The sequence below is a fragment of the Schistocerca piceifrons genome, chromosome 7, assembly GCF_021461385.2.
Source record: "Schistocerca piceifrons isolate TAMUIC-IGC-003096 chromosome 7, iqSchPice1.1, whole genome shotgun sequence".
Lineage (NCBI taxonomy): Eukaryota > Metazoa > Arthropoda > Insecta > Orthoptera > Acrididae > Schistocerca > Schistocerca piceifrons.
This window is the reverse complement of record NC_060144.1, coordinates 303,070,340-303,214,518: the sequence shown is the minus strand read 5'-3', so window position 1 is coordinate 303,214,518 and position 144,179 is coordinate 303,070,340. Positions and strand designations below refer to the sequence as shown.

Here is a 144,179-nt window from a genome sequence, read left to right as displayed (position 1 = left end):
CTGAACCGCTGGGCCACAGCGGCCTATTCAAGTGGTCATCCACTAGAGTTGATGAGAGGTTTCGTAGTGAAGGTACAACGTACCTCATAGGGTGGATTTGCAGTGAATGAGGACTCTTAGGACGGGTAGGCCGTCACATACTGAGTACATAATTTCCGTGAACGCTCGGAGCAAATTGCGCAGATTTCTTACATAAGCGCAAATTTCACTAGGCTCAGCTTTCATATATGCGATACCCCAAAGCTAACCAATCCATTGTTCATTGGTTTCAATGTATTTGAAACTGAGCGTCGTATGCTTCTGTATTCTACAAGTCCGTACACAATGGGCAGAAACTGAATGTACAAAGTAAATATTCAAACTACAGCTACACTTCTTAATTTTCCTTCAGTATTCTAGCTTTCGAGCTAATCAGTTCCGAAGTTACAGATCTTGGTACATTTACTTTATATTTTCCCTGACGTGGTCAATCAGGGTACCATCTGCAACATTTGTAACTGAAGATATCTTCGTAAGCCAGAAAGCATTGTATTGAATGACCGGTTTCGACAGTGCTATTCTGTCATCATCGGATCTTATACTTTACAATTTTGCTGATGGACAATACGTTGCAAAAATTTTAAAGGATAAGATCCAATGAAAACAGCATAGTTCTGTATAAACTGTCATCCAATAAAATGCTTTTTTCAGCGCTCTTTCTTCCTTGGTGAAAAATCCAACACTTCTCTCATACACTAAAAAACATACATCAAAAAGATCTTACCTCCCGCCTAATTGTCATAGTACTTTCAGTGGGTCCTGATGCAGTTTGGAATTCGTGTGATTGTCTGGATAGATGTATGTCTATTATACGTTACGACCCTCTTCAAATGTCGGCGGTCTCTGTCAGTCAACAGACGAGGTCTGCCTGTACGCTTATGTGCTGTACGTGTCCCTTCACGTTTCCACTTCAATATCACATCGGCAACAGTGGAACTAGGGATGTGTAGGAGTGTGTAAATCTCGTGTACAGACGTGTGACACAAGTGACACGCAGTCACCTGACCACGTTCGATGTCCGTGAGTTCCGCGGAGCGACCCATTCTGCTCTCTCACGAAGTCTAATGATTACTGAGGTCGCTGATATGGAGTACCTGGCAGTAGGTGCTAGTACAATGCACTTAACATGAAAAACGTATGTTTTTAGGGGTGTCCGGATACTTTTGTTCACATAGTATATACCAGAAACGACACGTGGCTCGGATTCCACGTTAAACTGTGGGTTCTCTTTACCCGGTAAGATTACAGTGGCTAGTTCAAGGTGTGCAACTCACCAAAGTGTCGTGCAGCTGAAAGCCCACGGCGGCTGAACATCCCAGACAATCATGACATACGAATTACTTTACTGTTTCTACTTACATGTGTTGTATGTTTAGTGCATTACTCTTACAACGAGAAAATTGGATGATAATTACTTAAGTTTTTCTTGTCACTATTCTTATAAGGGTGTTTAACCCCAACAATAACAGAACTTCTTTCATAATGCCTGCTATGGTGGAGGGATGGGGTTTCTTTATGCCCAACATTAAAAAATAAATATAAAAACAAAATTCGTTAATTGTTGTTCACTTTTTAAAGAGGTTCTGATGTGCTAGTAAAGCCCAGAAAATGAAAATATATTTTAGCATATTATTACGAATATCAGTACAATTTCGGTAAAGTGTACTACTAAGGGAGATGTACTTGAAGACCATCCTAGAAAAGAAATTTAAAGGCGAAATTCGTTAACTGTTTCCAGAATGAAATTTTCGTTCTGCAGTGGAGTGAGCGCTGATATGAAACTTCCTGACTGATTAAAAGTGTGAGCCGGACCGAAACTCGAACTCGGGATCTTTTCCTCTCGCAGACAAGTGCTTTACTATCCGAGCCACCCAAACACGATTCATGCCCCCTCCTGACAGCTCACAGGAGACAAGGTACTGGCAGAACTAAAGCTGTGAGGACGGTGCGCGAGTCGTGCTTGGATAGCTCAGATGGTAGAGCACTTGCCCCCGATGGGTAAAATTCCCGAGTTCGAGTCTCGGTTCGGCACACAGTTTTAATCTGTCAGGAAGTATCGTTAACTGATGTTGGCTTTTTTCTCACAAATGCATTTTAAATAGCGATATGTAAGTTACGTATTGTATTTAAAAATAGCGAATATTACATCTGCTTGGAAAAATTACTTCTGCTACTAACGAGGAGCTCACGCCTTGTGTCATAACGTGATTTCCCAGAGATTTCTCTGACTGGAAGAGGGCTTAAAATAAGAGTTCACGTGCCTCGGCTAATCTGTAGATGGTCGTAAGTTACTGGCAAAATTTTATGCGCCTTTTAGTGAGTAAATAGTTCAACCCAGTCGGTGGCACAGTCGTTGCTCACACTTCCGCGTCCTGTGATCGAAACCGGAATATTATTTTTATTTTTGTTTACCATTTATCCAGCCACTTCCGTAGAAGATTACTACAAGAATGTTTTCCAGTGCGTAGTGAAATAACGCCGTCCTTATTCGTCTACTAGTTGTATGTATGGTGACTGATTGAAAAAAAAATGGGTAGAAAAATAATCTGAAATCGTTTTCGGTGAAATTCCTGTAGTGTATCTCGAGTCGTCATCCAAGGGAATGTTTCAGATCTTGCTAAAGAGTAAGCATGAGAATAAATATATGAATTTAGAATTTATATAAGTGAAAAATAACAATGTGAAAATTTAAATAGATTGTAAATACTGAAAATGCCATACACACACCTTTTATACTCCGAAGCGCCAAAGAAACTGGTATAGGCATGCGTATTCAAATACAGAGATATGCAGTCAGGCAGAATACGACGCTGCGGTCGGCTATAAGACACAAGTGTCTGGCGGAGTTGTAACATCGGTCACTTCTGCTACAGTGGCAGCCTATCAAGATTTACGTGAGTTTGAACGTAGTGTTATACTCGACGCTCGAGCGATGGGACACAGCATCTCCGAGGTAGCGATTAAGTGGGAAATGTCCCAAATGAACATTTCATGAGTGTACCGTGAATATCGGGGATACGGTGAAACATTAAATCTCCGACATCGCTGCGACCGGTAAAATATCTTGCAAGAACGGGACCAACGACGACTGATGACAATCGTTCTGCGTGACAGATGTGCAATCCTTACGCAAAACTGCTGCAGATTTCCATGCTGGGCCATCAACATGTGTCAGCGTACGAACCATTCATTGAATCGCCGATATGGGATTTCGGAGTCGAAGGCCCACTCCTCTACCCTTGATGACTGCATGACACAAACCTTTACGACTCGCCTGGGCCAGTTAACACCGAATTGGATTGTTGATGACTGGAAACATGTTGCCTGGTCGGACGATTCAGTTCAATTTGTGGTAAGGTCTTATGGGACCAAACTGCTGAGGTCATCGGTCCCTAAGCTTACGCACTACTTAATCTAACTTAAACTAACGCTAAGGACAACACACACACCCATGCCCGAGGGAGGACTCGAACCTCCGACGGGGGGAGCCGCGTGGACTGGTCGGACGAGTCTCGTTTCAAATTATATCGAACGAATGCACTTGCACAGGTATGGAGACAACCTCATCAATCCATGGACAGTGCATGTCAGCAGGGGACTGTTCAACTTTATGATATGGGACCGCTGATAGGTCTAGACACGACTCTAACGAGTGACACGTACGTAAGCATTCTATCTGATCACCTGCATCCATTCATGTCCATTGTGCACTCCGATGGATTTGGGCAATTCCAACAGGACAATTGGACCACCGACATCTATAATTACTACAAAGTGGCTCCAGGTACACATTTCTGAGTTTAAACACTTCCGCTGGCCACCAGAATCCCCAGACATGAACATTATTAAACATATCTCGGATGCCTTGCAACGTGCTGTTCAGAAGAGATCTCCACCCCTCGTATTCTTACGAATTTATGGACAGCCCTGCAGGATTAATAGTGTCAGTTCCCTACAGCTCTTCTTCAGTCATTATTCGAGTCCGTATCACGTCGTGTTGCGACACTTCTGTGTGCTCGAGGGGGCGCTACACGATATTAGGCAGGTGCACCATTTTCTTTGGCTCTTCAGTGTATAGAATAAATGTTTTATATTTTTTGTGAAACCCAGTTGTAATTTTACAGTTAATATAACGCCCTTGTATCTCCTAATTGATAAACATTCGTGTAGTGATGTTTTATGGACATTGGTAGATAAATAGATAAATGAGAAAATTAAGATAAATTAAAAACGGTAATTGGGTTTCGACCTCCCAATGTGAGAGACTTTGACTCTAGTCACTGTGCTAAGAGTCAGGCTGAGCTTATTGCGCGCTAACAGGTATATCACAAACGGTCAAGCATCTACAGATAAGCAGCCGAATCATGTGTTCTCTTAGTCTGTCTCCTCTTCCACTGAGTGAAGTTTCTGGAAAATCAGGTTGTGGCACTTATCGTGTTCTCTTACTGAGATTAAAATTTTGGGTTATGTTCAACAGAGAAATGTGAAACAGTTATGGAAACTGATAGAAGAAACCATTAAACACATTAATTTCTTTCCAAGTTTTGTAAATGTACAACGTAACTGACTACATTACAATATTTGGAAAGGTTGGCACAAAGTACCTCCCCCCCCCCCCATTGGTATTGCGAGCGGTATTTCGAGCATTAACAATGGCATATTTCAATCTGTCTAGAAATGTGCCCTATTCCAATGGTGTATTACGTATATCAGAAATTATTTATTAAGTCAGAAAAATTCTTCAGCATCGCGTTTGAAATTCCATGAGCACCATGTAATCTTTTGCTTCTGGGAAGCTTCATAATTTTATTAATTTCAGTGAAGGTTGCAACATCTGCAATACCTGTAACCGACACCAGGTGAGAATCGGTCGTCGTCGACAGTGTGGTTACTTGTTGACACGAACCGTGGGTAACAGACGATGATTCACACGGCACAGTGGTACGCTCCGCGCGAGGCACCTTTCCTTTAAACGGTAAGTAGAGCAGAAGGCGTCCCTTAACAGAGAGTCTCTAAACTGCTGAAGAATGGTACGCTACTGCAGCGCGCGGACGGTGTCAAGAATTATCACTTGCTGGAGGGGAAAACCATTCAGGGCAGAGAAAAAGAACAAAAGTAAAGAAGAGGAGGTTGCAGGTAAGCAGCGGGAACAGGCAGTGACCCACCAGCCATTGTTCTCACTCTCTTTCACGGAGTTTGGTTAAGATTCGTTAGCGGTACTGGTCGACGCGTTAAAGGGCTAGCGTGCCCACAGCCTGGGAACACTGGTCATGTCACACTCGCACGCAGAAGCGTTTCGTAAGTTTCCCTTTATCGCTCTACAGAAACTGATCTGGTAATTAATATACAGGTGAATCAGGTGGTACATAAACAGGAAAAATATAATATTTTCTGGTCTTTTGTTACAAACCATCATATTGAGATGTACTTTCTTTACCGGAATTCATCTTCTTGTAAGATGGGACTGGCACTTCAGACTGAAATGCTGAATGTAACACTCACTTTCAAGACTAGTATTTCTTGCGAAATTTCCTGGCCAGTTCAGTAATGGTCAACTGGGAAAATAAGATAAGTAATGAGTATCTTAAGGAATTTAATTCCTCTATAAAGCCTTGTTTATGCTATTGTTAGAGTTAGAAGCAACTCTTGTCTCTGCTATATGATAATAAATAATGTCATGATATGCTCATGTCTTATGATATGCCGACCCCGTTTCGGTTTTATAGTTACAGCCTGGTGCAGCGATGCACAACATAGGGGGCTACGCCCACCTAGAGGTCCTTGGTAACACTAAATATGGGGGGTCCGAGGTTATTGAAAATAAAAGAAAATGTGGTTTCAAAAATTAATTAATATGGTGAAAGGAAAGCAAAGCAAAATATATTCGAACATATTACTAAAAAAATTCACTCTTCCACTGACATAATTTAGATATAAATAGAACTATAACAGAACTGCACATTGTATTTAATAATTACCTTTTCAGTGCTAAATTAAAAACAAGTTTAGCAATTTTCAGTGATTCCCTTGGGCGTGGCTTGTCGAGCAAAGTTTTTCAAAGTAGACATTAATACTAGAAATTGACGCTCTGAGATCTTTTTCTATGTTTAGCAGAGGTCTCTAACTAATGGTCAAAGCAGCCTACGCAGAATACCCGGTTTTGCAAAATAGGTTATTGGAAATGATGACAGTACACGTAATATTCTTGTTTTCAGTGCATAAAACTCAGCCCTGCCCAAAATTCAAAGGCCGATTTACTACTAAACTGTCTTTTGATTTCGCCACTTGTCGTGTTGTCTAAAAAGATTTCTTCTTCGGTAGTTAAGAAAACTTCGGAAGCATTTTGGAATGGATCCACAACCCACTCGTAGCGATCTACCAAGTTTTGGTCTGCAACAAAATACATTTCAAAATTATTTCTAGATTGGTTAAATGATTTTCAATGGTTACAAGAAGAGTTTTTACTTATATTTCTTTAGATTTGTAAGTCTGGAGAAAAGAGAACCACCTGTATGAATATCAAGAACTCAGATGGAAAAGAAGGAAAAGCAGAAAGGTGGAAGGAGTATATAGAGGGTCTGCACAAGGGAGACGTACTTGAGGGCAATATTATGGAAATGGAAGAAGACGTATGGGAAGATGAGAAGGGAGATATGATACTGTGTGAAGAATTCTACAAAGCACTGAAGACTGAAGTCGGAACAAGGCCGCGGGAGTAGAAAACATTCTGTTAAAGCTACTGATAGCCTTGGGAGAGCCAGCCATGACAAAATTCTTGGATCTGGTGAGAAAGGTGATGAAACAGGCGAAGTACCCTCAGAAGAATATAACAGTCCCAATTCCAAAGAAATCAGGTGCTGACAGGTGTGAAAATTACCGAACTATCAGTTTAATAAGTTACGGTCACATAATACTAACACGAATCCTTTACAGAGGTTTAGAAAAACTGGTAGAAGGCGACCTCAAGGAAGACCAGTTTGGATTCCAGAGAAATGTAGGAAGAAGCGAGGCAATACTGACACAACGACTTCTCGCAGAACACAGGTTAAGAAAAGCTAACTTAAATTTATAGCATTGCCAACGACCTTGCCGCAGTGGTAACACCGGTTCCCGTCAGATCACCGAAGTTAATCGCTGTCGAGCTGAGCTAGTTCTTGGATGGGTGACCAGCCGGTGTGCCCAGCGCTGTTGGCAAGGGCGGGGGGGGGGGGGGGGGTGCACTTAGCCCTTGTGAGGCAAATTAGGGATCTACTTGACTGAGAAAAAGCGGGCCCGATCTCGTGAACTGACATAAGGCCGGAAGAGCGGTGTGCTGACTACATGCCCCTCCATATCCGCATTCAGTGGCATCTGTAGACCAAGGATGACACGGCTGCCGGTCGGTACCGTTGGACCTTCGTGGTCTATTCGTGCGGAGAGTTACATTTATAGCATCAGAGAAAGCTTTTAACAACATTGACTGGAATACTCTCTTTCAAATTCTGAAGGTGGCACGGGTAAAAATCAGGGAGCGAAAGGCTATTTCCAATTTTTACAGAAACCAGATGGCAGTTGTACGAGTCCAGGGCTACGAAAGGGAAGCAGTGGTTGAGAAGGAGGTGAGGCATGGTTGCAGCCTATCCCCAGTGTTATACTGAGCAAGCATTAAAGTAAGCAAATGAAAAATTTGGAGTAGCAATTAAAGTCCAGGGAGAAAAAATAAAAATTTTGAGGTTTGCTGACGATTTTGTAATTCTGTCAGAGACAGTAAAGTATTTGGAAGGGCAATTGAACGGAATGGACAGTATCTTGAAAGGAGAATATAAGACGAACATCAACAAAAGCTGAACCAGGATAATGAAGTGTAATCGGATTAAATCTGGTGATGATGAGGGAATTAGATTAGAAAATGATACACTTAAAGCAGCAGATGAGTTTTGCTATTTGGCCAGCAAAATAACTGCCGATGGTCGATGCAGGAAGTATATAAAATGTAGATTGGCAATGTCAAAAAAAGCGTTTCTGAAGAAGAGAAATTTGTTACCATCGAGTATAGATTTAAGTGTCAGAAAGTTCTTTCTAAAAGTATTTGTATGGAGTGTAGCGCTGTATGGTGGTGAAACATGGACGATAAACAATTTCGACAAGAAGACAATAGAAGCTTTTGAAATGTGGTGCTACAGACGAATGCTGTGATGGATACATCACGTAACTACTGAGGAGGTACAGAATAGAACTGTGGAGAAGCGAAATTTGTGGCATAGCCTGACTAAAAGAAGGGATTGCTTGCTAGGACACATTCCGAGGCATCAAGGAATCACTAATTTATTACTGGAGGGAAGAGTGAGGGGTAAAAATCGTAGAGGGAGACCAAGAGATGAATACAGCAAACAGATTCAGAGGGATGTAGATCGCAGTTGTTACTCGTAAATGAAGAAGCTTGCACAGGATAGAGTAGCATGGAGAGCTGTATCAAGCCAGTCCTTGGACTGAAGACCACAACAAAAACAATATTCTCATACACATTTGTGAACATTTATGGGTCTTTTTTTTTAATTTCTGCTCCAACGTTTATATTTTCTATGAAAAAAAACTTTATCACTCGTTTCCAACATATGTGTATTTGTTCTTTGGGGTTGAAGGTTCAAGTTTAATTTCTCGAATATGTCGACCAAGTGGCTCAATTTCATCACAAACAAACCATCTCAAAAATTCTCAGCTTCCAGCCGGATTTCCTTTTCTAGTAAAATGAGGATTTCATTTCTTAATTGATAAACTCGTTGCGAAAATTTTGCACTTGATAATCATCTTGCCACGCAATAAAGTAGTAACGCTGGTTGTGCTGCACCCAAGTTTTTACAAGCTGCAAAAAGAGATCTTGATTTTAGGGGCCTCATTTATATATAACTTACAATCATAGTTAGTACAATATTCGGACTGGGACTAATTTCTTTGGAAGCCAGAGCTTCTCTGTGGATCATGTAATGTGTTCAGGCGCAACGTGGGACATTTTTGTTTCATAAATGCTTGTATACTATGGAATCTTATAGACATTGAACTAGCGCCATCAATGCATATTCAAGTGCAATTTTTCCATTCTGTGTTTGCCTCGTTTATAAAATCATTTAAGATGATAAATAATACTACCGCTTCTGCTTTGATTTCTATTGGGTTGCAGAAAAGTAGCCCTTTTACTGCTGACATATCATCACGAACTCTAACATTTAATTTATGTATTCTTTGTAATTTTTAAGGTATGTAACTTTGTAATTTCATCATCAAAGTGCTAAAAATATCTTATGAGGAAGAAAGGGGGGGGGGGGGGAGGGGAAAAGAATGTTGTGACTGAAAATTGGTTCGCAAATACTGACAGGTTGAGAAACGCTGCCCTAATGTGTTCCTTATCTCCATTGTGTAAAAACATACAATATAAAGCCCAAGACCTATAAGAAACTGCCCAATTTCGTTATTTCTTGAATACGAGGACACAGACAGTATGTTCGAAATATCCCGGTGGATTAGAGCTGGGTCTGGGTCTGGACTCAAACTGGGGGGCCTATCAGGAAGCTTAAAATCAGCGTACACCGAGCTGCAGAGTGAGAAATCATTTTGGAAACAATCCGCCACCCTGTGACTAAGCCATCTCTCCGCAATGTCCTTTCCTGCAGCTGTAGTAGACCCACAAGTTACGCGGGAGAACTTTGTAATCTAAAAGGTAGGAGACGAGGTACTGGCGGAAGCAATAATATGAGGGGTGGTCGCTGAGTCGAGCTGGCATTCCTCAGCCTTCAGAATACGACACTTCGTACCAAAGTTTTTCTAGGGTTTTCATTTACAGTATATAGATATTATTTTCTTTCATTTCAGTTAAAAACATATTATTCCTTAGTTGTCTCAAGAAGACTGAGCAGTTAGCTTCTTCTTAATTCAGCGCAGTTTTCATTTTTAAAATCGATTACCGCATTGAAGACGATTATTTTCCGTCAAGTGGATTCAATCATTTGGTCCCAGCTTCGCGCCCCGGTCCGGCACACCGTTTTAATTTGCGATAGGCAGCAAACGTGAAAGTTTATTCCGGACACAGTAGCTTTGTCTACTTGTTTGAAAATTATCTGTTGTCGTCATCCGGATATCGATGATTCTTTCGTACTTCGTTATTAAAATCACGCCATCATAGCAATCCTATACCTTATGATACTTGTATTTCTTCTGTTAATGTTCAAATGTGTGTGAAATCTCATGGGACTTAACTGCTAAGGTCATCAGTCCTTAAGCTTACACACTACTTAACCTAAATTATCTTAAGGACAAACACACATATCCATGCCAGAGGGTGGACTCGAACCTCCGCCGGGACCAGCCGCACAGTCCATGACTGCAGCACCGTAGACTGCTCGGCTAATCCCGCGCGGCTCTTCTGTCAATAATCAGCTGAAACCGCACCAGTTTGTTAAATTTTCTTCATCTATAGGCATTTGTAACCTGAGTTACGCACTACAAGAAATACTCCTTTTAGTCCATAGCGATGTTAGAACGTGGCTCTCTCCCTATATGGAAGAATTCAGTTACGACTGCTTTCAAGGTTGAGTTTCTTACCAAAGAATATACAAATTTTCGTTTATAAAGCAAACGATTTTCCTTTTTCCAATAGCGAGAACAAACTTTTGTCTTACGAACGAATACACTATGTGGATAATGGTCACATCAGCAGACTTGAAGAATACAGTTGTTCACATCCTTAATTTTTATGTCTCTGTGATATACACTTTTTTAACAAGACTTCAAGGAGATGCTTTTAACAAGTGATGCTTTCCCTCATAGACTTGCGCAATTAATGTCTGTTGAAGTCTAGACGTGCTGCTGGAAAAAATATCATATACTGTGTACAAAAATATAAAGTTTGTCACATATTGTCATCCAAATGCTACCATTAAGCATGCACTAGGCGGATTGAATTAACAGAGGGAACCGATATTTTTCGGTTCACGTTACTAGCCTGTCTACATAGCAGAACTAGTTACTCGGTCCGAACTACGTTGTCCCCTCCCTCGATACACTACTTTAAAGGGGTCTCGCGTCTCTCACAGATAGTAACCGTCAAGTCTCTAGTCATTTTTCTAGCTACATCCAGTGGCTCTATTCACGGGAGGGCGTGGTAAGATTGCGTGCTTGCCAGTGCAGAACGGTTGGCACTGTCTCCTTGCTGCATACCGACTTCTAATGCCAGATCGTGTTAACGTGCTGCGAATGGTAGTGCCCGCAGAAAAAGCTGAAACTCAATATCTCCTTTTTCCAGCAAAGAACAAAGGTTTCGCCCATTTTACCATACTCGATTCTATGAATGCTGTTGCTAATAGGACAAATAAAACGCCAAGAGTGATGTCGGACAGATTTGGCATTACACTGGTGTCCAAAATGAAAGCAACAAACGGAAACTTTGCAAGGTTGCGTTTATTTTGCCACGAAACAGTATAAACAGATGATAGTAAAGTAAAAACACTGTAAAGAACACAGAACGTAAACAACTGCAACATGCTCAAAAGTAGACAAAAATGTTCTTCTTTTTTCTTTTTCAACTTAACGGATTTGCGCACACATTCCGACAACAAGTTAATGTGCTCAGTATGGGGTGTGACCTCCTCTTGCAACCATACAGGCCTGATAACGACGGAGCATATTGTGAATGATGTCATCAGTCTCATGTTGAGGCAGTAAGGCCAATTCTTCCTGCAGAGGTGCTCGCAGTCTTGGAGAGAGGTTGGCGGGTGCTGACGTGATGCAAGCTGTCACCCTAGTACATCTCAGGCATGTATTACGGGATTCAGATCGGAAGAGCGACCAGGCCACGCCGTGCGTGCAATATCTTCCGTTCCCAAGAAAACATCAACCACCCGTGCTCTATGAAGTCGAGCATTATCGTCCATATATACGAAGTCTGGGACCAAAGCGCCTCGCAACAACCGCAGAAGCGGTCTCAAGATGTCGTCACGATACCTGACAGCAGTAAAACCTTGCCGATTCACCCGTACAATTTCGTGAAGAGGGGTGCGAGTGGTAAGCATAATGTCTGCTCACACAATAAAGGTACTCCTTGATATCGGTCTCTTTCCACAGTGTTTGGGCCGCGAAAGCGTATTTCACGTCCCCTCTAGATGCGAATCCATCGATAATCACTCTCCAGACTAAATCGTAACTCATCTGCGAAGAGAACATTGGCCCACTATTCGACCGTCCAGGTGGAATATTGATGACTCCACTCTAGACGTTCCCTTCTGTGGAGACTCGTCAGAGGTAGGCAATAAAGGCCACTCTGCCGAAGCCTTCTGTACACCGTTCGCCTTGATACAACACGTCCAGCAGATATTGAGAGCTCACATGCTAATTGCCATGCAGTACTAAGGAGTTTCTGTTGCACACTTAGATCCAAATAACGGTCCTCTCTTCTCAGGTCACAATTGGTGGGTCCTACCCTGTTCTTCGGGGTACAGTTCCCACAGTTCCTGTTTCTAAAGAATGTCGCCACATCCGGGAAACAACGGAAAGTTTCACATTAAGCCATCGGAACAAATCACTTTCCGACTGTCATACTTCCTTTCGTTCTAGGATCCTCCATAGCAGAGGCATGTTCTCTGCGCCATACTGCACCGTCTGTGACCGTGTACATGGCAATTGTGGATGTGGGACTATCCAGCAAACACTACCTCCTTTCATAGGTGCCCTGACGTCATCATTGGCATGGTTGTCCGTTGACCGGAATGCCATCTTCCGCGCAGAACACGATCGTACGGATATCTGGTTGACAGTTCGTCTTATTATATGGTTAATTAGACACTGAACGGGAAAGAAGCGGTTCCTTGCTTCAATTTTGGACAACAGTGCAATGGCACGTATAATGTTATTTTTGACTACTACTACTACTACTACTACTACCGCTGAAAGATTCGTTTTATTCTCATTGTTTACAGTAACACACCATAACGTGTAAGAAAACTACCACCATTTTAAGAACAACGTTAAAAATTAAAGAATAATTTCTACATGCGAGGGATGCTTCTAGTGTGTAAAGTTACCACTCACTGCGAAGGAGCCACTACACGTTGTGGTATTGAAGATAACATCCATTAAATGAGTCTGTGATGAGTGACACTGAGGTAATTTGCATTAAAATCGAAGTTCCAGCTGTATTTCATTATAGTTACTGTAACTATCGGATAGGAGAGTGAATAGCAGTTCAGGGCACTCTCCTGCCCTTTGTGTGGTAAATTCCCCTTAAGAGAGAAAGAACCAACAATAATTAACGGCATGACAATAGAGAAAACGAACATTATGAATTACATCGAAGAAAACGGTCTATTGACACACAGTCAACATGGGTTTAGAAAACATCGTTCCTGTGAAACACCACTAGCTCTTTATTCACATCAACTGTCGATTGCTATTGACAAGGGATTTCAGATCGATTCCGTATTTCTAGATTTCCGAAAGGCTTTTGATACGGTACCACACAAGCGGCTCGTACTGAAATTGTGTGCTCATGGAATATCGTCTCAGTTATGTGACTGGCTTTGTGATTTCCTGTCAGAGAGGTCACAGTTCGTAGTAATTGACGGAAAGTCATCGAGTAAAACAGAAGTGATTTCTGGCGTTCCCCCAGGTTGTGTTATAGGCCCTTTTCTGTTCCTTATCTGTATAAACGATTTGGGAGACAATCTGAGCAGCCATCTTCGGTTGTTTGCAGATGACGCTGTCGTTCATCAACTAATAAAGTCATCAGAAGATCAAAACAAACTGCAAAACAATTTAGAAAAGATATCTGAATGGTGCGAAAAGTGGCAGTTAACCCTAAATAACGAAAAGTGTGAGGTCACCCAGATGAGTGCTAAAGGGAACTCGTTAAACTTCGACTACACGATAAATCAGCGTAATATAAAAGCCGTAAATTCAACCAAATACCTAGGTATTATAATTAGCAACAACGTAAATTGGAAGTAACACATAAAAAATGTTGAGGGTAAGGCTAACCAAAGACTGGGTTTTTTTGGCAGGACACTTAGAAAATGTAACAGAGCTACTTAGGAGACTGCCTACACTACGCTTGTCCGTCTTCTTTTAGAATACTGTTGCGCGGTGTGGGATCCTTACCGGATAGGACTGATGGAGTACATCGAAAAAGTTCAAAGAAAGGCAGCACACTTTATATTATCGCGAAATGTGGGAGAGAGTATCACAGAAATGATATAGGATTTGGGCTGGACTTCATTAAAAGAAAGGCGTTTTTCGTTGCGACGGAATCTTCTCACGAACTTTCTATCACCAGCTTTCTGCTCCGAATGCGAAAATATTTTGTTGACACCGACCTACATAGAGAGGAACGATCACCACGATAAAATAAGGGAAATCAGAGCTCGTACGGAAAGATATAGGTGTTCATTCTTTCCACGCGCTATACGAGATTGGAATAATAGAGAATTGTCAGGCACTTAAATGTTATTTGCAGAGAATCCATGTAGATGTAGATGTAGATGAAACCACTGCCCCAAAGACAAAGTGCATCCATGGCATATGTAGTCAAAAAATATCCCTGATGACAAATTCCTTTTCCTGGTGCTACAGCGGGACGAAGAATAAAGGTCAATTCACAGTAGACGGAACGGAACGCAATGGAAAATCAAAACATTCCACAATATGTTTCAAATGGCGGTATTCACAGAGGCGGTCAGCGGAACGAAACACGTCGTCACCGTCAAGGCTGACGTTTGTGGAGGTACATAGATGGCGTCTGACGACATTGAAAGCTAAACTGTTCTCGTCACAGCCGTATTATAGTAGTAGAAATCACTTTTTTAATAGCTGGACAATGCAAAAGCCTACACTGAGCGTAAATAACATAAATGTCGGAAAAAGTTTTCATTAAATAACGTTTTCAGCGATGGAAAAGTAAAAGGTTTGGTTAGGTTAGGTAAAAACATACATGTTCTAGATGTTATCTGATACTTATAAGGGGTAGTCAAATGAAAAAGAGACAGACGGAAAAAAGAGGTATATTGTTTATTATTTCTAAACCAATCACTGTACCTGTTAATACATTTATTCCATTGTGAGACAAGGTGGTCACTACTTTCATGAAAAAATGTTTGCTGTTTCGTACGGAACCATGGTTGTAACCAGTTGTGCATCTCTTCGTCCGAAACAAATTGACGGTCACAGATGTCTCTTCCAGGGTTCCAAGAATAGGGAAATCCCATTGGGAGAGATTCCGTCTGTATGGAGGATGTGTAAGAGCTTAGTAGCGAAACTTCTACAGCATAGTCGAAACAACCTTGGAAATACGTAGCTGGTCATTGTCCTGCAAAGGAAGGATGCCGTCCATCAACATTAATGGGCGTTTAGACTTGACAGCGCACTTCAGTTGTTACAAACTGCCCAAAAAATATCATGACCTTTAATTCTAATTTGATAATTTTCGCTCTTTTTCGCTTTGATAAGGCTTTTCCAATGATCCGCTTGGCATTGTGATCCAGGATCGCAGGTAAAGAACCATATTTCATCACAAGTGATCTTTCTGTCCAAAAATTCTTAATAATTATCAGTATTGTTTAAAACGTCAGCAAAAATGTAATTTTTCGATTCCTCTTGCTGTGGACTGAGCAAACTTTGTGCAAACTTCGTGCATATTGAACGATTCATGCAAAATCTGACATCCATTTTGTCTGTTAATATGGGGTGGGAGGGGTTTCAAAAAGATCTCGGACATTCAAAAGACGATTTTCACGAATCAGTTCATCAATTTTCTCGACTTTGTCATCCGTTTCTGATGTAGGGAGTGTTCGGGGAACGGATCGTCTTCGGTCGTTCAGCGTCTCTCCTTAAGCATTTTGAACCACTAAAAAACTTGTGTTCACGATAAACATTCACTTCCGTACACTTGCTTTAATGTGACTTGAGCTTCTGTAGAAAGTTAACTCGTTGAACACTTTGCATTTTCCGCCAAGACACTAGTGCAAGGACTTCAACGGACGACTGTTACAGGGAGACTGAGTGACGTATAACCGCCCCCTCGAGCTCAGGGTGGGGAAGCGTGGACCGACACAAAGATGTCCAGACCCGCCGCCGCGTGCTCTTTGTTTGCCAGTAACAGCACCAGGCCGGTTCTTTAATTGCTACACCTAGTACACAAATGAGGATCCAAATTTGAAATTCCTAAGTCAGCAGAACTGTGTTATTGAGGAGGACATGAACAGATTAGAATAACTGAGAAAAATGGGCTGTGGAAAAGGACTGAGAAAGGCTTTTTGGCTCCTGTCATAGGTTTCAACTGGTTTTAGTGAACACTGCGTTCCAAAACTACAAGAGACAGTGTATTTGGGTCCTTGAGTAAAACCAGGACACACAGAGATTTAGTAATTAAATCCTGAACCGTGAAGCACTTCCGAGAGCCCACAAAGTATTAGACTTTCGTCTAGCAGTGGTCAACAGCAGATTGAAATTCAAGTGAATAAAGAAAGAGTAGTATGAAATACAATGACAGAAGTTGAAACTCTGAGGCAATAAGCGAATGACATACGTAAAGGGGTCGAGATAGTTCAGTAAAAAAGGAGTGAAATATAAGAAAGAAAGAAATACTTAATGCAGGACAAACGTCATACACGTAGAAAAAGCAAAGGCGTTGAAACCATGCGTGACTCGAGGAATACTCGATCTGATGGATGGAAAAAAGAAAATAAAAGCATATTAAGATTGAGGTAGATATCCAACAGCGAAAATTGCTTGGAAACGATGTGGAAAAGAATTTCACATAGGCTGAGACAGAATGTGTGAGAGAAACAAGTAAGGACACTGAAAGTGATATGACAGAAAAAAACTGACCCGGCATATTGAAGATGAAACTTCGAAAAAGTAAAACATAAAGATGTAAACCTACGAGATACAATACCATTATTAAGAGTACAAGCTGTGGAAGAAGGTGGTAGTGGTGGTTAGTGTTTAACGTCCCGTCGACAACGAGGTCATTAGAGACGGAGCGCAAGCTCGGGTTAGGGAAGGATTGTGAAGGAAATCGGCCGTGCCCTTTCAAAGGAACCATCCCAGCATTTGCCTGAAACGATTTAGGGAAATCACGGAAAACCTAAATCAGGATGACCGGAGACGGGATTGAACCGCCGTCCTCCCGAATGCGAGTCCAGTGTGCTAACCACTGCGCCACCTCGCTCGGTACTGTGGAAGAAGATGACAGTAACACATCGAAGGCCTATATAATAAAGGTAAACTGGCCCAAACTCTAATAAAAGAGGCGAAGGAATTCAATGGGGGAGGAGTACGCGAAAGATAGACAGAGTTGTGAATGCCTTAAGCTCAAACAAATTAACGGTATGGGTATGGAGACAACTTCGTGACTCCATGGACCGTGCATGGTAGCAGGGGACTGTTCAAGGTGGTGGAGACTCTGTAATGGTGTGGGGTGTGTGCAGTTGGGGTGATATAGGACCCCTGATATGTTCAGATGAGACTCTGACAGATGACACGTACCTAAGCATCCTGTCTAATCACCTGCATCGATTCATGGTCGTTGTGCATCCCAACGGACTTTGGCAATTCCAGCAGGACACTGCAACACCCCATACGTCCAAGATTGCTACAGAGTGGCTCCAGGAACATTCTTCTGAGTTTAAACGCTTCCGCTGGCCACCAAACTCCCCACACATGAACATTATTGAACATACACTCCTGCAAATTGAAATAAGAACACCGTGAATTCATTGTCCCAGGAAGGGGAAACTTTATTGACACATTCCTGGGGTCAGATACATCACATGATCACACTGACAGAACCACAGGCACATAGACACAGGCAACAGAGCATGCACAATGTCGGCACTAGTACAGTGTATATCCACCTGTCGCAGCAATGCAGGCTGCTATTCTCCCATCGAGATGATCGTAGAGATGCTGGATGTAGTCCTGTGGAACGACTTGCCATGCCATTTCCACCTGGCGCCTCAGTTGGACCAGCGTTCGTGCTGGACGTGCAGACCGCGTGAGACGACGCTTCATCCAGTCCCAAACATGCTCAATGGGGGACAGATCCGGAGATCTTGCTGGCCAGGGTAGTTGACTTACACCTTCTAGAGCACGTTGGGTGGCACGGGATACATGCGGACGTGCATTGTCCTGTTGGAACAGCAAGTTCCCTTGCCGGTCTAGGAATGGTAGAACGATGGGTTCGATGACGGTTTGGATGTACCGTGCACTATTCAGTGTCCCCTCGACGATCACCAGTGGTGTACGGCCAGTGTAGGAGATCGCTCCCCACACCATGATGCCGGGTGTTGGCCCTGTGTGCCTCGGTCGTATGCAGTCCTGATTGTGGCGCTCACCTGCACGGCGCCAAACACGCATACGACCATCATTGGCACCAAGGCAGAAGCGACTCTCATCGCTGAAGACGACACGTCTCCATTCGTCCCTCCATTCACGCCTGTCGCGACACCACTGGAGGCGGGCTGCACGTTGTTGGGGCGTGAGCGGAAGACGGCCTAACGGTGTGCGGGACCGTAGCCCAGCTTCATGGAGACGGTTGCGAATGGTCCTCGCCGATACCCCAGGAGCAACAGTGTCCCTAATTTGCTGGGAAGTGGCGGTGCGGTCCCCTACGGCACTGCGTAGGATCCTACGGTCTTGGCGTGCATCCGTGCTTCGCTGCGGTCCGGTCCCAGGTCGACGGGCACGTGCACCTTCCGCCGACCACTGGCGACAACATCGATGTACTGTGGAGACCTCACGCCCCACGTGTTGAGCAATTCGGCGGTACGTCCACCCGGCCTCCCGCATGCCCACTATACGCCCTCGCTCAAAGTCTGTCAACTGCACGTACGGTTCACGTCCACGCTGTCGCGGCATGCTACCAGTGTTAAAGACTGCGAGGGAGCTCCGTATGCCACGGCAAACTGGCTGACACTGACGGCGGCGGTGCACAAATGCTGCGCAGCTAGCGCCATTCGACGGCCAACACCGCGGTTCCTGGTGTGTCCGCTGTGCCGTGCGTGTGATCATTGCTTGTACAGCCCTCTCGCAGTGTCCGGAGCAAGTATGGTGGGTCTGACACACCGGTGTCAATGTGTTCTTTTTTCCATTTCCAGGAGTGTATATGGGATGCCTTGCAACGTGCTGTTCAGTAGAGATTTGCACCCTTCGTACTCTTACGGATTTATGGACAGCCCTGCAGGATTCCTGGTGTCAATTGCCTCCAGCTCTACTTCAGACATTTGTCGAGTCCGTGCCACGTCGTGTTGCGGCATGTCCGAGTGTTCGCGAAGGCCCTATACGATATTAGGCAGGTGTACCCGTTTCTTTGGCTCTTCAGTGTATTTCGGACTTGTGGGAAACAGAAGGCTGCTTGAGTTAGTGTCGAAAATATACGAAACGATTGGCTTGCCATCAGATTGCTAGAAATGCATTATTATCGCATTTTCAAAGGACGCACCTCGAGATAAATATCAAAACTACGTGATGATTTCTCAGACTATTGAAGCTTATAAACTGCTGACGAGAATGAGATACAAAGGAACTGAAACAATACTGAAGTCGAAAATTGTTTTCTTTTCATCAAGGGAAATGGACCGTAGAAGCATTTCTTGTATTGTGCTTAATAACAGAAGGCACTTCGAAGAAAAAGTGGATTACCTTTCCAGTTTTCTTGGACCTGGAGAAACGTTTCTGTAATGAATAGCTGGAATACTGTGGAGAAATGGCTTTGCTACAGCGTATGCGATTGTATGCCATTGCTTCCGGTATGAATATTTCACTCTCCCGTGGAGTATGCGCTGTTTTGAAACTTCCAGGCAGTAAAAATGTGGGCTGGATCGGAATTAGAGTACGGTAGCATTTCTTTTGACAGGAAATGCTCTTAACGGTGGAGCTATCCAGACGATTTTCCTGACCCGCCTATTTAGCTTCATTTCTTCCCGCACTTCTCTGCTTCTTTCCAAACATCGCAGGGGTTCTCCTCTAAACCGTTCGTAGTTCACCTTACCTCTGGAATGTTACGTGAAAATGGCGACCATATACCCAGATGTGCAAAACTTCAGGACGAAAGTAACTTCTGCACGATGTGTAACAACCAGGTAACGTAGCTCAATGAAACTCTGGACCATACATGGAAGTAACTGCTTAAGTATAGCACAGTACGTAACTTAAAGAAATACGCGATGAGTCGAACAGACATGACACTTTCATTCAAAGACATAATTACACTGAGTTCATTGGGATTCATTATGGTCCCCTGGACACTGTACAAGGTGGGACATGGTTCTTAATAGGTTGTGTGATTAACATGGGTGAAAATAAATGCTCTGCAACCTTATCCCATGCTGCCCACAAGGTTAGTAAGGAGTTCTCGTGGTAGCCCGGTTGTAAGCTGGTGTATGGTGATTCGTGAATGCAGTAACTGTCCCCAACGCATTCCATACGTGCTCGATGGAACTGAAGTCGGGGTAACGGGCAGGCGAGTCCATTCGCCAAATATCCTTTCGTTTGCTATAACAGCAATACATCCCCTGCAGTGAAGTGAGTGAGCACAATGATTGTTTCCCGTTCAAATTATCTACTCCAGACATAAGCAAACTGCACAAGAAAATCATCCAACCCACAAAACATCACGATAACACTTAGAATACCGGCTCTACCAATGATAGTGATCTCAGTTCGGAGAGCAGAGGAGTGTATGCCACATTCAAGTTCGGCTTTGGATTCCACAGAAGGAAGGAGCAAGATTAGGGTGTAACGTCTCGTTGACACCGAGGGTCATTGGAGATGGGCACACGCTCAGATTGATTCAAGGATGGGGAAGGAAATCGGTCGTGTCCTATCAAAGGAACAGTCCCGGCACATGCCTGGAGCGATTTTGGAAGATCACAGGAAACCCGAAATGTTGATGGCCGGATTCGAATTTGAACCGTCGTCCTCCCGAACGCGAGTCCAATGTGCAAACCGCTGAACCACGGATACCACAGAGCTAAAACATTGCGGAGGTGTTGATTGCTATATTTTAGCCGCAGTTCCAGATATTCTGAGACACTTTTATGAAAACTAGCCAGACAGGGTGCAATACAGCTCTCTGTAGACATGTTGTACAGTCCACACTGACAGCCCGCATCTCGTGGTCGTGCGGTAGCGTTCTCGCTTCCCACGCCCGGGTTCCCGGGTTCGATTCGCGGCGGGGTCAGGGATTTTCAGGGATTTTCTCTGCCTCGTGATGGCTGGGTGTTGTGTGATGTCCTTAGGTTAGTTAGGTTTAAGTAGTTCTAAGTTCTAGGGGACTGATGACCATAGATGTTAAGTCCCATAGTGCTCAGAGCCAGTCCACACTGACACACCGACAAATCGGCTAATTAATTCGAGATGTTGTCATGGACATGTAGAAACACGACAGCGAATTTCTGCCATTCTTTTATGCCTCCAGCTCGATTTATTTCATTGATACCATACAGACGACTGGAACACGCGACCAGTCCAGTCAGCCGCTCTCGATAGAGCACCGCTTCTCGAATTCTGGCAGACAAGCTGGACCCAGGTCGAGTCCGCCCGATGGATTCATAACGAGGGACATCGTTTTTATGTAATTTCCCATATCCGACTAGGTGAATGTCCAGCTGGTACTCAAGTAACGTCTCAGTTACGCTATTTGCAACATTTCGAAAAACGTTCTCACACTTACATATGACATAGCAGCAGACGCAACAGACGGGGTGTACATTTCTGTCCCACCCTGGTGGCGACAGGAAGATCAACCGTGCAGAGTCTACAAAATCCAGATTAACATCCCGACCGCTTGATGATAGGGGCTGAGGCGGAGAAGGACGAGGATGAAGAAGAAGAAGAAGAAGCAACTGGAATATAACCACCACTTCACTGACATCACATGCGTGAGCGCTGGAAAGCGACCTGACCGCCTTGTATCAGTCATATACCATCTAAAGCGCTCCAAGTGACCGGAATGTAATTTTCAGAGGTGGTTTGATATTTTGTCCGGTGAACTTATAAGATCCTCTGGTGTCGACGGGGTATTGTGACATTTGATGCGACGCTTACCACGGGCAGACAAAGGTATATACTCCTCGCACGCTTGTAGATATATGCCTAACACACCCATTCACGGAGTCTATTGAGTTCGAGAACAAACTATCGCTGTTTTTGTTTAATAATTTGGTTTGAATGTCATGTAGATTTTGCTTTAATCACGTGATGTTACCTTTATCGTACATTCTGCCGACGTCTGTTAATGATCGGCAGTAATCTGTTCCCGACTTGGCAATTATTTTGCATCAATTCATGCAGGACTCGCTTTCTGTGGCCATCAACGACAGTTATCGCTTAGGACGAAAATCGTGTTTTCCAGCTATCAGTAACGTTTGTATAACTTCTACATTACGCGTCATTTTATTACTTCCATATAGTGTTTCTGAGGCTGAGAACCAAGAATTTGCGTAGACGGGAGCCGAATATCGCTTAAGGCCACACTCATGATGACCAACCCGGTTTCGATTCAGTCCGGCCTATCTGCCTGTTTAACTCAACTAATAGACCGTGTACCACAGTTCTGCAGGACGTAATGACCTCAGTATCAGTGTATTAAAAGGGTGTAGATAAAAATAATCTGTATCTCTGTCCGTAGCAATGAATAACATAACAGAATCAAGCAGCTTCCCAGACAGACTAAATATTGCCCAGTTAACATCGCCTTTAAAAAAAAAGGTGACAAACACTACATTGAAAACTACAGACAAATCTCAATATTTTCTGTCTTTTCCAAGATAGCTGAAAAAGTCATAGTTCACAGAATTATAAACTTTCTCAGCAAGCACATCCTAATGTTAAATAATCTAAATGGATTGTTAAGATGTAAAGCAACTAGCTCAGCAGCTGCTCAGTTAATTACAGAGATACTAAGAGGCATCGAGGACAAGTAAAACGTTGCAGGTATATACCTCAACCTCGAGAATGATTTTTACTGTGGCATGGAACATTGGCGTCACTTCTCATGACCTAATAAAGTCTTGCAAGAGTAACCGAAAACTGAAAGTGGTTTTCACAAATCCAAAACACATAATACAAAATATGGAGTGGCGCAGGGCTCGCTATTGGGTCCTCTTCTATTTTTGATTTATATAAGTGACATAAAACATTACACTCAAAGCCAGAAATTACTTCTGATGCGGGTGATACGTCCATCATGTGTAAAAAGAAATCATTTAAAGAACTAGAGACCAACTGTAATAATGTGAGAAATGAAATTGATCAGAACTTCAATGAAAGCCAGTTACATGTAAGCACCAGTAAAACATGTCTCATGGAGTTCAACAACAGCAGTTTTGATTAAATTAAACTGTACATAGGCCATGAATTAGTATAAAATAGTTTAGTGTAAAATTCCTTGGTTTAACAATTCAGAGACATATGTTGACACTCTAAAACGTAAGTTGTCTAAGAATATATTTGCAGTTAATATGACTATCAAGTTCTGCATACCATGCTTTATTTTCCTCTCACCTGAATTACGGAATAGAAATTTTGGGAGCAACAACCAAAACAAACATAAATAATTTATAGCCTCTGATGTGCTAACTCTCATAAACATGTACAACTTAAAAGCTATATTTCTTGTTAAAAGACTGCAGCCCAACATTTATTCTGAATTGTATCAGTACAATACCAGAAATGAAGAAAAATTTTACGTTAGCAGCAACAGAATAGCACTCTATCAAAAAGAGTCTACAATAAGTAGGTTTAAAATTAACCCAATGCATTGCCCAGTACTGTTATGACCCTTCCCTCACCTAAGATTAAATTTTTGCTAAAGAAATTTTGTTACAAAATCCCTTTTTCACGCTATATCAATATCACACTTACATGCCGAATAAGAAGAGCTTTGCAAAAATATGTTAATAATGTTAAGCAAGACATTTTATTTATAATTTAATCATTTTGCCAGTCAATGACATGTTATGTTTTAAGACTTGTAAACTGTTTTTGTACATATGCAATGACTTATTCGATGTTGAACAAAGTATTATTGTTGTTGTTGTTATTATGAGGTAATTTTTGCGGTTAAGTAATAAAGGGTTGCTATAAATGATTCATTCGTTGTCAAAGCTGTATATTTTCCGAAGTATGAATGATGCACGAACAGAAGCATAAACCCATAAAGTTTGCAATTTGCTCTCTACACAGGCCGGCCGGAGCGGCCGTGCGGTTCTAGGCGCTACAGTCTGGAATCGAGCGACCTCTACGGTCGTAGGTTCGAATCCTGCCTCGGGCATGGATGTGTGTGATGTCCTTAGGCTAGTTAGGTTTAATTAGTTCTAAGTTCTAGGCGACTGATGACCTCAGAAGTTAAGTCGCATAGTGGTCAGAGCCATTTGTACCATTTGCACTCTACACATATTCTATGAGTGTCCCTTGCACCGTATGACATGTCCAAGCTGTAGCCAAATTGGTTCAATACCTCACCTAGCAACATGCTGTCGACAGTCATCACTACAAAAATGATGCGTCCTCTGCGGTATGCCAGTGTTCTTGGCAGTCGCGGTACTTAACCACGGTAATACCCTCTAAGTGAAAGGCCACAAGGAGCTAGATGAGGCAACTCTGTGGGAACGGAGGGGAAGAGAGGGGAAGGGGAACAGCGGAACAGAGCTACTCCTATTGACCACTGCATTCAATCCAGCAATGCGGCAGTTCGAATTTAAGATAGGGACGAACATCGATGCTCCAATGAGGGATAGCTCGGTCTTGTTGGAAGATGAAATTGTCGGAATCAGCAGTCAGTTGTGGAAGTGACCACATCTGTAACATTTAAAGGTATCTGTCACAGTCTCCTTACACAAGGAAAATGACCAATACAGATTTATCTGTAACATTGCACAGAAAACATTAACCTTTGGCAGATTTTGTTCATGTGACACAATTTTGCGAGTATTTTCAGTGTCCCATACTCTTCTCCGCAATTTCTTCTGGATGCACGATACACAGTTGTAACAAATAAACGTCTAGCCCATTTCAACACACAAACACTCTTATCTTACTTTGACGCCTTTTTGTTATTGTTTTGCACTCGTAACGTCAACTGGTTGGCATAATGCGGACTCGGTGAGTTTACGGTTCTATTCATACCTCGTATTTCTACATGTAATACATTCGATAGTACAAATTTTGAAAACTAGTAAATCGTTTACAGTAGCCATGTACGTTACGTATGTAATTGTAATCTTAATGATCAGATATGGTGACGAATGTTTCACCCTCAGTTCATATGTCCCTTCCTTCTGTTAAATCACGCGAAAGGTTCACCAGGTATGCCAATTGAAGAATTTTATTTGTAACACCTTAGGCGGCCGCTGTGGCCGAGCCGTTCTAGGCGCTTCAGTCCGGAACCGCGCTTCTGCTACGGTCGCAGGTTCGAATCCTGCCTCAGGCATGGATGTGTGTGATGTCCTTAGGTTTGTTAGGTCTAGGAAGTTCTAAATGGTTCAAATGGCTCTGAGCACTATGGGACTTAACATCTATGGTCATCAGTCCCCTAGAACTTAGTAGGAAGTTCTAAGTCTAGGGGACTGATGACCTCAGATGTTAAGTCCCATAGTGCTTAGAGCCAACACCTTAAATTACCTCTGGAGAATAGGAATAAAAACTTTCTTGACTGAGTGAATGCTCAAATAATCTGAGTTCCAAAAAGGAACAGTCAGTCTGAATCGCTTTAAAGTCTGTAGGAATGACATCACATAAAACTTCCAAGCTATTATGCAGCGGTTGACGTAGAAATCTTTCTCCTAAGGTTTCCTCTTCGACTGCGGAAGACATCTTCAGAGGTAAAATGGCTAACTGGCAGTGAAAGCTTACATTTCATGATCTGCGGGTATGAATTTTGTAATAATGGCACGAAGTCTGACACTTCCCAAGTGTAACGAAATAGAATACCAAATCATCCTCTCTGGCGGCGACCCCTTTGGCCAGTCTCGCTTCGCGGTGATGGCGAGAAGAACAGTATACTGTGATAACGACTGATAAGGTATGGTCCAGGTGAGGTGTCCTCAATGCCGCCAGCTGCGCTGAAACTGTTAGCTAACATCGCGCTGCGAGCCTAAATAGTTCTCTCACAGAGTAACACTTCCGTAATTTCGGCGGAAGCATGAAATGGTTCGTTCTGGGAACGCTAATCGGGGCTGCGCACGCGCCTTGGAGCTGCTGCTGGCCCAGTTACTGGTGTCTGTGGGCTGCCAGTAGGTTGGCCGGTTTGAATTTCCGACTGGCAAGGACTCCAGTACCCTCGCCGTGATGTATGTTGTGCGGGTTGCTGTTGGCGCCTGTTGGACTTGTCGCCACAGTGTCAGGTTTTTATTTCCAACAGTATAAATAGAAATTAATGAAATCGCTTTCGACGTATTTCCTTTGTATACAACAAAGAAATTTTTCACTAGTTTTTGTTTTCAACAATGATTTGTCCAAACTGTAACAATGGCAACCTGTCAGGTATTTCCTTGCTTGCTGCGATATTGTCACACACACACACACACACACACACACACACACACACACAGTAAGACACAGCGAGACGGAGAAGTGATTTGCGAATATCAAGTGCCTTGGACAGTACGAATAACGTATCTCTGAATCTCTGATCATCTGAGAATTCAAAGGCACTCAAACAATTCGGGGACTGGGTGTTTGTGTTGTCCTCTCCTCATCATTTTATCATCCTCATCATTCGTGACAGTGGCTAAATTGGACTGAGTAAAGAAATTGGGAAAAACTGGGGCTTTGTATGGGCGCCGATGACCGCGCAGTTGAGCGCGCAGCAAAACCGAACATCACCCTAACTCAAACAGTTCTTCTCTAGCGTTCTTTCGCTCAAGGCGTGAACAATCTTTTATCCGAAACTATTCGTGCCACACTTTACGGTGAAGTTAAAGACCCGCAACATCCTTTTGTCACCACTAGTTTCGGAAAAATTCTTGACCGGTGGCCTGGCGAACGTGACTGGCGCCCGGGGCACATTTTACTGGCAGTTCCCCCCTCCCCCTCCACGGCACCGGAGGTACGGTACTTCACTTTATTGGCCCCTCTCTCTTCGAGAAACACATATAGTGATATAATATATAGAATTTACTCTAATATTAATGTTGGATATGGGGACTGATGATCTCAGAAGCTAAGTCCCATATTGCTCAGAGCCATTTGAACCATGAATATGTTTGTACGTTACTAAATGCGGACAATATGGAAAAGACCGGGTAAAACCGAACGCCATTTCCCATCTGTGCCTCAACGTGGCAGTCGAGTTATGATTTGGGGCGGCATCACAAGGGGCCACCGTACACCTCTCCTTGTTGTTGAGTGTCTCACTGCTCTGCCGTACAGGGACGAGATTCTACAACTAATGGTGGGACAGTGTCGTCAACATTTTGATGACAATTTCATCTTGTCGGATGATTATTACGTGTTCTTCCTGCTGTTTTCGTGAACACGTTCTTTCGCCATGATAGCACCACAAGAATGGAGTGTCCTGCCTTTCTCCTGAACATGAACCCAATAGAAAATGTGTGGGATCGACTCAAACGAGCTGTTTTAGGACGTCGATAGCTACTGCTTACTCGGGGCACCTTACGCAGAATCGCTTTGAAGACGGACAATATGGGCCGTACCTCATCGATGGTGTGCCATGACAGATTCAAGCCTGCATCCGAGCAAGAATACGTTCCACCACGTAACGGCGTTAGTCAGGAGTGCTGTGAACATTCCCGAGGCCCTCACTCACACCCCTATGGGAAGCAGATGATTTTGTCGTTACACGAATGTTTCGCTTTTTCATTTGGTGACGTGGACACGTTACAAATTAATACATACACACATCTCTCGGGGCCAAATTTTGCTTTGTGTGCCATGAATTTTGGAATAAAAGAGTGTTGTAAAACTTTTGTTGATGTGTGTGTATTAATAATCACATTGAACAAAATAATAGTCTCCCCAGGAGACAACAAGTTCCAGCCAAGAAAATGGCCTCAATTCGGCGAGGAAGAGGCGCTATAAGTTCCTTCAGATATGCCATATCCAGCAGAACAGAGTGATTGTGATTAGGTCCCGCAAAGCTACCAGATTGTGGAGACGTTGGTTGCTATTGCAAACAGCTCCAGGCATTTTCTGTATGTTGAAATTCAGGTGATTCAGCAGCTCAGTCAAGAAATGATACTATCCCTGAATGTTCATCAAACCAGGAACATACGAGTGTAGCTTTGAAAAAACAGCTGTTGTCGTCTTGGAAGATGGGTGAGTTCACAGCATATTCATGGCAAGACCTTACCAACAGCACCGAAGGTGGGATCATGTGGTGTGGTGAGCAAACTGGTCACGAAACGAGACCTCCTCTTCCTGACGGCCTTTCAGAACCATTACTGAACACTAACTGGCAGCAGGCACATTGTTTAATTATTCAGGAGTATATGTACGCAGTGATTTAAAATGGAACGACGAGATAAAACAAATCGCGAGAGATCAGGTGCCACATCGTGATTCACGGGAAGGATTTTTACGAATTATGATCCACCCATGAAAGAGCAGCTTACACTACTATCGTTGCATCGATACTTGTGTGCTGCTAGTCGGTCTAGGACTCTTACCAGGTAAGGTTCATTGATGAAACAAAGAAGATCCAAGGAGGAGAGCTCGTTTTGTCACAGTTTCGTTTAGAAAACGCGAAAGCGTCTAGGAAACGCTCAACCAGCTCCGGTGGCAGATGCTACAAGAGAGTCGTTGTGCATCGCAGTATGGTTTACCGTTAAAATTCTGAGAGCTTACGTTCCTAGAAGAGTTAACCAACATATTGATTCCTTCTACTTTCATTTCGGAGCAAGATCACAAACACAAGAGTGTGCAGATTCGAAATGCACAATCGTACTCGCTGTGCGCCATTGTGGCTGTAGCGGAAAAGAGGGAAGTGCACAAGAAGTACCCTCCACTACACACTACAAAGTGGCTGGTGCTGCAGATCCATTCGTAGGTTTTCATATTTCACTGACGATGTTACCGTGTAACTCATTTGGCTTCCTCACTTCCTACTCAGTCGTTTCTGCACCAAGGTTCCTGGATTCAAACTGACTTATTTGCCCATCTTCAACAGTCCTGAGTGCCTGTATCATCATCTCGGAAACATTCTGAAATATAGGTCGTACAATTACGTAATTTTTTAGGTACCTTTAAAGGCACGTATAGACACTGTCTGCAAAATGTGTGGTGAATTCAGGTGGCAGTAAAGAAGCAAGAAATTAAAACATCTTGTCTGCAGCTGAAGTTTTCATGCATGAACAGCAAAAAGTCTAATAAGCGATTAACTTTTCTTTCCTTTCAATATTTTGCAGGGGTGTAAGAGAGAAACAATTGTGAAAAAGTTTCGTTTGGTGATATTCGAGGGCTGTCAGGAAAGTAAGGTGTGTTAGGCTGCGAAATGGAAACGACAGTAAAAATCCGATGAAGCTTTGCGCAGATACGTAGGGCAGTGTCTCTAGTGTGACTATCGACCGCTTCACGTCGCTCTTGTCATTTCTGAGCACACTGTGAGTGTGTAAAGAGGACTAGGACAATAGTGTATCCCACCCGGTATGGGTACCTGCTGAGAGGTTTCGCATGATTTCATGCAACCCCACAAACGCAACAGTCACGCATTTTCTTCTTCCTGACAATTCTCGGCCTCACACTGCAAGGGTAATGAGGACGCCCTTGCAGGGCTTTCGATGAGAAGTGTCTGATCACCTGCCCTACAGCCTGGATTTGGCTTCCTCTGATGTTCATCCCTGCTCACATGGACCGTTGACTATAAAAACATTTTGGCACAGACAAGGAACTGCAGACCAGTATAGAGAAGTTACGGGAAGCACAGGCGGCTGCCTTCTATGACGAGGTTATTGGAAAGTTGGTACAATGCTACGACAAATGTCTAAGTCGGAGCGGCAACTATATAAGGAAGTAGCTGGAAAATGTAGCCAACTGTTGCAAATGAACAGTTCTGATTTTCACTTTGGTTCCCATTTCGCGAACGATCGGACCTTTCCGAATAACCCTCGTGGATTTCTATTGATTATTCCGTAAAAGCATGTAGGTAGGCAAGGGGCTGCGACATGCCACCTGGAAATACTCTGCAGTCTCCAACTATAGCCAAGGGTTCGTCAAACTGGCATCCCCACTTGACAGACAAATCAGCATCACGATAAGGCATTCGCATATTGCTGCCTTCGGGAACTGTGCACCACAACCTCATTCCTAGATTGTAGACATATGCGTTCGGAACAGTTGTTCGAAGTGTCTGCATAAGAATCACAACATCTGTGTATCAGCGAGAGCTATTTACTGCTACGGTCGCAGGTTCGAATCCTGCCTCGGGCATGGATGTGTGTGATGTCCTTAGGTTAGTTAGGTTTAAGTAGTTCTAAGTTCTAGGGGACTGATGACCACAGATGTTAAGTCCCATAGTGCTCAGAGCCATTTGAACCATTTGAGAGCTATTTTTGTTGACTGCGGGGCTGTATTGTATTTAATACAGGATATGTAAATTACTGTGATATGCGAGAACTTAAACGTTTTCTTTGCAGTTTGTCTAAATTCCACAATGGGGTCAATGCTTCCCGAGAGAGACCTGTCGACGGTAACGTAGCGGAATACACACACATACACAAACACTCTCTCCCTCTTCCTGACCCCCGCTCGTCCTCTCCATGACATATACATAAAGAGTAAGATTCTTGAACGTCTCCTTAAACAAATGCGCGCAGTGCTGGAGTCGCAAATGTCTCGCTAGTCAGACTGTAAATGGTCTTCTGGATGAGAAACGCCAACCGGTAAGAGTGCATTTATGTGTTAGCGTGCGCCGTTGCTAAAATGCCGTCGCGGTAAGGAGCAAGATTAACGGCGGTCGCATGCGGTACAGCGGCGAACCGCGATGAGCCTCGGAGGAGTCTTTAGTAGGATGCGTACACGCTCGTCTGGAAGAGAAACGGATGTGTCCGCACTCAGCCACTCCTCCTCACTCACTCGACGTTCCCAGTAAAGTGCGAGTGAAGCACAAGGGGTGCAAACTCGTATGCTCGTTTATGAGTTGGACACTTCTCCTATGACAACTAGCACAGGAGTCGAAATGTTAAGCGTATACCAGATAGTACCGAGTAAATTATGTGGGGACGTTCATAAATAACATGTACTATTTAAAAGATGCACCAAGTCCACTATTTTGATGATATGGCAATCAAATTTTGTACCATGTTTTATATGAAATAAACACATTTACAGTTAAGTTCCTTGGCTTACATATGTATTTAACATTTTTCTGGAATTTAAAAATTTTATTTTCAAAAAATTAATACATGTACATTTTTCTCAATAACTATTCAAGAGATTTATATAAAATTTCCTGTTTGATCTCTTTGTATATAGTAAGCCTTTCTCACGAGGTTTCCTCGGAAAACTGAATAGTAGAATTTTTATACTTTTTAATTATAGTTCTGTAAATATCATATAAAATTCATGCAAAATTCCAAACACGTAACCCAATATCTCGGCTTGCACTTAGAAGTTCAAACCTCACGCTTGAGGCACCATTTATTGGTATTATAGAAAAAAGTGCGCAAAAATTTCATAATTTTATCCTTCATAGATTACGAGAAAGAAGTATACAAACTTTAAAAAAGATGATTTTCGGGAAATGCTATTCAAAGTTAACCAAACGTTTTTTTATGTCACCTCTTCAGAAGGCCCCTGATTCGTGCTCAGGGTCATTTTTCGCTACAACGCTTCCCTTCAGTTTTCGTGTTTTTTACCTTCTTTCCTTTACCAGGCATTCAACTGATTTTTCAAGTCCACAGAGGCGCTGTAAATCTATTTTTCTCGAGATGTCTCAAGTGAAATTTCCGATCTTAAAGCCCATGACCTCTAATGCCTCTGTCCCTCCCTACGTTCCTTAAAGAAAAGAACAGCATCATACGTTGCATTTCTGACAACTGTAGCAGACGAAAATGTGGTTTTAGGGCATCGTTTCCATATGAGTGAGTTTAGAGACTCATTTGGATTCTGAGTTTTGTTTCTAACATAAGGAACCGTCACCAGATGACCTATAGATCCAAAGGGCTTATATCACAGTCTTCTAGACGTATCCCGTGCAAGTCTGCTGGGAAGTAATCCACGGAATCGCTGTGCACCGAGCTAGTACTGAAGTGTTGCTTCAAACAGTGGGCTTGGCAGAAAGGTCGTGTCACATATTTAGTTATTTTTCAGACCCTTCGGATGTGACTTCATCATTAAAACCTGGAGAACTTACTGTCAGTGGCTTCTACTAACAATGAGTTCTACTAGTAAATAAAATATAAATCGAAAATTGGCAGTTTCGGTCAATTTCATGAACGTCCCCACATAAGTAAAGCGTTAATTCGTTGGCAGTACCCAACTATTAAAGTCGACGTTGTTTTTCTCTTGGAAGATTCTCATCGGAAGCTACCTTTCAGCCCTGGTTTAATAGTGATGTTGACATGCAGCTGTATGAGACAATAAAAGAATTTCGTTTACATGACATACACTTTTTGGAAAGGTGCCAGGGGGAAGATAAATGTAATTTTGTCAAAATTGTAACAACTAAAGAGAATCGAGTGAAGTCTAGAAGCCAAACATGTAAATTTATTCGTTGGTCATCGTTCCTGTCTGCAGTAGGGAGTGCGCCCAACAATAATTTACTAAAAATCTACCGTTTTTCTTGCCGCTACAGTCAGAGCGCAAGTTCAGTTTTTCGAAAATGTGCATCGTCAAAGACAGAATGCAGAACTAAACAGAAACGATTCCAGACAGCAAGGAAAAGTAAAAAAGAAAATAGTGCTCTTCGGAATGCGAACCGGCATCAACTAGAACATAAGGAATGCCATATTATTTGTATAACCACACAAATGTTTACAGAACGAGCTGGCGCAGTGATTTTAGACACATATTTAGGACACAGGTTGTTCATATTCTCGACCGGCCATCCAGATACAGGATTTCCTGGAATTTTCTAAATCGTTTGAGATAAATGCCTGCGCTGTCCGTCTGAAGACAGATATTGCTGAATTCCTTCCCCAGGCTTAAACACTCCGAGCCTCTGCTCCATATCCAAGGATCTCCTCATCTGTAGACATTAAACCCTAATCTTCCTTCCTTCCTCCGATGCCCAAATTTCAATGTTGTCTTAAGGGTCCATTCTCCTGAGTCCACCTATAAGATAAGGAAATTTGCTATTTTTAAAATAAAAACAATGAAGCAATTAACTTGCATGTTTTTGCACATTATTTATTGATTTTTTTAAAGAAATTCAGTCATAATTAAGCCTCCATACCAGTAGTGAAAGCTGCACTGTGCATAATTAGGTGTGTCTATGCTGGAAGCCCAGCAGTCTGCAAACCTTACTGAAAATAGAAAAAAATCATCAATAGGGTATTTCACCTGAAGTAAAGCACAGTTTTTTTGTAATCAGAAAAAATAATAAAATGGCGGACGTTTCTAAAAGATGTACTTTTGTTGTATGTTCTTGCTCATATTTTCTGCAATAAGCAATGAAAAAATTGAAATAAAAACTAATTAGCCTATTACTCTGAGAGAGGATGAGTCAATCTCTCGCTCTCAAATGTTCAGATGTGTGTGAAATCTTATGGGACTTAACTGCTAAGGTCATCAGTCCCTGAGCTTACACACTGCTTAACCTAAATTAAACTAAGGACAAACACACACACCCATACCGAGGGAGGACTCGAACCTCTGCCAGGACCAGCCGCACAGTCCATGACTACAGCGCCCTTGAACGCTCGGCTAATCCCGCGCGGCAATCTCTCAGTCTCCTCCATATTCAAGGGTACTCTTAAATACTACTTTTAGGCCCAAGAAATCGTTTTTGTGAGACAACAGGAAGTTATCAGCGTGAGCAAACATTGATGGGAGCGGGTATGTTGTTAATATATGTGGGATCGTTGGGATGGCTCTTGAATCGAGAGAAAGCAGGCAGTTTGGTCACCTAACGATAAATCTTGCAGTGGACGTTTGGGGCCTAAAGCCACATGCAGCTATTAGGGGCCGGCCGGGTTGGCCGAGCGGTTCTAGGCGCTACAGTCTCGAACCGCGCGACGGCTACGGTCACAGGTTCGTATCCTGTCTCGGGCATGGAAGTGTTTGATGTCCTTAGGTTAGTCAGGTTTAAGTAGTTCTAAGTTCTAGGGGACTGATGAGCTCAAAAGTTAAGTCCCATAGTGCTCAGAGCCATTTGAACCAAGCTACTAGGGAAAGGAACATCTCGAAGCACTTACTGGGGACAGAAGGCTAGTCCCAAGAATTTCACACACCAGCGTGCAGACAATACGTTCTTCAGAAGAGGTGGAAAAACTACCTACCTGGACCTACCTGTTAGGTGCCTCTAGCCACAGCAGGAGCAGAGGCGCAAGATTAATCTGGGTCAGCCAGCCAACACTTCCTGACAGTCTCGTAAATGGCCATTGTGAAAAGGGATGGTGGCCATGAACCTTTGCGAGTTTTCACGTTCACTGTGGATCAGACGCTATCAAGGGGGCCAGCAGATGGTGTCGTCCTTCTGCCTACAGAGTTTTTGAGAAGCCTCAGGCCTTCGAAGCAATTTTAGAATGAACGCAACACTTATGGCAGCTCTGAAATGATCTATTTTGGGACATACAAGCACTTCTCGAAGTTTAGCCGGCGCCCCTGGTACGACACGCTGGGCCACATAGATAATGATCTCCACGATAAAAGTGTTGTTAACTTTAGAGCTACACAGAAACTCAAAAGATGCTGCCTAAAATCGCTGTGGGGAAAAAGCAAGTTGGGAGCAAAACGTCTTCTATCTGCGCAAGAATTTGTCGGTTAGGGACTGGCTTCTTCTCGCGAAAGGAGAAGAATATTATTTTGATTAGGATTGGCCAATGGGTAGAGCAGATGAGTTAGAGGGAGACATGAAATGCGTGGAGCCTTGTGACTGACACGAAATCCTTGCGGGGGTGGTTGCGGGAGTGCTTTTGTGGAGTTTACCGTGGTCTGAATGAAAGTGAGGACAGGAGAAACTTCGTTTCCTGATTCAGACTCCCGTCTGGAGTGGTTTCCCGATTTTGACTCCAGTCTGGAGTGGGTCTGCTGATTCCAACTCTGGTCTGGAAAAGATTTCTGGTCTCGCACCTGTGGGTTGTACTTGGGACACTTGCCTCGAGCACTAGCGTTGGTCTTGACTGGGGAGTCTGTCGTGACGATTTAGCTGTGCCAACAGTTTAGATGTCAATCATCTCGGAAAAATCGCTGTGCTAACGGCAATCTTATTTGTGTCAGGTCTGCTTCGTTGATGTTTGATCTTCATGTGCACAATGCCGTATAACTGAATCAAATTGGTCCTGAGTACGACTGGCAAATGGAAGTGTCACACGCTAGAATCTGTCGAAATTTCAGGCTCCATTAGAGAGTAATTGTGATCTGTCCAACAGATCGCCAGCCGCAACTTCACATATTTCATGCCCACGATAACAAATTACACGCTCTGCACCTCGCTTCCCTGTAGATGTTTGAAACACGACCATCACCTGACACAGCCACACATTCGAGAAAGGAGTATAGTATTTCTGCTCCGGCTTGTCAGGTCAAACAGAATCACAATCTTGCCACTTGTTCTCAGCTGCACCAGCGAAGAATAACTTCTGTGTAAAATAAATCCATGAAAGTCTATTCAGCATTAGTTAATTTCTGACTGAATTATGTGTTTTGAGCCACAGTAAATAACTCAATCACACAAACCTTAGTCTTTGCCAACCAGTCGGCACCCAGTGGAGTGTTACCTATTTGTTGCAGCTATTTGTGTCGCCAACAGTCATGTTTTATTTGTCATAACGCTCTCATGTATTGTTTGTCCTACTAGTTTAATCAATAAACTTGTGCCACACTTTTATAATAGATCAATTCTGTGCTGATATATTAATCACCTGTCAACAATTGAGTAAAACAATGAAAGGGACACCGTTTCGTTAATATTATTTCAGCATTCTGTCTCATATTGATTCTGATAAATGTGATAACCTCAGACGCAGGCTAACAACAACAAACACAGTCAAAGGGAAAATCAGTTTAACAAATGCTTGAGCCAGGTAGACAAGTGGAAGGCTTACTTGTTAAAGTGATTGATTTCAGGGAACAAATTCTTAGTCGCCTGTAGCCTTCCAAAACATACCGCAAATCCGGCGTAGTCTTGCAGCTCTTTGCGGACATGTCCGAGGAGAAACTCAGCCAAATTTCAGGAAGAGACCTTCACTAGTGTTCCTGTAGCTCTTTATGTCAGCTTGTAATACACTGTATCTCCAGTTGATTGAATCGATTGTGAGCACACCAGTAAATAAATTTGGCTGGATTACAAGTCAGGCGTGTCCACATGGAGTAGTAGGCTAGTTTGTTTTTATTTTAATGTATCCGGTAGTTGTTGCAAAAGCGTGGCCGAAACGCATGACAAAACTACGTTTTTCCTTTTCAAACATCCGTCATTTTGTTATTTTCACATATTTCAAAAAGCTGTGTGCAGTATCTTATAGATTAATAAACGTGTTTGTTTTTTAATTGCAGATAATATTTGCAGACTGCAGGTCTTCTTCATAGACACACCTCATTTAGGAGAGAGCAACTTTTAACTTTTCAGCTGAGGGAATTAATGATGACTGAACTTTTTTAAAAGATTAGAATTTAGTTCCAAGAATCAATAAATAATGTGCAAAAGGATTCGAGTTCATTGCTTCACAATTTTTTCCAGTAAAATCGCAAAAGTCTCAGTCAACCTATGGGTTGACTGAGGTGAATGGAAACTTAACGTATAGTTTCAAAAGATTCGGTCCGGACATGAGGTCTGACGGAGACGGTTTTCCCAGACAGCCTGTGGGGCCTTTTTGCCATGAAAGGCGTACCTCCTTGGACACTTGGTCATTTTTGTGAGACTCTGCATAATTTACGGAGGTAAAAATGTTACAATAATAATGATTAGCTTTTTATAACATTTAAAATAATGTAGTTGAGCAGGAAACTCGTGCTCGGTTAAGTTGACTCTCTTATACACACAGTGCATTACCAGAGGTGAACTACATGCCAAATGTCAGACAAATCCCACAGCTACCTGCAATAGAACCTCGAACAAGTGCATCTGCACATATTTATTTCTGACAGACACTAAATCTGCTGTCGTAGCGAATTATCATAATACCTTTGTCTTCCAAGTGATTAAGTCATGCTGTCTATTCTTTCCTAATTTGCTCTGCGATCTCTTCATGCCTGCTGCTCATCTCATCGATAGCCAGACAATCCAAGAAATCATAAGTTCTTCGGTATGAAACTTGGACAACAGTGACGATAAAAAGGAAGCCTACCTTGCAGCTGACTATAAACTAACTTGTCCTTTTTCATTCACACTTTCATTTATCCCTCATGGTTGTTCCGTTTATTGTAGGGTACTCGTCCATTTACGTACTTTGTCCCTAGCTTTCACAGCATTTAGAGAATTGTGCTCGCCCCTACATTATCAAAGTTTTGGTTTTTGCTCTTATTGTTGAGCACTTTCTGGCAGTACGTTGTACTCATTCTTCTAAAACAACAGGCATTTTATTCTGATTTACATAAGCTTTCGCTAAAAATCCGCTAAACGACAAAGTAATCTATGTATTTTTATAGTATTCTTTCTATTAATAAGTGCACAGTGTGACTGCTTTGGTAGTGATTTCCGAATCCAAAGAGCCTATGTTTCTGTATTTTCCAATACCCTCCTGTATTGTCCTTTATACCAGTCATCAATTTAAACCTGTTGGTTGTCTCACCATTCATATGATAGTACACATAAATACTGCCTCGTATCTCCCTTGGCAGAGTGGTGATGCTTTTGTCAAGCTTTCTGAAGAGCCAAATTCCGATACCACTTACTGAATCAATGACGTCTTACCTATTAATTTCTTTATCGTTTTCTACCACACTAAAGAACATTTCTTCTCTAGTGTAAAGAACTATACTGTACTTTCTTCCTCTACCTACTATTTCTTTCTCCAGTTCCCATAAATATTCTGGATGTCAAACCCTTTACTTAACTCTTACCCAAAATCTCATTTAATCTGTTCTATATATGAAGCAGCAGAGTGTATGGGTCCACCTCCATAGCTGAGTGGTCGGTGTAGATAGCTACCATGCAGACAAAGCAGTTCGATTCCCAGTGCTGCCAAGGATTTTTCCATGGTGGGAGGACTGGCAAGAGGTGACCTCAGCCTTGCGATCCCAATTGAGGACCTACTTAACCAAGTAGTAGTAGCTCCATGTTCTGGAGAGTCTGCAGGATGGCCTGAAAAGCCTGTAAAACTGCCAGGAGAGTAATGTGCTGACCAGATGTTCCTCTATCTTTCTTTCTTTCGCTTACGCCATAGTCCCACAGCAATTGCAGATATGGTGTGGTTACAATGGATTTTGCAATGTTAGTTTCTAGGGATGCCAGATGCCCCTCCTGCCACCACCCCATATCCCCCAGGACAGAATCATTGTACCGCAACTGTCTGCATCTAGTGTAAATCGTGAAATAGTGCAGACATGTTTCAAATGTCTGTGACGCGTGGAACGGAGGCGGAACGCGGGGACCAGCCCGGTATTCACCTAGCAGGATGTGGAAAACCGCCTAAAAACCACATCCAGGCTGGCCGGCACACTGGCCCTCGTCGTAAATCCGACGGGAGGATTCGATCCGGGGCCAGTGCACTTATCTCAGTCCAGGAATCAGCGCGTTAGCGCTCTCGCCTATTGTGGCAGATTTACCAGATGTTCCTCTATACCACATCCATATGACACCTCAAGGCAGAGGATGACATGGCGGCTGGGCAGACATCCCTTAGGCCTTCACAGCCTGTCGAGAAGCTCGTTTATGGTATATGTGTGCATGTGTGTTTGTCTGGGATCTCCTCCCAAATTCCTGAATCGATTTCACCCAAATTTGGCACACAAACAACAGACCTCACTATCATCAGTACAGTGGGTTCTATAAACTCCTAGTTCCAATAGTAGTGGAAGTATGGGCCTTGATTTATAGGCTACATGGATGACAGGCATGTTGTGTGGAAGCAACAGTGACCTGCCAAAACAACCTGCTTTGCAGTGTGGCATACATGTCAGGAACAAGAAATGGTTTACCATACTGAGATGTAGACTGCCCTACACAACAGGTTTATCGTTTTGGAGTACTATCAACCAGCTTTATTGACCATCTTTGCGTGCTGGGCTGTACATCAGAGGCAAAGAAACGATTTTCAAACCCATGATGTGTAGCCAGCCCTGCACAGCATGCATGTTGTGGGAGTAGTATTGGACTACTTCATTGAACCGTATCACAGAGCCTACTAGTAGCAATGAGCATGGCTGATGACAGATCGAGATGGGCAGAGGAAGGGCTAGACAGAGGGAGGGGGAGGAGGACATTGACAGAGCGAGGGGAGGAGAGGGAGTTGCATGAGGCAAGTAGAAGGTGTAGAGGAGTAGTTGGCAGACGGAAAATGAAGAGTGTAAGGTGGACAGGAAAAGAGGGAATGGGAGGAAAATATGGTCAGAGAGAGCAAGGTAGAGGAAATGGGGAAAGAGAGGTGGATGAGGAGATGAAGGGGAAGAGAGAGTGGGGAGGATAGAGTTGGGAAGATGGTGTGAACAAACAGACGGAGGAAGAGATGGACATGGGGAGGGGAAGAAAGAGATTTGTTCAATATACTCGTACAGGGTAGCCAGAAACAGTCTGAAAAGTTTATTAGTTTCAGAGTAGGTTGAACTGAGAAATAAGTGATAGGAAAACAATTCGGTACGTCGCGTCGTTTCCGATCTAATTAGACTGAATTTAGCCAGTCAGGCCGTTGCGCGCGTGATTTCAAGCGACCTGCCAGAGACTGTGTCACGGAACGTGTTCTTCGTTTCGTTTCCTAAAACCAAACAAGAGAGCGATACAGAAAATCGACATAGGATGGTAGTAACGACTGAAGTCAAGCCGAAGGCAGAGCAATCTCGTCCGCTATCGTCTACTGCATGAGAAGAACTGGCCCTCATTGTATCTGCCGGTGCGCTTGAAGTTGCGAGCGCAACGGCCTGAATGGCTAATTTGAACGCTAATTAACTCCGAAACGGCGCAACGTATCGAATTTTTTCTTAATAATTATTTCTCATTACAACCTACCCGGCAGCGTTCTTACAAACGTTTCAGACTGTTTCTGACGATGCTTTAGGTGCGGAAAGTATCTACAGGCAAAGCCGCGAGAAAAACGCTATAAATAATATAAACAGCATTAGTTATCCATCATTTTAGACTTTTCTTTATTATAATTCTGGTCCTGGTACAGAATGCTTATTTGTAATCAGTATATTAATTTCAGTCGGTAATGACTGTCTTCGGACCTGAGTAGAAATGTGTTGCATTACATATATCGAGCTTACATATATCACGCCATTACATATGATGGTGCATTCAAAATCGTTAGCTAATTCAGTTTCGTCAAACATAGAATTGTGGTATGGAAAGAGCACCACAGAATCGAACAAGCTGCACATGGAGAGAGACTCAGTCATTTTAGTGGGGCCACTGAGACAAGTTGATGAGCCATGTAAGGTTACTAATCAGTTAGTTGAAATCTATACTTCTATGAAGGATTATCATACAAATACCACTAATATTTCACAATGTTAGAAAATAAAAACTCACGAGTTGAAGCCACTTCCACAAGTTCAGCATGCACAAAATTATTGCCGAATACATTGCTTTACATGCTACAATTTTCAAAATATTCAACATAAGCTCCTCTGGAATAACATGTAAGATATTGAGTTATTCTTTGCTACTGACGACTAAGTAGACAATATTCGTTTCAAACTCAACATTTCCTCCTGTCTTACTTTTGTCAGTCCTACTCCAAAAATCAATCACTTTGCACATTGGGAAGATGTGTGTCGGTTGGCGTCCTTGTCATCCTGAGCACTGCTTGCTTGAAAGTACCGTCCGTAAGAAGTTAACGGGATCAAACGGTATGAGATAGAACCTTCTGCCCCCTTGTGTTGAACTAGTATTATTTTATTGTAGCCATATTATGTTCGTGTTAGGGCTACGCCAAAAATGAAATACTCCTTCTCAGGCTACAGCACTTAAAGATCAGGTCTCAGAAACTCCCATTATTCTACTGATAAAAATAACGTAGAGCGTAATGATGAAACAGAACTTTCAGCATATGCTGCTTCCATCAAGCCAAAACTATGTCGAAGTATTTTACCTTTTAAAATGGCTTTGAGCACTATGGGACTTAACTTCTAAGGTCATCAGTCCCCTAGAACTTAGAACTAATTAAACCTAAGGACATCACCACATTCATGCCCGAGGCAGTATTCGAACCTGCGACCGGAGCGGTCTCGCGGTTCCAGACTGTAGCGCCCAGAACCGCTCGGCCACCCTGGCCGGCTTTTACCTTTTAAACCATCGCCTAAAGAGAGGCCACGTGCAAAAGAATGGAAAAGTCGCACTACGCAAAATGCAATTGCCTTAAAACGCTCACTTATGAAAGTGATGTTAACTGATAAGGAGCCGCACAGGGTGGAACAAAAACACTTAACAGAATGTAGAAAAACCTAGAAAGAAAAAAAAAGTAGCAGTGTGTCTTTCATTTTAAGAGATCTGCATTAACCCTCTACCTCAAGACTAGACATTGTTGTGAATGTCACATATCGTGGGATGAGACCTGTTCAGACTTTGAAGGCGGAATATTTATGTACGATTTTTGTTAATGATAACCTGTAATACAGAGCTGTATTAATTTGTAACACAGTGATTCTTTCATTAAACTCTGTTCAGCAAGAGGAGAACATTATAATGTTTAATCAGTGGAACGCCTAATACTATCTAAGTATGTGCACAGTCCAGTCATATTAATGCGGCCATCACCATATGAACCAAGGGCCTACCAACGATGTCTCCTCAACGACGTTCAGTGAACTTTGCTGCGTGTAGGCCACCGCAGCAGGTGCGTTATCATGTATCAATGGTAACTGCTGTTCATAGGCTACGAAGGCTGAAATTTGCAAGCCAGTACCGCAACGACGTCCACCGAGAGGCGCAGGTGGCCTTTTCAAATGGATGACATTTTAGGCTGTTAGGAGAGATGGCCATTGGCGCTTACAGCGTGAAATGTCTGAAGGCAAACTCCCTGCAGTAATCGCCGGAAGCATCCAGGTCGGAGGAGGGAGCTTTATTGTCTGTAGAAGTGGTTTCTTAGCATTCCCTGGGTGATTTCGTCATTTTGGGAGACACAGTGGGACAACACAAGGACGTACCTATCCTTAGGGACCACGTCCACCTGTACATGCAGTTTCATTTTCCCCTGCACGATGGCTTATCGCAGCAATGTTTGACACAGCTCTTAGTGTTCGTGCTACGCGTGTGGTTCCAAGAGCACCAGGATCAGTTTACCGAACTCCCCTTATAACACCACAACTCTGTTCAAAAATGGTTCAAATGGCTCTTAACACTATGGGACTTAACTTCTAAGGTCATGAGTCCCCTAGAACTTAGAACTACTTAAACCTAACTAACCTAAGGACATCACACACATCCATGCCCGAGGCAGGATTCGAACCTGCGACCGTAGCGGTCGCGCAGTTCCAGACTGTAGCGCCTAGAACCGCTCGGCCACACCGGCCGGCCACAACTCTGTGGATGATCATAAATTTCCTACGTGTTTTACGACGTTTGTTTCATTAGTTGTACTGAGTACTATTCTTGTAAATATGTTGTCAAGTTACAAATTCTATTGTTATTTAAGAAAGAGAATACGGATGGAATGTTAACATTTTGTGAGTAGACACTCCGCCCTAGTCAGAACAAAGATATTGTTGAAGAGTGCAATAAATTGTAAATGCATTACCGCTGGGTGTGCGAGCGCGCCGAAAAAATAGCAGTTCGGAGTCGCGAAGAGACGATTGGTGTCGTGGGTTGTGTGTATTCTCCGGTGTGGCTATGCAAAACTGCGGAGATAAAAAGTCTGTTTCCGAAGTGCGGAGCAGTGAAAACTGAAATGGTTGGTATACGGATGTCTAATATGGGCAAGCAGTGGCATTTATTGGGCTCAGTACAGATGTAGGAAGAGTAATTCACATAACATCACGTGTATTGCGGGTCCTTTTTATTGGCTATGGTAAGGCATGATGATCAACCTGTGCCCTATTTTACCGCTATATGAAGCCACTCGACAAACCAATGGCATCATAAAGTGAAGTAAGATCTAGACTTTTTATAACTAGAATTGTAATAGACTGACAAGCGTAGTTGGAATTTTATTACTTAAATAACATTGTTCTCGTGCATATTGTCACGTAAATAATATTCCTAAGTCATAATCCAAGTGGTATCCATCCTATCCCTTTATATGAACTGAGACAGTCAGAAAATGAAGTGAATATTGATTTATTAGTTTATCAAAACGTAATTTTTTCAACTTTTGGATAATTACACAATATTGAAATCTTTGACTGTATTATGAATAATGACAGAAATAGAATGATGCAAAAGCCAGTACTAATTCATTTGCTAAAAATGGAGTAACTTTCATAGTAAAATATTGGTACTAAAACACTGAATTTCACTGTCAAAACACACTTCTAATTTATAGCTTGTGGCGTAATTTATAACTTTTATCACAAAGAAATATCAGAGTAACTGATAGGTAAATGACAGTCCTTGCCAATGAGTAAATTCAAACAATCTTTCTGCTTGCTACAATTACGACAGTCAGTATTACGGTGAGTAACGTAACAAAAAGTTTCTGTCCACAGTCAGTAAACAATCTTACTTTTATTTATCATTGAAAATTAATATAATATATTGTATGTGTTTCCTATTGGATTATTATTTGACTACTGTGACATGTGTGGTATTAAGTACTTGAAAGTGTGCGTTAGGTACTGTTCCTACGTTATGACGCCAATAACTATTCTTATATAAGATTTCTTACGATTATAAAGTTCAGTTAAAATTCAGTTATTCTGCTTCTGGTGAGGAACCGGCAACCGTTGGTTATTTTCATTAATGACATACTTTGAAAATCTTTTTTCCAATTTTTACACTTACTATTGCTAACTAAAAAACTAATTTACGTAATGAAATATATAAAGTTAACAGAACTTTGTTTCTAATCTTCATTGCTAAAGTACTGAGCAGTGGCGATTCGGTTATAACTTCGTCTACTTCCCTCGGTTTTGCATTATTCTTCGAAGTAGATGCCTTTATCCCACAGATTAGGGACTTTAGGTACACGGTCATATAGAACAGCATAATTAGCCGGAGAGGTAGGCGGGTTATACCCCGACAACCAAACTCACCGGATTTAACCACAAACGTGGATCTGTGGCATCACCTAGATAGCTCTGTTTTCATCATGGATCCTCAACCAAGAAAAATAGCACAGCTGGTCACGGCGCTGGAGTCTGGTTTGGTTCCAGTTTCCAGAACCTCAAAGATTCTCTTCCTGCACGTCTTGCAGACTTCCGCACTGCAAATGTAGTTATTCGAGCTTTTGATAGGTAGTGACATTAGTGTGACTGGACAGTGTAAAAAAATCAGCACTGTCATCCTTACCAAGGTGAAAGTCATCTTACCCCAAAACTGGAGCAAAATGTCGTCACTTTTGCACTAGGTTTCAAACTTGAAAATTTGATTGTCATTACATTAAAATTTATACAGCTAGATACTAATCTATTAATAAAAGCACAGAAAAAATTAATAAAGATGATCCAATGACATCATCTTGCCCCAACCGTCCCTGTCTCCTGTCTTTCTATAAAGCAAGAGACCGAAAAATAGAGTAAGATGAGAAGAAAACCAGAGTACCCATATGACATTGATTGAGAGTGAAAATTGCCCAAGAAAAACTCACACTCGACTGCTCGCAAGGCCTCCAGCATTCCAAGAGAATCTGGTGCTCGGAAACCTTTAGCTAGCAGCAGCTGCGTGTGGACTAGCCCATAACAAAAAAAGAATAAAGACGGCGAAAGAAATGAGGCAGTGTAAGCGCTCTCCGCAACAGCATCCATTCGGCACGCAACATTAACTTACACAATTTCTCGCAAAATAATGAGCAGCAAGCCCCGCCGGACGTACAATATTCTGTACTCTTCTCCATGGAGGGAAGATTTAAAGCAATTTTCTTGCTTGTAGTGAGCCGGGATTGCGAGCGCGCACTTGATTCGCGTCTTTTTCTTTTCTTTTCTGAACATGTACTGCGCCGTATTCCATCTGGAGCAGGTAGCCGAGGGTTACCTTAAAGGTCAAGAAAGAACATTCCCCGTCTGGATTATGGCACTAATCCCTGTTATTTAAAGGCAGATAAGGAACACTGCAGCCTATTTCGCGGGGCTGCGAGACTAACTAATGTACGGTTTAGACAAATAAATTTTCTTTACGACATTTATATCTCTCGCTGGCGTACTTTTCCAGTATGTCGCCAGACGTAGACAACCTGAAAACTTCGAAATGCGTCTACTAAGGAACTAAATCAACACCAGGAAACCGTATTTATAATTCAAGAGTAGGCAATTAAAAACAGAAATTCCTCTTTGGAATTTGCATCTGTGTGAATCGCAGTAAACTGCATGGCACAGCGTTCTGTCTATTACTTCGTTTATTAAGGCTTTCTCCCGCTTCATTCTTGTATGGAGCGTAGAAATAATCATTGCTTACTAGTCTACGTGTGACCTGCATTCAGTCCAATTTTATTCTCACGACCTCAACGAGATCTCCTTTACCTGATCTTAGGTGATCGTTCCTCTTAACTGTCATACTACACGCTGTTCACGCTTAATATTTCTATGGTACGACTGACTTCAGCTGCTGATCCTTAAAGGTGTAGTGAGATAGCATCCTTACGTTTCCTGACGTGCACTGCTTTACATCTCTCCACATTAATACACCAGTGGCCATTAAAAATGATACACCACGAAGACGAGGTGCTACAGACCCGAAATTTAACCGACGGGAAAAAGATACTGCGATATGCAAATGATTAGATTTTCAGAGCATTCACACAAGGTTGGCGCCGGTGGCGACACCTACAACGTGCTGACATGAGGAAAGTTTCCAACTGATTTCTCATACACAAACGGCAGTAGACCGGCGTTGCCTGGTGAAACGTTGTTGTGATGCCTCGTGTAAGGAGGAGAAATACGTACCATCACGTTTCCGACTTTGATAAAAGTCGGATTGTAGCCTATCGCGATTGCGGTTTATCGTATCGCGACATTGCTGCTCGCGTTGGTCGACATCCAGTGACTATTAGCAGAATATGGAATCGGTGGGCTCAGGAGGGTAATACGGAACGCCGTGCTGGATCCCAACGGCCTCGTATGACTAGCAGTCGAGATGACAGGCATCTTATCCGAATGGCTGTAACGGATCGTGGAGCCACGTCTCGATCCCTGAGTCAACAGATGGGGACGTTTGCACGACAACAACCATCTTCACGAACAGTTCGACAACGTTTGCAGCAGCATGGACTATCAGCTCGGAGACCATGGCTGCGATTACTCTTGACGCTGCATCACAGACAGGAGCGCCAGCGATGGTGTACTCAACGACGAACCTGGGTGCACGAATGACAAAATGTCATTTTCTCGGATGAATCCAGGTTCTGTTTACAGCATCGTGATGGTCGCATCCGTGTTTGGCGATATCGCGATGAACGCACATTGAAAGCGCGTATTCGTCATCGCCATACTGGCGTATCACCCGACGTGATGGTATGGGGTTTCACTGGTTACATGTCTCGGTCACCTCTTGTTCGTATTGACGGCACTTTGAATAGTGGACTTTACATTTCAGATGAGTTACGATCCGTGGCTCTACCCTTAATTCGATCCCTGCGAAACCCTACAGTTCAGCAGGATAATGCACGACCGCATGTTGCACGTCCTGTACGGGCCTCTCTGGATACAGAAAATTTTTCACTGCTCCCCTGGCCAGCACATTCTCCAGATCTCTCACCAATTGAAAACGTCTGGTCAATGGTGGCCGAGCAACTGCCTCGTCACAATACGCCAGTCGCTACTCTTGATGAATCGTATTGAAGGTGCATGGAAAGCTGTACGTGTACACGCCATCCAAGCTCTGCTTGACTCAATGATCAGGCGTATCAAGGCCTTTATTACGGCCAGAGGTGGTGGTTCTGGGTACTGATTTCTCAGGATCTATGCACCCAAATTGCGTGAAAATGTAATCACATGTCCGTTCTAGTATAATATATTTGTCCAATGAATACCCGTTTCTCATCTGTATTTCTTCTTGGTGTAGCTATTTTAATGGCCAGTAGTGGATCTAATTTTCAGACGCGGTACCTTATGTCAAAACCTACTGTGATATTACTCTATTTTTACCCAATAAAGCTTTCGCAGATGAAACCGAATTATCTGAGGAAAGACTGAGACTGCAACTATAAGTCACGGTTGTGCGTCGTAAATAGTCTCATTACATTTCCCCGGGCTCTGTGCATGGATCTCAATTCAGGTTAACCTACTGTGTTCTGGTTGCCACGAAATTTTCCGTCCAGTCGCAAACCAGGCCATATATGACATAAAACGAGTCTCTTTTGAAGACATAGGTTTGGTATGGAACCAAAAGCTTTTCGGCAGGATAGGAACATCAAATTATCTCATGCGTATTAAGAGCGTGAATTGGACTGCACAACATCAGGGACTTCAGTATCCATGCATGCTTTCATGACAGTTATTTTGTTCTAAGTAAGCCAGTATTCTGCAGTCATAATACGTAATAAAATTTAATATAAAGGGCAATCAGATTAAATCAAGACATGTGGAAAAAACAGTAAGTAAATTGTTCATTATTTCAAACGTTAGCATCATAACTGTTAATGCCTATATTTATCCCACAGTTAGACAAGACTGTCAATGCCTTTGTGGAAAAGAAAAAACCACCCCCGCCTCCACCACACACACACACACACACACACACACACACACACACACAGACACACGCGCGCGCGCGAGGACATGGACACACACCCACGCGCACACACACACACACACACACACACACACACACACACACACACACAAACACACACATACACACATCCAGACATGGTCACACACACACACACACACACACACACATACACACACACACACACACACACACACACACACACACACACACACGGACATGGACACACACACACACACACACACACACACACACACACACACACACTGACGTGAACACACACGCACTATCATTACCAGATTACGCAAACTGTCATCACTCACCACCTCCATAATTCCGCTCTACTGCTGCCCTCTAAGTTTCCACAATATTTCACGTAAACTAAAAGCACGGTTAAATACAGCGAACAGCAGAGGTTGTGACATACATCCAACAGAAAAATTATCAAGGAAATAGAATGCATAAATGCTCGGCAGACATGCACAGAAACTCACTCCATCTAAATCCGTTAGTGACAATAAAGTGAGTATTAACATAACCTGAAAGTGATAAAATAATACGGCAAGTATCTCAAAACAAAATATTTGTAGCTAAGTATACAGTTATGCCACAGTAGACTACTGAAGTCGCCTTAAGAAATTAGGTGAATACGTTTGTTTAAAAAATATAAAAAACTGAGTTGAAAAAGGCGAGTAATAATTATTGTCTTCTACAATTTACGTAAAAGGTGTTAAATTGGACAAAAGTAAAGTCATGCATTTGTGTTCGTGGTCGCTGGTAATCGTGATGTCCAGTTTTCGGAGTCTCAGGGACGTTAGATGTATGAGGAAAGGAATTTGTTGACTTCGAGAAATAAATGTACTATTGCTAATGAACATTATCTTGGAAATGGTGTGATATGAAAATGACGGGGATGTGGGGCCCAGATTAAGATGTTGAAGTGGAGAGCAGAGGATCTTTGGAATGTGGAGAAAAGTGAGTATTGTATTAAATCTAGAAAGATGGATAGACACCTGGACGTATTCCGTCGACAACTGTAGGAAGTGGCTAAAATTTCGTTTGCATACGATAACGAGGGTGTACGAGTGGAGTGAAGCGGGGCAAGGTGCATCATAGAGGTGTATGGAAAGTATGTCAAGTGCACGCTATTCGAAGATTTGGAAGGAGTAGTAGTTCTGTGGTGGAATGTAACTCTAAGCTCATATTCGTACAAGAGAAGATAGTTAGGATTAAGACAATGCAGCTGTCAGAATCCGACAGCGGAAAAATCGAGGCATTTTGAGACTACCGTTTATATTTGCGCGACATTGCTGCTCGCACTGGCCTGAATTGCATGACTGTCATGTGTGTACGGAATTGACGGATTCAGAAGAGCCGTGCTGAACACCATGCAGTATCTCAGCAGTCCCACTCGACTAGCTCCCGATAGGACAGACGTATTGTGCACTCGGCCTTGTAGGATTTACAGCCACGTCACGTGCCTTGCGTCAGGAAAGGGGCATGTTTGCAGCAACACACGTATCCATAAGGGCTGCGCAGTGACGACGTCTGGAGCACCGAGGCAGTCGGCACAGCAGTGGCCACTGTGGCACCTTCCCTTGAAGTGGCAGCAGAGAGAGGCTCCTGGAGGGCTGTGCTCCCAGCGGCAACACAGGAGGCAGGCGTGGCAGCACGTGCCTTTGCTGACGAGTCTCGATTGTGCATACAGTATCACGAAGAACATATCTGTGTGTGTGGAACCTCCGAGGAGAACGAATGTTGCCTCGGTGTACTCGCCATCGTTATAACACGTAGCCATTGCGTACATAACACGGCCATCTCTGATTCACATAACTGGTATTTCGATAGCAACTGTTAAATTTCTGACGCTTTAAGTCTGGTGGATTTGTCCTGTCTTCGAAATCTCCGTAGCGTTATCTTTAAACCAGACAATGCAAGCTCTGATGTGACCATAGCTCAGTACAGATGGTGTTGGGCTGTTGCCATGATGAGCACATTTTACAAATTAATCACGCTCTGAAAACATGTAGTCATTGGTTTCTGAGGGAGTAGCATCCCACCACTCACAAGCCGCTACATTTAATCTATGGCTTAGAGCAGAATCAGTATGAGACAACTTACAGGGTGTTTCAAAAATGACCGGTATATTTGAAACGGCAATAAAAACTAAACGAGCAGCGATAGAAATACACCGTTTGTTGCAATATGCTTGGGACAACAGTACATTTTGAGGCGGACAAACTTTCGAAATTACAGTAGTTACAATTTTCAACAACAGATGGCGCTGCAAGTGATGTGAAAGATATAGAAGACAACGCAGTCTGTGGGTGCGCCATTCTGTACGTCGTCTTTCTGCTGTAAGCGTGTGCTGTTCACAACGTGCAAGTGTGCTGTGGACAACATGGTTTATTCCTTAGAACAGAGGATTTTTCTGGTGTTGGAATTCCACCGCCTAGAACACAGTGTTGTTGCAACAAGACGAAGTTTTCAACGGAGGTTTAATGTAACCAAAGGACCGAAAAGCGATACAATAAAGGATCTGTTTGAAAAATTTCAACGGACTGGGAATGTGACGGATGAACGTGCTGGAAAGGTAGGGCGACCGCGTGCGGCAACCACAGAGGGCAACGTGCAGCTAGTGCAGCAGGTGATCCAACAGCGGCCTCGGGTTTCCGTTCGCCGTGTTGTAGTTGCGGTTTAAATGACGCCAACGTCCACGTATCGTCTCATGCGCCAGAGTTTACACCTCTATCCATACAAAATTCAAACGCGGCAACCCCTCAGCGCCGCTACCATTGCTGCACGAGAGACATTCGCTAACGATATAGTGCACAGGATTGATGACGGCGATATGCATGTGTGCAGCATTTGGTTTACTGGCGAAGCTTATTTTTACCTGGACGGCTTCGTCAATAAACAGAACTGGCGCATATGGGGAACCTAAAAGCCCCATGTTGCAGTCCCATCGTCCCTGCATCCTCAAAAAGTACTGGTCTGGGCCACCACTTCTTCCAAAGGAATCATTGGCCCATTTTTCAGATCTGAAACGATTAGTGCATCACGCTATCTGGACATTCTTCGTGAATTTGTGGCGGTACAAACTGCCTTAGACGACACTGCGAACACCTCGTGGTTTATGCAAGATGGTGCCCGGCCACATCGCACGGCCGACGTCTTTAATTTCCTGAATGAATATTTCGATGATCGTGTGATTGCTTTGGGCTATCCGAAACATACAGGAGGCGGCGTGGATTGGCCTCCCTATTCGCCAGACAGGAACCCCTGTGACTTCTTTCTGTGGGGACACTTGAAAGACCAGGTGTACCGCCAGAATCCAGAAACAATTGAACAGCTGAAGCAGTACATCTCATCTGCATGTGAAGCCATTCCGCCAGACACGTTGTCAAAGGTTTCGGGTAATTTCATTCAGAGACTACGCCATATTATTGCTATGCATGGTGGATATGTGGAAAATATCGTACTATAGAATTTCCCAGACCGCAGCGCCATCTGTTGTTGACAATTGTAACTACTGTAATTTCAAAAGTTTGTCTGCCTGAAAATGTACTGTTGTCCCAAGCATATTGCAACAAACGGTGTATTTCTATCGCTGCTCGTTTAGTTTTTATTACCGTTTCAAATATACCGGTCATTTTTGAAACTCCCTGTATCTACATCTAAGTCCAGTTCATCTCACTGCTCAGGTGGGTTAGAGCCACTGTTGATGCCAGAGTCAAAATCTTCTTAATCCCTCAATTAACTACAAAATTTATTACGAAGTTTATGTCAGTCTGCGTTTGCATGAATGGTTTAATGGCTTTACTGATTTCAGGTTAGTAGTCATTATAAATTAGTTGATGGTTGTGTCAAAGTATGTTAGGAGTGTATATTTTCAAGACGCTATACGAGAGTTTTCTTATGTCTGATCATAGGCTTTCCCTGTGAATTAACTGTTTCTACTGTTCTCGGGTCTCCAGCTGGGTGTAGTCGTTTCCAAACCACGATATTTCGACAGCGTTCCTTGCCGACATCTTCAGGTGATACCTGCAGACTGAGCGCCGCCGCTGGATCTCATCCCCTTTATACTCTGATCGCTCCCCACCCCTTCCCCCGCGTCCTGCCGCATGCGGCGCTGCGTGCAGGGGTGGTGGGGAGGAGCGGGTTGCTGGCTGCTGGATGCGAACTGTGGACCATCAGATGTCCTGTGGCCTTCGTCGGGAGCGGAAGTTTTCTTGTAGGACACTCACAGAAAAATTGGCTCCTAAAATGTTTTGAGGTACACATCGGATGGGCTATTGGTAATGACTATTCGGTTGAAAGCATTAAAAACATTTAATAATTAACGTAGGCATTGACTGAAACAAAAACCTATTTATCTCAGTAACATGACTAACATGTACTACCATATTCAAAAGTATCCGAACAGTATCGAAATTTTTCAGCACTACCGAGATGATAGAAACTAATATGTCAAGACGAAAAGATTTTGTAGCACAAGATTTCAAACCCGGAACTTACGGCAGTTGTTTTCTAGCCATAAACAGACTTTAAATATCGGTGTGTTTCACCAGTATCGAGACGTGCGTATGTTTGAACTGGAAATAAAGTGACGAATAGATCTGGTTCAAAATGGCACTGAGCACTACAGGACTTAACTTCTGAGGTCATCAGTCCCCTAGAACTTAGAACTACTCTAACCTAACTAGTCTAAGGACATCACATACATCCATGCTCGAGGCAGGATTCGAACCTGCGACCGCAGTGGTCGAGCTGTTCCAGACTGAAGTGCCTAGAACCGCTCGGTCACACCGGCCAGCGATACGTTAACTATTGAATTCCTTTCACCAGTAGTTTGGAGTAGCAAGTTTGAACCTCGAATGACATAATGAAAAGTTTTGTGTCTCACTGGTGGTGTAATAGGCACCAATTGTTGCTGCTGACAACACACGGAGACATGTGAAAAATCAATCCCTATTTTCCGCTTGTAGTCTCGAGTACACATGCTACAGCTTGAAATTTTTTGATAATGATTCGAACCCAGGAACGCACATTTCGCATGGACGCTAAGGGGTTTTTGAACCTTGCGGGAAGAACTAAATTATGGAAATGTTCCGTCCAAAAAGGCCAAATCCCGCGAAAGGAGACATCTGAGACCCACTACGAGGTCAGTACGAATATTTCAACAACTAAAGTTCAAATAGAATAATAAATAACTGCTTCGTGACCTTGCATTATGAATGGTTCGTTAATAAAACAAAATATCTGGTCTAAGAGATTCTTATTATGGTGATTTCGCCTGTGTCATGGCCAAACCTCCACAGGCTCTGCTCCAATGGATACCAAGGGGGCACCAAGATTAAATTTGGGACCACGATGCTTACATAGTTCAGTCGTTGTCAGTAGAGATGAAGAAGGTATGTCTATGACTGTTAAAAATGGTTGCTTGAACTGTGAATCGAACCCAGGTCATAAGAATATGAAACTAGAGTCATCCCAAAAGAGTACCGAATTACAAAACTATCGCATAATCTTGTCGTAACAATGAGCCCACCACATTGGGTGAGAATGGTAACTCTTTGGGGTTGTTCAAAAAATTTAATGCCTTGCTCGCAGGCTTCGCTATCCACCAGTTGGCTCGGCTATCCGATGCGTAATTTCGACTTGATTATGGAATCACCGAAATAAAATCACATATCGGCTATATGCACGAATTGGCAAGGTAATAGGATACGAAAATTTCTACTCGAACCATTACTCTCCAATTGGGCTGTTGTGGTTCTGTATATTTTAGTCCTCTAGTGTCAAAGGTGGAGCAGTGTAAAGGCAAAAGCAAATTATCTTTATTTTTAAATCTGGTCCGGCACAAATAATTTCATCACCTTATTTCAAGCTGTTGCATGTGCACACCAAACCACAAGCGCAAAATAATTATGATTTTTGATTTGTCTCCTTGCGTTGCCAACAACGACGAATGGTGTTTGTTTCAACTCCCAGTCAGACACAGAACTTTTCATTATAGCATTTCAGATTCAAACATTTCACTCCTAGCTACTGGTGAAAAAAATCGATACTTAAAGTATCTTCGCCTCCCAGTCATCACAGAACTATTCGTCACGTTAGTCCCAGTTCAAGTATAAGTGCATCTCGTTACTGGTGAATTATACTGGTATTTAACGTCTATATGTGGCTACGAAACAACAGCGATAAGCGTCGTGTTCGTATCCCGTCAAGGCAAAACTTTCTTGTCCAGTCATTTCAGCTATAATCATCTTGCTACTGGTGAAAAAATTCGGTATCTAACACTTGGTTGTGCTTAATAATCAATCGATTACGCACTGGGTTAGAAACCCAATACAAAATTTTGTGCCCCTTCGTTTCATGTCCAAACATCCGCCCACTTTGTTATTTATGACAAACCATGTTTAAGACCTTACGTCGTTAGTTGACAGGGGGAGTAGTTAGTGGATGGGAGTGCCGAGTAACTGACAAGTACAAAAGTTTTCATCATGTAATTTCAAGTTGAAATTTGGTTTTTGAAATGTTATTTACTGTAATACTTATGAGTTTACAAAGCGTTAAAGAATGGGTCGTCACTATCGTCATACTAATTTGCATCTGAACTAATTGTCAAAGGGACCTCTAGTGGTCTCTTGTAGTAACCATTTCGTTCACTCAAACGACTATACCGAACACAGATTAGAGGACCTTCTACATAGTTACATTACGAGCGTTACGTAGAAATCAGACGGAATGCAATTCATGTCGTTCGGATACTTTTGAGCATGATAGTACAAAATTAATCACGAGTTTTTCTTTTTCCAACGTATCCGCACGTAAGTGAAAATTCATTTACGTTATCCTTCCTGGTGTCGCAATATCAGTGCCTAAGGGTGTAATTTTAATTATTTCGTTCATTACTTGTGTTTATAATCCTCTTTACGAATATGCGCAGAAGTGTGTATTGGTCTAGTATGAGTAAGTTTTAAGCCAATGAATTGCTTTTTACGTCGACCGTAAAACACCTACAGTATTTATATTCTGGGTGGTATGTCTGGTGTGACTATTAGTAACTGAGACACGTAGCATATCTCCCTCTTCGAAAGTAATATAGTTTTCTTGAAAATAATCGATATTTTGGCCAATACTTTTCCCATATGAATCCCATATCGTTATCTGTCGTGCATCGTCTCTTTCCTCACTGAAGCAACTCTTGTTTGGCAGCTTTGAACTGTGCTAACACTTCTCGTAAATTATCTTCATTAAAGGCAGTTGCTTTGCCCATCGGGGATACTATTCATGAATATTTCAATATAACAGTTCGTATTTGTTGTGAAATGCAGTACCTGCATAGTGAATACAGGAAACGTAATGTTTCAGAGGTTCGAGATACCTTCGATTTCATCAGAATCAAATGCTTCTACAGACACTTGTGCTCGCGTTTTACACGTTCAACGAAAGACGCAAGTCATTTGCATCCAGTGGCTGTTCGTCTGCGCTTGTTGCCGTATGCTTTATGTAGTTTTGTAGATAGAACGAGCAGACGCTTCCCACTGACAACTTCTATAAAGGTACAGCTAGCCACAGCCTGGCCCCCAGTTTTATGTTCTCCCTAATTAAAATAGTTGCTTTTATGGCTGCTCTGCTCCCTGGTACATAAATAAGTAAACCCTCCACGCTGTCGCACCGAGGTACTGCCTTACAATAACTCTGGGACGTCACACACAGAACCTAATTAAATTACCGTGCTAAGCGTGTTTAAATAATTATTGTGCTGCATGGCTATTACGTTCCATAAAAAGCAAACGCTAGTCTTATTTATACCGCTACTTAAATCCTTCACATCCTTATTAACTCTGATAGATGATATGTGGCCATATTTTGATGTGATACATCGATATAATAATGAGATGTGACTTGCTTTTCAAAGACGTTCATTTAGGAAGCTGGCTGCTACACCGTCGTTACTCTAAACTTGACGCAAATTGTAAATTTTGCTCTTAAATATAGACCACTTACGACCATGAAGTACTACAGGTAAGTACAGAAGTTATGAATATTTATTTCTTCACTGAAAGAAACCTGACAGCGTTACAGCTACAATCCAAAACAATCCGCTACCAGTCATAACTCAATGCGCTTTATTTCTAACATGAGCATCTTCAGGTGAAAACATTCACTTTCGTCTTTACCACATTCATTGTTGGAGTTCAATGTCCGACATAAAAAACAAGTTATGGAATATTGATTAAAGAGGTGCAAGCGAAACCTTGTGTGGGGCGGTGGATAAAAATATGTGGTCTGTTTTCAGCTTTGAACGTTGGGTAGTCTTGTGCGTGTTTTGGATACCACAACCTTTTACAAGGGACAGAAAATTATTTGTGCAAACAGCCAGAATGTGATGGAGAACGTACAGTTCATTAATCTTCATTCCATAGGCTCACAATTCAGCTCGCCGAAACTTAACTAAAATGTTGTAATTCTCTAAGAATAATACATAGGAGTCAGGAGTCGTAGTGATAAATAAAAGTCTGGCATTTAAATGAGCAGTATATTATGACAAAATTTCAACGGACAAGAGGTAGTTCTGTAAATCATTAACACTTGTTCTATCGTATTCAGCTCTCGATACAGTTCAGAGAATTTCTACTCTTTGTTCCTAATTACGTTAGGTTAATTTCTCGCCTTAAAAATGGAGAATAATCCTGCTCGTCTTCTCTAATGCGAGCATAGCGGGTGCACCAAAAAACAAAACATCGAAATACGAAACAACGGCTTTCCAATCAAATTCTTAATGTTAGTAAGTTCATATTTACACATGGTCACAAGATATACGCGATATCTCATTCGATTGAAAAAAACTCGTATCAGTCGTCATTGTTTAGAGGAGTGTAACGCATTTCCAGATGACTGGCTACAATCGAATAACCTTAGAAGTTCGGACACTTAGGTCTTTATATACTGTCTCTGGTACTCCACAAAGGACAGTGAGGCAGCAGTCAGACACGAAGTACTTCAATAACGTTAATTGAAACCAACAACTGCATTGTAATTCAACATCGTTTATTCAAAACATGCTACCAGTTTCGATGCCTAAAAGCGTCATCTTCAGGTTCCAAGATTATTCTGCTGTCAAAGAACGAACCACATTGACAAAGACCAACGGAGTCTTCAAATGGAAACAGTAGAACTTATTAAGCATGTTACGCCGGAATGCGGAGTCGAATGCAACATGGACAAAATCAATTGGATTCCGTATGTTCGTATCAGTTAACACTGGTGGGCTTGTTGCTGCTATGAAGATACGGAATCCAATTGATTTTGGCCCTGCTGCACTCAGATGCAGATGCCTGCGTAACGTGCTTAATAAGTTGTACTGCTTCCCGTTGAAGACTCTGTTGGTCTTAGTCACTGCGGTTCGTACTTCGGTGGCAGGTTAAGCTTGGGACCTGAAGGTGACTGGCGGATGCAATCCTCTACTTATGAAACCTGCTATACAGGGTGTTACAAAAAGGTACGGCCAAACTTTCAGGAAACATTCCTCACACACAAAGAATGAAAATATGTTATGTGGACATGTGTCCGGAAACGCTTACTATCCATGTTAGAGCTCATTTTATTAGTTCTCTTCAAATTACATTAATCATGGAATGAAAACACACAGCAACAGAACGTACCAGCGTGACTTCAAACACTTTGTTACAGGAAATGTTCAAAATGTCCTCCGTTAGCGAGGATACATGCATCCACCCTCCGTCGCATGGAATCGCTGATGCGCTGATGCAGCCCTGGAGAATGGCGTATTGTATCACAGCCGTCCACAATACGAGCACGAAGAGTCTCTACATTTGGTACCGGGTTTGCGTAGACAAGAGCTTTCAAATGCCTCCATAAATGAAAGTCAACAGGGTTGCGGTCAGGAGAGCGTGGAGGCCATGGAGTTGGTCCGCCTCTGTCTCGATACAAACGTACCGCGCCACGGCTATTTCCCCGTTCTAATCCATACATCAAATGGGCATCTGCCAACACTGCATTTGTAAACATTGCACTGACTGCAAAACCACGTTCGTGATGACCTCTAACCTGTTGATGCTACGTACTGATGTGCTTGATGCTAGTACTGTACAGCAATGAGACGCATGTCAACACAGGCACTGGAGTCAACATTACCTTCCTTCAATTGGGCCAACTGGCGGTGAATCGAGGAAGTACAGTACATACTGACGAAACTAAAATGAGCTCTAACATGGAAATTAAACGTTTCCGTACACATGTCCACATAACATCTTTTCTTTATTTGTGTGTGAGGAATGTTTCCTGAAAGTTTGGCCGTACCTTTTTGTAACACCCTGTATATCATATCAGGACAAAGTGAGCCATGGTAGCCCACCCAAGAAACTGAGCACAGTGGTCACAGTGTGTGGAAGGGAATTGTGCTGCAGCAGACTTCACTCTTCAGTCCTATCTCTGGCCCAAAACATGACTGGGCAGCAGCAGCAGTTTAGGAATTCTGTGTGGCAACGTTCAGCATTGATAGTTTGATCTTCAGATAGTTTCGCTGTACTGATTACGTCGTAGTTGACTGCATATTGGTCAAAATCATCTTGTTCTTGGAAGTGACTTTTTCTGGGAGATGGACAAGCCAGTGAATACCTCCCCACTATCGCTTAGGCTGTGGATCACAGCAGTAAGAGCGCATCTCAGCATCTGCCTACAGTTTCCAAAAGAGTTTGCTATCGCAGCAACAGTTTAAACAAATTTTTGAATAAATAAATTTTATTAATAAACGTGACAAAATCCTAAAAGAACAAAATCAAACGTTACTTTAACCTATATTATTATAGTTCTAGCTTGATATGTTCATTTAAAAATAAAATCCATTCTTCTTTTAATTTGAACAAGAAGTTCAGTAATTTTCGCCTTGATCTCCGGATGTTGACCAAGGGATTTTTCCTGCAGTGAAAGCGTAGCAAGCGCATTTAGTCTTTCCATATTCATACTGCTTCTTACAGTTGTCATTACTATCCTCAGTGTCGAATAGCGGCGTTCTGTGTCTGATATAGTCAAGGGGATCTGTATCAGTTTCGTAATTTTACTAAGATTATTTACATTATTTTCCCATATAAATTTCAGCGTCTCAATTTAAAATATTCGTGAATATCGGATCTACGATAGATTACTTTTAATTCAGCTTCAAGCTTATCTTTCTCAGTCAGGAAATATGCTTCATTGGTAAATACTACCTTTTTGTAGGAACCTTACTCTTAAACCTGTCGAAGCATTTCTTGTTGAACAATTTTGCAGTTACTCAGTGTTTATAGAATGAATATCTGTCAACTATATCAACATATATCAGTCACAAACTTATTTAGCTTCTGCCATGAGTGTATTTGAAGGGTTCTCAAAGTAAGTTGAGTTTCTTAATCCTAAAGAACAGGTTTTGAAATTTGTTATATTTTCCCTAATTTCTAGAGATTGCATTTGGCTGAACGTTATTTCAGTAAGAGGCCTAATTTGACGAGAAATTTCTGAGCAAAACTTGTAATTATCATCATTCAGGTATTTTAAAGTTCATGTTACTTCTGTAATGGTTTGATCTGCAGACTCTTATAAACTATGTTTCTGATCTGTATGCTGAAGTTCCAATTTGTAGAGGAATCACCTGGAATGATGGCGTCAATACGCTTCTTGAAAACGGAACATGCTGCGGGAATCTTGGGAACATTTTGGAATTGTCAAAATATCGGAGAAATATTTTCTTGCGAATCGTTTAAAACATGCTGCATTTGCTTGAACTCGTTCTTTTTTGACTTTCATGTAATTCGCACTATCCAATGTTTGAGTTATCATTTTTTGTCCATTTCCTTGTTGTACTATGTGGCTTTGTTGTAAAACACATTTCGATATGCCATTTGTTATTTCATTTTCTGGATTAAAGAACTCCCAAAAACGTTCAAATATTTCTCCATTCGATACGTATCGTAGAACAAGAACACGTTGTGTGTATTCCTGAACATTTGTTGTATCATCAACCGTGACAGCCACAAGGACGGTCTAAGCTTCGTACTTATCTCTTCATGATACAACTGTAACAGGCAGAAAAGGTATATTATTGTGAGTGGTCTTAGAAACATCATTGAGGCCTTCACTAGTTTCTAAGTGATTCTTGAGATATGAAATTTAATTGAGATGCAACATTTAGGAATCCTTTCAATAACCCTGGATATACTGAACCATGTTTTTCGTCGTGTCCACGTAAGGGGGTTTCATAGTTTCCATAACAGAAAATTCACTCTATTGTTATTGTTTTCATCCTTTATATCATGCTTCACTAATTTCTCCTCAGTACTTGTGGTTCCTAAAAGTGACAGTGAAACTGCGTTTAAACGACTTCTGATATTACAATATCTATAATTCTGTTTAGATTTTGAAATCGTCATTTGTCAACGTTGTTCAAACAGCGAAGAAAGAAAGCAAAACAGACTATTTTTTAGTTCAGTGATGCAAAGCGAACTGTTTTGTTGGTTTCATGCATAAAAATACGAATATATTTGTTGTTGCAATTTTGCCATATATGGACACGGTATGGGACCGCCACTATCATATAAAATAAATTGTTTATGGTGTATAGGCACCAACTACAGATTGGTTTTAGGTTACTTTATTCAAAAAGTACCGTTACCGGTTTCGAATTTTTTACAGTTCGTCATCAGACGGTTTTTTCATGCTTTCGTAAATACCGATTATACACTAGTTTCTTGTCAGTTGCCTTAGGATAAAAAAAAACTATTTACAAGGTACAAACGTGTAAACAAAGGTTGTTCCACATATTTGTGTTGCAATGTAACTTAACGTGAAATTTCCATCAACCACGAGAACAAAATTACTTCTCAACAAATCAGAAACGAAATAATATATCACAAAAGGTATATGGATGATGCAATCCTGCATTTTGATGGTACAAACAATGCAACTGATACACTGGCACAGACCTCAGAAAAGTGCGTAAAAAAAAAAAAATTCACAGTTGAGCATGAAACAAATAAGAGCATACATTTTCTTGATCTTAAAATCTGGAACATTAACCATAAACATCAGTTTAGCATCTACAGGAAACCCACAACCACAGATGTCAGCACTGACAACTCCTCATGTCACCCCAGCCAACACAAAATGTCATATTTCGGAACAATGGTGCACAAAATGCAAAAAGTACCTATGAATCACACAAATCAACAAAATGACATCAATTTAATTAAAACAGTTGCTCACAATAATGTCTACGAACCTATAATAATAAACAGGCTGCGCAACAAAATAAAAACAAAAATCACAGCTCCGCAGAATATTAGTTAACGCAGAATTCAATACAAAACAAATCAGCCTCCTGCAGAAGTCGACCCTAAATATGCCGTTATCTCATACATAGCTGCAATAACATATCGAACTGCAAACTTACTTAAAAAGAAAAATATTAATATCAGCTTCTTTACCAACAACAAATAACAGCAAAAAGTTACCCATGATGTGAATCTTCCCAAGGCCACCTACTGATTCATGCCAAAAATTCTACGTTGGTCAAATAAGCAGAAGTCTTGAGATAAGGTACACAGAACACCTCGATGACTTAAGCTTGAATAAATCTACATTTGCAGCCCGAAGAAAATCATTGATTGACACACATTGAAAGCATTATGAAAATATTATTTAGCAGAAAAAGGAGCGACTGTGAATATATTAGAGTAAACAGAAATACATACACACGAAATCATTTCCCCTGATGATATCCTCAACGAGAAGAGTGGATTGGCCAACACTCCTTTCCTAAACTTCCAGAAAGTACTTTCTATGCTGCAGTATAAATAATATTTGTACACTCATCTGCAGATCAAGTAACAAATCTTTTAACTTTGTGTGTACCTACAATAGTCAGTATTATTTACGACACTAAATACTAATAAATTCTAATGTGGTACCATCATCGATGTTCAAATAGCACATAAGGATTTCACAAACTTCTTGCCCATACTTGTTTCCCTATCTTTGCATAAAATGAGTTTGTCGTGCTATAGTTCAAAAAATCCCATATATTTATTGTTTCTGTCTGTATTTAATGCCCTAGACTGAACGTAAAACACTATTTTCATCTAACGTAACAGTAATTTACGTCTCACCTCCCGAAACTCCGCCACCCAGTGAAAAAATTGCCATGTCTTTGTATTACTGCACTGTAGCATTTTAAACAGTCATGTACTTTGCAAACTGTGTGTTTGTTTTCGTATACTATAAATCAAAACATATGGTGCACATTGAAAATTCGTTTCGTGATGGAACGAAAGTGATTCACAATGCAGTATTTGCTCAAAACAGCGTAACACAGAGCACAGTTCTGTGCAAAGACTTATGTGTCTTTATAGTAAACTAGGAAAAGACTACTGACGCTAAGTTTGCGGATTATAGCTGATGGCATAGACGCATACAGTTGAAAGTACACAGCAAGAGAAACAAAAATGTCTCAGTAAACATGGGCTCTAAAACGTATGCTTTAAGAGCTGAGAGCACTTCATCTTTGATATTGTCAAACAAATCCCTTCTGCTGCAAGCTCTTTGTTTGCCATGTTTTCGAAGGAGATAGAATGGACCAAACAAGGAAAAAAATATCCAGTAAACATGGGCTCAAGAGCATACCTGAAGAGCTATGAACACTTCTTCACCTTCGCTACTGTGAAACACATCTCTTCTACTGAACAAGTGCTCGTAGCTTTTACTGTATGCATTTTACAGCCTATATTTACTGGACGTATGTTTGATCCATACTACCGCGTTTGAAGGTATGAAAAGCGGAGAACTTGCAGTAAAAGAGATTGCTTCACAGTATCGAAGTTGAAAAAGTACTCGTGTTTCTTAAGGAATGCTTTTAGAGCCAATGTTTATGGAGACTTCTTTGTTTCTAGTATTGTGTACCTTCAACTGTATGCGTTTACGCTATTATTTATTATATACTGTCTGTATTGTACAAGTATAAAAAAGGATTAAAGAAGACACGCTCGTTGTATTAAATATTATTGATACTATCAAGTGGAAATAGTGGATGCTGCACTGTGCCACAGTACCTATTGGCAAGACGCCACCGCTTGAATGTGAGGCAATTGGTAAACACTGCCCCGCCTCAGTGTCACTGCTTCTGTGACGCAGCCTTTCACCGATATCACAAGCATCTCCATTTCTGTGTCCTACTGTTTGGAATGAAAGTAAATGTTTATGCATTACTCCAGTGCACTAAGATTCCCTTGGACTGACTACAACCCGTTCTGTTACACATTAAAGGGTCTTTCCCTTCATGTCTCTTCACGCGGATGTGCAAGGACGCGTTTTAAAAAACGTTGTTAGTGAAATAGCCTTTTCATTGGACTTTCTGTTAATGTTATAGTTTGTGCCGCTTTCCATCATATGATACACTAAAACAGAGCGGTGAGCTTCGCATTCAGTCGCAGTTCCTCATTGTTAAGAAAAACCTGTATATGCCTGAAAGTCACAAACCGCTTATGGATTCGTATATCACACCTCATTCCATACTAACAATCTGGAAATTGTCAAAATTATTTTGTAACAAAATCTGGCAGACTCACTGGTACAACACAGTACAGCGTGGCTCAGGGGACGGTGAGAGCGGAAATTGGCTGGGGGTTGCGTGTAGTGGGGATGGAGAGGTGGGTGGGATACCGCTCACTATTAACAATATTTGAATATTTTATTATTCGAACAACACCAAGCACATGCACAAGATAACACAAGTAAGGTATCCTCGTCTCAATTAATTAAAATGGGAAAAAACGTTATCTGACGCATCAGGGAGCACGATAAAGTAATTTTACCCTTCAAATTTCAAGAGTTGTGTCGCAGTGTAAGACACAAACAACAGCACGGCCACAATGAGCAGAAGTTTGCGTGTGTGTGTGTGTGTGTGTGTGTGTGTGTGTGTGTGTGTGTGTGTGTGTGTGTCTCCACGCGCTCTGGGTGAGACGATGTTCAACCTTACATTAAGCTTGGAGTTCTGGGATGTCTGAGTACAGTGATTTATTCAAGCTTTATTCAGACGTAAGCAGGGCAGATGGCTCGTAGCCCGTGGCCCTACTAAGGGGGTTGGTTATTGTTGAATCCAGTTACTGGGGGCGGGGGGGGCTCTATGATTGCACGATGGACCCGCAGTCGGGGCCACCGTTGTGGAACGATAGAGCAAGTACATTCCAGGTTGGGCGTGACTTAATCGATCCTATGAAGGAGTTTCTGTGTTGCTTAAGTGATGTGATCGGAGATGCGTGGGACGTTCAGTTCAGGGCGAAGGTCGGCAATCCGGACCTCTCTTGGAGCTCCTAAGATGAGACGGAGGCATGTGTTTTGAATGACTTGTACTGGCCGAAGATTAGATGGGCTGGTAGTGCCCCACATGGAGCAGCCATAGAGAGGACAGGTGAAACTGTCGCTCGATGTAACCCAAGCTTCGTTCGAACATTCATCTGGCATTTGCTCAACAATGGGTACAATTGGTGTAAGAGGTATAATAGTTGAATCCTCTTGTTGTGGAAATGACGTTTGAAAAAGAGCTTGCTGTCCAGGGTGACCCCCAAGTATTTTACTTCTTTCATCATGCATGTTCTTGATAGGCAGGGGTAAGCCTGTCGCGCAAGTCAGGGCGTTTGCGAGTAAAGAGGATGACCACTGTTCCTTCAACGTGAAATGACGCCGTAGTCTCCCTACGGCTGCAGTAATCCGCCGGATACCAATAAGTAAGGCGGTGTCGTCCGAAAACTGAGCCAGGACACCTGGGGCAAGATGGGTAAGTCGTTAACATAAAGGATGAAAAGAGTTTGGAATAAAACCGAGCACTGAGGGAGGTGTCTAAAACGAGAGTTGCTCGTCGATATGGACCATTGTTTGTCGGTGTTTGAGAATGCCGATGATAAGTAAACAACAGTCAGACGAGGTTGTCAAGTCGTGCAGTTTGATCAAGAGCTTATCGGTCCACACACAGACATAAGCTTTTCCTGTGTCTAAAAATTTGGCCGCTGTATAATTATAAACATTCTTATTATAGGCGATGTAATCTGCGACTCCCAGTAGTTCAGCCGAAAGCGGAGGCTGGAACGCAATCTGATGCGGAATAATGATGTCCTGATCGTGGATAAGTGGTCGCATGCGACGCAAAATGAGGCGTTCCAGTAACTTCGATAAGGTGGAAAGGAGGCTGATAAGACGGTAGTTAGTAGGCACACTAAGGTCTTTGTCTGGTTTTGGGATCGGGGTGGTTCGCCCAATCTTCCAAGCACCCGGAAAATAGCCTAACCTCGTACACGTATTATAACCCCTAGTGAGCAACACTAACGACTTGCGTGGAAGATGCTTTAGCTGCTTGTTTGTAACGCCGTCCGGTCCGGAGGAAGAGTGAGTTCTGAGTTGAAGGATTAAAATCTTCACCTGAGCTGGTGAGGTCAACAGTGGTTCAAGGTGAGGAGGAGACTCTCTTATATCCTGAGCTCTGCGACGTATTCCCTCATCGTTGTCATCATCGACCAGATCATCAATGGTGTTTTGAGACTCGTACTCCTCGACGAAAATTTCGGCTTTGCCCAGCGGATAGCGAGTGCCCGCTGCACTGCACTTACAAATTGGAGATCTCCACTAGACGGTGCAACCGATGCCGTGCCGTGTGCTCAAGTCATGTAGTCCAGCTGCCGCGGCGTGTATAGAAGTATTACGTACAAGGCTATAGCACCAGCGTTATAATAAAGGAGCTTGACATCGTAAATTGCTCGTTTCTTTTGGTTTCGGAATGATCGAAATGAATGAAATGAATGAGTTCTACCTGTCACCGTCTTCTCTACCATCGGATTAGAAAAATCTCACCTGGTAGTCTGCTGCTTTCTGGATCGTGAGGGCGTCGGATTCCTGCTCACGTACTCCAGGGATTTCGACTGCCGACTGAAATCAATTGGCTAACGAAGGGAATAGGGGCAGACTAGAGATCAGTAAGAGACTGCTAAATGAAAGCAGATATGTTCTCGTAAACACGCTGAAATGAGACACTGTCTCGATACAAATAGACGGTAACTGGCCAGTCGCAATTCCGGACTACATAGGATATCCGATGTTTACTGTGGAACAAGCCACAAGTACATGGAGGGACTTAAAGAACGAACAAAGATAACGCCAACTATTCCAGTCCCTAGAGAGAGTTCTGACGCAGTTTGACACAAATGAACTCCAGGATTCCGATTACAAGTTATGGTAAAGAGCCATGAGTGCAGACACGTCGCGAGAACACGAGCAGGGGCAGCACAATAAAGACTACCGGATTAACATCGATGGAGCAGTGAGGCTGATTTCCCGTGGACCACACTGAATGTTTGCAGCCTAAACCCTGTCAGCTTTGCTTTGAGCTTTCTACCGCGATTGACTTGATGAAAACTGTACGTTAGCGTATCTGGTCGCTTGTATGGCGGTTGAGAAGAACACATACGGCGCATACTGCCTCGCGAATGCTCGTCACGAAATTAATCCTACCATATACTGCCTCGAACTGAGCGTACCAAGCAGTCCAACGAAATGAGTCGCAGAAAGCGTCTCTTAGTAGATTTGTAAACTCAGGTCCTCGCACACTGTATGCTTCTTCCGAAAGCAAGAGGTCCTGCTTCCGACCTGAGCGGGGGCGAAAATGCTGACGGTCGCTTAGGCTTTCAGCTGAGATTCTGTTCGGCTCGCCGGAACACAGGTTGGCGTTACTGGGGTGGCGCCAGGCGTGTGTCTTTCGTGGAGGCCGCTGTCCGCGCAACCGTCGCCTTGGAGTGGATTTTTGAAACCAACGGTCACTTGATATTCTGCAGTTCTACGCCATTTTAAGGAACTTGTGAAATAACCAGTACCTGAGTCCATAAATCTCTCCGTTCAAAATGTTCAACTGCGTGTGAAATCGTATGGGACTTAACTGCTAAGGTTATCAGTCCCTAAGCTTACACACTACTTAACCTAAACTATCCTAAGAACAACCACACACACACCCATGCCCGAGAGAGGGCTCGAACCTCCGCCGCGACCAGTGAATCTCTCCGTCTTCACCAATTGATACTCCCGTACTGAAGCTAACTATCTGCACTTAATTATTTATTTCATGTTTCTGCTACCTGTCACTTTTCATTTTATGCTTAATCTAACATAATGCAACGTGTTTAGAACATGTTCTGTTCATCTTCAGGCGTTTATACATACATTCATATATATAGAGAAATGTTACTTAAAAATAAAGTTTTAAACTAGATTAATCTAGAACTCTTGGTCCATTGTTTTTCACTGTAGCTGCTGGTGTGGCATTTGGGGGGAAGGAGGGGGCAGTGTATGGTTAGGAATCGAAATCAGTGATGTATTCTGCTGGTTGTCTTCTTTATGGTTCACTATGTATATCACAGCCTGTATAGGATGCAGATAGGTTTGCATCAGTTATGTGTTACGAAAATGGTGTGAAAGGCTTTTATATGACAGTTGATCGTCGGCCGGTGTGGACAAGCGGATCTAGGCGCTTCAGTCTGGAACCGCGTGACCGCTACGGTCGCAGGTTCGAATCCTGCGTCGTCCATGGATGTGTGTGTTGTCTTTAGGTTAGTTAGGTTTAAGTACTTCTAAGTTCTAGGGGACTGATGACCTCAGATGTTAAGTCCCATAGTGCTCGAGAAGAGCTATAAAGCCGAAATCATGATTGTGTAAAATAAACGAACAATTAACAGTGAAATGGTGAAATCTTTTTTTTAATGTTTCAGTTTTATTTTGTCACCTCCCTTTGTAGACTGGGATGGACTGCTACAGAAGTACGCCGTTGGAATGTCTCTGTGTTACGTGGTAATGAACCAAAAAAAATACCACAGTACACCGTAACTTGAGAAAGGAAAACAGACAGTAATCAAACACATAGTAACAATCTTCGCCCAGCATATGAAATACTAAAATGTAACCAATAAAAAGCCGACACCTAACTTTCGCTAAACAGGTAACTTTCAGAAGAACGGCCAATCGACAACAGAACACACCACCACTGGTTACCATTTGTTGCTCACAACAAATGAGAATAGCAAAATAGTGATTGGAGCAACTAGCACGGATTAAAATCTCACTGAACAGAACAATAAAAAAATGCAGATTCTGCATTTTTAACGCACTGAGTCCTACAGCAGCCTCGCCATAGTTGAAGTGTACGGTTTTTTGAAACTTAAATTGACCAATCCAGACACAGTCGTCTGCGTTACAATACTGCAGCGATTGCGACCGGAACGAGTTCCTTCACTGTCGTCGCCGAAAACACACCGCAGCTAACAACAACTTGAATCCTGGCCACGCTACGTTTCCTAGAGCCATGGGGCCAAGCATTCTTTGTTGCTCCAGACTGGTACGGTGCCCAGTGTTAACAGCAAGCAACCGAAAGCCCCGACCAGGCTGCTATCTAGCTCCTTTGCTTCCCGACTTCTTTCTTCAACTCATCCCGCTGGCTGCTCTCTGGAAGTTGCTCCACATAGCTATCTGCTGGAGGAGATCGCGGTCAGCCGCAGTACTACGGGCAACTTCTACGCGACCAGCTGTCAGATCACTTTGGGCACACCCATTGCAAGGGTTCACCCAGAACGAGGCCCGTAATATGGCCTTCGTTTGCTTGAATCCTCAAAGTTTAGGATACAAAATAAAACGGCAGTTTACTTTGGCCCCAATACGATATGTACATTTTCTTGGACTGTTAACTTTACACACCTTGATGGGCGAGAGAAACTGGTGTAGGTGTACCATTTCAAATACAGAGATATATAAAAAGGCAAAATACGTCGCTGCGGTGGGAAACGCCTATATAAGACAACAAGTGTCTGGTGCAGTTGTTAGATCGGTTACTAATACTTCAATGGCAGGTTATCAAGCTTGAAGTGAGTTCGACTGGGGTGTTATAGTCGGCGCATGAGCGATGGGACACAGCATCTCCGAGTTAGAGATGAAGTGAGGATTTTCCCTTACGACCATTCACCAATATACCGTGAACATTAGGAATCCGGTAAAACATCAAATCTCTGACATTGCTGTTGCCGGGAGGAAGATCGTGCAAGAACGGGACCAACGACGACCTAAGATAGGGATTCCCAAAGTGGTCGATATCGACCCCTTGGGGCCAATATCAGTTTCCTACGGGTCGACATAAACGAAAACTGATTTTGGGGGTCGACGAGGTCTAAAAATCGACCCCTATTAAATTAACACAAGTTCTTACTTAAAACTTTCAAGATACGTAGGTACTGTATTGTTTATGTTGTGTTACGTGTACTAAGAATAATTAATATTTTTGTAGGAAATAGCATTGTTGTAGTAATGTAAAGCCTCAAGTTCGTACAAGATGAAAAACTCGGCAAGTCTGTGTGGACAAGTTTGTGCAAGATAATGAGATCGAGCGTACGTCTTTCAGGCGCGTTTTGACTTGCTCTCTATTTGACGCTTACGCGATTTAACACGAACGAATTCGTGATCAAGTCCAAACATGTTCCTGATATTTTACTACTTAACGAGCTTGCACTTAGGTTGAAAGTTCATTTGCGTTTTGAAATTCGTTGGAGCTTGGACGATAATAACTCATATAAGTACTCATTTATTTCAAGAGATTACAAAGTTATTATGTAGCTAAATTAAGTGAAGTAAAATGACTGAAAAAGTGGTAAACACGACATACAACATATTATAAATAGATAGGTATAAAAGTATTTGTAAAAATTACTTACACTTAAGTTGTTAAGTAGGTAGGTACCTAAACTTTGAAGTGTTCAGTTTGCTTTGGTTTTCGTTCTTATGCTGATAGGTACCTACTTACATAATACGAATTTTCTATACCTAATTACCTCCTATAGTTACTTACCTAATATAGGTATCGAAGTTTATCAATGAGTAAGTAATACCTAACAAGAATCCATTACCTGCGTGTGATAAAAATAAGATGGTGTGCAAATTTAACAGTTTATTATTGTTTTTTATTTAAGTAGTTTTTTATTTGCAGGATTACTGAGAGTTTTATGATGGCGGACACGGAAAAAAATGCAGACAACACAGTTTGGACTACTTGAAGTTCGGATTTATTGCATCTCCATCAAATCAACACTTGCCGATGTGTCTCAAATGTGAAAAAGTATTCAGTAACGATGCCATTTTTGAATCTGTGTTGGAGTTTTTACAAGAAAAAGATCCGAATTTGAAATAAAATCTGAAAAATTGTAAAACAGATATTTATTACTTGACTGATATCTTTGGAATGTTCAACAAAGTTAATTTGCAACTGCAGGGTGACGATCTTAACTTGATTAAAACAAAATCAATAATATCGGCCTTCGTGGGTAATCTAATCCTTTACAAACAAAATTTAGGCATAAAAGAATATTCGCAGTTTCCGCATGTGTCAAAATTACCAAAAATGCTTCAAAATGAGGACATTTTATTATATGTCACTCACTTGGACGCATTACACAAGGATTTTACGGAGAGGTTTGAGGATCTTTTAAATTTACAAATTCCTCAATGGATAATAAATCCGTACAATACCACAGCCATAGAAGAAGCCAATGTGATAATGCAAGAAGAGTTGATTACCATCAGCACAGACGAATAGCTTAAGCAGAAGTTCAACCAAGGCTATCAGAAGTTCTGGTGGCAACGCAACATTGAAACACAGTATCCTACATTGTGGAACATTGCTGAAAAATACCTTATCGCTTTTCCATCATCATACCTAGTTGAAAAAAGCTTCAGTGTTGTAACATTTTGACGAAACAAAGAAAGCGTTTGAAAATCAACGAACGTGGAGATTTAAGGCTGCCACTCACTAATATTGAACCGGATGTAGGTAGATTGGTAGATAGTTACCAGGTTCATCCATCACATTTAATGTTTTATTTTCTCTTTGCGAATTAATGCTTTTTTAAATATAATTTCCTACCTTCTTAAGATTCTTTAAGTACTTAATTTGTAATAATCATTATACATTAAACTTGATATTTACTGAATTGTATGTCTTTTTATTTTGTTAAATTTTGATGAGAAAATGAAGTCAACTTTACTCACTTAACCAAGTGCAAAGATTTCCGATTGGTACCTTAGTACCTAGGTATTTTGTATCAATAGGAAAAAACTAAAGCCCCCTTATTCATAATAGTCTGCTAACTTAAAGCATTGCTAATTCTCACTCTGTCTTCTTCTATTGACCTAAGTCAGAATGAAAAATAACACTCTGAAGCAGCTGTTTTAAGTTAGCGGACCATTATGAATAAGGGGGTTGGTCTTAAAAGTAGGTAATTTGGCCATGGGGTTCTGAGGTAACAGTTGACTTTGGAAAAGGAGTCACTTGTCCAAAATAGTTTGGGGATCCCTGACCTAAGAGAATCATTCAGCGTGACAGGAATGCAACCCTTCCGCAAATTGGTGTAGATTTCAATGCTGCGCCATCAACAAGTGTCAGCGTGTGAACCATTCAAACAAACATCATCGATATGGGCTTTCGGAGACTGCATGACACAATGCTTTACGCCTCGCCCAGGCCCGTCAACACCGATACTGGACTGTTGATGACTGCAAACAAAGTACCTGGTCAGACGAGTCTCGTTTCAGATTGTATCGAGCACATGGACGTGTACGGGTATGGAGACAACCTCATGAATCCAAGGACTCTGCATGTCGGCAGGGGACTGTTCAAGCTGGCGGAGGGTTTGTAATGGTGTGGCGCATGTGCAGTTGGAGTAATATGGGACTCCTGATACGTCTAGATACGACTCTGACAGGTGACACGTAAGTATGCATCCTGTTTGATCCCCTTTCATTCATTCATGTCCATTGCACATTCCGACGGATTTGGACCATTCCAGCAGGACACTGCGACACCCACACGTCCAGATTGCTACAGAGTGGCTCCAGGAACACTCTTCTGAGTTTAAATGCTTCGGCTGGCCACCAGGCTCCCCAGGTATAACATTATTGAGCATATTTGGGATGCCTTGCAACATGGTATTCAGAAGAGATCTCCACCCCCCCCCCCCCCCCCCCGTACTCTTACGGATTTATAGACAACCAGCCAGGATTCATGGTGTCAAATCCCTCCAGCACTAATTCAGACATTAGTCGGGTCTATGCCATGTCGTGTTGCGGCACTTCTGCGTGCTCGCTGGGGCTCTACATGATATTAGGCAGCTGTCGCAGTTTCTTTGGCTCTTCAGTGTGTAACAGGTAATGTCTGTCTGACTGACTGACTGTCTCACTTAGTCACTCACTTATCATCGCCAGCACGAGCTACTAAGGATAGAAACTTGAAATTTGGAGAGGGTGACGACTTCATATTGTAGACATCGTTTAAGAAAGGAGTGTCCGAAATTCCACTAAGTGGGTGAAATAGGGTATGAAAGCCTTTTTGAAGGTATGTCGCTATTAAGGGAATTTTAAAGGTGTAACTACGAAACTGGTGCTTGGTTTCTCAGTCAGAACGCAAGAAACACTTGTATGAATATTTGTGGAAATTCAGACACTAACGGGGTAAAATAGTGGATGAAAGTTTTTTAGAAAATGAATAATTACTAAAGAACTACTAAAGAATTATTAAGCCTACATCTATGACAGTTTGTTGACGTCTCGGAAAGAAAAAACACATGTTTCAGTGTTTCTGGAAGTCAACCCCTAAGGGGCTGCAACAGGGGATGAAAATTTTTGAGAAAATATTTCGTTACATTAAAAAACTTTATAGCTCAATTTATGAAAATTGCTATTTCTCTTCTCCGTTAGATACAAAGAAATACTTGTTAGAAGATGAAAATTGCTACGGAAATATCTACACAAGAACGCAAAAGGCATGAGTAACAAAAAGTTTTGACTTCAGTTACCAGAAAAGCTTTTTGATCAGAAGGACATTCGGAAAAGGGCATCCTTATATGGCCTTAATTAGAGTGAAAAACTTAGAAGGTGTTGCATTTGTGAAGAACATAAAAACTCAATTAAATAAAAACAAAAAGAGTCTACGCGAGCGAAGCAGAGGGTGCTAAGCTAGTCGCCATACAAACACTTAAAACATAAATTCACACCATCAGAAACTAAAAACGCTACCTTGCTGCTATCAGATTTTTAAATATAAAGTCATTTCATTAAATTAGTGCAAAATAATAAATTTCAGACCATGACTGAAATGTCGCATTTAAGGATTAGAAATTAAATTGAAGGAAATAATTATATTTAAAACCAAATTAAACCATTAAAAATAAAGACGACAAACATTTTCAAAAATATTTTAAGAAATTACCGTTCTGTAAGTACCGAACATGGGAACCTAGAGCACTCGCCGTTGTGCTATGGAGCTACTGGGCAAACTCATGTTATTTTTACCAGTTTAGCGTTTGGCCATAAAATATTTCCGTCATATTTTGACATCCACCAGGATGGATGACTGTACGGGGTAGAAACTGATACCCAGTCCTCCACCTATAGTGCCTCGGTGCCTAATAAATCTTTTCTGTATTCTGAAATAAATTAATGATGGTAATGTATAATATACACTGAGGTCATGAGATAGCGATATGCACCAATAGTATCACATACCTAAGGTGTAAAAGGCAGTACATTGGCGGAGCTGTAATTTGAACTCAATTGATTCAATGAAAAGCTTTCCGACGTGATTATGGCCGCAGGACGCGAATTAACAGACTTTGAACGCGGAATGTTAGTTGAAGCTAGAAGCAAGGGACATTCCATTTCGGAAATCGTTAGGGAATTCAGTATTCTTAGATGCACAATGTGAAGAGTGTGCCGAGAATGCCAAGTTGGAGGCATTATTTCTCACCACGGGCAACGCAGTGGCCGACGTCTTTCACTTAACAGTCGACAGCAGCGGCGTTTGCGAAGAGTTGTCAGTGCTAACAGACAAGCAATACTGCGGATAGTGCGCGCAGAAATCAATGTGGGACGTACAATGAACGTATCCGTTTGCACAGTGCAACGAAATTTGACGTTAATGTGGTATGGCAGCAGACGACCGACGCGAGTGCCTTTGCTAACAACACAACATCGTCTGCAGCGCCTCTCCTGTGTTTTGGACCCTAGACGACTGCAAAACAATGGCCTGGTCAGAAGAGCCCCGATTTTAGGTGATAAAAGTTGATGGCATGGTTCGTATGTGGCGAAAACCCCACGACGCCATGGTTTCAACAAGACACTGGGCAAGGAGCTGGTGGCTTCGAAATGGCATGGGCTGTGCTTACGAGGAATAGACTGGGTCCTCTAGTCCAGCTGAACCCATAATTAACTGGAAATCGTTAAGTGAGGCTACTTGGAGACGATTTGCAGCCATTCGTGGACTCATCGTTCCCAAACAACGCTGTCACGCTACCGGGCCACAGTGGTTCGCGATTGGTTTTAAGATAATTCTCGATAATTTGAGCGAATGATTTGGCCATCCAGCTCGACCGACAGGAATCTCATCGACCGTTTATGGGACATATTCGAGTGGTCAGCTCGCGCACAGCGTCCTGCACCGGCAACACTTCCGCAATTATGGACTGCTATAGAGACAGCATGGCTCAGTATTTCTACAGGGTAGAAACGACGTGTTGAGTCCACGTCACGTCGAGCTCCTGCACTACGCCAGGCAAAAAGATGTCACATTAGGCCAGTCTCCTCTGAATTTATTGTAGGATTTTGACTGAGACCGTAGTTCTTAGCAGAACAAAGACGAGTCAGTATCAGCTGCAGTGGATAAAAGCTGTGTCGTTTACATCATTGCTTTAGTGTAGCATTTTCTAAGCCTCACCGAGCCCATTGCTGCTTGTATTCCACCTGTTTTGGTTGTCTGTTTTCCAGTATTGTCTTTTAAGCTAAATATCAAGCGAAACGCCTGTTCGGTAGTACTTTTATAAAGTTTTATTTTCTGCAATCTAGAAAAAGCGTAGATAGTCATTCTGATGTTAAAGCATTATTATTCATTTCGGAACTGTGTGTTGCAGCTGTCAATACATTAAAAGCGCTAAAAATAAATTGTGACATCCATCTAGTCACCTTAACTGACCACTTCCTTTGTTCAACATCAGCTTACAATATCTACTCACAGACGGCCGGTAGTAGCACTAGCAGTGGAGGTTATATTAAGCGCTTCAGGTGGGAGGGGAATGGAAAACAATGCAGTCGTTGTCGTAATTCGGAAAATAAGCCGTTTATCTGACGTCAAAGGGGCATAATCTTTGGCTTTCGGAAGAAGGGTAGAAGCACTTCCCAAACGGCTAAGATTGTAAATTGTTCGCGTACCGTCGTGGTTAAGGTATACTGTATACGGAAAGTAGCGCTATCGAAAACTGGTGCCGAGACAAACTAGGTGCACGACGGCCATATTTGACAGGGGTGAATGACGGCTGAGGATATGCCTACAAGTTAACAGAAGTTCAACTCTTTAACATCTCACCGCCCAGTCGAACCAAGGGGCTACCAACAGTCTCTCCTCACCGACCATTTGGCGGACTTTGCTATGTATGGGCCTCTGCAGCAGGTGTCTGGCCCATGCACCCATGCTGACTGCTGTTCATCTGCGATGAAAGCTGGAATTTGCACGCCAGTACCGCAACTGGACATTTACTGAGTGGCAAGAGGTGCCCTTTTCAGATAAATCACGTTTTGTGCTCTATCGGATGGCCATTGGCGAGCATGACGTGGCACGTCTGAAAGCAAAGAGGAAGGGAGCCTTATGGTCTGGGAAATGTTTTCGTGGCGTTCCTTGGGTGATCTTGTGATTGAGGAAGGCACAATTGATCAATACTACTATGCATCGATCCTTAGGGACCATGTGCAGACCTACATGCGGTCTGTTTTTTTTCCTCGGCACGATGGCATCTTCCAGCAGGACAATGCAGTGTGTCACACAACTCTGACGTGTCTCTGGTCTGGGAAATGTTTTCGTGGGGTTCCTTGGGTGATCTTGTGAATGAGGAAGGCACGATTGATCAATACAAGTATGCATCGATCCTTAGGGACCATGTGCAGACCTACATGCGGTCTGTTTTTTTCCTCGGCACGATGGCAGCTGCCAGCAGGACAATGCAGCATGTTACACAGGTCTGAAGTAAGTTTGTGGTTTTACGAGCAACAGGATGAGTTTTTCGTACTTCCGTGGGTACCAAACTCACCGGATTTAAACCCAATCCACTAAACTCCCAGAGTTTAAACCCATTCGAGTATCTGTGGGACACCCTCGATCGGGCTGCTCGTGCCATGGATACCCAGTCCCGAAACATAGCTCAGCTGGTGACGGCTCTGGAGTTGGCATGGCTCCACAATTCCTATTGGTACCTTCCAGACCCTCGTTGCCTCTCTTCCTGCACGCCTGGCTGCGGCCTTGTTTGCAGAAGGTGGTTGCTCAAGCTTATGGCTGGTGGTCACATTAATGTGACTGGATAGTGAATAATTCTCTGGGCGGATCAGCGTGCTCGTCCTGTAGCTAGTAGCTTCGATAGAGCCAGTTTCCAGTATTCAGAGGAAGGATGATAGGTCGAGATCATCAGCTGGACTTTCCTCCTAAATGGATGAAGGCCGGTGCTGACCATGCTCTTGCCGACGGCGAGTGGTTTCTCCAGCATTGACCAGAGTTCTCCAGCATATGTTGAAAATATGAAAACCCTACCAGCAACCGGGCGAGGTGGTGCAGTGTTTAGCACACTGGACTCGCATTCGGGAGGAAAAATGGCTCTGAGCACTATGCGACTTAACTTCTGAGGTCATCAGTGGCCTAGAACTTAGAACTAATTAAACCTAACTAACCTAAGGACATCACACACATCCATGCCCGAAGCAGGATTCGAACCTGCGACCGCAGCGGTCACGCGGTTCCAGACTGAAGCGCCTTTAACCGCACGGCCAAACCGGCCAGCCATTCGGGAGGAAGACGGGTCAAATCCCCGCCTGACCATCCTAATTTAGTTTTTCCGTGATTTCCCTAAGTCGCCTCAGGCAAATGCTGGAATGGCTGCTTTGACAGGGCACGGCCGACTTCCATCCCCATCCTTCCCTTATCCGATGGTTCCTTCCCCCAAAAATCAACCAACCTACCCCAGCAGTAGGCATTTACTCTCTAAGATGTACTAGAGGAAGCTAGAAATGGCGAGTGGAAGTGTTAGGATTCAGTTACAGAGGCTAAGAGGCTGAAAGGCATAATTGTTAAAATAATTTCGTGGAGCGATTTTTGGAATGTCGACTGTTGCTCCGTGTGAAATATATATGTCATGTTCCCCCTGGGACGAATGTGGTATTTTCGCTGTGTATTTCTATCTCGGGTGCAGATACTTCAGCTATTTTCGGCAGTACGGAAAACAAAGAATCCGTACGTGCGTTCCCGTGCGCGGACGTGAATTTCTGTTTGAGACTTTTCCGTCTTTTTGTAGGTGAGTGTGAAACGTCCCCTTTTTTACTATTTATGCATGACTGTGCTTAAACTGACACACAATATTTTTAGCGCAACGCAATCTGACTTTCAAAATTCCCTACAAAAGAATGGCCCTGACTAACATTAAACTATACCTTTCACAAATCACTTACCTCACAAAAATCTTCGCTGCTCAAGCTACTGCAATACAGCGAGCGCCACTACTGCCAGCTAAATAAAAGATTCAAACTATGGAAGACACTAACTACTGATAGGGATAGTTAGCAAATGAAAGATATTAATAGAGAACAAACAATGTATTTACCTTGATATCATCATATATAAATATAGCAATTCATGACAAATTTCAAAACTCCGCCATCTCTCTCCCCACATCCACCACTGCTGGCGGCTCACCTCCAACTGCGCAACGCTACGCGCTGTTCACATCCAGCTGCCGCTGCCCAACACTACAATGGCGAGTATTACAACAATGCAAAGCAGCCACAGACTGCACACAGCACAGCCAGTGATTTTCATTTTGAGCGCTACGTAACGTTGCCAATAAGAAAACATAAACAGCCTACTTACATAGCCCCCATGCTCCCCACAAAAAATTTTACAAATTTTTTTTGGGCAGTGGCCAATAATGATTTGATAAAATTTTTCATAATTACAATAACAAAGAAATCAAATGCACACACTTATTGATACAACATTGGTCAAAAGCTAAAAATTTCTCACAGTCCATAAAGACAGTCCACATTGTTCATCACAGTAAAATAGTGTTTTTCTCAAAGTCTGAGCAGTAGAAGAAAATGCACACGGAAGTAGTGGATTTCCATGCAGTCTTGAAGAAGTAGTGTTGTCCTTCCAACGGAAAGTCAGTGCTGACTCTCGACATGCTGACAGGTAATGGGCCACAACAGAGCAAACCCACTGCAGAGTCAGTCGAAGTTTTGATGAATATTGGTAGGTAGGTCATCACAGAGCAGACCCACTGTAGTCCTGGTAGAGATTACGGTATTGGTGGGCCACCAGAGGTTCAGACCCCACTGCAGTCCTTGTAGAAATAATGGTATTGATGAATCATCAAAGATGTAGACCTACTGTAGTCCTTGTAGACACGGCCAGCAGCCATCTGTTGCGACTGTGCAGGTGCACAATCACCATCTAAGAGTCTTGCGGAGAATATAGCAAGTCCATAAACCACCCCTTGTCCACTCACAAAAAATTTGTTTGACATGTCCTTAGAACCAGCAATTCTGTTATCCAGTCCCTTGCGGAATTATTAACACATGTGCAAACACTAACAGTCCCAACTTCTCACATATTGTCCATATACTATGACCAACAGAAACGTGTGCAGTGAAATGTAACTTACAAGTTAATAATATCATGAACTGGTGACAATTACAATTTTATAACAGAAGAATACAATAACAAAGGTACAAAATACATCATTAAAGAACATAACAATACAGATAACATTTGTAGTACAGGCTTTACAAAAGAATCGAACTAACATAGACATCAGTGTTACAGGAATTATGACATGAGTACGTACATAAAAGATCAGAATAACTTTCGAAACATCAACTTCACACATAAGCATTTAAACAGAATGAATAATGTCTAATATCTTTACAAAGTAAATAACATATTATTAATGCCAATTATATTTGATGATAACAGTATTCCTCATCATAGTGAATGTAGCTTAATATTAAAAGAGGGAAAAATTCTATGAAACTACACAGAGACAGGAAGAAAACAACTACACAAGGGTACACAAACACATAGTGGGATAACACCAATAGGAAAGGACAGGGTTCGTTTTCAGTGTAACATTTGGTACTGCAGTCCAACCCAAAACTTCATTCTATAGATCTTTCGTCTTATTTCAACCTTTGCTTCCCCCAAAAAAATCTTATCCAAGCATGCTTTCTGTATTCTGTTCATATTTCTTTCAAAATAATTATTTCTGATTGTACAATACTCATTTGGGCCCAAATCCTTTTTATATAACTTCGCAATGCATTCTTTACCTATTCTCCATAGTCAGTTTCTCATATAGTCTACCCCCTCTTAAGCTAACTTAAATCTACTGAGCTCAGATGCTAAACTAAGGGACGAGGCAATGCAGCAGCACGTAAAACAATTATTATAAACAGCAATGCAAAAAATGCAAATTGGCAAAGCTAGCAGCATAAATGAGCAAAAGTCAAATTCAATAACACTATGCCTGGCAAACAGCGGCAACTTATACCTAAACATGACATAGCGCAAGCAGAAAAAATATTACACTAAAATGACCATGTCTAATACCTATGTCACATCTTAACATTAGAATGATGCATCACAATTTATTCTACAAAAGAAATTACCAAGTACTTGAAAAGAAAATTATGTGTTACTGTTATTAGTTCCTTCTTATTGTTCTTTCCTTTCCAAGTGCTCCTTTTTTTTTAAAGAATGTGGATCGTAAAATAATTATTTAATAGATCTGTTGACAGAAAGTGTTCACATTAGCAAATGCATTTCATTTTATAAAAGCAATGCTGCAACACAGCTGAAAAACAGGTATCAAATGAAATAAGCAGTTACGCAAACCAAAGCATAAAAATATCATTCAATAGTCATGTGACATTTCATAAGTTAGTAGAAATTCTCTCAACTCTCATAGAAAGACGCTTGTCGTAATCAGGTGTGCAGATGTACGAATATTTCCCATCAATTCATAAGCATTTCAGTAATTAGCACAAAGTGCGAGTAATCATATGTTTTCAAGTAACGAGGGTGTCGCATTAGCGATGAAAGGCACACCCTAATGGCTTGTTCTCCAGGTGTTTGACACGTCCCACGTCCCCTTTTTTTTTTTCTACCTGTGCCGCTGAAAAGGGCTCGCAATAATGGCTTTTTCTCCAGGCGTCTGACACAGCTGGGTGCCCGCGACGCATTACGTGCAGGTGGTCACTTAACTTTCTTACGGAAATATTTACCGCTACAGTGACAGCCTCACATAAAAATATTTCACAGGTCAAGAATTAGCGTTGCAAATCTGTAGAAACAAAATCCTATGAATATAACAGTGTCCAAAAAATGTTCAGTGGCATTGTGATACATTCACACATGATTCACACATGTCATAACTCTTAAAGTACGATTCTTGGTTTCCAACATCCTTTTTCACAAGTCAAGAGTCCCTACCCACTATTCATTACTCCTTACCTTATTACACATATACGTATCCATCGACACTCGTCAATATTTCGTCATTATAAATATGAAGCATAATCAAATAACTCATATAGCCTCAGCCTATTAATCGTAAACATACCTCAGCAGCATAATACACATCGTCGTCGTAAAAATAACATCATAACACCTCGGTCAAATCTCAAAATCGTCGTAGCTTCCTCCAATAATTAAAAAAATTCTCTGCTCATGTCAAAAGTGTCATCTGCCTCAAACGTACTTTAAAAATCATAATCCCTTTACCAAATACATCATTCAAAGCTCTCATAGTATCAAAATGGTTCCAAAAAAATATGAAGAGTTCACACAGTACAGACAAAATACAATTTCGTAAGTGTGAAGTTATCCAACGGTGTAATTACGTAAACATGTGTCACTGATGTAGTAAAAATAAATGTTTGTCTCTCTCAGTTAAATGATCAGATAGCTGTGTAAATTGTGTGTTAGAGAAATATGGTACCGATGTGTAAAGTTGTATAAGCAAATACCATATTAGCTAGGGTTCCTTGTGGTTGCCACACACATGGTACACAAAGTAAGCATGTACCCCCCTGAGGATTATTGTAATTATACCCTCAGGTGCTACAGATTACAGCAATGGAATGAAATGTATCACGAAAAACTTTCTTTGTAATTCAAAAATCTCTAAAAATAAATGTTTTAAGTACAAAATTAATCACTCAAATACATGTCCTGTAGCGCTAAATGTGCGTCTTGCTGTAAGATAATTCTGTGGAAGTGTCGTACTTATCGTCCTCCGAAAGCTAAGTTCTGCAGAAGCCAATGTACTTACCTCATGATAAACAAAAGTGAAATGCTTTGCGTATAGATATCGTAGTTATTATGCTTATTGGCGTGATGAAGAAAGTACTGTACAGTAACGTAATGTTGTGCCACGAAAAAGGCTGTCTCATTGTTGCTATACCACAAAAGTTACTACTAAAACATGTTTTTCTTTCCAGAAGAATTCAGAAAACTGTGCAGATATAAAACAGAAACACCGCAAAAGCAACATTGTAAATTGTCACTCATTAGTAGCGTCGTGATAAAAATCGTGTAGCTGTCACATAAACTAACCTCTGTGTCATCTGGTATCTCTCAGAAAGCACTTTAAATTCAGAATGTATTTTCAAATAAACCAAAATGTTGCATTAAAATCTCATTAGCAGTACTGGTAAATGCTCTAAGTATGTGAGCCTTATAGTCGTTACGTAATCGTGCAACAAACAAGCAAGAATGTACACACACAATAACACTGTGTCGTCTGTCCACAATAACAATGCATTCGTCATTTCTGTTTAAATAAGTTCTCTTGGTTCTTGATTGGATATTTAACTTCAAACATTGTTGTATGTTAACAGATTCTAAGTCTGACAAAGCATATTAGTAATGTGAAGCGAAAAATTTTATGACAAAGACTAAGTTAAAAAGCAGATTATCTTTCAATAAATGGTTTTACATGTGAAATGTGGTACAATCTTTTACTCTTCCTAGTGCACAGAGTTTCAACTTCAAAGCAATTATCATGTTGTATACATCGGTAAAGAATGCTAAAATTTTTCTCAAGGCTAGCATCTTATGTTATTTTTCTCGGAGCGAGCGGGCGCACGCGGCTGCCTGCTGTGCGAGTCATTGTCTGTCTCTTTGTTGCCGCGCGTCGTTACTGGGATTAGGAGGCCTAACTTCCACAAATTCGCCTTGCCGAGAGGGCCCAGCTCTGTTTAAAGCTCGCCAGTTCTGATGGAATTCAGGTCTGTCGTTTTGTCGGTAGTTTCTGTAGTTTCTTTCTTGTCGGTTAAGTCGTGGAGAATTTCTCCCTGAATCGTAACTGCGCGCTGAACTGTTGCGTCTGAAGTTATTCTGTCTCCCTTGATAATAATTATTTTGGTTCCCATATTGTCTGTTTCTCTGATTGTCTCTGTGATAGTCGCTACCGCGGAGAGGTGATCTTTCCCTGTAATTATTACTACTCTGCCAACGGTTGTCGTACGGGTGGTGTCTATTTTGGTCACAATTTGCGTTGTGAGAATAGCCTTGTCGTGTCCAGTTATTATTTCTTTCATCGTGGAATTGTGACAGATGTGACCTGTAATTGTTGTGCTCCTGTTTCCGCGTTCCCCGATTGTCAGTGTCAATTTCCAGTTCTTGTAACAGACCCTGAAATGCTTCAATGTCATCTTTGCAGCGTCCTGCTAAAATAATATGTCGTAAATGTTCAGGCAATTTGAGTAAGCAAATACGGATGAGTTCTGAGGGGCTGTATGGGTTTGATAGATATTGATTCTTATGCAACATGTCTTCAAAATATTTGACAAGACTGGAAAATTCAGATTGTTCAAAGTGTTTCATCATCATGATGCTATGTTTTACACGGTCTTGTGTAGCTTGAGACCAATACGCTGAGAGGAAAGCATGATAAAAATCTCCTTCACTGTGACAATCGTGAATGACCGATCGCATTCTTACACCTGGTTCATTCTCTAAGTAGCCACACATAAATTCTAACCTGTGCTCCAATGACCAGTTGGGAGGGAAACAATGAGAGAATTGATGGAGCCACGCTTGTGGATGAATGTCGTTGGCAGAATTCTTAAACGTTTTGAATTTACGTGTAGTAATGAACAGCTTATAGTCAAAATCATCGTGTCTGCGAGTAGCATCTCGGTCATAGTTACGTCGTGTCGGCGGTTCCATCTCAAAATTCGGTGTACCTTGCCAATTTCTTTCATAATTACCGAAATGACCTGTGTTATTTTGTGGCTTTTGCGTATTTCTAAGTTCCTCTTCCCGTGTTGGAGCGCGAGTGTCTTCTGAAATACGTAATTCTTGTATTACCTGTGTCAGCTGATCTTGTACTTCCCGGATTTCTCTTTGGTGTTGCGTATCAATTTGATTCAGATTTTGTTTCAGTTTCCTAATTTGTTCGCTCTGTTCTGTGTCATTAAAGACTACCGGTTTTGCGTCATTCAGATTATCATCTACCTTCGTAGATAAATTATTTAGCTGATCCGAAAGTTGAACTACTTTCTCTGATAATGAACACATTTCCTCAGTGTGTTTTTCTGAACCAAGTTTCAGAGTGTCCATTTGTGTTGAAATCGAATCTACTGTGTCCTTTAAGTTATCCTGAGTTTTTGCAAGTTGCGTAACCGAATCGGTAGATGCAACTGAGTCAAATTTAGCTTGCAAGGTCTCATGATTTTCATGAACAATAATTTGCAGTTTTTTATGGCTGCTTCGTGATTCTGTAATGCATTTTCATGCCGCGAAAAAATAGGTTGAAAATGCTCACAAATTTGTGTTTTTACGTCATTACAGACTTTTTGACATTTCGATTCAATGTTATGTAACTCAGTAGTTAAGTCTTCACGTGTTTGTTCAAGAGTTTGTTCCAATGAGTCTAACTATTTAAGATTTTGTTCCACTGTGTCTAACTTTTTGAGATTTTGTTCCACTGTGTCTAACTTTCGAAGATTTTGTTCCATTGTGTCTAACTTTTGAAGCTTTTGCTGTGTTTGTCCCATTTGCTGTATTAATTGTAATAACAATGCACTGGTGTCTGGAACATGTTCCTCAGTGCTTTTCGGCAGTGAATTTGCACCGGCAACATTCACATTTTGACAAGCAGAAAATGTGTCTTGACTTATTTGAGAAAACGGTGAGGAACCAAAACCTGAATCTACAGTATTTGCGAGATTGTTTCCTGTCATTTCGGATTCCTGAGGCGAGCTGTTGCCGACCGATCGTTCGATAATGCGTCCCTCTTCACTAATTGTTTCACTGTCCACGCCATTGTTTGCCGCCCGCTCCATTTCCCTATGCACAGTTACCAAATTACTACTTTGAATGTCTGTTAATTCATTACTCTGCGGCGCTAACACACTGCTTTCATCTTCACTGTCATTTCTCAGTTTACTTTGGAGCCTAGTATTACGTTTTTCACACGCCATTATTGTCACAATATTTCACACGACAACACAGAAAAGCACAATTTGAAGAGCAAAAATAAGAGAACACATTAACATAACACTGAAAAAATATCTAGTTAATTGCATGCGCTGCTGAGAAATACTTGGTGTAAAACTGCATGCATGCTACAACTGTTTTACTGTACCACAATGAAAGACTGCAACTACAAAGGAAATTCTCTCTATAATTACGCGCAAGCAATAAACAAAATCTACACTAATTGCACAAACTACAAGAAAAAAATCAGAAGATTCCAGTGAGGTATCCTAGGCTAAGGGTCGACATATGAAACGTCCCCTTTTTTACTATTTATGCATGACTGTGCTTAAACTGACACACAATATTTTTAGCGCAACGCAATCTGACTTTCAAAATTCCCTACAAAAGAATGGCCCTGACTAACATTAAACTATACCTTTCACAAATCACTTATCTCACAAAAATCTTCGCTGCTCAAGCTACTGCAATACAGCGAGCGCCACTACTGCCAGCTAAATAAAAGATTCAAACTATGGAAGACACTAACTACTGATGGGGATAGTTAGCAAATGAAAGATATTAATAGAGAACAAACAATGTATTTACCTTGATATCATCATATATAAATATAGCAATTCATGACAAATTTCAAAACTCCGCCATCTCTCTCCCCACATCCACCACTGCTGGCGGCTCACCTCCAACTGCGCAACGCTACGCGCTGTTCAGATCCAGCTGCCGCTGCCCAACACTACAATGGCGAGTATTACAACAATGCAAAGCAGCCACAGACTGCACACAGCACAGCCAGTGATTTTCATTTTGAGCGCTACGTAACGTTGCCAATAAGAAAACATAAACAGCCTACTTACAAGTGTTACGTTGTAGTAAGCGTGCATATGGTCAGTGAGCAGAGGTCCTGTATTACAATGCAAATCCAATTGTTAGATTGAGGCGAGTCTCGACAAACGGAGAGGACACCGAGGCTTAATTGAAGGCAATAAATTATGTTTGTTTCCTTGGGAACCTGAAGCCTGCTGTCCTTGAGTGGCATTTACTTATTGACTTACATCTATTTCCTTTTTTCTGTTGTAGACAGTATCGGTGCATGTTGTTAAGAGTCAGCCGTAGGCGGTGTATGAATTGTTACCGGTGGCATTTGCCATTCTGGTGGAAAGATCTCGGAATCATTCAGAGAGTTGCTAGACACCTATAGGGCTTTAATAAATTATGATTTCGGAGTATTAAGATGTTTAACCCTGTCTCGGGGGTCAAAGCGATGTTGGTGACCCTTATTTTGTCAGATTTCATAGTGTAAGAGTGCTGAACATTAATGCGGGTCCACCAATAAACGTTTCCAGTCCAACCAACGGAGCAGTCTGTCGCGTAATTTCTGTCGCGCGCCGCTCATCGCTAAAGCTATTCTAATAATGGACGTGTTTCTTGTCCCGAATCACGCCAGGCGTGGTGTCCGTCGTGGTAGCTACCCGCCCAAAACGACCTGCTTGCATCTTACGAAACGTGCTCTTTATCGTGATTTGCGATCTCAGCGCTCTCCAGTGGCGGTCTGCGGCATCTGGCGACATCACATACTTTATGCAGAAAAACAGACATAGGTCAAATAGCTGCGTTGACTCTGTTAGCGATTGTCGAAGAAAAGCGGAGGAAATAGCAAAGAAGATTATCGAATTGTCGATCGCTTGTGAAGCGAATAATGCTGTACATCGGTTTGACATACTAGTAGATGTTATTCGTTAACCCAATTGCATCTTCGTCCTGTTTTCGGTCTTATACTACATGCAGTTAAAATATGCGGTCTAATGTCAGTTTGTCTTAAACAGTATCCTAATCTCGCCTCCTCTCTTTCCTGCAATGAGGCGTACCCCACCTACTCCTACAAATCTAAAGTCAAACCTCCTCGCATGAGACCCAAACTCACCATCCCTGTCCATTCCCTAGATCAGCCAATCCACCTTTCTCTCTGCCCACTCCCTACTGTCAAAGACATCCACTTCCTCACCATAGTGCTTCAGAACATTCACCCCTTCTAGCACCCACACACCTCCAGCAGATATCACTTGTTGTCCATTCCATATTCCACCTTAACACTTGCCTCACTCACTCTCACAACGAAGTACACTTCGTCTTCACCCACCTCGCCACCCTCGTCCTAACCTCCGCCCCTCCCCCCCGCCCTCTGCGTCCACTCGCTGATTCTCTTCCCGGCGTGACAGCAGTTCAGCTTCCTTTACCAAAACATCCACATCTTCCCGCTAACAAGCCCCTCTTCATGCAGACCCTGTCCCACCACCATGTAAATGCCTTCTTCATCAATGACACCCTCCTTCCACCTTACCACTCTGTGCACTGTCTGCACCTCTTCCTCTGACCTCCATTGTACTGACAATCTACGCTCCTTAGCATGAGGAGGTGTTGCTATTGGCCACCGCAAGCATATCCCTGTCCAGCCACAACCTCTGCTTAATGACCCTACCAAACACCTTATCCTTACCGTCTTTCTCCCTATCCTGACCATCATGTGTGCCACCATCTATGTCCGTCCTGCTACTCCCATGCCATAAGACTTTCTGGCCCATACATATTGAGTGCACCTCCTCCACCTATTTGATTTCCACAGACCTCAACATCCATACCCATCGCTCTAAAGACCTCTGGCAGCAGAGGTGGCATCATTTCAGTGACTCAATGCAAGGCGATCTTCTCCCCCTCCGCCAGCACACCCATCTCGACACCACACCTGATGTCGTCCTCACCCCCTCCCCCTCAACCTCCTGATTCCCAATGGCAGTGATTGCCTCCTGTCCTCCTCACTACATCCTTTGCCCCTCACCCTCCTAAAGACCCCACCCAGATGTCAGGCCCAAAGTCATTCACAATTACCTCCAGTTTGACTAGAATGCACACCGGAAATCCATCGACACTCAGGTTGGCAGTCATCCCCTCACCTCCAATATGCTGATTATATCACATTCGTTTCGTCCTTCCTCCAGAAGACCCTGTCTGACGCTGTGGCAGCCCACATTCCTACCAAAGCCATCCATAAACTTCACCCTACCACATCCCCATGAGTCGTTCTCCTTTTCCACGAGTCCTGCCAGCTCTACAATTCCTTCATCCCCATACGTGACTGGGTACACTCCTTTGCCAATGGTAAATGCAGAGAAACATCTGTAACCATCCGAAAGTGAAGAAACGCCAGGACTGGTGTCAGACATGTACACAACTCAGTGTCGCCCTCCCTATCAACCCCACCATCTCCTCCAAGTACTGGTCCACCTGGTTAACCCGACCCCCCATTACCTGCTCCTCCATGACAACTGCCCCCTCCCTGACAACCTCAGTTAGGCTAATCACCTCTCCAACATGTTCTCCATCCTGATATTCCTCACTTTGACTATTCCCTGTTTTCCACCATCCATGAACATATCGATGCCACCATCCCATCACTTGCTCCTAGCTTCCAGTACTCGAACAATATTCCACAGACAGGATTAAATACTACCACTACAACGCACAACGTTCAATTCATCCTCTGCACCAAACGCAACACCACCGCTGGCCACAACAGTGTCACCTATCGCCGCCTGAAGGAACGGTTCTCCCCTTTTTCCTAGCTGCCCTTGGCACTATGTACAACGTCATCCTCTCCACGTGTGAAAGACCTCCCACACCTTGCTGTTCCCTAAACCTGACAAAGCCCATTCTGACACCTCCTTTCCTCCCATATGCCTCACCTCAGAGTTCACCAAGGTTTTCGAATCCATCTTCTCCCGCCGTATCTGTCACCACCTACATCAAAACTACCTACTCCTTATGGCCCAGTGTGGCTTCTGGCCGTCTGAAGAGCCTAGAACCGCTCGACCACGACGGCCGGCCAGCCATATTACATTGAGTAAAACTACAGATGTTCCATGTTTTCTTTATCTTCTAGTTCATGCTATGAAGATAAGCTGTTTCAAAGCATCAGCAAATTGAAGGTCTCTCGAAAATGCGTCGTTTCAGCTACGATTTCTTATAAGAAAATGACAGGAAACTACACATCGGTAGACAAAAGTTTCCCATATTTGGCGTTTTTAGTATAATAACTTGCGTGCCATGGAAACATACCATTTCAATGCTAAGGTACAACAATGTTGTACCAAAAGGTCGTCGTTTTGATACAGTTTGTCATAGTTAAATATCAAATAATGATATTTGTACATACAGTCTTTCCAAAGTGTATACCATACATGGAGACCTGTCTGTCATGTTGGAGCTGTACTTTAGTCGATAGCGTCGTGAGCTATGAAGACAAAAGTAGCAGGCGCTTCAGTCTGGAACCGCGCTGCTGCTACGGTCACAGGTTCGAATCCTGCCCGGGCATGGATGTGTGTGATGTCCTTGGTGGTTAGTTAGGTTTAAGTAGTTCTAAGATCTAGGGGACTGATGGCCTCAGATGTTAAGTCCCATAGTGCTTAGAGCCATTTGAACCATTTGTAATAGGGCGGCTCGTAAGCTGTGCTTGTAACAGCAAGGATATCGCATCTCAGTGGACCACGATCCTCTCCACGAGGCAAAAATCTAACACGCTAGATTCTTCATTTCACGCTTCGCAGCTTAATGTAATGTGTAATTCCACGCTGTGGCGCCACCAGCTCCTCGTTAACGAGCGTTTCCACGTCCCTTGAGAGTATGGCTTATGAGTGTGTGGATTCTGCCTGCGGCGGCAATTTTGACGTCGCCCGTCACCACGGAATCTCCGAGAAGTGGAGAAGTGTCGGAACGTATCATTTCCAAAGCGGAAACATCCCTCAGTGCCTCACATTAAACTATGGCGTGCAACACTTTTCTTCAAAACTGCTCATCAGGAACGCAGTCTTTCAGACAGGTAAATTTCCTCCTCCGCCTCCACAGCAGTTCTCCTTTCAGCACCTACTGAAGACGGTCGCACATTAATGCCACATTTAAAAACCACAGCCAAGTCCGAGTTGGGAAGCGACCAAGAGACCTCCGTTTTACGAGGTAGTGGCGCTGCTCGGGCAACGCGAATGCTGCCAAGACGTTACTGTAGTTACGCAGCCGACGTTTTACGTTCAGTAAGCTGAAGATCTACGAGGAGCGCAGATAGAATATGAAAACACAAGCACAGAGGGAGAGAGAGAGAAAGTGGCGAAGGGGGAGAGGTTGAGGAGGGCAGTAGTCTCCACTCCCTACACACATACACGTAACTTGGAAGGGAGAGGGGAGGGGAGGGGGGGGGGGGGGAGCGGAGAGTGCGCTGCAGGCAGCAGGTGCTGGGCGCGTGTCTGCGTGTCCGACGCAGAGCGCTCGTCTGCCTGCAATAAGAAGAGCGACGGAGAACAGCGGCCGCCGAGTTACGCCCGCCGCCCACTGCTGCTCTTCATCTTTTTCTTCGTTCTTTCTTCCTTTTTTTCTTCTAATTCCTTTTTTCCTTTCTCGCCGCCGTTTCGGGCGCTCTGGACCAGCTACTGGAACATCCTGTTTGTGCCTCGAGCCTATTGCTTGGTGATGGTTTCAGATGTGCAGACGAGTTCACTGTTGGTAAATAAGCTTTCTACACGCGAGCAGAGAAAACCCTTTTTTTTACCCTCCTCTCAGTTTAAATGCAAATTAATATGTTGTAACACAGCAGAAATTCAGAAGCCGAAGACCCATCATCAGATGGACAAATCGAGCTGTCATATCTTGACTCTATTATGTACTAACAAGTGTTATATTGATCGCTAAGATTTCGGTCGTATAATTGGCCACAGCACTTGATCCTTCGTTTTAAAAACGAGAGCCGCCTTACAATGAGAAATGTTGTCCAGCATCAAAAACCTTTGTTTTCCTTTTTCTTTTTTTAAGTCTTCAGTCTTTTGACTAGTTTGATGTGACCCTCCACGAATTCCTCTCCTGTGCCAACCTCTTCATCTCCGAGTAGCACTTGCAACCTATGTCCTCAGTTACTTGCTGGATGTATTCCAACCTCCTTCTTCCTCTACAGCTCTTGCCCTCTACAGCTCCCTCTAGTACCATGGACGTCATTCCCTAATGTCTACACAGATGTGCTATCATGCAGTCCATGTTTTCCACATGCTCCTTTCCTCTTCGATTTTGCACTTAACGTAATCATTCTTTACCTTGACAGTCGAACAAATTTTCAGCATTCGTCTGTACCAGAACATCTCAAATGCTTCGATTCTATTCTGTTCCAGCTTTCCAACAGTCCATGTTTTACTACAGTGGCAGCTTAAACAATCTGTAAACATCACATGCACATTCGACCATTAATCTGTGAGCAAGTAGTATTAAGTAGTGGCAGCAGTGTGCCAACGTTGTCTCACAAATCTTAATGGAGCAACACCTCCAAATCAAGTGTTCCAGACATTCTCCGTAATGTTTTAAATAATAGGAAAGGGTTTGAAAAGTTTTTACTGCACTCTTTGACTGCCGAGCAAGAACGACGAAGCGTGGGTGCCTGCCGCGACTTGATAGAAAACCCAAACTGCTCTTAGCGGGTCTGAAATATTATCTGTTCAGCTTGAACTACATTCAGCAGAACATGAAAATATGTACAGACTTTGAAGTCATGGTACTAATGCCCTAATGCTGAAATATTGAAACTGTTTGAGCCTGAGAATGATCTTCTGTAATTCAGACTAGTTCCAAATACAGGATCTCACATAGCAATTCTGGGTGCAAGTATTACGGTCAGTCAACCCTCTGTGATTGGACGAGAATCAGAAAGCAGTGTTACATACCGTGTTCCGCACTGCCTCCTAATAAATCAAATACGAGACTAAGGAATACCCCACAAGCTGTATGATTGGAATGAAGAGTTTCATCCAGGAAACAAAAAAGATTCAAAGAAGAGCTGAGCGTTTCGTTACAGGTTTATTTAGTGAGCGCGAAAGTGTCACGCAAATGCTCAGCCAACTCAGGTGGCATAAGCTTAGAACAGGCGTCATACATCACGGTGTCTTCCCTGTTAAAGTTCCGAGAAGAACGGTCCTAAAAGAGTTAACTATTACACTAATTCCTCCTACGGATATCTCGCGAAAAGACCACGAAGGTAAAATTATAAATATTCAAAGTCAGACAGCGGCAAAGCAATCACTCTTTGAGAACCATTCGTGACTCGAACAGGAAAAATGGGAAGTGTCAGTGGTACACAATCACTGGTATACAATCACCCTCCACCACATATAGTAAGATAACTTGTGTAGTATAGATGTAGCTGTAGATTACAGTCCCATATATACTACATAAAAAGATGTACTGAAAGATATATTGACAGTATCCTACAAAATGTTTTAACACTTCTATAATTGTGAAGTCAGACGGCAAATATACAATTCTAGGATGTGACATCCAGCATAACCGGTCCATCTAACAATACGACGGCGAGAAAGAAAATAAAATTTACGTACATTATCTGATTGCTACAAAATGATTTCGTGTTAAATGTTGACCCTGAATGTTGTGAATCTTTCTTAGTTTGAAAACAATTCCCGTACCAGAACTGTTATCGCGATTACACAAGAAGCGATCACTGAAAAATGCATCGTACTTTATCTGTCAAATCCGTTATAAATCACAACTTAACATAAAATATTTTACTGGCATAAAACTTCTGAACTTCTACTGAAATTATTCTCATAAATGCACTCTCACCATCACTGTGCCTGACTATGAATCTTAACTACAATGATAATGACACTTATGGTTTACCTGTAAGCAGTGGATCTCTAGTCTGTTCTGCAACCTTCTTTTTTTATGAAATAATAATCTGATTGTCAAAGTTTCACTCACTTTAGCCGTGATGTGCGACTTCACTGATTGGACGCGTTAGACTTTAAAAGAGCTTCATTAAGTCATAGCAACAACACAACATTCCACACTTCTCACACATGAACTAATTAGCAAAATGTTTCTTTATGATTCATTACTGCAATGAAAGACAGAACCACACTAATTAATTACAAATGTAACGAAGCACATTAACTTTAGGTCTTATCTTTTCTCATACATACAATATTGTAATCCTTCTGCTTAATACCTCTCTTTAAACATCAAATTAAAAAGTTGTTCCAAACAGTGCTGCCTCCATAGCAGAACAGGTAAGTTTCCGTCCATTTCTAGCCAAGTGTATTGCCACACATTTGCTATTAGCTTACTCTGATCGTACTCTGACAAAGTAAAGCCACCCTTTCTGACCAACATCGCTGTTCTCGAATATAGACGAACATAGTTCCAAAGTCTAGAATTATAAAAGCAATGTTAAAGCGATATTACAAAGCCTAAGAACATTTATCAAATTTACAAATAACTCGTATTGCTGGCTCATGACATACCCAAAATTATCAGACCAAATACACTGAAGAGCCAAAGAAACTGGTACACCTGCGTAATATCGTGTAGAGCCCCCACGAGCAGGCAGGAGTGCCGCAACGCGACGTGGCACGGACTCAACTAATGTCTGAAGTATAACTGGATGGAAATGACACCAGATGACACCATGAATCCTGCAGGGCTATCCATAAATCAGTAAGAGTACGAGGGGGTGGAGATATCTTCTGAGCAGCACATTACAAAGGCGTCTCAGATAAGCCCAATAATGTTCATGTCTAAGGAGTTTGGCAGCCAGCGGAAGTGTTTAAGCTCAGAAGAGTATTCCTGGAGCCACTCTGTAGCAATTCTGGAAGTGTGGGGTGTCGCATTGTCCTGCTGGACTTGCCCAAGTCCTTCGGAATGCCCAATGGAGATAAATGGATGCAGGTGATCAGACAAGATACTTACCTACGTATCACCCGTCACAGTCGTATCTAGACGTATCAGGGGTCACATATCACTCCAACTGCACACACTCCACACCATTACAGAGCCTCCACCAGCTTCAACAGTCCCCTGCTGACATCCAGGGTCCATGGATTCATGAGACAGTCTCCATACCCGTACAAGTTCATCCGCTCGATACAGTATACAATTTGAGACGAGACTCGTCCGACGACGCAACATGTTTCCAGTCATCAACAGACCAATATCAGTGCTCACGGTCCCAAGCGAGGCGTAAAGCTTTGTGTCGTGCAGTCATCAAGGGTACACGAGTGGGCCTTCGGCTCCGAAAGGTCATACCGATATATCTCGTAGAATGGTTCGCACGCTGACACTTATTGGTGGCCCACCACTGAAATCTGCAGCAATTCGAATAAGTGTTGCACTTCTGTCACGTTGAAAGATTCTCTTCCGTCGTCGTTGGTCCCGTTCTTGAAGGATCTTTTTCCGGCCACAACGTTGTCGGAGATTTGATGCTTTACTAGATTTCCAATATTAACGGTACTCTCGTGAAATGGTCATAAGGAAAATCCCCACTTCATCACTACCTCGGAGATTCTGGATCCCACCGGTCGTGCGCCAACTACACACGTTCACTTAAATCTTGATAACCTGCCACTGTAGCAGCAGTGACCGATCTAACAACTGCGCCAGACACTTATTGTCTTACATAGGCGTTGCCGACCGCAGCGCCGTATTCTGCCTGCTGACATATCTCTGTATTCGAATACACATGCCTAACACAGTTTCTTTGGCGCTTCAGTATGTATGTATGTTCCTTAACTGCTCCCATGCCAATGGACCGATTTCAATGAAATTTGGTACGCATCTCACTTACAGTCTGGAAAGTTGGGGTAAAAACCAACTGCCTGCCAAAGAGAGGGTTTGGGGGTGAAAAAGAAACGTAGCCTACGACGCACGAATATCGTCACTTTCGTCATTCACTTTTTAAGAATGAGAGAACTTAGTTACTTGCGACAAACTTTACATATGATACAAAACCTTTACGGAACATTTTGTGGCTACCAAACCAAATATGTCGCTAACTACATCTTCGTTGTTCATGTAGTAAAAATGCCGCATGATGTAGGACGTTTTAATTTATTATTTCCTTACTACTATCTGCATTCGCGACACATTTTGCAGACAGTATTCACATGTACCAGCAAAATTCTTCCGTTGTACGACTAGTATTTCAGGAGATATAACAACACCTGATACGTGGAAAACGGCTGCATCATGCGTGAAGTTCAAATTTATTACTTCTTTGGTGCTAGCACTATTCATAACACACATTTAAAAAACACTGTCCACACATGCCGCTGAATGTTCCTACAAAAATATCTGATTGTAAGACACATAGTTCAGGAGGTATGACGTGAAATAATGAGATGCGTGAAAATGTGCCTTATCATGCATGTTGCTTTACTTTATTACTTCTTTAATACTAACTCTATTCACAATACATTTCGCAGACAATACCTACATTTACCACTGGATGTACCTGCAAAATTATATCATTGTACGATTCTTAATGTAGAATATTCGACTTTATAAACGTTGATTTGTGTGAAATTGAAACCGCAAGACAAAATTCGCTAGAGATGCAGGTGAAATATATGTACAAATACGTATCAAATATGTGAAATATATCTGACATGTGCGTACGCTCGTTAAGCCCTTGGGTAAAAGGCTTATCCAAAACCCTGGAACGATTTCAACCGAATTTCGTGGAAGTATTATGTACAATCTGAAAATAAATATCATTCTCCTATCGCGGTGAGGGAAATAACCTGGAGAGAGAAGGAGAGAGGATCAGATAGATAGAGAGGTGCAGAGAGACATAAAGAGTGGAGGAAGGAGGCGATGGGCACAGATGGGAGGATTAAGAGGACATAGGCAGAGAGAGGGGGAGGGGAATTAGACAGAGAGAGGGGGAAATGGACAACAGTGAGGAGGAGATGGACAGAGAGAGGGGGAGGAGCTGATGAACAAAGAAAGAAGGATTAGGAAATGGACAGAGAAAGGGAAGAGTAGGAGATGGACAGAGGAATGAAAGAGGAGGTGATGGATGGGGAGAGTAGGACAGAGAGAGAGAGAGTGAGGAGGAGGTGGAAGAAAGGTGGGGAAGAGGAGATGTATCTGGGGGGAAGAGCATATGGACAGAGGGGAGAAACAGATCGCCAGAGTGAGGAGGAACAGATACACCGAGAGAGGGTAGGAAGAAACGGGTACAGGAGGAGCAGGGGCAGGTGGAAAGAGAGGGGGGAGGGGGTGGAGGAGGTGGACAGAGAAAGAGAGTGGAGGAGATGAAGAGAGAGATGGTGAAGGTGTGGATGGACGGAGAGAATTGGAACGAGGAGCTGGGCTAATGAAAGACTGGAATATATACTTACCTGGACAACACCGGTTGATCAGTCAGTTTTAGCATAAATATGTATTTATACTCGTTATTCATTAAACTGTTCATTCCATTCAGAAGATCCTGTAGTTCTTTTCCACTTCCACTGAGGATAGCAATGTCGTCAACGATTCTTATCGATGATATCATTTCATCCTGAAATTTAATCTTGAATCTTTTATTTCGGTTGTTGCTCCTTCGATGTATAGACTGAACAGTAGGGGCTAAAGCATACATCGCTGTCTTACAGCCCTTTTAATCCGAGCACTTGGCTCTTGGTCCTCCAGTATCATCGTTCCCTCTCCGTTCCTGTACAGTATAAATTGTATATTATCCGTCTTTCCCTAAGGCTCACACAGAATTTCCATCTTGCACCATTGTAAGCTGTAGAATGTTTTTTCAGGTTGACAAATCTAGCCAACACCTTAGAGATTCGGAGTTGGTAGTAGGTCATATTTATACAATTCACTGCACATGAACTTACCTATCATGCGAGCAATGCCGTGAATGTAAGCAACAGAACAGGTCATGTATAATGAAATCTATAAAAATGACGTTTGAATTGGATATCTGTACTGTGTGCATATAATGCCTACAGAGATCTTAAGAACACATAGAAAGAATAGAAGTAAAGATAAAGTTGTGGTTCTAGACGCGTCAATCATTGTATCATCCTCTACCAATGGTGTCACTGGACGCGGTATGGACGGACATGTAATCAGAACAGCGCTGTCTCGGTTGTTGACGAGTTTCTTGACTCTGCAATCTCCTCAATCGGCCTCATGAGGTTGAGTGCAGCCCGTACCACTCCTTCCACCAAGGAAAAATCCCTGGAAGTACCGGGAATCGAACCAGGATCCTCCGCTTGACAGAGCCGCGCAGACCACTCAGCTACGGTGGCGACCATGAAAAGAGCAGAAAAAAATGAAAACCACTGGTGATTCCTAGCACAGGGTGGGCAAAATAAAACTGGACTAAAAAATATTTATAAGACTGACGCGGAACTGATCTTTGTTAATGAACAGGAGAAGTACTCATCACAGCAAATGGTATAGATTGTGATTTCGAAGCTCTAACCGGTTGCTGTCACACGAGACTGCATGTGCATCTCCCACATGCTCTTTTGCAAGTAATTCGCTGTGTCATTACGTTCGAATGAGTGATAGGAGCAGTTGAATGCAACACAAAATGGCGCTGATGATAACCTCCGTTCACAACCGTGTGTTATTCGAAACACAATTCGTTGAAAACGAGCGAGGAACTGTTTACGTAATAGTTTGAGATTGTAAATGTTTTTGCGAAACCTCCAGCCAAACCTACAATGCAAAACTTAGTGGTGAAATGGCACGAGAAGGGTTGAGTAGCGAATAAAAAGTGTAATGTTCATTAACAGCAGTCAATTCTTCGTCGGTCTTATTGTACGTATTTTCCCTGCCGTGGTCACTTTACCCAACCAGTATGGATAGCCGCCTCCCCCCATGAACCATGGACCTTGCCGTTGGTGGGGAGGCTTGCGTGCCTCAGCCATACAGATGGCCGTACCGCAGGTGCAACCACAACGGTGGGGTATCTGTTGAGAGGCCAGACAAACATGTGGTTCCTGAAGAGGGGCAGCAGCCTTTTCAGTAGTTGCAGGGGCAACAGTCTGGCCTTATAACATTAACCAAAACGGCCTTGCCGTGCTGGTACTGCGAACGGCTGAAAGCAAGGGGAAACTACAGCCGTAAATTTTCCCGAGGACATGCAGCTTTGCTGTATGATTAAATGATGATGGCGTCCTCTTGGGTAAAATATTCCGGAGGTAAAATAGTCCCCCATTCGGATCTCCGGGCGGGGACTACTCAAGAGGACGTCGTTATCAGGAGAAAGAAAACGCGTTCTACGGATCGGAGCGTGGAATGTCAGATCCCTTAATCGGGCAGGTAGGTTAGAAAATTTAAAAAGGGAAATGGATAGCTTAAAGTTAGATACAGTGGGAATTAGTGAAGTTCGGTGGCAGGAGGAACAAGACTTTTGGTCAGGTGATTACAGGGTTATAAATACAAAATCAAATAGGGGTAATGCAGGAGTAGGTTTAATAATGAATAAAAAAATAGGAGTGCGGGTTAGCTACTACAAACAGCATAGTGAGCGCATTATTTGGCCAAGATAGACACAAACCCCATGCCTACTACAGTAGTACAAGTTTATATGCCAACTAGCTCTGCAGATGATCAAGAAATTGATGAAATGTATGACGAGATAAAAGAAATTATTCAGGTAATGAAGGGAGACGAAAATTTACTAGTCATGGGTGACTGGAATTCGTCAGTAGGAAAAGGGAGAGAAGGAAACATAGTAGGTGAATATGGATTGGGGGGAAGAAATGAAAGAGGAAGCCGCCTTGTAGAATTTTGCACAGAGCATAACTTAATCATAGCTAACACTTGGTTCAAGAATCATAAAAGAAGGTTGTATACCTGAAAGAATCCTGGAGATACTAAAAGGTATCAGATAGATTATATAATGGTAAGACAGAGATTTAGGAACCAGGTTTTAATTTGCAAGACATTTCCAGGGGCAGGTGTGGATTCTGACCACAACCTATTGGTTATGAACTGCAGATTGAAACTGAAGAAACTGCAAAAAAGGTGGGAACTTAAGGAGATGGGACCTGGATAAACTGAAAGAACCAGAGGTTGTAGAGAGTTTCAGGGAGAGCATAAGGGAACAATTGACAGGAATGGGGGAAAGAAATACAGTAGAAGAAGAATGAGTAGCTCTGAGGGATGAAGTAGTGAAGGCAGCAGAGGATCAAGTAGGTAAAAAGACGAGGGCTAATAGAAATCCTTGGGTAACAGAAGAAACATTCAATTTAATTGATGAAAGGAGAAAAAATAAAAATGCAGTAAATGAAGCAGGCAAAAAGGAATACAAACGTCTCAAAAATGAGATCGACAGGAAGTGCAAAATGGCTAAGCAGGGATGGCTAGAGGACAAATGTAAGGATGTAGAGGCTTGTCTCACTAGGAGTAAGATAGATACTGCCTACAGGAAAATTAAAGAGACCTTTGGAGAGAAGAGAACCACTTGTATGAATATCAAGAGCTCAGACGGCAACCCAGTTCTAAGCAAAGAAGGGAAGGCAGAAAGGTGGAAGGAGTATATAGAGGGTTTATACAAGGGCGATGTACTTGAGGACAATATTATGGAAATGGAAGAGGATGTAGATGAAGATGAAATGGGAGATAAGATACTGCGTGAAGAGTTTGACAGAGCACTGAAAGACCTGAGTGGAAACAAGGCCCCGGGAGTAGACAACATTCCATTAGAACTACTGATGGCCTTGGGAGAGCCAGTCATGACAAAACTCTACCATCTGCTGAGCAAGATGTATGAGACAGGCGAAATACCCACAGACTTCAAGAAGAATATAATAATTCCAATCCCAAAGAAAGCAGGTGTTGACAGATGTGAAAATTACCGAACTATCAGTTTAATAAGTCACAGCTGCAAAATACTAACGCGAATTCTTTACAGACATGGAAAAACTGGTAGAAGCGGACTTCGGGGAAGATCAGCTTGGATTCCGTAGAAATGTTGGAACACGTGAGGCAATACTAACCTTACGACTTATCTTAGAAGAAAGATTAAGAAAAGGCAAACCTACGTTTCTAGCATTTGTAGACTTAGAGAAAGCTTTTGACAACGTTAACTGGAATACTCTCTTTCAAATTCTGAAGGTGGCAGGGGTAAAATACAGGGAGCGAAAGGCTATTTACAATTTGTACAGAAACCAGATGGCAGTTATAAGAGTCGAGGGGCATGAAAGGGAAGCAGTGGTTGGGAAAGGAGTGAGATAGGGTTGTAGCCTCTCCCCGATGTTATTCAATCTGTATATTGAGCAAGCAGTAAAGGAAACAAAAGAAAAATTCGGAGTAGGTATTAAAATACATGGAGAAGAAGTAAAAACTTTGAGGTTCGCCGATGACATTGTAATTCTGTCAGAGACAGAAAAGGACTTGGAAGAGCAGTTGAACGGAATGGACAGTGTCTTGAAAGGAGGATATAAGATGAACATCAACAAAAGCAAAACCAGGATAATGGAATGTAGTCGAATTAAATCGGGTTATGCTGAGGGGATTAGATTAGGAAATGAGACACTTAAAGTAGTAAAGGAGTTTTGCTATTTAGGGAGTAAAATAACTGATGATGGTCGAAGTAGAGAGGATATAAAATGTAGACTGGCAATGGCAAGTAAATCGTTTCTGAAAAAGAGAAATTTGTTAACATCGAGTATAGATTTAAGTGTCAGGAAGTCGTATCTGAAAGTATTTTAATGGAGTGTAGCCATGTATGGAAGTGAAACATGGACGATAAATAGTTTGGACAAGAAGAGAATAGAAGCTTTCGAAATGTGGTGCTACAGAAGAATCTGAAGATAAGGTGGGTAGATCACGTAACTAATGAGGAGGTATTGAATTGGATTGGGGAGAAGAGAAGTTTGTGGCACAACTTGACTAGAAGAAGGGATCGGTTGGTAGGACATGTTGGTTGGTTGGTTGGTTTGGGGGAAGAGACCAAACAGCGAGGTCATCGGTCTCATCAGATTAGGGAAGGACGGAGAAGGAAGTCGGCCGTGCCCTTTCAAAGGAACCATCCCGGCATTTGCCTGGAGTGATTTAGGGAAATCACGGAAAACCTAAATCAGGATGGCCGGACGCGGGATTGAACCGTCGTCCTCCCGAATGCGAGTCCAGTGTGCTAGCCACTGCGCCACCTCGCTCGGTAGGTAGGACATGTTTTGAGGCATCAAGGGATCACAAATTTAGCATTGGAGGGCAGCGTGGTGGGTAAAAATCGTAGAGGGAGACCAAGAGATGAATACACTAAGCAGATTCAGAAGGATGTAGGTTGCAGTAGGTACTGGGAGATGAAGAAGCTTGCACAGGATAGAGTAGCATGGAGAGCTGCATCAAACCAATCTCAGGACTGAAACCACAACAACAACAACAACATGGATATCCGATACATCTTTCGTTAGACTCAAAACAAACATTCAGCTGCGAAAGGTGGTATTTTAGTTATGTATATGTTAAACACCATTAAACAAAAAATTAATGAAATAACTTAATTTTCTTAAAGGGGCAGGACATTATGAGTAGCCTTTATAGATGATGGTAGTTTCAACAACATCACGCATTCAGTTTCAGAATGAAAGATTCATTCTGAAATATGCGTAATGTCAGGAACATGACCTATACCTTGAAAGTTATTTTTCACACCCTTGGGGCACCCTAAGTTGCTGACTTATAAGAAGATATGATTGGCTTTTCAGAGCATTCACACAAGGTTGGCGCCGGTGGCGAGACCTACAACGTGCTGACATGAGGAAAGTTTCCAACCGATTTCTCATACACAAACAACAGTTGACAGGCGTTGCCTGGTAAAAAGTTGTTGTGATGCCTCGTGTAAGGAGGACGAATGCGTATTCTCATGTTTCCAACTTTGAAAAGGTCGAATTGTACCCTATCGCGATTGCGGTTTATCGTATCGCGACATTGCTGCTCGCGTTGGTCGAGATCCAATGACTGTTAGCAGTACATGGAATCAGTGGGTTCAGGAGCGTAATACGGAACGCCGTGCTGGATCCCAGCGGCCTCGTATCACTAGCAGTCGACATGACACGCATCTAATCCTCATGGCTGTAACGGATCGTGCAACTACGTCTCGATCCCTGAGTCAACAGATGGGGACGTTTGCAAGACAACAACCATCTGCACGAGCAGTTCGACGACATTTGCAGCAGCACGGACTATCAGCTCGGAGACCATGGCTGCGGTTACCCTTGACGCTGCATCGCAGACAGGAGCGCCTGCGATGGTGTACTCAACGACGAAGCTGGGTGCACGAATGGCCAAACGTCATTTTTTCGGATGAATCCAGGTTCTGTTTACAGCATCATGATGGTCGCATCCGTGATTGGCGACATCGCGGTGAACGCACATTGGAAGCGTGTATTCGTCATCGCCATACTGGCGTATCACCCTGCGTGATGGTATGGAGTGCCATTGGTTTCACGTCTCGGTCACCTCTTGTTCGCACTGACGGCACTTTGAACAGTGGACGTTACATTTCAGATGTGTTACGAGCCGTGGCAACTGGCTCGTCACAACACGCCAGTCACTACTCTTGATGCACTGTGGTAACGTGTTGAAGCTGCATGGGCAGCTTTACCTGTACAAGCCATCCAAGCTCTGTTTGACTCAATGCCATTAATATGCCCAGAGGTGGTTGTTCTGGGTACTGATTTCTCTGGATCTATGCACCCAAATTGCGTGAAAATGTAATCACATGTCAGTTCTAGTATAATATATTTGTCGAATGAATACCCGTTTATCATCTGCATTTCTTCTCAGTGTAGCAATTTTAATGGCCAGAGATGTAGCTTTGCGCAGACAAAAGAATGTTCTGCACGCGAATAACCATAGGATATTACTTGGTAGTCGGTCAACAGAATTTTTTTTCTTTTTAAACATCGTATATGCCTTTTGGGGACCTACTATATGGCTGGTGGAGCGATATATGACTTATGGATATCCTGACATCACCTTCTGACGAGGTGCTGTAGACGACTCACCAGTGCGTGGCGACGATCGGAAATGGAATCTATGCTTGGACAAGGGATAAACCGACTTAATCAGTTGCGCTTTGCATTATGTATGTCCTGCGGCCTTTAAATAATGCATAAAATATTTTGTCGGGGCAGATGCCGCGTGTACCCGCTTCATCTTTATACATGACTCGTGGGGCGGCGTTTTTCTCCAGTGTTCGCCAAAGTGCGTCGGATTATTCACCGAACGGGGATCGCCAGCGGAGGGAGGCGAGCGGCAGGTGTAATTTATGGGGACGGTCAGCCTGCGCCCACCACTGCCCGTTCAACCGTAAGCCCCCCTGCTTGCCCTGCGCCCGTGCTTCACGGCCCGCGAGATTCCCGCAAGAACAGCCCGGCGGTGCTAGGACCGGCGTGGCCTATTCAAATTGAAGGGCAGGTAATGCGTCACGGAGCCCGGGATTCAATCTGGCTGGCCCCTACCTGCCCGCGCGTCTTCCCCGGGTGTGAGCTTTAAATTCAATCGGCGCCTCCATCACGCCGCCGCGGAATAAACATCGCCCCGGGCTGCTCCAGATGCGCTTGCGTTGCCGGCCGCCGGGCTGCGCCCTTGACGGGGATTACTCGAGCGCGGAGAAAGGATTGGAGCGCAGCGAAAGGATCCGAGCGCAGTGGTGAAGCGCGTAGCGGCCTTGCGCTGCAACAACACTGTTGTTTTCTCCATTGCTAGCCGCGCGTCTTTGCCGCGGCAGCGTCACCGGGACAACGAGACCTCGCATTCCGATTGCAACGTCACGCACTCAAGCAGGCGCTGCAAGCGTCAGTCTTGCCTGTCAGCAAATTTTTGTTCTAACACTATTACGGAAGTTGATCTAAAGGCTGCACGGCGATCGAGGCGTCAATAAATTACCGAGGGTTCGCAGCTGAATGGTGGCGGCCCAACAGGATACTACCAATGCATACTTTGCCTACTTTCATTCCATAATGTCATATGGTATAATATTTTGGGGTAACTCTTCAAGTCAAACAAAAGTTTTCAGAGTCCAAAAGCGCTTAATACCTATTATTTGTGGGGTAAATTCACGGACGTCCTGTTTTTTTTTTTTTTTTTTTTTTTTTTGTCATCAGTCTACTGACGAGTTTGATGCGGCCCGCCACAAATTCCTTTCCTGTGCTAACCTCTTCATCTCAGAGTAGCACTTGCAACCTACGTCCTCAATTATTTGCTTGACGTATTCCAATCTCTCTCTTCCTCTACAGTTTTTGCCCCCTACAGCTCCCTCTAATACCATGGAAGTCATTTCCTCATGTCTTAGCAGATGTCCTATCATCCTGTCCCTTCTCCTTATCAGTGTTTTCCACATATTCCTTTCCTCTCCGATTCTGCATAGAACCTTCTCATTCAAAAATGGTTCAAATGGCTCTGAGCACTATGGGACTCAACTGCTGAGGTCATTAGTCCCCTAGAACTTAGAACTAGTTAAACCTAACTAACCTAAGGACATCACAAACATCCATGCCCGAGGCAGGATTCGAACCTGCGACCGTAGCGGTCTTGCAGTTCCAGACTGCAGCGCCTTTAACCGCACGGCCACTTCGGCCGGCCCTTCTCATTCCTTACCTTATCAGTCCACCTAATTTTCAACACTCGTCTATAGCACCACATCTCAAATGCTTCGATTCTCTTCCGTTCCGGTTTTCCCGCAGTCCATGTTTCACTACCATACAATGCTGTACTCCAGACGTACATCCTCAGAAATTTCTTCCTCAAATTAAGGCCGGTATTTGATATTAGTAGACTTCTCTTGGCCAGAAATGCCTTTTTTTGCCATAGCGAGTCTGCTTTTTATGTCCTCCTTGCTCCGTCCGTCATTGGTTATTTTACTGCCTAGGTAGCAGAATTCCTTAACTTCATTTACTTCGTGACCATCAATCCTGATGTTAAGTTTCTCGCTGTTCTTATTTCTACTACATCTCATTACCTTCGTCTTTCTCCGATTTACTCTCAAACCATACTGTGTGCTCATTAGACTGTTCATTCCGTTCAGCAGATCATTTAATTCTTCTTCACTTTCACTCAGGATAGTAATGTCATCAGCGAATCGTATCATTGATATCCTTTCACCTTGTATTTTAATTCCACTCCTGAACCTTTCTTTTATTTCCATCATTGTTTCCTCGATGTACACATTGAAGAGTAGGGGCGAAAGGCTACAGCCTTGTCTTACACCCTTGTTAATACGAACACTTCGTTCTTGATCGTCCACTCTTATTATTCCCTCTTTATTGTTGTACATGTTGTATACGACCCGTCTCTCCCTATAGCTTACCCCTACTTTTTCAGAATCTCGAACAGCTTGCACCATTTTATATTGTCGAACGATGTTTCCAGGTCGACAAATTCTATGAAGGTGTCTTGATTTTTCTTTAGCCTTGCTTCCATTATTAGCCATAACGTCAGAATTGCCTCTCTCGTCCCTTTACTTTTCCTAAGGCCAAACTGATCGTCACCTAGCCCATTCTCAATTTTCTTTTCCATTCTCCTGTATATTATTCTTGTAAGCAGCTTCGTGCATGAGATATTAAGCTGATGGTGCGATAATTCTCGCACTTGTCAGCTCTTGCCGTCTTGGGAATCGCGTGGATGATGCTTTTCCGAAAGTCAGATGGTATATCGCCAGACTCATATATTCTACACACCAACGTGAATAGTCGTTTTGTTGCCACTTCCCCCAATGATTTTAGAAATTCTGATGGAATGTTATCTATCCCTTCTGCCTTATTTGACCGTAAGTCCTCCAAAGCTCTTTTAAATTCCGATTCTAATACTGGATCCCCTATCTCTTCTAAATCGACTCCTGTTTCTTCTTCTATCACATCAGACAAATCTTCACCCTCATAGAGGCTTTCAATGTATTCTTTCCGCCTATCTGCTCTCTCCTCTGCATTTAACAGTGGAATTCCCGTTGCACTCTTAATGTTACCACCGTTGCTTTTAATGTCACCAAAGGTTGTTTTGACTTTCCTGTATGTTGAGTCTGTCCTTCCGACAATCATATCTTTTTCGATGTCTTCACATTTTTCCTGCAGCCATTACGTCTTAGCTTCCCTGCACTTCCTATTTATTTCATTCCTCAGCGACTTGTATTTCTGTATTCCTGATTTCCCCGGAACATGTTTGTACTTCCTCCTTTCATCAATCAACTGAAGTGTTTCTTCTGTTACCCATGGTTTCTTCGCAGCTACCTTCTTTGTACCTATATTTTCCTTCCCAATTGCTGTGATGGCCCTTTTTAGAGATGTCCATTCCTCTTCAACTGTACTGCCTACTGCGCTATTCCTTATTGCTGTATCTATAGCGTTAGAGAACTTCAAACGTATCTAGTCATTCCTTAGTACTTCCGTATCCCACTTCTTTGCGTGTTGATTCTTCCTGACTAATGTCTTGAACTTCAGCCTACTCTTCATCACTACTATATTGTGATCTGAGTCTATATCTGCTCCTGGGTACGCCTTACAATCCAGTATCTGATTTCGGAATCTCTGTCCGACCATGATGTAATCTAATTGAAATCTTCCCGTATCTCCCGGCCTTTTCCAAGTATACCTCTTTCTCTTGTGATTCTTGAACAGGGTATTCGCTGTTACTAGCTGAAACTTGTTACAGAACTCAATTAGTCTTTCTCCTCTTTCATTCCTTGTCCCAAGCCCATATTCTCCTGTAACCTTTTCTTCTACTCCGTCCCCTACAACTGCATTCCAGTCGCCCATGACTATTAGATTTTCGTCCCCCTTTACATACTGCATTACCCTTTCAATATCCTCATACACTTTCTCTATCTGTTCATCTTCAGCTTGCGACGTCGGCATGTATACCTGAACTATCGTTGTCGGTGTTGGTCTGCTGTCGATTCTGATTAGAACAACCCGGTCACTGAACTGTTCACAGTAACACACCCTCTGCCCTACCTTCCTGTTCATATCGAATCCTACACCTGTTATACCATTTTCTGCTGCTGTTGATATTGCCCGATACTTATCTGACCAGAAATCCTTGTCTTCCTTCCACTTCACTTCACTGACCCCTACTATATCTAGTTTGAGCCTTTGCATTTCCCTTTTCAGATTTTCTAGTTTCCCTACCACGTTCAAGCTTCTGACATTCCACGCCCCGACTCGTAGAACGTTATCCTTTCGTATATTATTCAATCTTTTTCTCATGGTAACCTCCCCCTTGGCAGTCCCCTCCCGGAGATCCGAATTGGGCACTATTCCGGAATCTTTTGCCAATGGAGAGATCATCATGACACTTCTTCAATTACAGGCCACATGTCCTGTGGATACACGTTACGTGTCTTTAAAGCAGTGGGGTCCATTGCCTTCTGCATCCTCACGTCGTTGATCATTGCTGATTCTTCCGCCTTTAGGGACAATTTCCCACCCCTAGGACAAGAGAGTGCCCTGAACCTCTATCCGCTCCTCCGCCCTCTTTGACAAGGCCGTTGGCAGAATGAGGCTGACTTCTTATGCCGGAAGTCTTCGGCCGCCAATGCTGATTATTTATCAAAATTTAGGCAGTGGCGGGAATCGAACCCGGGAGCGAAGACGTTTTGATTATGAATCAAAGACGCTACCCCTGGACCACGTCCTGTAGAAACCTCCAAAAAGAACTGGGTTTACTAACTAGTGACTCTCAGTATATTTACTCCTTAATGAAATTTGTCCTAAATAATATTCTCTTTTTCGAACAAACAGCTCAGTTCATACATACAATACCAGGAACAAAAATGATCTGCACAAGAACTTAAAAGCACTTACTTTAGTTCAAAAAGGGGTCCATTACTCAGGAAAACTCATCATCAATAATTTGCCAGTAAACATAGAAAATTTAGTTACAAATAAAGATCACTTTAAAAGGAGCCTGAAAGACGTAATAGTGGCCAACTCCTTCTAATCTACTGAAGAATTTTTTTAAAGAACAAAGTATTGTATATACTCATACTATTAGTATTGTTATTTCAGCTTAAAAAAATGATGTATGGTATACAATCATACTATTAGTATTGTTATTTCAGCTTAAAAAAATTGACGTGTTCAAAAAAATGTTCAAATGTGGGCGTAATCTTATGGGACATAACTGCTAAGGTGATCAGTCCCTAAGCTTACACACTACTTAACCTAAATTATCCTAAGGACAAACACACACACCCATGCCCGAGGGGGGACTCGAACCTCCGCCGGGATCAGCGGCACAGTCCATGACTCCAGCGCCCAAGACCGCTCGGCTAATCCCGCGCGGCTTGACGTGTTCCACATCCACGAAGATCTCCTCAGCACGGATCTATGGAACGAAAAACTAATCTAATCTAATCCCTCGATCAGCTTCGACGCTTAGTCTTCGACGCCCTCCTCGAAGGGACGACCAATAAACCGGTGAGTCGAGACGATTCAAAATGGTTGAAATGGCTCTGAGCACTATGGGACTTATCATCTGAGGTCGTCAGTCCCCTAGAACCTATAACTACTTAAACCTAACTAACCTAAGGACATCACGCACATCCATGCCCGAGGCAGGATTCGAACCTGCGACTGCAACGGCCGCACGGTTCCAGACTGAAGCACCTACAACCGCTCGGCCACAACGCCCGACAGCGTAAGGTAGATTAAGTAGTTTCTAAGCCTAGGAACAGATGACCTGAACAGTTTGGTCCCATACGAGGTTACCACAGATTTCCTGAAATTTTCCAAGAAGAGCAGGACATTCTGAGTTGTAACACTTTTCATGTATTAGGTAAGCTGGATGTAGTTGTCAATCCCATCGATGACTACAACGTCTTTGTTCAACAGTTTGTATGTCTTATACTGTGTTTATATCCTACATTACAGTGTCGTTCAGTCATGCATGCGTATCTGAAGAAACGCGCACTGTTCTATTGGTTACAGCTCTTATGAATACTCCGAAATTTCGTGCTTTGCAGAGTGCCAGAAAAACAAGAAAATTTCTGCTATCAATGAAGTTCATATTGAATCTCTTTTCTCGGCGGAAAGTACTCCTACAACGTAATAAAAACCCATTTATGATTCCGTATTTTCGTAAACTGTGTTCCTTAAATTGTACCTAATCCATGTTCTGTAATAAATTGCCTTAATTTTCATAAATTATACTTTTGCATTTTCTATTTCTATAATAAAGAATTTCAACTTGTTTTTCATTTTTTTTTATTGTAACTTAAGTACTAATTTTGCCTCAACGGGTTTCGAATGTCGTATTACGGTAGATACAAAAAAATATTATATGGGGTGGAAAAGTAGTAGTAGTATTACGCGAGGGGGTCACAATCAAAGAAATCTACAAAAACAAGGAAATGACTTAATTCAAAGAAGTTAGTAATAACTGCCTGATAATACCTCAGATTCGACGAGAACAGAACTACATATCCAGATTACTATTATGTAGAATATAATGGAGTTTACTGCCAAATTTATCTACTTGAAATTTAAATGAAGATTGCACCATTTCAGTATAAGCTTTACAGAATTCCTAAAGTTGATTTTTCACAAGTCACTTTTTTTGCCGGTGTGCAGTATATTTCAAGAGGCTATGATGCCCCGATGGGGTGCAATATACCTGGAACTGATGACTCGTGCAGTGCAGGTGCCACCCGCCTTTGTAGATGACATCGTTTATTCGGTTCCCGAGCCGTCTGCCAGCAGAGGAGTTCATCATTACGGACCTCTTACGTTGCTCAACAGCGAGTTCAAGTTGATAAAGAGGATTTCGGCTCTCCGCATACGCAGCGTACTGCTCCAAGTCGTCTCTACGAACCAGATGTGTTCAAATGGCTCTGAGCACTATGGGACTTAACATCTGAGATCATCAGTCCCCTAGAACTTAGAACTACTTAAACCTAACTAACCTAAGGACATCACACACATCCATGCCCGAGGCGGGATTAGAACCTGCGACCGTAGCAGTCGCGCGGTTCCGGACTGAAGCGCCTAGAACCGCTTGGCCACCGCGGCCGGCTAGGACAGATGTGTCTTTGTAGTAATAACAGCATCCAGACGGTGCACAGTGATTACTGCTGTGTCATCGCAATGGCGGAGTCGTGTCATGTCTTGGGGCCTTGATATCGCTGGACTTCGACGACGCTTTCTGTAGGATACGCCATGTATACCTTGAGAAGGTGCTGTGTTGCGGCGGCTGACCTTCTCCCAGTTCTTCATTAACAGAGTCATGCGCCTTCCGCACGGCGGGGCTTCACAGGTTACGATCAAGGGACATACAGCGGCCACAATCACTATCGTACGCTCTGTGGGCGAAGTTGCTATCTGCCGGTGGTTGTGTATGCCACTGTAATGGAGCAGACGCTACTGGGACGATGCTGTCGGCTGCAGAGTCTTGCGTGGTCCGTCTCCTCCTCTACTGTCTATTATTATTATTATTATTATTATTATTATTATTATCAGGTTTAGTGTCGGCAACAGCAACAGAATTAACTTTATTAGTTCTCAGTTCAGACCTTCCAAGAGAACGAAGGGATTGAAATCGAAGGAAAGAGACTGGCGTACTTAGCCTATGGAGACGACATCTGTTTACTCTCTAGGTCGAAAGAAGAGTTGAAGCAAATGACCAAAGCACTAAAGGAGGCTGCCAGCAAATTTGGGCTAAACATAAACATAAACGAAGCCAAGACAGAGTACCTCGTTATGACGCGTGGTCCTTGTCAGACTGCTGATCATCTACAATCTCTGCAGGTTGGGGACCAGTTCTACAAGAGAGTGCAAAAATTCAAGTACCTAGGTGCACTTTTTCTCATGGTAACCTCCCCCTGGCCCTCCCGGAGATCCGAATGAGAAAAAGATTGAATAATCAACGAAAGGATAACGTTCTACGAGTCGGGGCGTGGAATGTCAGAAGCTTGAACGTGGTAGGGAAAATGCAAAGGCTCAATCTAGATATGGTAGGGGTCAGTGAAGTGGAAGGAAGACAAGGATTTCTGGTCAGATGAGTATCGGTTAATATAAACAGCAGCAGAAAATGGTATAACAGGTGTACGATTCGTTATGATTGATGGTCACGAAGTAAATGAAGTTATGGAATTCTGCTACCTAGGCAGTAAAATAACCAATGACGGACGGAGCAAGGAGGACATAAAAAGCAGACTCGCTATGGCAAAAAAGGCATTTCTGGCCAAGAGAAGTCTACTAATATCGAATACCGGCCTTAATTTGAGGAAGAAATTTCTGAGGATGTACGTCTGGAGTACAGCATTGTATGGTAGTGAAACATGGACTGTGGGAAAACCGGAACAGAAGAAAATCGAAGCATTTGAGATGTGGTGCTATAGACGAATGTTGAAAATTTGGTGGACTGATAAGATAAGGAATGAGGAGGTTCTACGCAGAATCGGAGAGGAAAGGAATATGTGGAAAACACTGATAAGGAGAAGGGTCAGGATGATAGGACATCTGCTAAGACATGAGGGAATGACTTCCATCTTACTAGAGGGAGCTGTAGAGGGCAAAAGCTGTAGCGGAAGACAGAGATTGGAATAAGTCAAGCAAATAATTGGGGACGTAGGTTGCAAGTGCTATTCTGAGGTGAAGAGGTTAGCACAGGAAAGGAATCCGTGGCGGGCCGCATCAAACCAGTCAGTAGGCTGAGGACCAAAAAAAAAGGTGCAATTTTACTGAGAACTCGTCATGTGAAGCAGAGATCAATGCCAGAATACAAGCAGGAAACCGATCTTACCACAGCCGAGCACAATCGCTTCGGTCCAGATATCTCTCCAGACAGTTCAAGATTCGACTGTACAAAACCCTGCTCCAGCCTGTTGTTCTATATGGCTGTGAGACATGGAGTATCCGGAAACAGGACTTCCATAAGCTCCTTGTTTTTGAGAGAAAAGTGCTTCGGAAGATCTGCGGTCCGGTTATGGATGCAGATACAGGGGAATGGAGGATCAGATACAACCAAGAGCTTGAGGAACTATACCAGCAGCCCAACATAGCAGGAACTGTCAAAGCCAAATGAATGCAGTGGGCCGGCCATGTGGCCCAGATGGAGGATCACAGATGACTTCAGTAGCTCCTGGATTTCACACCTACAGGAAAGAGACCGCCAGGGAGACCCAAGAAGCGTTGGACGGATGGACTCCATGAAGATTTAAACCAAGTGTCAATAGATGTGAACGGATGGCGGATAGCAGCAATGGACAGAATAAAGTGAAGGAGGAAACTTGTAGATGCGTGCGGTCCACTGGGCCTGATAACGTAGTAGTAGTAGTAGTAGTAGTAGTACTATTTATGTACATTTTCTTTAGATACATAGATCACCTTATCACTATTTATCATATAAAAATTAGTGTTACTTTTTAGGTAATATATAGAAAAAGGAACTGCCTGTGTGAAACCCAGATCCGATGCAAGAGAGAGTCTGAAGGCACTTATCTGATCAGGTTAAACAAATAAATAAATAAAAAAAATACAGTTAAAAGTCAGCCAGCTTGCATCTTACAAGGAACCCCTTGAGCCCGAGTTCGCAAATTAATTTTTAATAAGGTTCATTTAAAGTGTTGTGTTAACAATTATGATAGGAAAAATATTAGCTGCTAATTACTCACTATGAGTGGTAGGAGGGGAGGGCAACGGGAAATGAGTGAGCGGGAGATTCACAGACCAACCTACTATGGAATGTGTTTATTATTCCAAATCAACATCGTCGACATTCAAGAAATGTTCAAAACAAATCATTAATTTGCACCATGAACACCGAATGAAAATGGCGCTCCACAGTGATCACAAAGTTTCACACCATCAAGATCGAAGACGAACTCGTTTTGAGTTACAAACCGTGCAGGACATTCAGGTAAGTATCTACTCTTAAGAAATGCATATAAAATCATATTGGTGTAACGGGGTGAAGAGAACTGGTAGAATGTGATGGCATGTAACCGAATGTGAAACAGTCCGTCATGGAGCTTATCGTCTAACTGCCTGTCCTTTAAGCAGACAGCGCGATAGTATGTTTTACAGGCACGAAAAAAAACAAACATCCAGATGCTTAATTTGTCTAGTGTGCAATGTCGCACACTTTTCAGGAGGAATAGTTTTCTCTAAAGTTGTGTGATTTTAACACGCAGACCAGGGATCAAGCTGAAGCAAGTTATTTTGACTAGCTATTGGACAGCTATTGACTCATACCAGAGCTGTAATTCTCGTACCCCTATTTTACCACTCTTTCTCGCTGTGACGTAACTATCAGATCACGCACACAAGAAAGAGTCGTAGGAGGCAGAGCACCTCCAACTTCTCATAGCACAATAAATAACATTCCATGCGATTTACCTGCCATATTAACACTTGGCATAATTTATGCAATTGTGGCATTGATGTTAGTTCATCTTGATAAAATTTTCTTCCTTCCTCTGATTTCCAGCGTTGCTTTTATATTCATTCCCTATTCATCTTGGTTGCTGGAGTTGGAAACAAATTCCTTACTGGATAGTGGGATAAGTTTGTTTATGTCATTTACAAATTTTCTGGCCGATTCTGCAGTTTACTGTGCATCGTCGAGTTGACGCTCTGTTTCACGTTTCGTTATCTTACGTCCTTCAATTTTGTTGCACTGTTTGAAGTTATGTAACCATCCACTACATCCCTTGAAATCACTGTAAGCTATGTCGCGAGCAATTTGATGTGCATAAAGTAGTAGCTCATTATCTGCACATCCTGTAAATTGTACCGAGCATCCTAGAAACGCATAAACACGTTTTCGTAACAAGTGCGTCGTGTCCTCCCTTGGATACTACACTCCTGGAAATTGAAATAAGAACACCGTGAGTTCATTGTCCAGGAAGGGGAAACTTTATTGACACATTCCTGGGGTCAGATACATCACATGATCACACTGACAGAACCACAGGCACATAGACACAGGCAACAGAGCATGCACAATGTCGGCACTAGTACAGTGTATATTCACCTTTCGCAGCAATGCAGGCTGCTATTCTCCCATGGAGACGATCGTAGAGATGCTGGATGTAGTCCTGTGGAACGGCTTGCCATGCCATTTCCACCTGGCACCTCAGTTGGACCAGCGTCCGTGCTGGACGTGCAGACCGCGTGAGACGACGCTTCATCCAGTCCCAAACATGCTTACTGGGGGACAGATCCGGAGATCTTGCTGGCCAGGGTAGTTGACTTACACCTTCTAGAGCACGTTGGGTGGCACGGGATACATGCGGACGTGCATTGTCCTGTTGGAACAGCAAGTTCCTTTGCCGGTCTAGGAATGGTAGAACGATGGGTTCGATGATGGTTTGGATGTACAGTGCACTATTCAGTGTCCCCTCGACGATCACCAGTGGTGTACGGCCAGTGTAGGAGATCGCTCCCCACACCATGATGCCGGGTGTTGGCCCTGTGTGCCTCGGTCGTATGCAGTCCTGATTGTGGCGCTCACCTGCACGGCGCCAAACACGCATACGACCATCATTGGCACCAAGGCAGAAGCGACTCTCATCGCTGAAGACGACACGTCTCCATTCGTCCCTCCATTCACGCCTGTCGCGACACCACTGGAGCCGGGCTGCACGATATTGGGGCGTGAGCGGAAGACGGCCTAACGGTGTGCGGGACCGTAACCCAGCTTCATGGAGACGGTTGCGAATGGTCCTCGCCGATACCCCAGGAGCAACAGTGTCCCTAATTTGCTGGGAAGTGGCGGTGCGGTCCCCTACGGCACTGCGTAGGATCCTACGGTCTTGGCGTGCATCCGTGCGTCGTTGCGGTCCGGTCCCAGGTCGACGGGCACGTGCACCTTCCGCCGACCACTGGCGACAACATCGATGTACTCTGGAGACCTCACGCCCCACGTGTTGAGCAATTCGGCGGTACGTCCATCCGGCCTCCCGCATGCCCACTATACGCCCTCGCTCGAAGTCCGTCAACTGCACATACGGTTCACGTCCACGCTGTCGCGGCATGCTACCAGTGTTAAAGACTGCGATGGAGCTCCGTATGCCACGGCAAACTGGCTGACACTGACGGCGGCGGTGCACAAATGCTGCGCAGCTAGCGCCATTCGACGGCCAACACCGCGGTTCCTGGTGTGTCCGCTGTGCCGTGCGTGTGATCATTGCTTGTACAGCCCTCTCGCAGTGTCCGGAGCAAGTATGGTGGGTCTGACACACCGGTGTCAATGTGTTCTTTTTTCCATTTCCAGGAGTGTATTTTTGTGGCACTACACGGTCATGTTGCTTATTTGAAACTTGTCCACAACTTATTTTTTTACTGTGAGTGATCTTACATGTACGTAATTATGTTAAGTTCCTAATCTGTGGACAGCGATTGTTTCACTGGAGACGGGATTTGTGGCTCTCTGTCCGACAAGAATGATGAACTACATGGCTGGGATGACCAGATGCAGACGTACAAAAAATAGAACAAACAGCTTCAAAAAGGAGGATAAAGTTAAAAAAAGGAGGACACTCGGAAAGATACGTTCAAATTTAGTACATGAATTAATTAACAGGCATAACACACATTCATTAGCTTTTACTGGAACTTCTCCGAATATCAAATGTTCTCTAGAAGTGTAGGCTTGCTTAGCAGATAGTTGTAAAAAGATACACAGGAAGGACTATCAGTTCCTTGCTGAGCCGCATTAAGTAAAATGTGAGCTCACATCCCACAACGATTAAATTCTCATTTTTCACAGATGTCTTTCTTCTACTGTATATATTCGTGCCTTCCTTGCGACTTATACCCCGCAAGTTTGTGTTAGCATGATCACCGGTAAATGACACACAGTTATTAGTGATACCCAAAGTGTTGTAGTATTTCTGTAATATAACGTGCTGCAGTTTCAGATGTTTCATTTGGAGTAGATTTTAGCTCAGTTGCTTTTGTTTTTAAACCACCAAGTTTGTAGTCAAAATATTGATAGTCAAAATAGTGATTAAGAATGGAGAACATTTTTATAAGGCTATGGTTACATCCATCGGTAGAGACACCAGAACGAGATATGCCACTCAAAGCATCGATCTTTTTCGATTTCCATCGTGAACTGAATTTGTCTGTGGATAAAATTCAGATGATTTAAAAATTCTATTAGCTTGCATTAGTGGGGCCACACTACAAACGTGTCATCAATATACCGTCCGCCCCCTGTAGCTGAGGGGTCAGCGCGACAGAATTCCGGGTTCGATTCCCGGCTGGGTCGGATATTTTCTCCTCTCAGTCACTGGGTGTTGTGTTATCCTAATCACCATCATTTCATCCCCATCGACGCGCAAGTCGCCGCAGTGGCGTCAAATTGAAAGACTGGTACCCGGAAAACGGTCTACCCGACGGAAGGCACTAGTTACACGACATTTATTTATCAATATACCTCCAAAACACCATGGATTCAAGCTAGCAGATTACAGCGCTTTCTATGTTGTACGATAATGTAGTAGTAGTAGTAGTAGTAGCTTTATTCATCTGTAGATCTCTTTTTACAGGGGTATAGGACATGTCAAAGTATTTACAAATTTAGATCAATTTAAAATAAGCTAATTCGTATTCACATATATTTACAGACTTCTAGTTAGAGACAATCACTAGATTTACTCCTGGTGTACAATGCTTTTTCTACAAATAACTTATTACATAATGTAATGCCACATTGTTTACTCATATCTCACTATCAGACACTGCACACCCTATGCACACATTGTTTCATAACACTTCACACACACACACACACACACACACTGGTGATCTCTGGGCCATTTTCTGTATCACAACTTCCCATTTGCTATCCTGAAAAACTGAGTCAGCATCCCTCCATAATGAGTGAGATGTTGAGCTCAGAAAGAGGAAGAGGTGTTACCATTGTGCCATGCATAGCTTGGGGGTAAGTACTTCTAGAAAGGAAAAAAAAGAAGGGAAAAAACACAAATTGAAGGTGTTATGTGGAATGTTGGATATTTTATAAACATTATTATTATTTGTATAATATTTTTTATCAAACCTCTACTCTGTTTTAGCTAAGTAATCCTTCAGTGTATAAAAGGTATTGCATAACAGTCACTTTTTAGCTGCCTTTTTAAATAAGTGTATTTTTTTAAATTTCTTTAATCTCTTTTGATAATTTATTGTACAATTTTATTCCTTGGTAGAAAATGCTGTTTTGAGTTTTATGTTTATTTTTTCTTGGTAAACGTAATCTTAGTCTGTCTCTTGTTGCATGGTCATGGACAGAGCTGTTTGTGCAGTAATTGCCAATGTTATTTTTGATGTGTCAACTGACTGGTAAACTTATTCACATGGAGCAGTTAAAAGCCCCAGTGTTCTGAACAGATCTTTACAGTAAGCTCGACTAGTATATTTGGTTATTATTCTTATGACTCTTTTCTGTAGTTTGAAAATTGTGTTCGTATTTTGTGCATTTGTTCCCCAAAAAAGAATGCCATAGCCCAAGAATTGAGTGTACATATGAATAATATGTAAGTAAAAGATACTGCATGTTACACACTGTTGATAGAATTCTAAGGGCGTAACATGCTGATGACGTTCTGTTTGCAAGTACCTTTGTGTGTTCACACCACTTCAACTGAGAATCAATATTCATTCCTACGAATTTTGCATTTGTTACACAGTTTATAGAGATGCCATCTACATTTAAATTAACATTGTCATTTTTCCTCTTCAAACTGAAATTCATGGCATTAGTTTTCTTTATGTTCAGTGTCACTTTATTACCTATTGACCAATCATAAACCTCCTTGAGAGTTTGATTAGCTTTCTAAGCAAGGAGTCCTCTTGTTTCCTCAGTGACTATATTATTGCTGTCATCAGCAAAGAGAATTTTTTCACCATGAGTAACACTATTCGGAAAGTTGTTGATGTATATCAGGAACAGTATTGGTCCTAACATGCTACCTTGTGGAACGCCTATATTAATGTATTTTGTTTCTGATAAGTGTTTTACTAAATGTTTAGATCTATTTGAAGTATGTGTTATCTCTACTCTTTGTACCCTATCTGTTAGGTATGATCGAAACCAGTCATTAGCTACCCCTCTTGTTCCTAACACTTCTAATTTATTTAATATAATCTTATGATCGACTGTATCCAACGCCTTAGAAAGATCCAAAAATATGCCTGTGACACACTCATCTTTATCAAGAGCATCGAGGTTAATTTTTGTGAATTCTAATATGGCGGACTCCATATTTTTCCCACTTCAGAAACCAAACTGTGATTCGCTTCAAAGATTGTATTTATTCAGGTAATTCATTAATCTGTCTTTCATAATTACTTCTACTATTTTTGAGAATGCTGACAGCAGGGAAATGGGCTGGTAATTTTCTATGACTTCTGCATTATCTTTCTTAAGCAAAGGTACAACTCTTGTCTGTTTTATCTGCTCTGTAAATGTCCCTGATGTGAAGGATTCATTTATTATATTTGTTGAGGGGCCTTGTATAATCTCTATGCATTGTTTCAGTACACACATTGGTACTTCATCTAAGCCAACTGACTTTTCACTTTTTAGTTTTTGAATTGTTTTACTGACTTCATTCTCTGTGGTTGGAGGTAACATCATTGTATTTAGTGCAACATTATTTACAGGTGTTGTATTTGTTTGGAGGAATTTTTGCTCTAACGTCTCTGCAATACATGAAAAGATGCTAGTTTACATAGTTTTCTAAGTACTGTGGATAATTTATCACTTTATCCCCCTCCCTTAACAGTATGTTATTCTGCGTTTGTTTGCCTCTCCACATTTCCTTTTTTATAACATCCCATGACTTTTTTGCAGCAAGCAGCACCTTCGTATAGATCTTTTTGTATCTATGATAGAAATTTCAGAATTCTGGATCACTGCGTATCTGTTTCATGGAACTGAGGTGTTCAAGTGTTTGGGAGGACTTCTTAATACCTACTGTTACCCATCTGTTTTTGTGGGATGTTGATACAGACATGCATACTTTTGGAAATGCCTTTTCAAAGTTCAATTTAAATAATGTGGAGAATTTAGAGAATTTCATACGCACCTTGGTTTCCTTATACACTTCATCCCAGCTATGTTTTTCTAGTTCCTTTGAAAATCCATTATTTTGATTTCTGATAGTTGTTGTTTGTAGGCTTGTAGTTTAGGGAATGATTCGATGCCTGACTTTACTGTTGTTATTTGACAGAGATGGTCTGACAGTCCGAGATCTTTTACAGCTAAATCACATTTTTCCCTGTCCATATTTATGGCCACATGGTCAATTACTGATGAAGTCATTGTGGTAACCCTTGTTGCACTATTGACCAATAGGGACATGCCAAAACTTTGAAAGATGTTTACAAAGGTGCTGCTGGATTCATTTATGATGTTAGTGTTGATGTTAATGTCCCTACACAGAATTATGTTGACATTTGTACTTGAGAATTTATATAGAACTTCCGTTAACTTATTGCAATAAGTGTCGACGCTGGGAGATCTACACACACACACAAAATGATTAATTTCTTGATGATATCACCCCCTGTTAATTCAATTGCTGATATTTCAAAGTGTTTGCCTTCACTTACGGTACTGAGGTCATGCCTTGATTTGAACTGTGTTCCTTTTGTGATATAAATACATGATCCTCCACCCATTGAAGTAGTTCTGCAGTAAGAGGTTGCCTTTTCATATAGTAATAATACTACATTTTGGATTTCTGTGTCTCTACACCAGTGCTCAGTAATGCAAACCACTGTGCAGTTCAAAGATTGGAGCTCAGTTTCTAATAGTTGTATTTTATTTTTTATTGATTGCATGTTTTGATGGAGGACTGTTAAGTCTGTGAAATGCCACATGTTACTCTTTCCAATGGTTTGTTTTTCTTTGTGACATCTGGTATATGTGATATTTGATTTATTAAAGTCTGTCTTGTGAGTGATCGTTTCAGTATTTTTTAAAGTACTGGAGATACTCTTTAGGAAGGGGAACCTGTTGTCTGGATTTATCCTAAAAAAGACCTACTTTTCCTACCTATGACAACAGGTAACTGACCATATGTGGCCCGAGATCCACCCCCTGTACGTTCATGAATCAGCTGTTCCAATTTTCCCTTCCCAGTCCTGTTTAGGTGTAAGCCATGCCTAGTGAAACCCCATCTGTTGATAGTCCCGACGGACACCAGACAAACATGAGCAAAGTTGGCTGTCCTCAGAGCCAACCCTAACCCCACATTGATTCGCCTCACAGCTCCATGAAGGTGTGGTCGGTCGATCATGACAAAGTGTACGTTGGTGCCATGAGTCAGGGAAGCTATCTTGTCCAGGACACCACCTATGTCATGTGCCCCATCCCTGTCCAAACCGTTTCCCACCCCACCCACTATCACTACATGGTCCTCTTTTGTAAAGTCCTTACGTAAAGGCCCTAGGTCCTCTATCACGTGACTTAGCTCTGCATTTGGCCTGAAGGTACTGGTGGCCTGGTACGCTGGCCCTAAACTTTCCTGTATCTGAGGGCCTGCACCTAGCCCCTGGCTACTACTTAGCAGCAGCAGCACTTTCTCCTTCCTCACACTTTGTACATTCCTAGGCTTCTTGGCCTCGGTTGAAGTGTGCTGCACATTTCTGCTCCTCGTTCTACCTGAGGCTCTTCTCCACTTAACTCTGGCAGTGGTACATACCTGTTTTTGGTATTGATGATAAAACTGTCAGATCGCGTTCTCTTTCTTCCTATCCTCCTACCAGCTGCCAGTTCCCACCATCCTCCTTCCCCATATCTCCCTTGATCCTTATGAGTTCCTTCCTTGCTTCCTCCAACTGTGCCTGAAGGGCACAGATTTTCTTTTCCTGTTCCCCAATCAAAATGTTCCTACTGCTTATTCTGCTGTTCCAGGAAAGAACCTCTTCTGTTTTCCCATCATTCTCCCGACTGCATCCCACCGAGTGAAAATATTTCCTACAAGGTTGGCAACAAATCCCTCTACTCACTACCCTATAAGAGCTCCCACATTTCTCACTCATGGTGAGTTTCAAAAGAATAATTAAGTTTAATGAATGTTTTAAATTTGTCAAGGGTGTGAGATTGGCTGTGTGTAAACAAAAAACGACACAAGGGTCTTATGTGTGGTAGTTGTTTTTTTTTTATTTAGAGATACAATGACAGAAGAATGAATTTGTAATTAACTTGCTTTTAGAGAATTTACGTTATCAGGCGTGTTTGGTCAGGTTTTTAAACGTCTATAAGTCGGAAAATTTAGGCCTAAATCGCTTCTATCTAACTAGTAAAGAGTACGAAATGTGTTAGTTAAATACTATTTAGAAACGTTTAATTACACTTTTATTGCGGCAACAGGCAGTCATAAAACTAGTAGCAGTCTTTTTTAAACTAACTTTGCACTATTAAGAAAACTTGTGTAGAATTTTTTGTGTTTATGTCACGCAAAATTTCGGGTTATGTCGCGATTATCGGGACTTCAGCTAATGAACAAGTTTGTTCAAGAACAAGCGCTGCTGGGACGCTAATATTCAGTTGTGTGACTAGAGCGGACACTACAGCAAGTATATAAAACAGTGAAAATTGAAATTTTACACTATTTCCTCTTAAATAAGTTCTTTTAGCGGACGAAGAAAATGTCTGTGATCTCACTCGGCGGCCATCTTGATATGTCAAAATTTTAACATCGACTTCATCTGTCTGGGACTCAGTAGTGAAACAAGCAACTGAAATTCGGTTGGCGACGAATTTAATTATTTGCGATAGCGACTTTAGCTTGGACAAATCATGGAATCCGGCAATTTCTGTAAATAAATCACAAAGACGTCACAGCTCTCCGTGACACATCGATATCACCGTGTGGATCGACTGCGCGGCAGTAGATTTAATTTCCATGCATATGTTGCACCTTTGGTGCCTTGTGTATCTTTGGCCGCATATGCAGCAGTTCGGTCCTCGGATTTAAAAGGGCGGAGCAAGTGCTGGAGCGTTAGTCACCTCGGATCATTCTGAAAATGGCTTGACGGTATTCAGCCGAAATATTAGAAGAAGAAGCTGAATTGCTGAATTTATGCGGCTGCACGCCCAAAATTTTATACAACAGACTCGACATCTGTTTCAGTATTTCTTTCACTTGTTAAACACGTTCCGTCATGATTGTACTTCTCATGTACATTTTCCGCACAGTCTAATGTGTACGACACCAAACATTCCACTTGCACAAACGGTAATATTACATCTGCCACTTCTTTCTCACTCTGAGGAGGTAGCTTCTTGTTCCATCTGGGTGGTCAGTTGCTCTTAACAGCTGCACGTCAATTTGTTCGGTCACGTCTCCGCAGCCATCGTTCATCCCTGTCTGGAGAGCGCCATTTTGCCATGCACGGTACACTTTAACCGTGACTGCACGTGAACAGTTTACAAGTTTAGCCATTTCGGAAATGATTTCGCCTTTGGCCCGAAAACAGACAATCATGCCCCTTTGTAAAACGTAAACTGCGTTGACAGGCCCTGGTGGACCCAGCAGTACCGACCGGCCGCCGTGTCATCCTTAGCCCACTGGTGTCACCGGATGCAGATATGGAGGGGCACGTGGTCAGCACACCGCTCTTCCGCCCGTATGTCAGTTTCCGAGGCCGGAGCCGCTGCTTCTTAATCAAGTAGACCCTCAGTTTGCCTCACAAGGGCTGAGTGCACTCCGCTTGCCAACAGCGCTCGGCAGACGGTAACCCATCCAAGGGATAGCCCAGCCCGACAGCACTTAACTTTGGTGATCCGACGGGAACCAGAGTTACCACTGCGGCAAGAACGTTGTTCATGTCCATTTGGACGTCATACAGTACTGGCCAATAAGATTGCTACATCACGAGGATGACGTGCTACAGACGCGAAATGTAACCGACAGGAAGAAGATGCTGTGATATGCAAATGATTAGCTTTCCAGAGCATTCACACAATGTTGGCGCCGGTGGCGACACCTGTAACGGGCTGACATGAGGAAAGTTTCCAACCGATTTTTCATACACAAACAGCAGTTGACTGGCGTTGCCTGGTGAAACGTTGTTGTGATGCCTCGTGTAAGGAGGAGAAATGCGTACCATCACGTTTCCGACTTTGATAAATGTCGGATTGTAGCCTATCGCGATTGCGGTTTATCGTATCGCGACATTCCTACTCGCGTTGGTTGAGTATCAATGACTGTTGGCAGAATATGGAATCGGTGGGTTCAGGAGGGTAATACGGAACGCCGTGCTGGATCCCAACGGACTCGTATCACTAGCAGTCGAGATGACTGGCATCTTATCCGCATGGCTGTAACGGATCGTCCAAGCACGTCTCGCTGCCTGAGTCAACAGATGGGGACGTTCGCAAGACAACAACCATCTGCACGAACAGTTCGACGATGTTTGCAGGAGCATGGATATCAGCTCGGGGACCATGGCTGCGGTTACCCTTGACAGTGCAACACAGACAGGGGCGCCTGCGATAGTGTACTCAACGACGAACCTGGGTGCCCGAATGGCAAAACGTCATTTTTTCGGATGAATCCAGGTTCTGTTTACAGCATCATGATGGTCGCATCCGTTTTTGGCCACATCGCGGTGAACGCACATTGGAAGTGTGTATTCATCATCGCCAAACTGGTGTATCACCTGGCGTGATGGTATGGGGTGCCGTTGGTTACACGTCTCGGTCACCTCTTGTTCGCATTGACGGCACTTTGAACAGTGGACGTCACATTTCAGATGTGTTACGACCCGTGGCTGTACCCTTCATTCGATCCCTGCGAAACTCTACTCTTGAGCAGGATAATGCACGAATGCATGTTGCAGGTCCTGAACGGGCCTTTCTGGATACAGAAAATGTTCGACTGCTGCCCTGGCCAGCAGATTCTCCAGATCTCTCATCAATTGAAAACTTCTGGTCAATGGTGGCCGAGCAACTGGCTCGTCACAATACGCCAGTCACTACTCTTCATGAACTGTGGTATCGTGTTGAAGTTGCATGGGCAGCAGTACCTTTACACGCCATCCAAGCTCTGTTGCCCAGGCCATCAAGGCCGTTATTACGGCCAGAGGTGGTTGTTCTGGGTACTGATTTCTCAGGGTCTATGCACCCAAATTGCGTGGAAATGTAATCACATGTCAGTTATAGTACATTTATCCACTGAATACCCGTTTTTCATCTGCATTTCTTCTTGGTGTAGCAGTTTTAATGGCCAGTAGTGTATTATTCGCTCCGTTTCAACATTACAACAATGACTCCACTTTCTTCCGCAATCCCCCTCCCCCCCCCCCCCCCACACACACACACACGTCCGTTTTATTTACCCGCCAATGCTAGTGCTGCAATTTGGCGTCTGCGTGCGGGTATAGCCCGCTGACATCGAGCATAGGCGGTGGTCACAGCAGTGGGACTGGATTTATTCCAAACATTAGCGCTTGCAATGTAGGCTATCGTTCCATCGAAATTGACTTAAGGGATCTGGACAAGGTGGATAACAAACAGTGAAGGGGGAAGGATGGGGAATGAAATCGGCCGTACCCCTATATTCGTCGGGTGGAGAATCGAACTCAGGTCCGGCGAGTTTCGCGACACGGGTGCGCAGTGCACAAGTGGACGGGGTGTGGCCGTAATCGCGGCGAGGTGGCGTGCCCGCGCGGCGTCCTTGGCCCGGGCACCTGTGGCGGCGAACAGAGCGGCCACTGTGTTGCCGCACAGAGGCGCCTTTGTGCGCCGCCGGCCCGTGCGCGCGCATCGCGCCACATCAGCCCAGCCTGTTTGGCGACGGATCGCTGACGCCGCGCTATCGGCCGCGTGCGGGCGACGCGCACGCTGAGGGAGCGGCCGGCGCAGACGTAACGTCGCCTGCATAGCGCCGCCGCTCGAGCAGCAGGTGGTCTCCCGTACAGTCGGCTCACCCGCACCAGTGTGCGGACATTTGCCACGATTTTACCTGCTCCTAAGGGTTGGGTCCCTTGTCTCCCCCTCCTCCTCCTCCTCCTCCTCCTCCTCATCGCTTACTGAGCCTTTCCGCTGCTTTTCTTAACATAGGACCAGAATGTCTATGGATTTTTCGCCACATTTCTAGAGAGAGTTTCGTTGTGGAAACTATTAAATGCATCTCGCATTGAAATCCGCACCAAATTTCGAGCCACAGTAAAACTTCGCCAATCTTGGAGATTTTGATCTCGTCTAAATTATACGTACCTTTTTCGGTGCATCTGCTGCAGCTTTCTGTCGTGTTTTGTGTACCCTGGGGGATCAGTTCCGTCTGATATTAATTTATTTGGTATGAATCTCTTGAGTGTTGTTGATACTATTTCTTAGAACTTAAGCCACATATGGTCTTCACTTACATGGTTTGGAAGGATTGGAGACTGTCTCTTAGAAAGACGTCAACCGAATTTTTAGTCGCTTCTATAAATATATACCGTATATTTCGCGTTTAGTTTCGGTGAATTTCTTTGTTACGAAATTGAGCCTCGCTACGACTGTGTGTTCACTAATCCCTGTACCCGTCGTGATTCTCAGGATTATTTGTGGCTAAGAGGTCAAGTGTGTTTTCGCAACCATTTACAACTTGAATGACATCGTGAACTAATTGTTCGAAATAATTTTATAAAAAGCAATTAGAACAATTACGGAAGTTTTTTCTGTCTACAGTATGGTCTGAAAATGTATTTTTGTCGACAAACGGAAGGTACGATAGACTGAAGTCACTGCCAACTATAATTGTATGAGTAGCGTACCTATTTGCGATGTGACTCGAGTTTTCTTTGAAATGTTCAGCAACTGTTTCATCTGAGACCGGGGGTCGGTAAAAAGTGCCAGTTATTAATTTATTCCGGTTGTCGAATATAACCTCTATCCATACTATGTCACAGGAACTATCTGCTTCAATGTCGCTTGTGAGCTGGAACACACATTACATTATTTTTCCTTAAGTTTTGCTTCTTGTTTCTGTTGTAGTGGAGATCATTACAATTACGGCTGTTCCCTCCAAAACCTAGGATGCTTTCTCTGTGAACCTGTAAATACCAGAGCTAAACAATGCAGAACAACAAGGTACGTTACAAGCATAACATTCTGTATTACTTCATTTTCTTATTTCTAAAATTTTAAAATTGTACGTCGACTTTAGATGACATGTCAATCATAGATGCTCTTATCTCTGTTTATGAATGTACTTTCAGTCTTGTTTTGAACATTGTCCTGCTACACTTTATTAACTAATGTTTCGCCGCAAGAGATATCGGATTTTAGAGAGTAAATTAATATGGACTATGTCGTTCTTCTTTTCAAACATTCACATACCCATTTCTTCTTTCCTTATTGTCTTTTGGGCATGCAATTGTAGTAATTAAAGAAGGCACAAATGCAGCGATCAAAAAGAAATGATTAGCGTACATTCGCATTCTCTTTACAGCGTTCCTTTCTTGTTGCTCCCATGGCGATGGACTGTTTCTATCGCAATCAGTAAGCGTGAAAGGAGGCTACCGTACAGACAGAGGGATCTATATTTATACTTGGCAGAACTAATTACATACTGACATAATCGTCGAAATTGCTTTCGTTTCCCATAAGATATAAACATTTCGATTTCGGAAAAGAAGCTCTGTATTTCGCTAAGATGTCGAAGAAGAAGGTCCCTTACGTACTGGTTGTATCGAGAAAGATGTGGAGACGGCGGTTTGAAAGCGGACAGAAGTACGAGGAAGGGCGTCCCTTAGCTGAGGGATCGCTACCTGGCGAAGGGCCAAGTGTGGCAAATGTCTGGCGTGGCAAATGCCCGGCATTCACCCACGAAAAACAGGTTATCTTCGTTCTTCCTAGATTATTTGCGTAAATGACCGCTCTGTGTTACTAATTCCCACACGCGTCTAAGTTGGAACCTCTATACTGTCAATGGAATGGAGCAGACTAACTCTAATGACGACAATTCCAGTGTTACTTAACCAACATACCAGCTCCTAAGACGATAAAAACATAATACATTAATGCTATTTTGTCGAAAACTGTCACGTTGAGGATCGTGGCTTTAATACTATAAGGTTTATAACTGAACACCGTACTTGTGGGTGGTTGCTGTTCAGTTATATATCTTACATTATTATTTATACATTGATGTCAACTGATGTCTCACAGCACACTTGTAAAAAAAAAAGAAATATCAAGTAAGTCAAAGAATATACAAATGTAAAGATGTTACATTTGCACAGATAAATTTCTAAGATAATACAAATATGTTACGTTATTATTTGCACGTAGTCACGCCCCCGGTAGCTGAGCGGTCAGGGTGACAGACTATCAATCCTAAAGGCCCGAGTTCGATTCCCGGCTGGGCCGAAGATTTTCTCCGATCAGGGACTGGGTATTGTGTTGTCCTAATCATCATCATTTCATTCCCATCGACGTGCAATCTACCCGACGGGAGGCACTCGTCACACGCCATTATTATTATTATTTACACATACATCTCATTTGCAAAACAAATTTCTCCAGATGTCGAATGTGACAAAATGTTGTACAAAGGTTGTAAGTATTAAACTCTGGCTTCCTTGGGTAAATATGAAACTCTGAAATTGCTGTTAACAGTTGAAATGCACCCTCTCGATAGAGAAACTTCTTCAAAAGAACATTCCTCCTGCTAAACGACACCGAAAAATGTGATTGTTTTAAAAGTTCCGCTTCCGCATTTTGTCGCGTCAAGGAGGTACATTCCAAAGGCAGTGGGATTATCTATTATACATACGAAGAACTTTCATTTATTTTACGTGCCCAGGACAGGAAACTATTAGAATACTGGTAGAGTATTAATAACGTACAGAATTATTCGCAAAGTATCCAATTAAGAGTCAGTTCAGTTAAGTAAAGACAGAAAGTAACAACAACAATAATACAGGGACTTACAACATACAGACAGGAAGATGAAGAAAGGCGAACTAAAAAAAAAAAAAACAGTAAGATAACTCTCTTCATATTCTGTAGAGTGCGAAGTACTCAGCAGTTTTCATTGCTGTTTTGTTAGCTGCAGCAAGATCACCAATAGTGCAGGTATCCGATAGGTTACTGACAAATTTCATCACGACTGCTTAGGTTCCAAGAATAAAGGTCAGGAATGCCTCTTACAAGAATTTTTTTACTGATCTGAAAAGATGAAAAATATCAGTGACTGTTACTCCCAATGACATAAAGGAGTAAAGATAATGCCTCTGGCCACTGCATTTTGGTTGCTTGTCGTCACTATTCAATTTAATAAAGTCCTTACAATGAAAATTGTGGAAATTAATGTAATCGCACTTCGATATTGACGAAGATTCTTTCTCTATTAAGGGAATGATTAACGGAATTGCACAAATGGAGCTCGAATCGTTTGGTCTTTGAAGAATCCTGCTCGAATCCTTTGAAAACAGCCTCCGAGAGTCATAAAAAACTCACGTAATCCAGGAATGTTATTCACATAAGGTATTTCATCTGATACTATGAAATTTAACAGTTAGATGATTAATTTTTAACTTATCATTCCGTAATGAGACAACACACAAAACTTACAGGTTCGTTCTACTACCATCACATATAGAGAGATAAGTGAGTACGTAAATGACAAGAGAACCTAAATCATACGCTCGGCAATCAAAACAACCTAGTATATGGCTAGCGCTAGCCCCTCAGGCTCGTTTTCCGAGTAAAATGCAATGATATTTATACATATAGTCATTCAAGTTCTTTTGATTTTCTATACCGCGTATACAAATGCATTGTGTCACGTTTTTTTAGTTTCTGATTAAAAAGGTAATGCGATCCCCTGTTCCTGTTCAATTCACTTCGTTTGTTAACATTTTTTCAGAATTTTTCTCTTTGTAACACCATTTGTAGTTAATCTAGCAGATCAAATTTTTACCATTATTTTCTGTGTGATGTACGGTTAAGAAAAATATTGCAAAAAAGGTTTACAAGATGCGGCGGTCATTTTTTGCACCATAATAATTCTTCAGTTTGGCCACAATCCTTCATTAACGTTTACTAAATTTCTACATTAGGATTAGGTCTAGCAACAATTAATAAGGAATTGTGGTCAAGACGAAATTTTATTAGTGTCGAGCTAAGTTGTTGTGGATTTATCGTGGATAGACACACACTAACTGACGTCCACGATAGCCTAACTGTACTCCACACAGAATTTAATGGTAGAAAACTTGATCTGCTAGAAAATGGGCCGAGAGCAGCGTGGCAGTGGACCGCCATCGAGAGTCGAAGAAAAGATAAAAATTATGGGGAGTTTTAGGGGTTTCTCTGGTCATGCGTCAAGATGAGTGACTACAGACTGAAATAAGAGTTGAAATGCACTATCACTATCCTATACCACTCCTAAGGGAATCCGCTCCCAACGGAATGCTCCAATCTGTCATATCAAAACTTCTTTTCTGTTTTACATAGAAGGAACACATCAAAAGAAGTTGCTAAGACGGACAGACGGTATTTTTTTTTTTTTTGTTTCATGTTGAAAAATCACTATCGTGTGCCACGAGGCCGCTGGGACTGTACGTGCCTACAGGCAGCGCTACAGGGCTGGCGCGCATTTTTGGTTGGCGTAAAAACACAACATGCCACAATCCGACAGTAATTTGTCGAGTTGGTAGTTACCTCGGACACAATTATTCACAAGAGCAACTTGCTTGAATTTAGTTATTTAATAACCAGACACAGCAAGAAGGAAAGAATGAAGTTGGTGTTTTATATCACGTCCACAGCTAAGAGCTTTGCTCGCGTTTCTTAGTGCTGGAGGAAGCGACCATGGCCTGTCTCTGTGAAGGTGATGTTGAGGTAGCATTCATCGAGTTTTCTTCGTATTTGGCTGCACACAGAATATGTATTTGTGCAGGCTTGTAGAATTGATATTGAGACACTGGGTTTTCGGCGAATACAATAATTTTTATAGATAAGTCGATTGCAATGAGAACTGCTGAGTACTTTGCTCTCTACAGAATATGAAGAGAGTTATCTTACTGTTTGTTTTTTAGTTCAGCTTTCTTCATCTTCGACAGACAAGAGTGAAAAGAGAAAATTGTTACTGAGTGTTGCCTGTAATATTCGCAGGTAAAATTTTAGTACATGTAGAAAAGTCAGTCTGTATAATACTTACGCAATATTATAGCTGATATCCGATACCTCTGTGTATCGTTCACTGTCCGACAGTTTTACACAAAACTGCAAAGGAGGAAGCATTAACGCTGGCATATTGTGGCTGCAGACGCGGATTTAATGATATCTGGAAACTGTAGAGACATAATTGATACTGATGGATGACTGCAGCGACTGAGGTTGTAGTGATAAACACTACTTTCTCTGTAAACTCCTAGCTCCGACAGATAAATCGCTAACAACTAAGACACAATTTAACCTTTTAGTCTCCCAGTGTGTCAAAATGCATCTCAAATTCAAAGATATAGTAGCAACACCAATTGAGAGATTCATACCTCATAAATTGTTAAGAGATGGAACTCATCCCCCATGGTACACAAAACAGGTCCGAACGCTGTTGCAGAGGCAACGGAAAAAGCATGCTAAGTTCAGAAGAACGCGAAATCCCGAAGATTGGCTAAAATTTACATCATCATCATCATTTAAGACTGATTATGCCATTCAGCGTTCAGTCTGGAGCATAGCCCCCCTTACAAAATTCCTCCATGATCCTCTATTCAGTGCTAACATTGGTGCCTCTTCTGATGTTAAACTTATTACTTCAAAATCATTCTTAACCGAATCCAGGTACCTTCTCCTTGGTCTGCCCCGACTCCTCCTACCCTCTACTGCTGAACCCATGAGTCTCTTGGGTAACCTTGCTTCTCCCATGCGTGTAACATGACCCCACTATCTAAGCCTGTTCGCCCTGACTGCTACATCTATAGAGTTCATTCCCAGTTTTTCTTTGATTTCCTCATTGTGGACACCCTCCTGCCATTGTTCCCATCTACTAGTACCTGCAATCATCCTAGCTACTTTCATATCCGTAACCTCAACCTTATTGATAAGGTAACCTGAATCCACCCAGCTTTCGCTCCCATACAACAAAGTTGGTCGAAAGATTAAACGGTGCACAGATAACTTAGTCTTGGTACTGACTTCCTTCTTGCAGAAGAGAGTAGATCGTAGCTGAGCGCTCACTGCATTAGCCTTGCTACACCTCGCTTCCAGTTCTTTCACTATGTTGCCATCCTGTGAGAATATGCATCCTAAGTACTTGAAACCGTCCACCTGTTCTAACTTTGTTCCACCTATTTGGCACTCAATCCGTTTATATTTCTTTCCCACTGACATTACTTTCGTTTTGGAGATGCTAATCTTCATACCATAGTCCTTACATTTCTGATCTAGCTCTGAAATATTACTCTGCAAACTTTCAATCGAATCTGCCATCACAACTAAGTCATCCGCATATGCAAGACTGCTTATTTTGTGTTCACATATCTTAATCTCACCCAGCCAGTCTATTGTTTTCAACATATGATCCATAAATAATATGAACAACAGTGGAGACAGGTTGCAGCCTTGTCTTACCCCTGAAACTACTCTGAACCATGAACTCAGTTTACCGTCAACTCTAACTGCTGCCTGACTATCCATGTAAAGACCTTTAATTGCTTGCAAAAGTTTGCCTCCTATTCCATAATCTCGTAGAACAGACAATAACTTCCTCCTAGGAACCCGGTCATATGCCTTTTCTAGATCTATAAAGCATAGATACAATTCCCTGTTCCACTCATAACACTTCTCCATTATTTGTCGTAAGCTAAAGATCTGGTCCTGACAACCTCTAAGAGGCCTAAACCCACACTGATTTTCATCCAATTGCTCCTCAACTAATACTCGCACTTTCCTTTCAAAAATACCTGAGAAGATTTTACCCACAACGCTGATTAAAGAGATACCTCTGTAGTTGTTACAATCTTTTCTGTTTCCATGTTTAAAGATTGGTGTGATTACTGCTTTTGTCCAGTCTGATGGAACCTGTCCCGACTCCCAGGCCATTTCAATTATCCTGTGTAGCCATTTAAGACCTGACATTCCACTGTACTTGATGAGTTCCGACTTAATTTCATCCACCCCAGCTGCTTTATTGCACTGCAATCTATTGACCATTTTCTCCACTTCCTCAAACGTGATCCTATTTCCATCATCATTCCTATCCCATTCTACCCCGAAATCTGAAACATTACTGATCGTATTTTCACCTACATTGAGCAACTCTTCAAAATATTCCCTCCATCTGCCCAAGGCATCCACAGGATTCACCAGTAGTTTTCCTGACCTGTCCAAAATACTTGTCATTTCCTTCTTACCTCCCTTTCGAAGACTGCTAATTACACTCCAGAATGGTTTTCCAGCAGCTTGACCCAATGTCTCCAACCTGTTTCCAAAGTCTTCCCAAGATTTCTTCTTGGATGCTGCAATTATCTGTTTGGCTGTGTTTCTTTCTTCAACATAACTTTCTCTGTCTACCTGAGTTCTAGTATGTAGCCATTTTTTATACGCCTTCTTTTTCCTTTTACAGGCTGCCTTGACTGTGTCATTCCACCAAGCTGTTTGCTTCCTCCTACTTTTACACACTACTGTTCCAAGACATTCTTTAGCCACTTCTAGTACTGTGTCCCTGTACCTTGTCCATTCCTTTTCCAATGACTGTAATTGACTACATTCAACTAACTGGTACCTTTCTGAGATCGCTGTTATGTACTTGTGCCTGATTTCCTTATCCTGAAGTTTCTCCACTCTTATCCTCCTACATATGGACCTGACCTCCTGCACTTTCGGCCTCGCAATCCCAATTTCACTGCAGATTAAATAATGATCAGTGTCATCAAAGAATCCCCTGAATACACGTGTGTCCCTCACAGCCTTCCTGAATTCCTGATCTGTTATTATATAGTCAATGACAGATCTGGTTCCCCTGCTTTCCCAAGTATACCGGTGAATGTTCTTATGTTTAAAAAAGGAGTTTGTGATTACTAAGCCCATACTGGCACAGAAATCCAAGAGTTGCTGCCCGTTCCTGTTGACCTCCATATCCTCTCCAAATTTACCCATAACCTTTTCATACCCTTCTGTTCGATTTCCAATCCTGGCGTTAAAATCACCCATGAGCAGAACACTGTCCTTGTCCTTTACTCTAACAACTACATCACTGAGTGCCTCATAAAAACTATCCATCTTATCTTGATCAGTCCCTTCACAATGCGAATATACTGACACAATTCTAATTTTCTTGCTAGACACTGTCAAATCTATCCACATCAGTCGTTCGTTTACATACCTTATTGCAACTACGCTGGGTTCCATTTCTTTCCTGATGTAAAGCCTTACACCACATTGTGCTATTCCTGCTTTGACTCCTGACAAGTAGATCTTGTATTCTCCCACTTCTTCTTCTTTCTCACCCCTTACCCGAATGTCACTAACAGCTAAAACGTCCAGCCCCATCTTACTTGCAGCCTCTGCCAGCTCTACCTTCTTCCAAGAGTAGCCCCCATTGATATTAATAGCTCCCCATCTCATTACCATTTGTTTGCCAAGTCGTATCTTAGGAGTCCCTGGTTTGTCAGTTAGAGGTGGGACTCCGTCACCTCCAAAGGTCCGAGGCATTTTGCTCTGATTGTTGCCAGCATCATATTTAAAGTACCAGGGAAGCAGGTTGCTAGCCTTACTTGCCCCGAGTCCCATTGGGTTTTACCCCTAACGGCTGAGGGACTAACCGGTGGATTTGATAGTCTTTGCCGTATGAGCACAAAGGTGACCACGACCCAGAATATGTCCGAGATGTCCAGCCTTATTCCAAAGTAACTGGTATCCCGACTGTCGGGACCACTTACTTGACCACTCGTACGTTGCCCGTGGTTCATGAACTAGGACATGACTACAGGAACCCACACCATGAACCACAGACGCGCGAAATTTTGCACGGACTTCAATGCCATGTGCCTTTAATAGGTTCCACAACGAAACATTTTCTCGAAATTTGCTAGAAAATCCGAAGAAATTCTGGTCGTATGTAAAGTACACAAGCGGCAAGACGCAGTCAATACCTTCGCTGCGCAGTGCCGATGGTACTGTTGCCGACGACTGTGCCGCTAAAGCGGAGTTATTGAACGCAGTTTTCCGAAATTCCTTCACCAGGGAAGACGAATGGAATATTCCAGAATTTGAAACACGGACAGCTGCTAACATGAGTTTCTTAGAAGTAGATACCTTAGGGGTTGCGAAGCAACTCAAATCGCTTGATACGGGCAAGTCTTCAGGTCCAGATTGTATACCGATTAGGTTCCTTTCAGATTACGCTGATACAATAGATCCCTACTTAGCAATCATATACAACCGCTCGCTCACCGATAGATCTGTACCTACAGATTGGAAAATTGCGCAGGCCGCACCAGTGTTTAAGAAGGGTAGTAGGAGTAATCCATCGAACTACAGACCTATTTCATTGACGTCGGTTTGCAGTATATACTGTATTCAAACATTATGAATCACTTCGAAGGGAACGATTTGTTGATACGTAATCAGCATGGTTTCGGAAAACATCGTTCTTGTCCAACGCAGCTAGCTCTTTATTCGCACGAAGTAATGGCCGCTATCGACAGGGGATCCCAAGTTGATTCCGTATTTCTAGATTTCCGGAAAGCTTTTGACACCGTTCCTCACAAGCGACTTCTAATCAAGCTGCGGGCCTATGGGGTATCGTCTCAGTTGTGCGACTGGATTCGTGATTTCCTCTCAGGAAGGTCGCAGTTCGTAGTAATAGACGGCAAATCATCGAGTAAAATTGAAGTGATATCAGATGTTCCCCAGGGAAGCGTCCTGGAACCTCTGCTGTTCCTGATCTATATAAATAACCTGGGTGACAATCTGAGCAGTTCTCTTAGGTTGTTCGCAGATGTTGCTGTAATTTACCGTCTAGTAAGGTCATCCGAAGACCAGTATCAGTTGCAAAGCGATTTAGAAAAGATTGCTGTATGGTGTGGCAGGTGGCAGTTGACGCTAAATAACGAAAAGTGTGAGGTGATCCACATGAGTTCCAAAAGAAATCCGTTGGAATTCGATTACTCGATAAATAGTACAATTCCCAAGGCTGTCAATTCAACTAAGTACCTGGGTGTTAAAATTACGAACAACTTCAGTTGGAAAGACCACATAGATAATATTGTGGGGAAGGCGAGCCAAAGGTTGCGTTTCATTGGCAGGACACTTAGAAGATGCAACAAGTCCACTAAAGAGACAGCTGACACTACACTCGTTCGTACTCTGTTAGAATATTGCTGCGCGGTGTGGGATCCTTACCAGGTGGGATTGACGGAGGACATCGAAAGGGTGCAAAAAAGGGCAGCTCGTTTTGTATTATCACGTAATAGGGGAGAGAGTGTGGCAGATATGATACGCGAGTTGGGTTGTAAGACATTAAAGCAAAGACGTTTTTCGTCGCGGCGAGATCTATTTACGAAATTTCATTCACCAACTTTCTCTTCCGAATGCGAAAATATTTTGTTGAGCCCCACCTATATAGGTAGGAATGATCATCAAAATAAAATAAATCAGAGCTCGAACAGAAAGGTTTAGGTGCTCGTTTTTCCCGCGCGCTGTTCGGGAGTGGAATGGTAGAGAGATAGTATGATTGTGGTTCGATGAACCCTCTGCCAAGCACTTAAATTGAATTGCAGAGTAATCATGTAGATGTAGATGTAACGACACATAGTTCTTGTGACAACAGAAGGAAACTTATTAAAGAAGGGATATGCTAATATGCAACCGAAGAGCACGAGTGACACGGTGATGAAGAGAGTACGGTTTGCACTGTGAGGGTCACACCACGGGCGAGCGTGAACACAGCCATTTAATTTCCTGCAACAATACCTCGAACTATGCCGGTGGAATCACGGGACAATTACGACGCTGTTGCTTCTCTTACTTGTGTAAATCCATCTTTAGTCAGTGACCGTAGGGTTGTATTTGTTGTTACTTACTGCTGCTTCATATCAGTATAGGTGCTTGGTTTCAGAGGAGATGTTGTCGAAAGACGAAGCAGTCAAGTGATGAAGCAACTTCCACATCAGATTCCGGAAGTAGTCATGCCATTTCAGGGATGTTATTGTCGTGTAACCACTCCACCACAGGCCTTTCATTATAAACAGGTGCTCGATCGTGTTGAAAGATGCAATCACCATCCCCAGATTGTTCTTCAACAGCGGGAAGCAAGAAGGTGCTTAAGACATCAATGTAGGCCTTTGCTGTGATAGTGCCACGCAAAACGACAAGGGGTGCTAGTTCCCCCCATGAAAAATACGACCACACCATAACACCACCGCCTCCGAATTTTTATTGTTGGCACACACACGCTGGCAGATGACGTTGACCTGTTGTTCGCCAGACCCACACCCGGCCACCGGATCGCCACTCCACGCAAAGTTTTTCCACTGTTCAGTCCTCCAATGTTTAAGGCGTGATGTGTAGCTTATGAGCAGCCGCTCGACCATGAAATCCAAGTTTTCTCACCTCCCGCCAAACTGTCATAGCATTTACAGTGGGTCTTGTTGCAGTTTGGAATTCCTGTGTGATGGGCTGGGTAGATGTCTCCGTATTACATATTACGACCATCTTCAACTGTCATCGGTCTCTGTCAATCAATAGACGAGGTCGGCCTGTACGCTTTTGTGGTGCACGTGTCCCTTCACGTTTCCACTTCACTGCCACATCGGAAACAATGGACCTAGGGATGAAACTTCCTGGCAGATTAAAACTGTGTCCCGGACCGAGACTCGAACTCGGGACCTTTGCCTTTCGCGGGCAAGTGCTCTACCAACTGCTTGGGTAGCTCAGTTGGTAGAGCACTTGCCCGTGGAAGGCAAAGGTCCCGAGTTCGAGCCTCGGTCCGGCACACAGTTTTAATCTGCCAGGAAGTTTCATATCAGCGCACACTCCGCTGCAGAGTGAAAATCTCGTTCTGGACCTAGGGATGTTTAGGAGTGTGGAAATCTCGCGTACAGACGTATGACTCAAGTGACACCTAATCACCTGACCACGTTCGAAGTCTGTGAGTTCCGCGGACCGTCTTTCCTGTGACCAACGGTCGCAGTATAGAGGTATGTGTTCTAGAGTTCCTCCCTCTCCACAGACATGATCAGCCTCTACAGCGATATTTACAGGCATCAGTGCGGGAAACCACGTGTGGCCGTATTCTGCGATATGGAAATGGACTGGGAGCAGCAAAAAACAAAAAGTAGGAGGTCATTAACGAGGATAAGAACGTTGGTCTCACTCCAGAAGAGGTAAAACGTGTGTAAAAGTGTCATTCCAAGGTCGGATGAAGCGAGTCTTGCTGAAGTGCGGAAACATTCAAATTAAAAAGAACAGAGACTAAGGCAACTAGTAACAGTTGCCCTGCTAATGGAAAAACCAGTATGGGATCAGTAATTGTAGTACACAAACAGTAAAATACACTCCAAGACAAAAAATAAAATAAAAGAAGCAACACGAAGGAACTACGAATGGAACGGAAATCGGTAAATGTGAAGTGATTACAATTTCAGAAAAACTGTACAATTTATTTAAGAGAAAAACCTTCACAAAATGAACAGGTCAATATGCTTTTGTCTACCTCTGGCCCTTACGCAAATAGTTATTCGGCTTGGCGTGGATTTACAGAGCTGTTGGATGTCCTTATGGATTTCTTGCCAAATTCTGTCCAGCTGAAGCGTCAGATCGTCAAAGTACCTAGCTGGCTTAGAGCACTGCACATAATGGTCCAAACTTTCTCAGCTTGTCAGAGATCTGGCGAGCTTACTCATCAAGGCAGGGTTTGCCAAGCACGAAGACAAGTAGTAGAAACTTCGCCGTGTGCGTAAGGGCATTACCTAGCATGGTTTGCCATGAAGGTAACAAAACGGGGCGTTGAATACCGTAGATGTACCGCACTGCTGTAAGAGTCCCGCGGATGAGAACCAAAAAGGTTCTGCTGTGCGTTGGTTGACAGTGGCAGTCAGGCTAGTAGCCACTGCTCCCTGGGGCGTCTCCAGACATGTCGTCGTGGGTATTGGGCCTCAGTTGGAAGCAGGACTCATCACTGAAGACAATTCTACGCCAATCAATGAGACTCGATGCCCCTGTGACAGGCGAGGACGTGTTTGGAGACTCTCTGGACAGGGATGCCTTACTAACCTGACTGTCACCCACCATACGGTCTGTTCACCAGGAGTGATGATCGGAGGTGCCATTTCTTCTCATAGAGGGAATCCTTGGTCATCCACGGCACACTTACTGCACACCGATGCGTCGACGATTTTCTACGCCCCATTTTGTTGCCCATCATGGCAAGCCATCCTGTGCTTACATTTCAGCGATATAATGCCCATCCACATGCAGCTAGAGTTTCTATGGCTTGCCTTCCTGTTTGCCATCTCCTACCTAGGCTAGCAACGTCGCCAGATCTCTCCCCAATTGACAACGTTTGGAGCGTGAAGGGCAGGGCCCTCCAGTCAGCTCGGGATTTTAACGCCATTTGGACGTAATTAGGCACAACAACTCTATCAATCAATTCCAAGCCGAATAACTGCTTGTATAAGTGCCAGAAGTTAACCAACACGTTATTGACTTGCTGAATTTGTGAAGGTCTTTCCCTTCAATAAATCATCCAATCGTGCTGAAATTGTAATCATTTGTTTTTTTCTACTTGTACGTCGTATCTGCCGATTTCCGCCAAATTTGAATAATTCCTTTGTTATGCGTGGTTTTTTGTGTTAGACTGTAAGTGGGCGAATAATTACAAACAACGGTTGAATTAGAACTGCAGAGGTTAATAATTATTGCACAATAAAATGATATGGATCGCGTTAAACGCCACAAAAGTGAGACGCAATCAAAAACAAAATTGTTGGAAATAATGGGCAATTTCCACGAGATGCTGGCAGTTCAGAAAACGATTAACCGCCGCTCCCACGAATGTGACGAGTGGCGGCTTCTCACGGATGTTCCGCGCATTTTTATCAGCTGTTTTCTGCAAACAAAGCCAGGTGCGCGGCTATCGGCGTATCTGGCCGCGGACATCGGTCCAGGCACGCTCCACCATCAATGCCGGCTCTTTCTAGCTGTCTTGTTCGCCGTCGTCGGCCAAGTTTTCTTTTTTGCTCCTCTGATGTAACAGCCGAAGGGAGCGGGAGCCCATTTCGGAGACGTGGCGACCGTTAGGTGTGGTAAAACGCGATAACCGGTCTTCTTAAACACACCACAGCCTTAAGGTGTCGAACAACGCTGGTACAGCGATAAAAGCTGGTGCCCATTGGAGCCACAGTAAGCGGCGATACGTGGAACGAAGCTTTAGCTCTCAACCGAAGAATCTCTGCACGCAGCTGCTGTTATTATTCCGAAAGCAGGAGAAATATAAACAAAATTGTAGATGTAAAAACGCTTTCTACAGTTCGTATCAGCCGAAAGGAAGGGCTACTAAAAGGTAAATAAATGTGTATTCTTTGCTATCCCATTGATAATGTGTCGGAAGAGACGTATTCAGCGCTATAGAGAAGAAAGAAGGAGGTCAGCGGCCCCTCAACGCTGCAGTTGTTAGAAACAGGGCATTACCTTCGTTGTGGCCTTCATCAAGAAATAACTCCAGCGTTCACCATTTTCTTGGTTTTCCCAAAACGTTGAAACAACACAACCTGCACGTTCCACAACAAGAATCCTTATTTACTCCAAGGAAACTGAACGTACTACGTCGTACAAAGATTGCGGTAACTGTGGTGCGACACCTCCCTTTTCCGATCCCAGATGTGACGAGTTGGATAGGTCTGGTAATCTCTCACTTGTTCTGTAAGTGCGAGAGTGAAAATATGATAAATTTTGGCTCAGCAGACTTATAATTGACTTGCACTTTTCTATCAGAACAATATCTACGAGTCTGGTCTCACGGATTCCGACGTCAGAATATTCATTATTGACCACAATGGTAGCCTCAATACGCACCACTTTTTCAACAACAAAAGGAAGATTTTCAGGGGTCGACAAAAATATGGAAGCAACCTGAGAAATGCGCGTTTGAACGCAAATGCAGATGACAGCCAAGTCTGCGAGTTGTGCTGTTGTATTTGACCACGAACGTCATCTGTGCAATGTCATTAACACGTTTCAAGCGTTAATCGTGGTCAGAAGAGTATTTTGTGAAGTTGTGAGTTCACTGAATTCGAACGTGGGCAAATTGTTGCTGTTCGTGTGGTGGGTAGCCAAAGTCTTTGGTGTTTAAAGAAGCATCGTATCGAAGATCTATAACGCATACGGGGAATGCAGAAAAAACATCATCTTTTAATTCCGGAATGTGTGTGTTGCATGATCGTGACAGTCACTGAAGAGGATTGTGGCTAAAACATAAGGGGACGGTACCTGGAATTTGCAGTACTGAATGTCGCACTCGCGAACCCTGTCAGTACCAAAATAACACCAAGGGAGCTCCATTACACATATAAATTAATTACTCAGAAGTATGCCGTTTGCATGACATTGAGAGTCAATGAAGCAAAACAAGAAATAACAACATAATCAAAGACAAAGTATAAACACAATGCGACACGGAACGATGGAACTCCCGTACTTTCTGCACCACTATAGCGCGGAACGTGTATGGTGGGAGTCACTAAACGATCTCCCCCCCCCCCCCCCATCCCAGTGTCAGCGACATTTCTCGTGAAATTTGGTATGTCGTCCACATCGCGTCATCACACCTTTCTTGAAACCCTGGAGCTTCTACTTCGGCTCAGTGTGTTCTTTCAGCCGCTGGGTGGTAGCCCCTTCTGATGCTTCCTACGTGACGGCATCCGATGTTCGTCGTGGTTCCTCTGTATCTAGCCTTGCAGGGGGATCTTTCGTTGCTGCCTCCCCTTCTTCATGTTTCTCGATTCTGTTGGCTGTGAATCTTGATACGGTCAAGCGGAATTGCGCTAGGTACACCGTGAACGTCGATCTTGAAACTGTTGTCGCCTCGTGTAATTACTACTGAGCGAAGTTGCGCAGTGGTTACCACACTTGACTCGCTTTCGGCAAAATGATGGTATAAACCCGCGTCCGGCCATCCTGATTTGGTCTTCCGAGATTTCCCTAAATTGCTTCAGGAAAATTTCGGGATGGTTCCTTTGAAAGGGCACTGCCAACTTCCTTCCACATCCCTCCCTAATCCGATGGGACCGATGGCCTCGCTGTTTTGTCCTCTCCCTCAAATCAACCAACCAACAACCAATCGTCTAATTACTGTATATGGACCTTCATAAGGGGGTTCTAGTGGTCTGCGTACCGCGTCATTGTATAACAGCAAGTGTCAACAGGTGGCTGTATCTGTAAAGACAAATGGGAGGGGCAGGTTTGTTCCCGAGGCTCAGCTGGACGAAACTAACGTATGTCGGATCGCAACTTGGTAGCGAAGTCTGACGCAGCGACGGTTTCACTTTCCATATCGTGAATGAACACGTCGGGCAGACTTAACGACTGGCCTCACATCAACTCTGCCACTGTGGTTTGGAGGTCAGGCTTGAAGGCTGTTCGTAGTCCCCGTACAACAATCCGTAGTGTTTGTGTCCACTTGTCCGTTGCATGACATCGAAGGGCTGATTTCAATTGTCAGTGCAGGAGTTCCACCACACCTTTCGCTGCGAGTGGTAATGGCGGTCCTTATTCGTTTGACACTTAACAGGGGCCTTAAGGAGGTACGCCTCAAATTGAGGTCATTGATATTCGCTATTCTCAACAGTAAGCCACAAGGAGCAATCCATCCTCTGAAACCTGTTTTCACCACAGTCTCCGCAGTCATGCCTGGCATAGGTAATGCTTCTGGCCATCTCGAGTATCTGCTCAGGATCGTAAGGCCGTAACGACAGCCTTCGGGTGTTGATAGTGGGCCTACAGTGTCAATGAAGACATGATGGTTAGGCGGTATGAATATACATAGTGGTGCCTTGACACGTCGGGTTATTTTGTTCTTTTGGTAGGCCATACATTACCAGACATACAATTTACAGTCGACATTCATGCTGCGCCAGATGAAACATAATTTAACCTGATTCGTGGTTCCTCCGGGATGTTATGCTAGATTGTGTACTACAGCGATTGCCGGAGCTCGAAATTGCTGCGGAGCCAATGGCCGAGTTTGTAGGTTGGTGACATCATGGTACAACACTGCATCCGTGCCCAATATTGTCGCTCTTCGCAAATGGAAACCTCATTGTTGCACGAGCAATGTATGCAACTCCTCATCGTATTGTTGCGCCCGTGGCATAGCATCAAAATCGACAGCTGCAGCATGACTTCAACGTGCTCCATCACGTCCATTGCCTCAATTCGAGAGAGAGCGTCAGCGGGTACATGAAATTTGCATTGGACGTCAATGTGCTTCACTTCATTGGCGATGCCTTGTTTGTATTGTATGGAACTGGAGACCTACAAACGACGGAGAGGCTTCATCCCCGCCATAGACCTCAGTGGTTCACAACCTCACAACAGGCTACAGCAGTCCACTCACCCCACCGCCGCCTCACACCGAACCCAGGGTTGTTGTGCGGTTCGGCCCCAGTGAACCCCCCCGGGAACGTCTCACACCAGACGAGTGACCCCAAATGTTTGCGTAGGAGAGTAATTATGGTGTAGACGTACATCGAAACGGTGTTCGCGCAGCAATCGGCGACACAGTGTAACTGTAACATAAGGGGAACCAGCCTGCATTCGCCGAGGTAAATGGAAAACCACCTTAAAAACTATACACAGACTGGCCGGCACACCGGACCTCGACACTAATCTGCCATGCGGATTCGTGCCGGGGCCCGGCACTCGTTCCAGACTGCACGGCTAACGGGGCGCGCCGACGATGCCTTACTTGGCTTCACTTTAAAGGTTTGTGGATCGTAAAGGTACTGAAATGGAAGCCTTCCAAGGAATGCTAGAATTCTTTTGCTGCAGCGTAGGCGGCGTAGAGCTCACGAACGTACGTCGCCCACTTCTGTTGTGAGGGCGACAGCTTTTGGCTAAAGAAAGTAAGCGGTTGCCAACACCGGCCTATCCTCTACTGCAACACTGCTCGAGCTGCGTTAGCAGAAGCATCGACCATTAATGCTAACGGCACGTTTGCTACAGGGTGTGCTAGTGGAGATGCATGCGCTATTGCCGTTTTGATAGCATTGGAAGAGGAGTGCTGCCTCGCGTTTCCATTGCAGGTTATCGTTTGCCCTGTGTGCACCCTTCAAGAATTCATCCAATGGTGCTATTATCGACGCATGATGCAACACAAACCGCTGGCAGAAACTTATTACACCAAGATAACGCTGCAGCTGCCGAATTCTAACTGGCCGTCGGTATCGACGTATGGCATCCACCTTGTCTTGCGGTGGTCGGTGCTACGTGCATCCACTGTGTAGCCAGGAAAATAGACGTCCTTGGTGCCAAAAATACATTTTGTTGGGTTCACTATAGTCCTTATGCTCTCAAACGTTCCAACAGCTTCGCCAATTGCTGCGTATGTTTCTCTTCAGACGCAGACATAAAGAGCACATCGTCTATATACACAAAGCAATATTCTATATCAATCGCTATTTCGTCATGATTCGATTAAAAGTCTGCGCTGCTTTACAGATCCCGAATGACATTTGTGTCAACTGGACAAACCAAACGGCATTGTGACAGTTTTCTTGGGAACGCCTTCAGGAGGAACCGGAATCTGATATGGTGTTAGGAAGAACTCCGCTAACAGGTGGTGAAACTGTTGTCCATTAAAACACAAACGGTTTCGCAGGCTAAAGCCGCATCAATCGGGTGCAACCTACATGGTTCAAAAATGGTTCAAATCAGTCCTCTAGAACTTAGAACTACTTAAACCTAACTAACCTAAGGACATCACACACATCCATGCCCGAGGCAGGATTCGAACCTGCGACCGTAGCGATCGCGCGGTTCCAGACTGTAGCGCCTAGAACCGCTCGGCCGCTCCGGAGGGCAACCTACATGGTAAAAAGCTAGGTAGTGTCAACACATTTTGTGGATGTTAAAATTAATAAAGGGATGTCTAAAATATACTCATAACGTTAAAAGATCATAGGCATACCCATCAGCCCGCTTCAAATATTACTATTTCGTGAATATCGTCAATACTAAGACGAGCGAAAGGTAAAGAAGATGTGCTCCATTCTTTAAAATTTACTTGGATATAAAAAGAAAGACAATAATTTATAGTGAGCGGACGCTGAATGTTTTTAAGAAGGTGTCGGATTGGCGATAAAAATCGTCACTGCTAAAATGGTTAGTCGCAGCGTTATGCAGATTACTATGTGGAAAGTATCGGGTGGCCGTGTCTTACCGGCGTGACGGCGAGGCAACTTGGTGCAGGGCAAGGTAGAAGCGGCCGCACGAGCGACAAAGAGAGACCAGCTGCCTGAAGGGACGGAAGCTATCCATGTGGGCAGTGAGGCGTCATATACTCATAAGTAGGAGCGCTGGGTCGCTATCTTTACAAGCGAGAATTATACAGCGTTTTATTAACTGCTAATACCTAATCATTCTAACCATCAGACTTAGCCAGGCTGCCATGGTGCTTTAATTTTGAACTGGTTATTCATGGTGAACTGT

At 42.8% G+C, this 144,179-nt stretch overlaps 1 non-coding gene and 1 pseudogene across 1 annotated transcript; one reads left to right on the top strand and one right to left on the bottom strand.

The window, feature by feature from the left end:
* Positions 1–58,945: 58,945 nt before the first annotated feature.
* LOC124805644 lies at positions 58,946–124,299 on the bottom strand (annotated as a pseudogene).
* A 12,094-nt stretch (positions 124,300–136,393) lies between these two features.
* On the top strand, positions 136,394–136,468 carry Trnap-ugg. The gene has a single exon. It is a non-coding gene; the product is annotated as a tRNA-Pro (tRNA).
* Positions 136,469–144,179: the final 7,711 nt, after the last annotated feature.